Source organism: Melanotaenia boesemani, chromosome 20 (assembly GCF_017639745.1).
Source record: "Melanotaenia boesemani isolate fMelBoe1 chromosome 20, fMelBoe1.pri, whole genome shotgun sequence".
Classification (NCBI taxonomy): domain Eukaryota; kingdom Metazoa; phylum Chordata; class Actinopteri; order Atheriniformes; family Melanotaeniidae; genus Melanotaenia; species Melanotaenia boesemani.
Genome location: NC_055701.1, coordinates 20,730,093 through 20,851,866, shown reverse-complemented (window position 1 = coordinate 20,851,866; position 121,774 = coordinate 20,730,093). Strand labels below are relative to the sequence as shown.

Here is a 121,774-nt window from a genome sequence, read left to right as displayed (position 1 = left end):
GTGTTCAGTTCTCTTAGTCCTGGTTAAAACTCTAGCAGCAGCGTTTTGGATGAGCTGCAGATGTTTAATGTTCTTTTTAGGAAGTCCTGTTAAAAGGCCATTACAGTAATCCAGCCTACTGGAGATGAATGCATGGATGAGTTTCTCTTGGTCTTTCTGGGAGACTAAACTTTTAATTCTGTTGATGTTTCTGAGTCTATCAACACTCCAAGGTTACGAACTTGGTTGGTGATTTTAAGAGCCCGAGTCTCCAGGTGTTTACCAATGCTGACCCTCTTCTCTTTGCAACAAAACAGAATAATCTCAGTTTTGTCTTCATTTAATTGTAGAAAATTCCTCCTCATCCAGGTGTTTATTTGCTCCAGACACTGACACAATAAATCTATTGGACTGCAGTCGTCTGATGAGAGAGACACATAAAGTTGTGTATCATCTGCATAACTTTGATAACTAATGCTATAGTTCAGTAATATTTGACCCAAAGGGACCATATACAAGTTGAACAGAAGAGGTCCAGGGACTGACCCCTGGGGGACTCCCCAAGTTAAGGTCTGTGCTTGTATATGAATTTGCAATAAATTACAAAACTTGTGTGATATTGTGTGAAATTTGACAGATATTTTGTAGAAAAGCGGCACTACACACAAACCTAAAGTATGTTGGACAAACTTCATGTAAATCTGACTGTAAATCCAAACATGTCTTTAATCTTGACTGGAAAATCTTTCTGAAAGAAGCTCAGTTTCCTTTACTGAGTCTGTCTGAAACCTGGAGAAAAATTAGAAGAGATATTAATAAAAATGTCATTAATAGTTTCTCACGCCATGCAGATTTTAGAAAATGGTCCAGAATACATAAAGATAATGCTGCAGATTTAGTGAGGTTGACATACTCTTGCTGTGCCACTAGTAATAGAATAAACATCTGAGAAACACTTAACCCCAACTACCCATGAATAAATGGTAAGAAAAGTCCAAGTTTTAAAATATGAGGTCTTTATTTAGCCCTTTAACAAAATGTAACAAAAAAAATTTACTTTGTGTGTGTGTGTGTGTATGTATGTATGTGTGTGTGTATGTGTGTGTGTGTGTGTGTGGTGGTGGTGGGGGGGGGGGGGGGGGGGGGGGGGGAATAATCTACCATTTATTACCATGTGATATATAAAAAATATAATACGTTCCTCTGCTTCTGGGTATCTATTAGGGGACAGACAGATAACAAGTATCACATTGTTTTCAACAGGATTTTGAGCAAAGTTTATACTATAAATTGAAGCAAAATGTCTCAGAAACTGTATGTGACAAATATGTCAGGTTGGGCTCTTATGGGTTAAATTAACAGAGAACATTTTAATCTGAAGGTTAGCTAAATTTCCTTTCAATCATCAACTTGCTTCTCCAACAAAATGCTCTTTGAAAACATGACAGGACATACAGTAGGCTACAGGCAGTCTGCAAATTCAAGAAACAATACAGACGCCTTTATATTGAACTGATACGTCACTGAAAACTCAGCATTTGCTGACAGTTAGATGACATTATAGATACTGCTCTGACATTGTTGCTGTAAACATTTGGCTTTTGTTAGCAGCCAGTTAGTCTAGCTTAGCTCAAAGACTGGTTATAGCGTCAGCCAGCTTGTATTTAAACATAAGCATTTTAACATTTAAGGTTTAAAATGAAAAGGTCACTCTTTTCCAGCAGCCCTTTCCACTTCAGACTGAATGTCTTCAAATTGAAGACGCCCTATCAGACTGTTTTATATTTGCCTGCCATGCTCATGATATTCTACCCACATGTCTTAGTTTACTCCCCAAATCACATTAAGTCTCTTTGGCTCAAAGGTTTGACCGGTCAGTTGATTTCCATTTTCAAGCAAACTTCTCACTTGGCATTAAAATCTTTGACAATTTCCATAGGCTTTCATGCTGTTGGAAATGGTTCTACAGATATTACACAGTTTTGTGAAATTAATCAATTAAGATAACAGATGAACTGACTGAAACATTTCAGAATGGTATAACTGTATGCGTGTAACACATGATGCCTCCTGGTGTCTTATGCATCAAGTTTTCTTATGTGCTCTGAAATCAAATCAACCATGAAATTTTCACAAGTCACAACTTTGCTAGACCAGTACGAATCAATCATTTCTTTCACAATAACAAAAGGTTTTTCTGGTTCCAGCAACTTCCTCCAGCTCCTCCTAATTAAATTCTCTAAAGGGAGGGTTTAATGTTCAGATGTTTGAACAACCACTAAAGAGAAGGAGCATTATCTCTTCACTGAGCTCCACCCAAATGACTGAACCTCTAACCTGATAACATTTAGAAAGCTTGAACTTTTTGGTCAGTACCCAAAATTCATTGCCAGAGGTCAGAGTAAGGACCTGGATTTTCTGAATCATGTTTTCCCTTTTTGGAAGAAGGCTTTATGGCACAAAATGACTTGCATGGTCCTGTGATCTTTAGGGATGTTTTCACAGTAACTCAATGTTTCTGGTTGTGTCTCCAAAGCCAAACAGGTCTGAGGTTGAGATACAAACATGATCCAAAAAATTATCCCTTTACCAATAAGTGAAAAACAACCAAGTCTCATAAAGTCCTGCTGGGTTCAGCTTTGTGGAAGGGCCATGTGGGTTCACAACCTACAAGATCCAAATCAGGAGTTCAGGGTAATCTCTGTCAGGTGGGTTGCATGGAAGGGTAAGCAAAGGATATTTAAGATTTAGTTGGTTGATGATGAAAAACAAAAACAACAGACAACAAATCATCCCTTGAGCTTTAAAATGAAAGAAGCTATTATACTAAATATAATTTATATAGTTCCTGAAACTACTGATAAACTGTATTAGGTTTTGAAATTATGATTTTAGTGAGTTTCAAATAGTGCAGTAGAAATGTGATACTATTACTTTCCAGTTAGCCATCAATACATTACATCTTAGAACTATTAAGTCTACTGACTTCAGAAGTAGCTCATTTTATTCATTATTCATTTATTTATTTCATTCATCCATCTACTGTCTACCTCTTATTCTAATGCAGGGTTGCAGAGTGGCTGGAGCCTGTGCCAGCTGCTTTAGGCGAGAGGCGGTGTTAGACAGGCTGCTACACTGAAGCTGTCGACTAAATTGATTATTTGTTCTTATTAAGTTTCTTACTTTCTCCCAGCTCCTCAAATCAAATGCAAAAAACTATAAATGAATCAATTACAGTTAAAAACATATATGAATGGGGGGTCATTTAATTAATTATTTCATTTATTTAGCTGTAATAATTTTTGCAATTCAACATAACAGTTTTCATGTCCTCAAAAATATATTTTCACTGTTCCTTCATTGGGGGTTTACTGTTGCCTCATCTTTCCCAGACAACCTTTTTCATATAACCGGATGTGGCTACTTCTTGCACTGCGAGGTCAAATGATGTCATGGTGTCAGCTGCACCAACACACCAGGCCAAGCAATGGTGTTTGACTTATGCTGGCAGACAGTGACTGGATAACAACATCAATCTTCATTACGATGGCAGATTAGTCAAAATGTGGAGCTTCAGTCACCTGGAGAGATACTAGAACCTCTACAAAATAAAGACAAAAAGAAAAGAAAAGGGAAAAAAAAGAAAAGAAAAGAAAAAAGAAAAGAAAAGAAGAAAATGAAGGTATGAGGTTAACTTAATAAATTTGTAAGATTTTTTTTCTTTTATCGTGCATTTGGATTTTAGTTTTTTAAACACAAACGCACAATTATCAGTGTTCGTGAGTAAATAACCCCTAATTTGGGGGGAACTGATTTAAAGATCAGTTCTTAATATCTGAGTTTAAAAAAGACTAGTGTACCTGCTAAAATCCTGATAATATTCAAACTAACACAGCAAAAGAGAGCTTTGCAGGATCGTTGCTTTGAAAAAATAAATGTTTTCTTGTTGTCTTTGATTAACCCTCATGTGTACTAAATGCATAACACTTCTCGGTTAATGTTGGACATTTCCTTCTGTCATGAGCTCTGGTTGTTTTTCTCTGCATTCCCCCCCCCCCACCTTCTCTCTCTCTTTCTCTTCTGTGATGCATAGAGAGGCGGGCCGGGCCAGGCCGGGCCGGGCCAGACTCGGCTTATATGGCTTCATGTGATCTTGTTGGGAGGCGTTTAGAGGGAAAAATAGTTTTTCAACATCCAGCAAGCAGCATTTGAAAGCTGACCATCCCTCTCGCCCAACGGAGCTACCGGCTTGTTTGCGTTGGTGAGCGCGTGTCTTTCTATTTTTTCCTCCCGAGGATATTGTTTCATCACTTGTGCGGGTCCGGCATCCGGATACTGACGCTCTGCAGCTCCGATAATGGGAGACACTCAGTCTGCGCAACGGGAGGGCAAGAATGATGCAGCAGCTGAGGAGAGTGCAAATGTGGATGATGTTCAAACTGAACAGCAAATTGAAGACAAGGTATCATCTTTTATTTCACCTGGAATTAATGAACAAATTCATCACATTGATTTGTTAATAATTTATCCCACAACAACAAGATGATTTTTAGTTGTTTAACTATAAAATCTGCTAAGAAAATCTGTAAAGACTGAGCAGAATCAGCTGATGACTGCTGAGAGCTTGAAAGATGCTGAAGCTGAGCTTTGCTGGTGTCAGGACAGTGCAGATGCAGCTTGCCAGCTAATCCATTAAGACTAAAAGTAAAGTCACATCCATCCCTGTTCAGACATTGAAACTGGCGATTAACCACAATTAAATATATCCAATATAAAGAGTTTTATCAGTTTTTGTTCTAGGGAGCAACAATTTTTCCACTTTCTTGTTGCAAAGTGCAAGAGGAGGCTACATATAAAAACAAAAAAAAAGTTGCTGCCACTTTTATTGTCATAAAGAACCTTAAATGAAGCTTTGGTTGCTGTTTTTTCTTAATGAAAAGGGAAAGTCTCCTGAAGAGCCTGTTTTCACTGTTGCAATGATTTACTATTAGAGATCATTAATTCTCAGAGGAACCCACGTAGAGCCCAGGAAGAGGGATAAAACATCTTCTTTACTGCGTTCAGCGAAAGGCAGTATTGATTATTTGTGTACAACATCATTACCTGGTCACGCTGAGCAGGAAGTGAAACCTAGAGCACCATCCTGTTACAGAATGAAGAGCTATAAATGTGTCTAATTCTAGATACTTTGCAGACATAGTTGACTTGAGACGATCATATTATGAAGGGAGGTATAGAGGGAAAACATGCCACTGCTTTCAGAGCTGATTTAACTGGCTGAAGTTTTCTAGCTGCATACACTGCTTCATCATATTAACTTTAATTGAGTGGAATAATCTGTTTTTTCTTTTTCTTTTCTTTTCTTGGTATAATTGTGAGAATAACTGAGGGTCTTCTGTGTCATGTGTGTGTGTGTTTGCAAAGCTATTACATAACTTGAAATATTTTAATTTCCTGGACGTTTCAGAGCAGCACATTCTGTGGCAATTAGGCTCTAAATGAATAGAAACAAAGACATGTCTGTTTACAACTTGGTGCAGGTCAGATGTGTGTATGTGAGACAATACATTTCTTTAAACTGGAAAAATGAATTATAATCACAGCCTTTTGAACTCTTAGAGTTTATTAGAGTGAGTGTGTGAGTTTCATCTCTACATTTGAGAGAATTTTTTTTCATGGTTTACACATATAATCAGTTTCAACATCATTTATAAGAACAAACGTTAGCGCCACAAACCGGCTTCAGCTATTTGTATAGTTGTTTATTTAGTAACTTACTTCACATTAGTTACTGGGCTTAAGTTTCTTGTTACTGAACCCCTGCTCAGACTCTTAATACTAATCTGCCTCACAGACTTGAGATTTGGGCAATTAGGACTGTTAGCTGTAAGGCTGCCATCAGTGACTGACTGTGTTGTTTGTTTAGAAAATAGGACAAAACACACAGGAAGCTCTGAGAATACCAGAAATTCATTGCTTCTTTTCAACTGTTGCAAGTGTTTGGATGTCACTTGTAAATGAGTAAAAGTGACTGCTAACAGTCTGTTTTCTGTATTTGAACCACACGAGCAGAGGTACAGTCTACATTAAGTTTTGTTTTTCTTCTCACAGCCTCTCAGAAACAATGGGCAGATCTCTGAGATCAATGGGACAGCAGACAGCTCTATAGCAGAACTTAATGGTCTCTGTGAGGATGCGCTTGCTGCAGAGGGTAGGTACTTATAGACTGTGTATATTACTGCCCATCGACAGATTCTCTAAACATTGTTACAACAGAAGCATTGCTTGTTGAATGCATTTTCAATCTTAGCAGCTCTTGGAATCAAAGTGATATAATAATCAATTTCTTTCTTTGGTTTAGTTGTTCTTTGTCCAGAGAAAGATGCCCAAGAAGAGTTGAAAGTAGAAGTGGTGACACCCTTGGAAGAGGAGCTGCCTGTTGAAGCAGATGCTAATGAAGTAGAACCAATTGAATTGATTGAGATGGAGGCCAAGCAGAATGACATCAATGAAGGTTTTAGGAAGTTTTTCAGCAACATAAGTTTGAAGCTGACTGTGAAGAGAGGCTCTACAGACAAAGCTGATATGGCAAAACATGTGCCTGAGGAGGAGTTAGACAAACCAGATGACATCAAAGATACCGTAAATGAAATCACTTTTGAGACTGCTGAACAAAATACAGATTGTAACACAACACCAGAGCTTCTTGACAATGACTCAACTACGTATCAGACGCTGACAGATGTCCCATCTGAGGATTTTGTAGAAAAAGCGGAGGAGGAAACAATAGAAACCAAAGACAAAGAAGCTGCACCTAAAGATGCAGATGCATCAACAACTTCACCAGAAAATGAAGACACTGACCAGGATGCCACACCTGAAGAAGAATCACTACTATCCCCATCTCATCCAGATGAAAAAGAAATTACAACTCCTTTTAAGAGGTTTTTCACAACAGGAATCTTTTCTGGCATTAGAAAGAAAAAGAAGCCCAGAGAGGACGAGGCAGCTGAGAAAGAACTGGTAGATATGGGGAAAAAGATGGCTGCAGAGACAACTGATCAAACTGTACAAGACGAACAACAGGATGAAGAGGAGATTGCTCCTGGTGTTGAAGGACCCACAGCTGAAAGAGAGCTTGAGAGCAATGAGAAAGAGGAGATCCTGACAGCAGAAGCAACATCCTCATCTGGAAATGAACCTGTTCAAGCCAGCCCCCTGAAAAAACTCCTGTCAGGCTCTAGTTTTAAGAAAATCTCCAAAAAGCCGAGAAGCAGGAAATCAAGTGATGCAAAGCTCTCTGACTCTGGGGAACACAATCAGCTCCTGTCATCTACAGAGTCAGCTGAGACTAAGACCACCACAGAGACAGCAGCTGGAGAGGATGGAGCGTGGGCTTCCTTCAAAAGACTTATGACTCCACAAAAGCGCATGAAGAGGCCCTCTTTGAACCAAGAGGAGGAAAAGATTCCAGGCTCCATAGATGGAGCAAAGCACAAAGAAGGAGAGCAAATATTAGAACGCAGCACAGAGGAAGGAAAAAAGAGAAAAGATTCATCTGTGTCATGGGACGCTGTTTTGTGTGGTTCTGGAAGAAGAAGCCAAAAAACATCAGACTCTGAAGATGAAACTCCTCACGAAGACAACAAACAAGACAGTGGAGCCAAACTGTTGCCAGCAGGAACTTCTAATGAGGTGCCCGATGATCTGACTTCATCCCCCAAAGAGACAGAAAATCCTCCAGAGGAAGACGAAGGGTCCGCATGGAAATCATTCAAAAAACTTGTCACCCCTAAAAGGAAAGCAAAGGATGATGATGAAAGTAAAGATAACATACAGTCTGACGGTGAAGTTGCTCAAGATGATTCTTCCTTCTCCATAAAGAAACTCCTGCCAGGACGAAAGAAGAGAAAGTCTCTGGAAAAGCAAGAGCATGTATCTTCTGAAGAGGCCAATAAAGAAGTAGCTTCAGGTGACGAGGACTCTGAGACACCAGCCGTGGTTCCACTGTCAGAGTTTGATCAGGAGGAGACAGAACTCCATGTACAAACAGAGGCAGATGTAGAAAGTAACGTACCAAAAGAAGCAGATGACAAACTCCATGATGAGATAACAGAGCAAGTCCTAGCTCATGACAGCCCGACAGCTGAGGCAAAGGAAATCCAAGATAATGAAGCAGCTGTAGAAAAGGAAGTTGCTCCAGCACCTGTTACAGATGAAGAACCAGAAGACCTCACCGAATTGATCAGTAAACATCAACAGCTCAGTGATATCCCAGAGGAGGGTGTAATTACAGAGACGACTCCAGTATCTGTCACTGAGGAGGCGGCAAGAGATGATACCATCGCAGAGGACCTGATAGAGATCACATCTGAGGCCGTCACTGCTCCAGAGCCTGTGGACATTACCCTGGCGGATGAAACTGAGATGGTCTCTGCGGTTTCTCAGTTATCAGAGTCCTCAAAAACATCTGGCAACACAACACCTGTACCTGCTGAGTACAACGTCATGAACATAGAGGTGCTGCTGCAGCAGGTTTCTGAATCTGTCTCCATAAGTCCAAACGCAGTCCCGGTGAGTACGGAGGAGCCTAACTCTGAAAGAGTTGTATGTTCAGTCTCACATCAAATACTTCAATCATCAGTTACAAACCAGCCAAAAGTACTGGAATTACACAGAAGATCGGATGCAACTGCTATTATAACCGGTCTAAACACTGAAGCAATCAGTGCAGTTAATGAACTTGAAGCAACAGCGGAAACTGAGACTGTGTCTCATCTCAGTGAAGCTTTTCCAACAGAAATTGCAGCAGAGGTTCCCACCAAGGAGCTTGACAATGCTGAGCCTGCTGCAGATGAAGTAGGTAAAGTCACTGTTTCAGAGTTACAAGAAAGAATTAAAGCATTAGAAATTGCTGAAGAAAACCAACATGTAGTGGAATCTGTATCAGAGGTAAATGAAGACTTGTCTATTGAGCAGGTACGTGAAGGTGAGGAGGAAGTTGCCCTGGCTAAAGAAGTTATAAAGGATCAAATTGAGAAGGATGTCTCAAAAATACACTCACAAGAGGAGGAATCAGTTGTGGTATCAGCAGAAGAAACTCAAGATGCAGCTGTGAAAGAGGAAATCCAAATTCTGGAAGATGAGGAAATTGAAAGTACACAAAATGTCTCTGAGCAAGCTCAGACTGAAGATCAACCACCCTCTTTGGCGGATGAGTTGAAGGCTGTGTTAGCATCAGAGGAGTGTGATGTTCAGTCACCTGAAGTACCATCCTATAAGGATATTCCACCACTTGAAACAGAAACAGACAAACCCAACCAGACAGTTCAGGATCTCACTAAAGCAACTGATGAGACAACAAACAAAGAACCACAAACAGAAGAAGTTGAAAACTTTGAAGTTGCCGAAGTTTCTGAGATCACAGACGTTAAAGAGGTTGCAAAAGTTTCTGAGATCACAGACGTTAAAGAGGTTGCAAAAGTTTCTGAGATCACAGACGTTAAAGAGGTTGCAAAAGTTTCTGAGATCACAGACGTTAAAGAGGTTCCCGAAAGTGCAGAAGTTACTGAAGTTGAAGACATTTCTGAGGTTACAGAAACTAAAGTTATTTCTGAAGCTACAGAAGTACCAGACGTTGAACATGCAGCACCAACCGAACCAGAGGAAGATAATGCTCAAGTTCTTAAAAATGGAGTAATATCAGAGGATGCTCATCCACCAGCAGAAAAAGTTGAAGAGGAACCGAAAAAGGAACCAGAACCACTGACTGAAGCTAATGTTGATGCTCCTGAACCTGATGACACTCAAGAATCAGAAGCTGCTGTAGCTCCTACATTAGATTCAGAAGCAGCGGGCTCTGAGTCCCTTGAAGAGGAAATTATATCAGATGTTACTTCAACGATGGAAACAATTACAGCTGAAGCGGAACAGACAAGTGAAGTTAATGCAGAGCCTGAAGAGGTGCTAAAACCAGAGGTATCCCCACCTGACGTCAAAGATGTAACAGAGACAGATACAGAGGCAACTAAATCTCCATGTGAGGCTGCACACAGTGTTGAGGAAAGCCAAACATTAGTAGAAGATGCTCCACAATCTGAAGAAAAGGAAAATGCTGCAGAAGAAATTGAAAGTTCAGCTGCAACACAATTGGATCAGGATTGCAAGATAAATGAAATATTCCCTATTGACACTCAGGTTGAGCACGAGGAAAGCGTTGTTGAAGCTGCAAACGAGCTACATGCAGTGGCAGCAGTTCACATACCGTCTGTTAATGAAGAACCAAGCTGTGCTCAGCTCCTTGAAAAAACCATATGTATTGAAGAAAGCCCTGCACCTTGTGTAGACTCCGCTGAAGCTTCAAGTGAACCCACAAGTGAAGTGAATGTTTGTGTAGTGCAGGATAACGTAGAGGGAGAAAATGTGAGTAAACTTCTTCCAAGCCCTGAAGTAAAGGCTGCTGCATCTGATCATGCTGTAGTGATGCAAGTAGCCACACGCAGTCTAAAAGGTGTTACAGCTGAGAAACCTAACCTTTCGGTTCCTGAACCCTTGATGACCAAATTTTCATCCGAGACAGAGTTTTATGATGTCATTGAGACCACAGTGCCATTATTGAATAATGATATAAGTGAGATAGCAGAGGAGCGCAGTGTAGTCATGATGATGCGCGTGCCTTTAGTGGAGTTTGAGGAAAATCACAGGTTCCAGGTCCATGTGATGAATGTTGATATCAGACATGCTGAGAATTCATCTGAGGCAGCCATAGAGGTGGGGATTCTAGAAGCCAAAGAAGTCATCGATGTTTGTCATGAAACCATTCAGAAGGTGGAGAATCTCTCTGCCACGGCTAAAATTGAAGGGGAAATTGTTCAAGACGACGTCAGAATGACAGTTCAAGAAATCATTCAGCATGTAAAGGAAGACGAACCGGAGACAATACAATCTGAAGCTGGAACTGAACTGAGCGAATCGAATAAGGTGAAAGGTACAAGCATGATTAAGGAAAGCATGGAGACAGTTGTGGAAAAACAAAGTGATGACTCTGAAATCCCAACGCAGCAACAAGTGGCTGAAGATCACACGCAAATATCTGATATTCCCGATATCACAGCAGGAGATGCAACAGCAGAGGAATTAGCTGTGAAGAAATTGAATAAAAACATGGAAACACAACTTCAAACTACCCAAAACCAGATTGTGACACATAGCAACAGTGGATTAATCTCATCAGCTGGTAATGTGGAGTCCCCTTCAAGCCTTTCTTTAGAGTTTAAACTGAACATACAGTTTGGGCAAAGCAAGGTGCAAGCACCCGCTTCCCCCCTCACAGAGCGAGCCGAACCTGTGAAACAGTCCGACATGTATGAAGCTGGCATTCAGGCGGTGGAATCAGTTGAACCTGAGCCACAAAGAAACCTAACACAGACAGCTGAGATTGTGAAACAGACAGAGCAACATGAGGTAGCAGTTCAGGCAACAGAAGTCACAGAACCAGATGCAGACATCCATTCAGATCAAAGAGCTGTGATTGCAAGTATGCCAGTGCTACAGGAAGTCGGCATGCAGGCCATGGAAACAATAGAACCAGTGGAAAAAGTCAAATCTACAAAGAGTGCAGTCACGAAGGTCCAGGCATCAGAGATAATAGAGCCGGTGAGACAAAAAGAAAAGAGAGCAGTCATCATGAGTAAGCCAGTGCTCTTTGTGAAAAATGCAGAGGAAGATGTTCAAGAGATTGAAGAGGAAAATGATCAAGATGTGTGGCTGGATGCAGAGGAAGACATTTTTACTCAAGAGGAAGCACAAAGATATGCTCATGAGGCTGAAGAATCTGAGGAGCTGCTAACTGAAAGTGAACCTGAGGAAGAAGAGGAGGAAGAAGAAGAAGAAGAGGAAGAAGAAGAAGAAGATGAAGAAGATGATGATGAACATGAGTTGGAAATGGTGTCTAGCCCCGAGACTGATGATAACGAATATCAACAGGAGACACAAAAAACTGTTGGTGAAATTGAGAGTGAGGGGGAAGATTTTGCGGTTGCACTTGAGGACCTGGAGAGCAGCATCACTTCGGAGGATCTGGATTAACATAAACCTGCTCGTTTGTTTCTGACTGGTAAGCTTCTCTTAATCTCAATGTTACAGACTCTGACTCGCTCTTTATTGCAGTTACTCCTAAAGTCAAATAAATTAATTTCCTGCAACTTTTTTTCTTTTCTTTTCATAGGTTGGACCATAAAAAAGCAAAAGGAAGACAGCATCCAAAAGCCTCTAAAGCCTTTTCTTTGGAACTGTATTAATCCAGAGACTCTTAATATTTACTCATGAGACCAGTCTTGATTTTTAAGATTACATTATAAAGTATTTAGCCTAAATTTTGGTGGTGGCGTGGCAAGAGAAGTATGGACTATGAAAGTGCTATTCTTCTCAGGGGGGATGCAAATAGATCCAACATACAAACACCAATTCACTAAATTTTACCAGTTTTTGGTTTACTGATCTTATTTAACACCTTATTCACTTTTTGAATAGAATGTATATGTCAGAGAGATTAATATTTTTAACTGGCTTGTCTTTTAAGCTTTAAAAAGCATATAAATAAATTCAGGAGCATCATTAATTCATGTGTGTCACCCCCAACACAGCACATATCTTTTTATATTTAAGTGTATGTAGATATTTCACAGCTTTCATTGTGTATCGTCTATGTTCATAAAGTTTTGTTTTTAGCTTTTGTTTAACTATTTAATATAAACACATGTTCCTATAGGATATAAAATAACTGGTAAAGCTGAAAGTACTGAGGATATATAATGTTTTGTGTTGTATATAATGTGTTTTTAATGCTCACTCAGGCTGACCTGTGCGCATTTCCAATCTACAATCCCAAGTGAAAAAGCTGACACTGATTTGCAGTAATTCTTCCATTTTTTTTTATTTTAATTTCACTGCAAACACCTTAAACAACCCAAGATATTTCATGCTTTTATCAGCCAAAAATGACATCATGTTAATATGCATCTGTTTCTGCTGTTCAGGGCTGTTTGAACTGTACAGTTTTGAATACTTTTCCACTCTTATACCACTAAAACGATGTTTTGGTGAAGTTTGTACCCTTAAAACAATGAAATTCCTTAATTAATCTAGTAAGATTAGGCTGTGCAGGGGGAGAGATATGCAAATACCTTGCAATCTTTTATTAATACTGTCCCATTTCTCCTCCTCAAACACTCAGCCTTTCATGGGTACTGCTTCTGGACCAAATCATGATTGCCTGTGGACGTCAACTGTATGAGATCATTTCTCTTTTTCTTCTTTAAACCTGATCCAAGCCCTGAGTTTCCCCAGTCCCAGCTTTTTAAAAAGGAATTCAGGCCTGAAATGCAGGGATGTGTGTATATTGATACTAAAATAGAACTGAAAAGATGACAAAATTGAAATATCTTGGGTTGATATTGTTTAATTTTTACACCATTTGGTACGTAATAAAAATTCAACTCTGCAGGACACAACAAAGTTGTCAACATGTCTTTAGTTTAAATGACTTCATCACAGACTGTCATTAATATAATCTGTGGAGACCTATTTACAGCGGTTTTAGTTGTGCTGGCTTTCTTCCAGCTGTCTGTGTGCATATCAGTGAGATAATTGTTGATAAAATTAGCCCAGTAACTAAAATGCAACAGTTCTAGAAAGATGCCATGCTACAGATGTGTTTACATTTCGTCTTTTTATTCAACATATAATGAACTTTTAAGACACCTTTCACACCTCAACTAATGTTTAAAAGCAAAACACAGTCCTGAGTTACTTGTATTCATATATCAATCACTGTTTGATTAATAAAACACTAAATGAATACCTGCTAATTTCACATGCTTGGTATGATTGTTTGCTTCTGAATGAAAACTGAGCTGATTTTATTTAGTTTTTAGTTTAATTAAAACCTGCCTAAGTTTATATTTTACACTCAAAAACTGAAAAGATAAGAGTCAAACAATAAAGAATTTTATTTAATTTTCTACAACATAACACTCACAGGTGACATTTTGGACTTCTTACTCACATATTTACTTTCTCTGCTGCAAGGGATCAGTCACATATTTGAAGCTTATGTGTAAAGGTGACAGTTTCCAATGTCATGTTCCAAAAAAGTCCTTATAAAACTGAACATCAATACAAATTACATTCAGGAAAACACAAGGAAGTTTTAAAGTAAAAATAAAAAATTAAGAAAATAAAAGTTGAAAAACAGCAAAATCCTGTCAAAACCTTGTAAAGCTGCGATCCCTCGCAACAGTAAAATGACTGATAATAAATAAAGATGTGTTGTGCGTTGTTAAAACAAGAAGAATAAGATATTAAAGGCTATTTAGGTCCCCTTCATGACTCTTCCTTTACACAATTTCCTCTTCATATTTGTGCATTCTTGCGTCAGCAGATTAGAAAATCATTTTTGCAAGTTCAAACATAACCTACAACAAAAACAAGCAACAGAAGGGATAATTTTTCACTTATGAGCATATCCAAGGTTTGAAGTGATAATTAAATAAAACTGAAAAGGTCCATTCTGGTAGATTAGACATATTTACCTCAATTGTAATGAGGATGACTATCATCCACTCCAACCTCAAGCTGTGCTTCTCACTCAGGTGGCTCCTCATCAGGTCTGTCAGCTGTGTGCAGTGTTCCAGCTTCTCATTTACAACCTTTAAAAAAAATCACACAGAAGTTTAGAGAAAGAATCTCTTACCTAAAACATCTGAGTTAGTTTTGTTTCGCCCAGTTTTATTTACATTGACTCTGCGGTTGATGCTGAGGAATTGGCACGTCTTTTCGTAGAGCTTTTCCAGGTTTTCTCTGTCCCAGTAGAAATCAGGTGTGAGGAGAAGGTCAGACCTCAGGTTTATACAGTGTCTGTAAGAGATGGACATAAATACAGTATTTGTCATCCCAGAGTTTTACATGTCAAATACTAACATAAGATATACAGCGACAAGATATACCGTGTAGTGTTACTCCAGCTGTTAAATATAGTAAATTAAGTGAAAAGACTGGCGCTGTCGGTAATTGGAAAGTCCTGGCTTCCTGTTAAATCTTGAACAAAAAAAGACTAAACTGCTACTTAGAGAAAAGTTAATTTACCTCAGGGTAAAAAGCTCTCCTATCTTCTTCATCACTTCTGCAGAAGACAATTTAACTCTTTTGCCAGACTTCAGCGTCTGGGGAAACACATTAGGACATTAACATGAATATTTAAAAATAATAACTCTCACATGCAAGATGCACTAATACATATGATAAATTATTCATAAACCTAGGTGTGTTTTGTACCTCTGGAATTGATTGTATCGACTCTACAAAGTTATCTAATGCCACTTCCCATATTGCCAACTTCACTGGAAAAGAAAACAGTTAGATTCAAACTATAGCTGAGCATTGTGCTACCTAAAACAATGCAAATCTTTAGGATTTATTCGTGAAGTGTAGCTTCTCACCAGACAAACTCAGTGCATTTGAAAATGCAAACTTCTCCAGAACAGCGTCATGCTGATCCATCTCATCACTCAGGATAAAATTCCCACGTTCAAGCTTCGTATTTCCCCTGAGGAGGAAAAACTTTCAATGTTAAACAAGTGACACAGCATCTACATGAACAAATAAACAAAAGAGACAAATAAGACCATCATACTCTCCAACAGTGTAGTTTATCTCTTCATTTTCCCAGTGAACTAAAGCCACTTCATAAGGCTGAATCTCATGATGTTCCAGTAATCTCAAAACCTTTTTCATCTAAAAGTGAACAGAAGAAATTGAATCCTCACAAAATTATCGGTAGAAGAGATAACATTCAATATAATTGTTTACATAGATTTTTACCGTTTTCTCCTGAACGTTCCAGAAAACCACAGATCCTTCCCTGAAATTTCAGATTGGGAATGTCAGAACAAAGTTTGCCAACACAGATCCAGCCAGGATATAATGAAAAATACACATGTCACCAACATTCTTTCCCCTGAAGCGGGGTAATATTAAAAATAATAAAAAAGCCAAAGTAATATTTCACTTGAGTTAATTAGTAAAAAGTTTATTTTTAAACTTCACATAATTACAAAACACTTTGTTTCTACCTGAAGAAGAATATCAGAGCATTGTCATCTGGTTTTGCAGCCATATCTGTGCTAATGACCAGCACATTTGAGGCATCTGAAATTAAAACATGTCAGTCACAGAGTGTGCACCAAGCAGCATGCATCAAAGTTAAATTGTCCGTAGAATCACATTGTAATTTAAGTGCATTTAGAGTCATACCTCTTGGTAAATCTATCTCATGGAAGCCTTGGTTTATCAAGTCATAACAGAGTGTTGGCAAATGATACTGATCTGCTGTTGCAAAAGCAATGCATTGCATCATATCCTACAGGCACAAACATACTAGAATTAATGGCTGGATCAACGCTTGACATAACAAATGAAAAAGATATCACTGATCTGATTACAGGAAAAACCACCTTGTCCTCGTGCATGGAAGGCTGATTGGCCCGGGAAGGTTGTTTAGTGCGTGGTCCTTTGGGAGCCCTTTTTCCAGGTATTGTTGCTGGTTTTACACTTGATTTTAACACTGATTTTACAATGCTAGATGTATAAAAACGTGTCTTTCCACTTCTATTGCTGGTGAGTAGCTCAGGGTCAGTTAACAGAGCAGTGTAAGGTCTTTTGAATCCACCCCAAGCAGATGGATCATGTCTTTCATGGGTGTGCTGCTGATAAAAAGGGTTGAAATGACAGGTCCTTGGACCACAGTGAGTCCTGGGATGAAAGTCATACTTGTGGGGCTTGACAGACTGGCAGAAAGTGTGTGGGGTAGTAATGCAAACTTGTCTGATCTCTGCAGGCCGCTGAGTTCCCAGTCTGCACCACAACGTCCGAAGAAACATCTTCCATAGACAATTGTACAGACGAGCTACAACACAGGAGGGAAAAGGCAGACCATCTTCAATACATAATACTGCACATAGGAATTTGTAATCAACTTTTGTCTATTATCGTATAGATATATATAGTACAATTCCCATACCGTGTATAATTTTAACATAAAAATGCTCCAAATACATGTAATTATACACATTCTAAATCCAAAGTATGTAAGACTGACCTCTACTACACTCAATGGCAATTTCCACACTAAAGCTGTTATTAACATTTTACCATACGGAGTGAGGAGAATGACACATGACAAACTAATACAGTTATGTTTGTGATAACCTCTGAATGCATGCTAACAGGAGACATTCACTGGACGGCATGCTAGCCGTCTGTTAGCTTACCAGAGATAAAGTAGAAGCGTTTGAGAAGAAATCAATGTTAATTTGATGCGACGTGTCAGAAAAAATGAGTCGCGTTAACGTTATGTTAAAACTAAACCCAAATCTTAACAACTACATGACAAGTTGCATGACAGAAACAGGAGGCGTGTTTGGTGTTCTTGTTGTTTTTGCTAATAAAGTTTTTTGACCCTTACTTCCTGTTTGATATGACGCAAGCTGAGACACCGACGTTTTTATACTCTGTTATTTGACTTGCAGCTCACTCTGTTGTTAATTTTAAACAATTCTACACTCAAAGAAAGATTTAAAGAGTCCTCAATAATCGCATGTGTTATAATCATAGAGCATGTATGAATGTTTTACGTACTAAAGAACATTCGCATGTGTTTACCTGAAAGTCTAAAATCAGGGAAAATATCCGTTGTCTTGAACTCACACACATTTTCTTACCTTTATATTTTATATATTCACTAGCATATTTAACATGAACATTGATCTACATAAACTTTATTTGAAATTTAAAAGCAACAACAATAGCAAAAATAAATTTAAATAAATCGTTGTAAAAATATCCTTTTGGCTACAGCGCCCTCTCTGGTTGAGACAAGCATAACCTGTGTTTAGTGTTACCAGGAGACTTCTTAAAACAGAAACAGCTACATACGGTGTCCCCCGCAACAATTCTATAAATGGAAACAGTGGAAAACTCTGATGAGGTATGCTTGAATTTGCTGCCTTTAAAAATATAAGCTGACAATGATTTGAAAAGTTGTGGAATGCTTCATATACCTGCTAGAACAACTGCAATGGTTTCATAATGTTATGTATTATAAACTGAAGACCATATATATGTATATGTATTTATATATATATATATATATATATATATATATATATATATATATATATATATATATATATATATATATATATATATATATATATATGTATATATATATATATATAAACATCTTACACTATTTTCTTTTATAATTATCAGTGTAATGAGAAGGAGAGGTTGAAGATGAAGATTGCAGTTTTGGAGGAAAGTGTGGAGTCCTGCGAGCTGGAGTGCAAAGCCAGCAGCGAGACGATGTTGAGGAGGGTGGCTGAGCTGGACCAAGAGAGGAGGAAGGCTGCCAGCAGTGCTGCAGCACTTGAATCACTCAAAATGGTACTGATTTATCTTCTAACCTATGTTTAGTCTGTCCCCATTTACTTTTAGTTTTTTTTCTTAATGTTTAACTGCTCCAGTGATATTTCCTTTAACTTTGATTTCCCAACATGAAGGTTTAATGCACAAACAGTCACATACTTAAGAAGAAAAGTGTGCAACATGAACAATGTTCTTCCTCTACTTCTTTGTATAGTCAGATTTAATTCTTGAAAAGTTAATATAACCCTGAAACAATTAAAGAACATTTTAAATGACCTTCATAATATGGTCCTATATCATATCTTTGACAAAACTGTGGAGTTGTTTCTTTCAGGAGTTGGATGGCCAGGCATTGGGAAGGAGAAATGTTGAGATTGAGAAGGAAACGTTAAGCCAAAGGCTGCAAGCCAGCAGGAGAGTGATAGAGGCAGCCAGAAGAGTCACATTGTTTGGAAAAACAGGTGGAGGAGCTTCAGAAAAAGACCCATGCGGCTGAGGTTAAACTTCAGGTGTTCCTGGAAGAGATGGCCAGCCTCCTACAGGGGACGTCTGAAAGTGTCATCCTGTCCACAGAAAGAGATATTTTAGAGAAACTGGATGACCTCTGCAATAAGGTATAGGAATCAGAGTGAGGATCTCTGACACCAATTGCCTCCATGTTGCATAAAAGGGAAATAGTCATAAGTAAAAATCTGTGCATCACATACATTGTATAAATAGCTAATTATGGGACCAACCAATTTCAGCTTCCATTGTTAATAATGAAAGACTGATCTTACAAAACATTTGTTCTTTAACCAACGGAAAAAAAAATCTTCTAGTATTTATTTACCACCAAATATATCTGTTAATGGTAATATGGATTGTTCCATAAGATCAATTAATATAAAATCAACAATTCTACAATAAAAAATTGAAAGCTATATATTTTTTAGTATTCTTAACATTTTTACAGCTTTCCTACTTATAAAATACAATTTATTACAGTTAACATATGTATAATATATAAATAACTTTTGTAAATATGTAAGATTAATGACAGAAGTACTAAGCACAAAGTGGTTATGTTAAAATACTAAAGAAAAACCAATTACCTGAAAATAATAACCACTAACTACATATTTACTTTAATTATTAGGTTTCTAGCTAAGCTACCAGTTTTATGATATTTAGATTTGTAACTATTTTGAGTGTTCTGGCTGTGCAGACTGTGTCAGAGATTAAGATGAGACTTAGCAGTGTCACTGAGGAGCTGAAAGAGCAGATGGAGCTCCAGCACAACACACTGCAGAGGGCTCAACTTGCAGAGCAGCAAGTCCAGAACTTGAGAGAGAGACTCCAAAGTCTGGAGACTCAGCTTCTGACAGCAGACATGCATCATGACATGCTGAAACACAGCAAACAGCATGTAAGTAAAGTCATAGAAGCAGGCTTGAGGTTGTGACAGTTTCAGATATTTGCATAATAAAATATATTTGCCAAGTATTTACATCAGTGACCACTGCTCTTTTTATGAGGAGTTCCTGGAACAGCTATCAGAGATAATGAAGGTTGAAAATATTGCTGATGTTGGTTTTGACATGAGGCTAAAAGTCATCCTGTCACGCACAGAACAACTTGTCAAACAAGAAGCAGCTGCTTTAGTGGAGAGCAAAAGTCTGATGTACACCTTACAGCGTCCTCAGAGGAAAACAGAATTTTAGAGCCAGTGTACTAATGATGGATGATGAACTTAAACAAGATTGTCCTCCTTCATTGTTTAGTTGGTGGATTTCCGGATCCTGGTTTCTGAGATGTTGGGCCTGGACTCTACAACTCTGGCTCTTCCAAATCATGAAATCATCAGATCACTTGAAACTCTTCTTTACAATCATCACCATCATCACTTTGATCATCATGTGCCCTGGCACTGTTCTACTCACCAGAGGCTTCATCTGCTGAAGACGCAGGACCTCCCTGACTGTCATTCCTCCATGGACACATTTACCACCAGGTCTGCTTGTTCAGGGGATATAGCTCCCCCAGAGGACACTTAAATCTATTTTTACATTTATGTCAATCTACTTTGAAATACTGAAAAGTATTGTATTAACTTTTAAAGCGTATGAGAATATACCATCTTTACTATAAAATAGACCAAAATCAAGTTTTTTGTGTTTGTTTTCATGAGAAGAGCAGTATGAATCACGAGAAAATGCTAAATTACATATTTTAAATAAAAAGGCAAATATGAGAATGATTATTTGGCATTCATTGTTTTTCATGGTCGCTTGTACATACATTTCTCATTAATTCTTATGCATTATATACACATGTTAAATAATCTTGCACTGTTATACATTTCATACTTAACTGACAGTCATACAAAATATACAATAGCTCTATATCTCATAATTTTCAATCTTAAAGACGTCAGATCTTTTTAAACATTGAAAAAACAGCAGAATGTATAAAGACATGTATGACTGATGTTAATGGTTAAACTCTTGGATTGTGTCTGATATTAAAACACTTGGCTTAAATTACATGAATCAAGTTAAATAAGGATTTTTACCACAGACAGTTATGTATGTAAGTAAATAAAAACAGATTAAAACCACATGCCAAAATACAGGATAAAAAAATAAATGCAATGTAAGGTATATTAAATGTTTCTCATTTGTTGTACAAGCAGATTCACAGGCTATATTTCAGTATTTAACTTTGGTGCTTTTCAGTGACAGTTCTCTTCAAAAAAATACAAGACAAAACCTCTAGTGAACAGTTCATTCATCTAGCAGATGTCCACTGTGGGGTGAATCCCTCGTTTCTTTATTATTTTACACCAAAAAAAATACTTCTTAATTGACACCGCATTACACAGAGTAATATAATGACTTGTTTTGATCCTATGTGCTACACATTAAGATATTAACCAGAGATGGCAGCTGTCTCTCTGCAGTACAAATAGATTAGTTTTTGCTCCCAACATTACTGACCATTTCGAGGCTATTAGCATGATTCCTGTTAAAGTAGCACATATACCCAAATACTGACATTGAAAGTTCTTACAGGTCACCTACACAGGAGGTGGTCCATTAGTGTAGCTGAGCATTGGGTAAAAGGAATGAGCAAAGTTGTTGGACTGAGCGCAGTAGTCCTCCTCTGACAGCGGCAGCAGGAAGGCAAATACCACTAACAGGAGCAGGAAGAGCTGGAGAGGCAAGGCGACCCAGAGGACGCGCCGCAGAAACGAGGACCTACGACTTCTTCTTGTCTCCAGATCAGAAGGGAAGGAAGCGGATCCAGCGTCGCTGCGAGACCTGCTCTCACACAAGCATTCACAACGAAGCACAGACTGAGCTCTAGTTAATCACATCGGTCATGAAGACATAAAATCCCTCTCTCTTCTAAATTGCTGCTCTCACTACGATATAATCTAATTACGACACCAACATTAAACGCACCAGACTGTTTTTATTTGCTACAAAAATAGACTCAGCAAAAATAACTATAAAATTAAATTAGTCTAATTCAGTAATCAAATATTCAAACTCTTAATTCGATATTGTTCTCACTGTATGCTGAATTGTTTAGCCGTCTGACTGTTTTCAATCCAAATAAGATCTCAGTTCAGCAGCAGGGAAACTGTACAACAGTGCTTCAGTGCAAGCACAATACTGTGTTTGACAGACGCTGCAAACACAACTGAAGGAGACATCAGGACAGTGTGTAAACTTGTGATCTACATGCTGAGTGGGTAAACACCTTAACAAAGACAATCACAAACCAGTATTCAAGGCATACGGACTGCACTGCTGCACCACACAAATACATTTACAGTGTGCTTTCATTCCTTTGCAAAAGGTGTTAAGATAAAACACAAAAGGCATGCTGCAAGAATTAGCTGGTTATTAAGATATTATGACTTTTATAAACAATTTGTAAATTTGCATGTCCTGTAGAAAAGTGCAAAGCATGCCGAGGCAAGAGGAGCACAGCAATTAGAAAAAGCTGCTTGGACAAGATGATGTAGCCACACTTTATAAGAGGTATAGATATAAAAATTCCCTTTGCTGTTTAGAGTTAGACAATAATGTTACACTATTATTTTAAACTATGCCATTTAGAGTCATCACCATCAAAACACAGTGTCCTCATAATTTTTAGATGATATGGTCAATTAAAAGGTGCAAGTGGTTTTTATTAACATTGTGTTACATTATAGGAACTTACTTTTATACTAAATAGCAAAAAATACATTAAAAAGTAATTTATATAGTTATTTAAACCTTTGCAGAGCTTGTAGTTTGCAACCTTTGTTTACTTAGCTGGTCATGGCCCCTAAACATGTTATCTTAAAGAATACATGATATGATTTAAGATTTAGATTCAAGTTATCTCAAGTTACTGAAAGTGGCCCTTTATCATGTCAGAAACGGAGACCTGAGAGGCAAGACTCACAGATGACAGACTAAGGGGGGAGGGATGGTTGATAGCCAGTGAGATAGCAGCAGCAGAGAAGAAGAAATGTCACACATATGAGATAGTGATAGCACGAGAGAGAAAGGAGAAACTGCAGCCTTTGCATTGTTCATTGCAGACATTTACTGGCTCAGCAATTTGAGAGAAAAAAGGGCGTGTGCGCGTGTGTGTACTTAGCAACAGCGAATGTTGTTAGAGATAGAAATATATTTGTTATACGCAGGAAACGCCTTTCTGGTTAGCGATATTAAGCAGCCAAGGACACTGAAGGGCAAGGGGCCTAGCATCATTCCTTGTGGAACTCCTATCAACGATGTGGGGTTTGCCACTCACCTCGTCACCTAGCCTACACAGAGCGTCTAGACGTACAGAAGATGATGGAATTCACTATCATGAGCTGCTAAACTGACATAAGATTTATGAACTGAAATAGGGATTTGTTGTTTTTTTGGAGCATGAACCGTCTCTCAGCGCATCATGGGCTGAGTTCCATTATCTTCTGGGTGTGCTAGAAACCAACAGAAAGGTACCTGTGGTGTGGACTGCTCACAGACGGTCCAGGCTGTGACAGACTACATTTGCCCCGTTGCTGTTTGCAATGAACAGGGGAGGGGGGGTAAAAGAAAGAAAGTATGTTTCAGTCCAGGCAAATCAAGACAAAGCTACTGATGAAAAGAAAACCCAAAATGACAGAAGAGCTGCAACAAAATCATATGTGAAGGTGACAGATTTTGTAACCCTTAATGAGGAATCTGGCTTTTCAAAGTGCATGGCTACTTTGAATGGCTTCAACTCGTGAGTGCAATAAAGGGATTGCAGATAGGAAGCTACAAATCAGGCAATGTGATGCATGAAACTGGTAACAATGACATTTAGTAACAAACAATATAAGCAGTGACATTCTTATTTGGACTGATCTGACCAATCATGAGGAAATATCACTGTCTCATTCACTGACAACATAAAATACAACCTTGAGCTTAATTAATCATAAGAGTTCTAGAAGAACTTTAGCTGTTTCATTATAGCCAGTATTCCCAAAAACAACAATACAAAGATTTAAATAAATAGATAAAGGGAAATTTCAGAAATTAGAGGAAAATCTCAGGAAGAAATTTTAGTTTAGAATTATTAAAAGCCAAAAATGGCAAAAGTGAAATAAAATGGCAAGAAGAGGACTGAGGACATAAAAAAGTGGAAAGAAAAGATTTCCCAGTATATCATGGAGTAGACAACATGCAGGTCGAGTAAAAGGATGAAAAAAAGATCAGAATCTAGATGGAGTAAAGTTCATGGGGGGGTGCAGAGGTGTAGAAAGATGTAAGGAGAGATTTTGGGATGACAGAGGTGTGTCTGTCCGTCATTGGGCTGTTAGGGCGCATGTTATTGTATCTGTCTTAGAGGGGTGACCAAGCTCCTGATACTCATAGGGCTGCATGAACAGGTAAATTTAAACATTACCGATCGTCGCCGACTTGGTGTACTCCTTCCTGATACAGGACTGAGAGAACCAGATGTGTCCAACTCATCGGCGGACGACCAAGAAGACAGATCCTGATAAAGGCAATATAAAGAATTAGAAACAAAGACTTTTGATGATGCTTACAATATGCATTTGCTCGGTAGTGCTAATTCCAAACAAGCTTCACCCACAATCAGGCAAATCTAAGCTGTTCAGGTTAACACTGGATAGATTCATAAGGCAGTGAGATTCAACCTGTTGACTGCTTGTGATGTCCAGAATCTTAGCCAGCTCTCTGAGGTCTCGCGTTACTTCTTTTAGCAGCAGTTTGAGGCGGTTCCCGATGACATGAACCTTCTCCTTGGCCTCCAGACAGTCGCTGCCCTGAGAGTTGACCAGCAACTGGAGGGACATGTCTTGTAGTGAGGCAACTTTAAGCTGAGAGTCCAGCAGCTCCTGACGGATTTGCTGTAGGAAGTTCAAATTTAAGACAAACTGGAAATCAATAGAGCAAAAACACCTTGATGAATGTCTTACAGTTTTGAATTACAAATATATGAATTGTTCCAGAAATATGTAAATAAATAATTTGGGCAAAGTTTTTTTTTTTTTTTTTTTTCAGAAAATGTATTGGTTTGATACCGTGAGTGTCTTATGATGCTCATGGAGAGTGTCACTGTCCTGGATTGGGTCAATGGGAACCACCTCATTCCTCCTGCGATCAATATTTTCCAACCAGAGCAGCAGCCCATGGCTCATCTCATGAAACTCCTGTTGTAGAAGAATGCAAAGACTCAACCACGGTTGATGTATGGACAGAATCATAAGGCAGAACTCCAGTCTTATTAATGATTAGCACGCACTTGACATTGCATTAGAGCTTCCTGTAATGATGACCTCCACTCTTCCAGTGAGCTGCCTAGTTTGTCCCAGTGGTTGTTCATGTCTTTGAGCTTGGCTTGTAGGTCTCGGGACTCCTCTGTGTCTGATTGCAGAAATTCTGCACTGCACAGGTTGATGGAAAGCACAATAGCCTTGCGCTTGTCATAGGCCTTCTGCAGCTCCTGTAGACAAACATTTTTCAAGTATTTTTGGCCAAAAATACAGAGAAAACACATCATGTTTATAAAGACTGAGTAAATTAATCCTAAATGTTTAAAATACATTATTTATAAAATCATAGAATATTTCATGCATATGTAGTTTCTATATAAAAAAGAGATGATGCATAAGAGAAGAGAAACAAGCTAAACAACCGGCTTCACTACAATCTAAAAAACAATATTACCTTGAGCTTTTTGATGCGAAGCTCAATCGTCTGGATGTCCGTGCTGACGTCCAGTCTCCGCTGCTGCTCCAACTCCTCCTCTGTCCCCCCAAGCCAAGTCCAAACATTGTTTAGGTCAGAGTTCAGCTGCTGCCACTGCTGCTCATTCTGCTTTGTACGCATCTCTTTACTGAGGTCCTGGGCCTGCAGGAGCTCCCAGCGCTCAATCACACCTAGAACACAGGAAATAAAGAGAGTAAAATACTTTAAGTTACAACAACCTTACTAAGGTATCTTACTAAGTAAAAGCCTCACCAGTAAATGGCATATAAGACATGTAATATGCTACATGGATTATTTGTGAATGTAAAAGATATGCATAGTCAAAAAACTGAAAAGTGCCTTAATGGATGGGAACTAAAATAGTATTTCAGAAAGAGGGATACAAAACATTTAACTATAACATTGTAAATAAGTATCCTGTGGGCTTTTTAATTAAAAGGTAATGCAATGTAGGTTATATACATGCAGAAAAGTTTTTCCTGTAGTATTACCTGATGTCTGGGACTCTGAGCTGCTGGGATCTGCCAGACCAGACACCGCATCCTCTTCTTCTTTCAGCTCAAAGCCCATCCTCTTCATCGTGTCAATGCTGCCACGACACTCACCCATCAGCCGCATCTGCAGGATGAATACATTTTTTGTTACTCCAGTAATATATGCAAACTAAATTAATTAAATTCTGCACAAAAAGTGACAGCAAAACAAAGTCTAGTATGAAACAAATGTACTTTAAAGAAAAACAAGCTTTATAGAGTTAAATAAGAATGTGTAAACTATAAACAGTCCTTAAAGAATTAGAAAATTATGGAATTATGACTTCTCTGTTTAAACGTTTAGTACTCATTTAGTTACAAAAGTAAAACATACATAGCCCATATATGATGCATCCAGTTCAGAGCTTGTGGGGGTGCGGCTACGACTGCTGTCCGTTTGATGGAGACGGATGACATCTAGAGGATGAATATGTGACTCTGCAGATGCAACCTCCCCTGTTAACACAACAACAACTTATCTTTGGAGAATGAAAGGCATACTCAGAATAGTTGTGTGAAATATGATAAACAATCCAAGAAAAAGGCAGAAGGTGTCCTGGTTAAACACAGAAACACAAAATGTGGAGAGTCGAAAATGAGACGTAGACAGGAGTGCAGATTTGGTTTGTCGGACCACTTATTAGTCCTGGTGACTGGACTAAACAACTGGACAGTTGCCAAGAGCCTTGCATTATGACCTACGTCCTACATTTGAGATATATGCAAATTCAAAAGTATTTTTATTTGTCACGGTGTGGACAGAGATTATAAACACCACAAACAAATCTGCAATCCCTTTAACAAGAATCTAAGACTATAGACTTGTTGTTGTGGCAAAAAGACATGCTTTTCAGAAACATAAAATACACATAAAAAAGAATCCAAACAGGTTAGCTACACAAGTCAAATAAAACTAAGAAAGCCATTTAGAAAGAAGGGTTAGGCTAAATTCCATTTCTGTTCTTAATTAGAGCCCAGAGAAGAATCATTGAATCAAAAAGGTAAATGGAATTGATCCTATCCCACGGTGTTAGGAAATGTTGCATTTGGTTACAGTTTCTCCAAAGTGTGCACAAGGGATGAAATCAAAACAAATCAACCAAGCCAGTGAAAAGGCTATAGTGTGGTATAACTAGAAGAGTGGCTGTTATTTCTGGCCCCAAACACATGTGGCATGCTGGGGTCTGCTGTTGCCTACCAGTGGAGGACCTCAGTGTTTGTTCTGTTAGTTTAACATAGGCCTCAGGGCTCTCTGGGATCACTACATCTGGAAGAAACATTGTACATTACACACATTCAGCAGTGGCCTTCACACTATATCACTAAATCAATTGATTAAGCTAAAATTGATTTGTCTTTAACGTCAGTGATGCATCACTGAATGAATAGAGTTTGCTGCATACGTAAGTAACTGGTGACAGGAAAATAAAAAGGGTTTTCATGTGTCTAACTCTTGCACAGTTCCTATGTACTGTTTCCATTTTAAAAGCAGCCAAAAGTATTAGCCACTTTTTAAAAAATATTGCAGGTATTTTCCAGTTTTCATCATTAAATTTAATTCCTTTCTCATCTTCATTTTCTGGCTTCTCAAAGAGTCAGAGGTCAAAATTAATTATTGCACATTTTCTAAACCAGCATCCAGCATCATCCTTTCACTTTTCAGCTACAGTAAGGTGTGATGAAACAGGAGACTGAACTTAGGTCAAAGATAGTTTCTTTCTCTAAAATCAAAGATCAGAAACAACTTTGAATACAGTAAAAGCACAAACATTTTCACCATTGTTATAATAAATGTTTAAAAGTGTAAAAATCTCTTGATTTGAGTAGGAGAAAACTGTTGTGTATAAAAGCTAACCTGACAAGCCAGAGGCAGGGCGCTGGAGGAAGTCTCCTTCTTCACTCTGCTGCTCTCTAAGGGCCCTGCTGGCACTCTCAAGGCCACGGCTCAGGTCGTAGTCATGGTCCCATTCCAGTGGAATTGAGTCCACACTTGCAGGTGTGTCCCTGCCAGAGCGCTCTGTCCGAAATTGGGCTGCTAGAGAAGCTGAGCGACCAGAGGACGGCAAAGGTGACAGGAAGCCATCTCCTAACCGTTCAGTCCATGGCAGGCTGGACAAATCTCCAGGTTCTTCCAGTTCAAGCTCACGATCTGAGAACACTTCAGTATCATCGTATGCAAGCTAAAGAATATGAATGAAGAAAATATTTAGACACAAGCTACACCTGACAAGTTATTTTCAGATGAATAAAGCCAAAATCTTTTAATTTTTCTTAATCTGAAGTCTTACTGGAAGGCGAATGAGCTTCTTGTAGTAGCGCTCAACTCGACCAAACACTTCCTGACAGTAACGTTGCAGCTCTTCCAACTCTTCCTCAATGACGGCTGCATCCAGAGGCTCGCTCTTCTCTATTAGTGCCTCACCCTGCTGGAAGATGTGCTCGATCTTGGCTGTTGTCAAAGAAATCTCCTGCTGGAATGACTGTGGGATTATAGTAAAACAAGTTTTAATGATAAACACAAATTTTAAATTACAAATTTTCCAGGTAATAATTCATGCATCTGATTAGACAAATTTAATATTCAATAAAACTGGTGTGACAGTCATCCTGTTGGGAACCACTGTTGCAGTGGACCATGTGGGTGAGAAATATTGTAACAAACTTACCCTGAGTTGTTTGATCTTGGCTTGAATGTCACACTCAGAGAAGTGCTCGATGTTGGTAAGCTGTAGGTCCATCTCTGTCAGCCAAACCAAAATGCCATCTCTGGCTGTCTCAAACTCCTCTCTCTGACTAATAAAGTGCTGCATATTTGAAACAGAGACGTTACCGTTAGACTGATCAACACTCACACACTGTCAAAGTCAGTGACGTGCGGTGAAGTTTATGGTTGGTGAGGCACTGATTTACAATTGAAAGAACTGAAAAGAGCATCTTATTTCAATATTCATTCAACAGCATGCAACAGGTAATGCTTCATATCCTATCAGCGTTCCTCTTTTAATTACACTCACACACCCACTGTTACTAACTCTTCAGTAAGAAAAGTAGCTACTGGCTGTCATAAAAGTCGCTAGAAATGGCTAAATGACATCATCTAATGTGCATAATAGCCTGGTACATGGAGGCTGGTGTGGAGAGGAATGTCATGGGAAAGGCAAAAATGGACGAAAAGACAAGCTAAAAATTTTTTTAAAAAACTGATAAAAATAAAACTAATTCTTTGGTTAATATTTTCTTTTATTCTAGTTTAATTTTATTAAGTGTAGGTTGTTTTCTAATTAGGAGGCTGCAACATTTCACAACACTTGTTTTCCTCCACACTCTTCATTAATAGACATTAATATCTGACGGTAAGCCAGCGCTAAATCATCCTGCAGCAGCTTTGAACGTTTCATTTTCAGTCTGGTCATGAAACAGGTGATCATCTCCTGCTCTGAATGCAGCTGCTGCTGCTGCCAGAAGCCTCTTCTGATTGCTTTTGGACAGGGGAGGGGCCTCCGCAGCAGCTCCCACTCCTCATTGAGAAGAATAAACTACTTTCATTTACATCAGTCTACAAAAGTCTCCAATACTGAAAAAGTCGCTAGATTTGTCGCTAGTCGCTATAAAAAACAAACACAAAAAAGGTCACTAAGTTGGCAACACTCACACACCATGTTGGTGTGTGAGTGTGCCCCCTTGAGGTGAGGCAGCGTACTGTTTGCCTCACCTGCTGACTTTTCTCTGCACTTTATTGTACAATAAATGGGAATATTTCTCTCACGAATACATTAAATACATTACACAGACTGTAGCGAGTCATGATGTATAACAAATATTTCTGTAAAGTTCATATTTGCAACCCAGTTTGTATTGGATGGTACAGTCAGAGCAGAGGCACAGCTCGCCAGTGAATCCACCGGGGTTTCTGCACTGGATTTGATCGGGAAATACTCAAATTTAGCAATTTTTACTTAATAAACTGTTAAAAACGTGTTAGAGTCATACTGAAAATGCATTTTTAACACAGATCAGTGGAAAATATTAATATATATTGTATGTTTTTTTTCTTTACCATGACCCCTGACCGCACGTCACTGGTCAAAGTCTAATGAATTCAACACTGACTATATTTGTTGAACTCAAAGCCATTTTATTAGTAATCAGTTTAACATTTTGGTCAAGACATCCGACACAATAAGTGAGACAGAAAATCAGAAATTCATATGAAAAATAATGTAATAATATGTAATAAATGTGATACTATGCCTTGAGTCTGCGAAGGATGGATGCCACCCTTTTCTGCAGGTTGTCCCATCGCTGATTGGCATCATGTGCCATCTCCCTCAGACGACAGGAAGAGTCTGTGCGGTTTTCTCTGGCCAGGCGGCGGTATTGCTTGTTGATTAACTCCAGCTGGGTCAGGCTTTCGTGAACTTGTCTCTGGAAGGCCTACAGAAACATCCATGCAAGTTTCTCAGAAGAGATCAATAAAACATAACCATCTCATTTATATTTTTATATAAAGTATCGAACAGAAACTTTACTGAAAGTGATCAACACAATTCTAAAGGATCAAGAGAGGATCAAATAATCCTGTTTTCACAATAAGTTGTAATACCTCAAATTTCTTTAGTTCCTCCTTGGCTACTGTGTACAAGACACCGGAGGAGTTGGGAAGAGCAGCAGTCTTCTCTGAAGTGGCCAGCCACTCCTCGAAACGTGCAAAGTCATCTAAAAATTTCTGCCATAAACGCCACGTCTCCTCAATCCTGAAAAAGGGGAAAGTTAAGGGAAAATGTCAAATTTCCATAAAATGACTAAATAAGTTTTATATATCTAGTATATGACAATCTGACTGACTTACTTTAGTCTTCTCTCCATAGACAAGGCACAGATGCTCCTCCAGCGGCGATCAAGGCTACGAGTTGCCTGCTGGATGGAGTCGCACTCTGCATCGGTGGCGCAAGCATCACAGTCATGCAGAAGCACCTCACATAAGTTCAGTACAGACGCTACTCCCGTGCTGTGCTTTTCTATATCTCGCTGAAGCTCCTGACCAGAAAGAAAGCAATATGAATTGATGTGAAAATGAGTAACAATGAAAAATAAAAAAGAGTGGGAGAGAAAAAACCTATTCCAAAGGTCCGATTCAGATAATGATTCAGTTTAATTACAATAACAGGTAAAAGCTTATTTACAAACACACTACTGTATGAATAACAAAAACATATTACAATATTATTATATGCTTGTTGTAAAAGGGTGATTCTGTATAAAATCATTGAATGGGTTCAGGAACACCTTCAGAAATCACTGACTGTGAAGTCAATTTAAGTTGCACACTGGACTAAAAAAAAGGGGGAAAATCCAGCTTATTTATTGATAGATAAGATAGATTAATAGATTAGATAGATAGATAGATAGATAGATAGATAGATAGATAGATAGATAGATAGATAGATAGATAGATAGATAGATAGATAGATAGATAGATAGATAGATAGATAGATAGATAGATAGATAGATAGATAGATAGATAGATAGATCATAAAATGTTTTACTGTCAACAATTATAATTTCTTTCCTATGTTTGGAAACAAAATTTGTTTCAAGAAATTTGCTAATCATTTAATTCTGTAGTCACCTGTTGTAGATCAAGTTTTCTCTGAATTTCCTGAAAGTCACAGGAGTCGTAGGCAATAGGTTTGGACAGCTCAGTTTCAATGTGGGCGAGCCAGGAGCGCAGGCTGCTCATATTTTTATCCAGCTGCTGAACGGCCACCAGAGTTTCTCTCAGCTTCTTTACCCTGTTAACATAATTTGTCAGTATCATTAATAACAAAAGACGACAGCAGGGGATTAAAAACAGTTACACTACCTTCCAACAATTGTGAAGAGTGTGTTTCTTTACCTTGCTCCGATGAGATCCAGGAGATGCTGCCAACGATCGCTGACTTTGTTGAGTTTTTGTTCGATTTCATTGGCTTTGCTTTGGTGACTTGCCCTGGCCAGACGCTCTCCCAGCTGATGCAACTGCTGCTTGTTCTCCTCTGCTACTGTGATCTCCTCCTGGTAGTCCTGGTAGACAATTCAACACAATCAGACAATTGGAAAAAAAATTATACTATAAACTAGAGTTGCAACAAATTCAGAGGGTTTTGACCAGTGCACATGTAAGACACAAATATCAAATTAAGCATGAAATGTGAAATCTAAAAGAAAAATGCAATTCTAAAAAATAAATCTTGGGCACTCATGAGCAAATACACATACATGTTACATTATGAGGTCAGATGGGTGTGAGATGTCTGAATGCAGTGGGTGCAAATCTTGAATTACCTTGCGGAGCTTCTCGATCATCTCCTCAATGCTGATATCTCCATTTTGAGAAACTTTGCTCTCCATATTGGTGAGCCACTCGCAGAGCTCCTTGTACTTTTCACTGAACACAGTCCACTCATTCAGCTTCTCACTCACCTGCTGCCTGCGCAGGGACAGCTGCACAAACACATCAAAATGAGCTGCCGTGTATAATTAATCACATTAACCAAAAAGTACAACTGAGTTTAAAACAAATGCAAATAAATGTACAAAAGTCTGAAAAGGAAACGGTGCTGCACAGATTACTGAGGCATTACTGTCATTTGAATCGCATAGTGTGTGTGTGTGCTGCTGTGTTTCCTGTGTGAGCATTTCATTTACACGACACAGGATGCAACTCTGAAAAAAATCAACTTGAGGTTTCAGCATTGATCTACTATCTGACTGTAATTAAGTTAACTTTGCATGCAAAACCAAGTAATGCAAGTAGTTCCTTCTAAAAATTCACGGTGAAATAAAAATCTCTATTTAAATTACATGGGTTACCAGCCTGAATCAAACATATGAGAAAACAACTGAATACAGTATACAACATTAATACTAAACTTAGGTCTAATATTCCACTGTCAATTGATCTTTTAAGGATCTGTCTTTCATGTTGGCTGATTTGCACCACCCTAATATATAAATTAGAATTAATTTTCCTTCTATCTTATAATGTTGTTTACACCAGCAACACCATTTGGTTTGTCAAGGGACTGCAGACACAATAACACCTTAAACAAGAAAAAACCTGACATTAATTGATATATATGTCCAGTGTTTCTCAAATTGAAAACTGGATAAAATTCATTTAAACAATCAGAAATAAAGAGATACTGTGTAAAGAACTGTACCTGGTGGCAGATTTCATTCCACTGTCGATGTAGAAGTTCAATACGTTCTTGAAGAACAGAAAGGTCCTCGGTGCTGATGTAGCAGGACAGTGACTCTCTCAGCACAGTCAAATGGGCCAAATCTCCACTCCAGCCTTCAAATGTGTTCTCCAGATCCTGTCATTTTAAAATAGCAATGCTATAAAATCATTTTTTATTCCAAACACACCGTTTATACTAAACCCTCATGATCTGAACAAATCAACTCAACATATGATGTAAAATGGAGAAACTCTGCACTGACTCCAAGCCTTTTAGTCCCCAAGGAAAAGTTGATTTTAAACTTTAGGTGTATTGGTACCTTGCAGCGCATCTGCTCAGCTTGCAGGTCCTCGTGGTGATCAGGAAGAGGCTGAGAGAGCTGTCGTTTGAAGGCTCGAAGTTTTTCCAGTGATCCGCCGATCCCTTTCTCACACCTCTCCCAGTCCTACATATAACACAGAATATATACAGATATGACACAAACAATAATTGCAATAGTAAATTTTAATAGCTTTTTACTTTTCCTAAAAGAAAAAAGAATCCCTTTAAGGTTTCCTGAGGCTGCCTGTACTCTCTAAACTGCTGGCATTCTGTTTCATTTACCTTCAGCAATGTGGCGAGCTCTTTCTTCTGTTCCTCCAGACAGACACTGGCATGTTTCCATCGCTCCTGGATATCAGTCAGCTCAGCTTGTAGGGCCACTTCAGCCCGGCTGTCTGCCGATAGGAGCAGCTGTCTGCCTGCCTCTACTGTCAAGATGTAGCTGCCCTGCTGACGCTGAAGTACCTTTTCTTTCAGCTTAACCAGGAAGAAAAGCAAATGTTAACACAGAATTTTCCTCACCATCATATTTAAATGCTTTTTGCAGAAATCTGTTTTATCACATCAGAAACAATAAAACTGTAGCAGTATATAGAGCGGAGACTGCTCCACTATAGCTGTTGTACTATTTTTTTCTTATTATTTTTACTCTGTATCATTATTTACCTGGACAGCATCCAGCATGGAGCGAGCTTGCTGTAGAGGAACTGTATCCCCTGTCTGAAGTCCCTCTGCAGGATGGGAGACCTCCAAGAGCCATTTGTACAATTTTTCCACCATTTCTCTGTACCGCTGCCACTGTCGGATCAGACCATCAATGATCCCTCGTCTCTGTTGTGCACGTCGCACTACACCTTGCCATTGGTTACTCAGGAGAGTCAGCTTCATGTTGAATTCATCTCTGCAGGAGATTAAAGTAGAAGAAGAAAACTGACTCAAAGTGAAGTGTGGGAGTAACAAAAACAATGGATTAATCGAATCAAGAAAAGTGTAGACTTCTACCTGTCATCTACTTGACCCTGCTCTAACATCCTCTGTCCATCGCTGATAATTGAGTGGAGGATTTGCTGGCGGCTGAACATCTCAGCTTGGAACAGCTGTAAGACAGAACTAAACATTAGTAAATACATCCATAAGCAACGGTTTCAATATGTTTTACTTATGGACTTAAACCTCATGGGCTTTTTGCTGCTCCATCAAACTCTGGTAATTCCCAGAAATTTCTACTGCCAGATTCTCTTCTGTTTGGACCAAGAACTCCATCCATGTTTCACATTTTTCCAGAAAGGTTTGCTGCTGCAGCAGGAATGACTGAAGTTTGCTGCAAGTAAATGACAAAGTGAATAAAATATGCTAAGGTAACGCTAACAAAAAGTCAGTTGTCTGAGAGAGAGAGAGCACAATTGTGTTTTCCCATGCTGGTATGTCTTACCTGAATCTCTCTGTTGTCTGTGCTGAAGCCGTGGACCAGCTCCTGTTGAGATTCTGCATACGCTTGATCTCTGAATCATTAAGAGGGAGTCGGTAACCAAGCTCATTGAGACGCTCTAGTTCAGGTGCCATACTGCTGAATTTCAGCATAAGCTTCTATAAAAAAAGAGCACAAAAACAATTTGTTCCTCAGTTTTGATTTGAGCAGGTTACATTCACATAACTGATCACAGAAAAAAAACAGAATAAAAACCTTGAGCTCCTCCATTCGGTCCTGGATGACGGTCAGGTCAGTGCAGCCATTGGGATCTTGCACCTTTAGAGCCTCCTCAGCTTCAACTATCCAGCAGCCCAGTGATTCCAGCTGCTCATTAAAGGTTTCATAGTCTTGAACTCCAGTCTGGTATAGCAAAGACAGAGATTTAACCCATAAGTGTAAAAGTTCATGATTCTGAATTATTGACCAACTATTTGGACAACTTAGTCTAAACAACATTTATAAAAAAAAATTTCTTTTACCTGCAAGGTGGTGAGCTGTCTGTTGAGAGCTTGTTCCACAGCAGCCAGCCGTTGGGTGAGAGAGAGGTGGTCTGACTGGATAGCAGATGCTGCTGATGTGTCCACCTGCTGTTTCAGCTGCTCTCCAAGTTCCTGAAGAATCTGAAGAGAGGCCTGCACTGGAGCTTGGGACCGCAGCAGCTCCTACAAAAAAGCATCAATAATTATGAACTGTTTCAACCCATGGGCCTAAAGGTGATGGCATTTCTAATTTTATGTAGCCAAAAAAGGAAAATTTATTTCTGTAGATATAACTGTAGAAAACGTGTGTCATTACTTACAGAGCACTCTTGAATCCATCTGGATACTTCCTCATCAGCAACATCTTTGCTGCAGGTGTTTTTAAGGAGCTGGTCTGCGTTCTCCTCCTGCAGCTGGATGTTGTTGCAGCTCTGCTCATAAAGCTCTTTGTAGCGCTGCCACAGCTGAAGCAGGGCTTTGCTGCTTCTAAGTCGCTCTGCAATCTCCTCCAGTAAGCCGGTCCATCTGAGTGCAAATACATTTGGATTAATGTTAAGGCTTTAAAGACTACGTTAATAATTTTAAATTTCAATTTCATTAAATTCCATCATACATATATATATATATATATATATTAGGGAGAGAAGAACAGAGAAAATATTGTTTCATATTGGATAACATGGGGGTAAGTAAATATTAAAAGATCACCTTGCATTGACGTCCTTGAGGGCATTGTTGAGAGAATCTGACACCGAGGGGCGACACTCCCTCAGAAGTTGGTGGGTTATGGCACCAAACTTTCTAAGACTGCTCTCCTGCTTTTCCAGTTCCTCCTGCAAATCCTTCAGAGGGGACAAACAAAGGCAGTGCTTATTCACCAACACAGACATCACCAAATTCAGAAAAATTCCCCTCATGTAAAAAACACATACTAATACAATCAATAAAAGTGCATTTTCTTGACTCAGCTAACGGATAATAAATGTTTTCCTATTTTGAAATACCTGTAGACTTTGCACTTGTAACTGAACAGCCTCCAGGGAACCAGTGAGGAGGCGGAAACGTGAGACAGAGTATCTTCCCTCCATCAGGTAGCCATTGATTTCTTCTGAAGATCGTTTGTATAGACTCCACTGATCCAGCACTGATGTCAGGCTTATTTTTAGCTGCCCTATCTGTTAAAGATTAAATAAAAAACATGTAGTGACGCCAAGTAAACGGAAGTTCAGGCCAGAACAGACCAAGTTAGGGGCAAACAGGACAGAGCAGAATAAATTAGTCCAACCCAACAAACAAATTGAAAATGTATTGGTAAATGAGGACAGGATGATTACCAAGTGGTCCAGGTTAGCCCAGGTGTGATTGACACCTTGGAGTGTCTCCATGACGATAGCACAGGCCTCATCAGTCTTGTTCTGAACAAGGGCACAGCCCTGCTCCTCAACTCTCTCTAATTCCTTCTCTTTTTCTTTTATCAACTCCTCCATTTCCTAAAGCAAATACATTTTTAAAAAGGGAAATGTTTTTACTTTATAAAGAAAGAAATGAAGGTGAGATTAAGACACTGTGCAGAGGCATTTTAAGAGTAATAAATCAGACCTACCTGGCAGTCCTTGAGAGCATTCTGCACAGATGTCAAATCCTCTATCCGGTGTTTCCTCTTTAGCCTTTCTTCTTGAGCCGTCATCCAGGACTTCAGGACCTGCACGCTGCTCTCATACTCCAACCACATCTCCAACAGACCCTCGAGGAACTGGATCTGTTAATGTTCATGCAAAATAAACGTAGCATTATGTGCTGCATTGTCAATGATTCTGTCCCATGCTAAGTTTCACTGTAACAAAGCCAGTAATTATTGCCTCACCCTCTCATTGATGCGGCCTTGTAGGATCTGCCAGCGTCGGTTCATGGCTCCAAGCCGCTCAGCAAAGTCTGTCTTATCACTGCGTTTACTCTCCACATCCTGACCACTGATCTGAACCGACTGGTTCACAAAGTCCACAGTCAACTGCTTACAGCTCAAATCCACCCTGAATCCCTAAAACAAGGAAACAGTAAATTTGGATTTATCATGGATTATCTTTAAAATCAGTTTATAACAGTTTTATTGACAATAATACTTCTGTCTAAAATACAGCAAATTTGAAAAGAGAAAACTTTCCCTACCTTGTACTTCTGCAAGTAGTCTTGAATCACATTTGATCCCACAGCACTCTTGAGGTTTTCTTCATCCTCCTCAATCACATTCTCCATCAGAGATATCCAATTAAAGAGCTCAGAAATGGCATGACGGGAGGCCAACTTTTCCATTTGGATCTTAAATATCAAGGAGAAAAAAGCCATGTGGATACATTAACTTAAAACTTATGTATACCAGTGAAGCAGCAGAAAGAGGTAATCCTATTTGCCCTGAGTAAGTTAAGCCTGTTCAGTGTGGCTGCATGTGATACCTGATGCAGCTTCTCCTGGACCACTGGGATTCGTGTGAGCAGCTCAGCCCACTGAGTGTCAATGCGTGCCAGGTTGGAGCGCAATGTCACAGTGTCTACCTTCTTCAGTCGCAGCAGCTGATTGCCTTCAGATACAACAGAGCTCTTCAGGCTCGACTTTCCTTCCACTTCCTTTGAAAACTCCTGAGAAATGCAATTATTGAAACTTAACAAAAATAGGAGTAATGATACTACAGCAAAGCATTATTGATACTTAAGTTCAACTTGTAGTAACTTGTAGTTCAAGTTGATTTTGCTCTTACTTAAAAAGAATAAATATGAATTGTGCATGCAAGTATACTAATATAAACAGTGTAAAATAATAAAACGTTACTCTGTGTTGTTAATTTTGTTTGACCTTCATGCTGCTTGGGTTACTTTGTATGTAACAGTACAGTTGACAATTAGGACAGCATGGTTAATATGTGGTAAGGTTATTTATGGGGTAATGTCTGTCTATGATAGTGATGCTACTTTCTGATCTTTGGCTGGCTATCACAGAAACAAGTTCAATGTTTTCCAGTGCATAAACATCTACTAGGACCGTTTTTTGAAAAACCAAAAACTTAAGATTAACACAGGTTTAAAACCACAACACAAAAAGAAAAAAAAAATGTCTCACAAGAAAAGCAGAGAGGTGGTCTCTGACAGTTTCCAGCTCCTGTGGGACTAACACTGCCTGTGTGTTCCAAAACTCCAGCCGCTCCAGAGCCGACTGCAGCCATTCACTAATTTCTGCACACTCCCTTTGATACCTACAGAAAAAAAAACACAGAATTTAAATGCCACGTCATGATAAATGTAATGGTTTTTATGTGTTGGCTACATGCAAGTTGTGTTTCTCACTTGGTCCAATGCTTTAAAATGGCCTCAAGGTTTTGCAGTTCCTTGCTGACCCTGGCCGTATTGTTAAGCCAGTGTTCCCCCAATAGTGCCAGTTGATTCTCCAGTGTGGGACAGCAAACTGACAGTAAGAGATGTTTGCCTTCATCCAGCACCTGGTGGAGCTTGTGCTGGTGCTCTGTCAGTCTTCCCTTTAAACCCTTTACAGAGTATGAAAGACACAGGAAAACATTAAAGAGGGGCTTTATTACTGGAGGACATTGATACAGTGGCTCTTAAGCCTGTTCCAGCTACAGCCATGCAGTTCCTTAAGAAAGATAATTAAATCTTACTGAGAAGAGTTGCTCAGAATATAATACAATATACAGCACCTTTCTGATCATATAATCCCACAAGAAAAAGCAGCTAAAGATGAATATGTTTCGCCCTAAAACCTGAATCAATATCAGTTCGCACCTGATACAAAGAGATTCTGTCCATTAATTTATCTTCAGTTTCTTCCACCAGGCCCACAGAGGGGATACTTCCTTCAACGGCTTCCAGCTGGCGGTTCAGACTCTGGTAGTCCTGCATCAAACGGCACCAAGTCTGGAAAACAAGTAGAAAAAAAATTAAACAGAACATATGGAAGCCATATGAATTAATTTAAAGTTTGTAAAACAGTCTCTCATTTGTTCTCACTTTTAATTCAGTAATAAATTTGTTTACTTTACATTTCCTTGCATTACATAATGTACATATTTCTGTATTTGTATACAGCATATAAAGACTTAACAGGAGTAACTGGACAAAATAGTGAATAAAGTTGCCTGTTAAGCTCCCTGAGAAATTTGTTTTTATAAATGTCTAATTATCTAAGTTATAAACATAGAACAAGAGAACACCTGCAAGGGTTTTTCACCTTTTGATGTAATAAATTTGTGCATAGAAATATACATTTGAAAAACTTTCAGCTTTTCTATGACTTTATCAGATTCATTCTAAGTAAAATCATTGTGCCAACACTCTTACCTCGAGGATACACTCCAGCTCAACTCCTTTACTGTGTGCCTCTTTTAGGACTCTCTGAGCCTCAGCTAGCATCTCTTCCAAGGCTTGGCTCTCTTTGGGAAGCATAAGGCCACTGATCTTCCTGAAGTATGTTTCTGTTAGAATCATATGGGACTCCAGACCCTGAAAAAATTCCTAGAAAAGACAAGAAATAGAACCATTACCAAATCTGTTTTTTCTTTATTAGTCTGTTCCTGTATTGTTGGCATTGTGGTCAGTGTTTCATGCTTTAGATTATAAGCATGCATTAAGTTCACTAATTAAGTTAAATAGAAGTTGATCATACTTTATGTTTGTCGAGGTGATTTTGAACTTCCTCTACAGAACTGGCAATGATTCTCTGATCAGCAGCCATCTTGTCTTTAGCCGTGTCAACCAGGTCAGTCAAGTCTTGCAGAGCACGCTCATACTGCTCCTTCAGTGCCATGTTCTGGTTCAGGCCACTTCGTCTGGAGCCCACCGTCATGACCAGCTCCTCATAGGAATCCTGAAAGACAAGGAGGTCAAATCATTTTCAGGTTGTTCAGCCATTACACATTTAGAGGCAAGATCAATATTCATCAGCTTTCATTAAAAAGGTTGAACATGTTGTGTAAGAATCATCTGTGATGTATTACCTGTAGTTTCAGCAGTTTATTTGTAGAGATCTGATCTGCCTGCAGTGTTGCTCCTCTGGCTTTTAGTTCTGTTATTCTTTGTTCGAAGTCTTTTAGGGTCTCCTCTGCAGTGGCAATGACCTGAGTGAAGGAAAAAGCATTAGTGCATGACATTCACACTCATTTTTAAGAAGTTGAGCCTTTATTAAGAGTGTCATGCATATTCAGAATGATGCTTGAATTACCTCCAGCTGTTTTGAGGCTGGTCTATCCATTGCTCCGGCTAGAGCTTGTAGGATTTGGCATTTTGTCTCAATTAAAGCGGTTTGAAGAAGCTGCAATTCAGTCTGTGTCAGACAAAAAATAATTCATGATCTAATATCTTCTATTCAATCTATACAGAGTATCTAAATCTTAAAGAAAGAAACATGCTGTAGTTATTATTGCTCCAACAAAGTACTACATATATTATCAAGATTTTGAAAATATAACAATGAAAGCCCTTAGTATGAACAAAAGCACAGCATGAGGCAAACCTGGTAGGCTGTGAGTTCATGTGCTCTGTTTCTCATGTGGTCACAGCGTTGCCCCAGAGCACTACCAAGAGCTCCTAATCTCTCTTTCAGACAGTCCAGGTTGTCTTCTAGAAGTACTCGGTCTTCCTGGTTCAACCCTGAAGACCCAGCTAGCAGAGCCTGGCTGAGCTTCACCTCCTCTGTCATGTGCCTCACATCCTTCTCCAGGATCTGAAGAGAAGATCAGAGTCAGTTAGATTGGTTTTTTCTAACAAAAAAAAAAAAAAAGCTGCAAAACTGCAAGTTACTTTTGTAGTGTGGTAAAAATAAGTCTTTACTAAATTAAAATTACAGTTTTATTTTTATGTTGAAAACTATAGATGTATATATATATATATATATATATATATATATATACACTACTGTTCAAAAGTTTGGGGTCACTTTGCCATGTGATTCAATAGGGAAGTGACCCCAAACTTTTGAACGGTAGTATATATATATATATATATATATATATATATATATATATATATATAAAATGTGATAGATTTATTTAAATTGTAATGTTGAATAAACAATTAATAAGAATAAGAATGAAATATAATAAAATCAAAACAAAACAAGCTGAACAAATTAACCTAATTGTACCTCTTGATTTTGTAGTTGGGTCTCTGCATTCTCAGCCAGGAGGACTGGGCCAGAGAAAACATTATTCTCTACACCATCCAGCCAGGAGGAGGTGGATGACACAGCCGTGTAGAGCTGTTGTTCCATATGCGCCACCTGTGTCTCACGTCCACCACCAGGCTAATTACACAAATCAACATTTTCAAAACACACTTAACTAAAGATTCTTACAACAGGGGGCATCATTTTGTATAAAATAATAAAAGAAATGGATAAACCTGAGTGGTCATATCTTCGATGGACTGTCTGAAGCTACCATACAGAGTCTTCAGGAAGGATTTATCAGCCTGGGTTTCCCCTTTAAACAGTGACCCAGCTGTGGTCACACGAGAAGCTCTGGAAAAGACCTGAAAAAGAAAAAAAATAGATAAAAGTAAATAGCAGTGTATGACCTTTACTGTCACTACTGTATGCTGACAATACTGAAACCTCATTGTACCGGCTGCTTGCGGTCCTGCTCCAGTGTTTTCTGCAGGAGCTGCAATTTAGTTTTAAGCTCTAGTCTGAGACTCTCCCATCTCTGCCTTATCTGTTCTTGTCCTGCTTCAGCTGCGGATGAAAATGGCTCTGTTGCACTGAAGACATAAACACAATAGTGAATAGGTTTTTAGTTTATTATAGCACTAATTGATTTGATTTCTGTTTCTATAATCATTGTACAAACATTTATGTAAAATACCTGCCACTACTGGGTGAAGCTTGCTGAGTGAGGATCTCCTCTCCTCTGCTCGCAACTGACTGAAGCAGCTTTTTCTGCTCTGAAAGCTGTTCCTCCAATTCCTTCACACACACAAAAAAACATCACACATATCAGATTGCACTGAGTATAAAAAACCACAACAGTTTAATCTTAAATCTAACTGAAGATAGCCGAGAGACCCCTTACATTCGATCGAACACAGTTTGAGTGTAATAAGAAACGGCTGTGCGGGAGATTAATACAGAACTGAAACAGCTAAACGAGTAAACAATGTGTTGATCACAGAGCAGGCACAATTAATTTATGTTTCCTCGGTCAAATAGACAAGACTAGCACTAATGACTAGCACTGACAATAGCCTATCTGAATTATTGCAAGATTTTATTAGGGTCTAACTTTTCATGTAGAAAAAGTTATGAAAACATATGGAAGAAAACACAGCAGCTTCTGTACAGATATTCAGAAGTAGCCAAACATGATTAAAAATGTTGAAAATACCCTCTGTCTCTGAAGGCTGTCTTCATGCTGCTGGCTTCGTGTAGTCCGGGCCTGGGCCAGCCAGTCCTGCACACTGGGACTCAGAGAGACACTGGAATCTGATTCACTGTCCTCTGGCTCCTGCAAAGTGCCCTTCAGAAGAATACGTTTTGTTAAATATATAATCAAGAGTTTGGCAAATTTGTTAAAGAGAAAATAAAACAAAAGTGAAAGCAAAGAGATACAACATGTCAGCTGCAGTGTCTGGACAAATATTAAATATTCTTTATATTAATCTTTTATCTGCTACTACATTTGGTCATGAAAACATATAACATATTTATCATGCTTTCATGAACAGGATGATGCAAAGCACAAAAAAATCTTCTTAAATGTATCAGTAAGGGAAAACATTATGTGTGTTTTGGTAAAGCCTTTTAATGTCATTGACCTGTACTGTCACATATGATTTCGCTTGGAAACGAAACTGTCACAGTGTGTAAAAAAAGGAAGAAAACACTGTCACAGTTTGTGAGTTAACATGTAAATCTGGAAACCTTCTCACCTGGATGTTATTTTGTTTGTCTTGTAGCATCCTCTGCAGCTCTAACAAACCACCTTTTAATGTGTGTAATCTCCTGGCCAAATGTTCGGCTTCCTGTCTTGTGTCGGTCCGGCCTTCCAGCAGCAGGTTCTCACTGTGCAGCGACAGCTCAGAGAGAGCCATCACCTTCTCTTCAATCTCCAGCAGCATGTTCTGCAGTAGCAGGAGGAGAGAGGCCAGTTCAAACATGGTGTCTCAACCTGCATAAACTCCTCTTTCTACACAATGGACCCTCCGGGTCTAGCTGAGCCCCCGACTCTAGCAGCTTTCCCTGACCACAGGACAGAGAGAGCTCTCATCCTTGGCCCACCTTTCCACCCTAGCCTCCTGTGCAACATATTACCACTAATCCTTCACGCTCCAAGCTCTGCAGCGGACATCCTCTCGGTCAAATTCAATAACAATACTCCTGTATTTAGCACCATGGTAAGTCCAGACCATTTATACCCATCAACAAATGTAGCTCCAGTGTTTGAGAAGACAAGTTTTCTTGTAGGACAGCTACCCCTCTTCAACAGATAGCTTCAGGTAGAAAGCAACTGTCTCACCCTCCTACATGTCCGTCCCTCTACTTTAGGATTCCCCTACTTGGATATTCTATCAGCTTTATCACCAGAACCAATCCTGGTAGCAGGCTCTATTAATCGTCTGAAACCTACAAACCGTGAGGACTCCGCCCCGTGCTCTACCCGCCCCTGTCCCACAGAAACCTCTGCATAATCTGCTTAAGACAAGTGCTACAGTCGCTTAGCAGTCCAGCCATCTGAATGCCCCTCTAACTCCACTAATGCTCTTGTTTACTTTCTGAAAAGCCCCCGTGATGATCCGTAAGTAATATGGGAAAGAAAATATTGAAAGATAAGACGTATGTTAATAATCCTCTTTAGATTTGCATTAGTTGATGGTCAGAGACAGTGAGTGAACATACATTTCAAAGGTTATCCAGAGCTGCCTGTGTGTTTCCTGACAATTCTCTGCAACAGTTTGCTGTAACAGAGGCACCTGCTCTTCATGAAACGACAGTTCAAAAACTGTGTTTATGTACATTACCCAGAGTGGACAGCAGGGGGAGCACTTACCTGACATTCAGTGAGTTGAAGCTCTACGTCTTTCTCTTCTGCAGGTTTAGGTTCAAGGATGAAGATTACAGCACTGCGCATCCTGGCTAACCACTGATCTAGTTCTTCAGCCTGGGAGAGATAGAACTGTATGGCCTGCTCCTGACGTTTACCCTCCAGACGATCACTGACACACTCCTGCAGAAGCCCAGATGACACATAAGTTACTACATCCCTGCCAATGTTGTTGTTTCAGTTTGTATGCTTGCTGGATCACTTAAAACTCAAATTTTCAAGGAAACATTTACCAGTCCTGATGCATGGTTCTTAGACTTTTTCTATAAAGATTGGTATTTGCTTAATTTTTTTATTATCAAGTACAGTTTAATTTATAAACAAAACAACTTAAACCCAGTAATGCACCTTTACAACTTAGATAAAACTACCTCCAGTAGCTGTTGTTTCCCTGAAGCTTTCATTTGGATGGTGGCCATCCTTTCAGCCAGCACAGCCAGTGAGGACTGCATGGCCAGTTGGTCAGCTATGTCTGAGTCCTCAGCATCAGCAGCCAGATCCTCTGTGAACCTCATTTGCAGCCTGTCGATGTCGTCCTGCACACTATGAATCTCCTCTATCAAACTCTGCACACAACATTCAGACATAAACATTAATTAATTTTCTGTGTGTTATGTCTTTTCTGTAATAAAATGTGTTCTGTGTGGGTGCATTGGGGACCCAAATTAGTTTTTGAGTTGGGTAAGATCTGTAAGCTGATTAATGCTCTGACAAAGTTTGATCCTATTTTGGTTTATTTGTTGTTCTATTGGTAAGAAAAAATATATGTAGCGCATTTCACATAAAGAAGTGGTTATCGCAGATGGAAATAATTCCCTTAACCTCTCAACTTATACAAAATTAGGAAAAGTGATCAAATTTTCTGTAAACTGAGTACTTTAAATCCAAACAGAAAGGAGAAAATTAAGGTTGTTATAGTAGGGATAAATCCCATCCACATTTCTGGTTGTGCAAAAGTGTCCCCGCTGCTAATTTGATCAAATTTTGACTGACTACATGATTAATTTCTTTAGAAAATGTGTTAAAAATGTGACATTTTGGGTGATTAAGAAACACTGCAGCGAGTTCAATTACAGGACAGAGAAATTAAACTCATGAAGGTTCAGGCTGTTGTGGTTAAGTTACTTTGTCCTTCTACAATAATAAAGTCATGGGACTGTTATACACACTGATTGGTGTGATATCAGAAAGTCATCGGATCTGACAAGACAACGGTAGTATTTAAACAAATTACACCCTACAGATCTTAAGCCACTATCAAAAAGAGAAGAGACATTTGGAGTTCTGTAACATCATTTAAGCATAAATGGCATTGGAAGAAGCAAACTAATAAGCCAGATTTGAAAAGAAACCTTTTACTCTGGCTAGCCTTTCTGCTGCTGAAAGTAATATTAACTGATGTTTGCCATGTTGACTTGTATTAAAACTAAAAATAATCCCGGCTTTCATTACCTGTATGCTAGCAGTGAAGAATATGTACAAATAAAATGGGCAAATATACAGAATTATGAATATGTCAGTATTAATTCATTATTTAGTATGCAGGAAAACAGGTGCAGGCTGATGAGAAAAACATTGTTATGAAACGTAGCTTAGAATCAGAGAGTCTTAGGACGGTCATCAGATATAACCTATCAAAGCTAAAACAGTTGGACATGAGTTTTAAATGAAAAAAATCTTCATCAAAACAAGTTGGCTTCATAAAATCAAGTTCATTATTTATCAAAAATATTAATGGATCTTAAACAATAAGAACACTTTATGTCATGTTGCATGATTAACACAATGTGTTTCCTTCCATTTATGACATCAAACCTTTTCCAGTTAAACAAGTGGTTTAACAAAGGTGAATTGCCACTGATCTGATTTTCTACAGCTGCTCTCTAATCACACACAAACAATTCAAGACTCACCTTATGAGCCTTAATGTGGCTATCTGGACTTTTATCTACCTCCAGAGGTTCACTGAGTTTGGCCTCCAAACTCTCCATTTTAGAAGAGATTGACTGGAGTGAACCTTGGTAATGCTGCTGTTTTTCCAGTGCTTCATACAAAGATCTTTGCTTCTCACTGATCTATAAATCAATGAATTAAAGAGATCTTAGTACTCGATGACAAACATTTCAAAAGGGTGAAAACTTGCAGTTTATGAAGTGATGTGTCTTATAGGTATTGCAAATTCTGGGATTCTGTTTTACAGTAAGCATATATGTCAGAGTAAATGACATATTTACACAAAGATGGTGTAGGTTCTGATATTTTTTAACATACCACGTTCTTTAAAGTCTCCCACGAGCGCTGCAGATCATCTAGGTTGGCTACAGACTCAAATGTTGGGTCATATAATTCTTGGATTGGAGCTCTTGTGAGTTTTCCACGTCCCATCTACAGAAAACATTAAAAACTTCAGTTTTATGAAGCCTGAAATTTACAGCCAGTCATGATAATCTTGCAAAGGCAGATGGAGAATATCCTGTTTGTAGATAAACACTTGAACTGACTTGTTTTTTTTTCCTGTTTTTGTTGATTAATTGCATGTATTTGTTTTACTAGGAAAACAGAGAAAATATATAACGAGAGAGAATAGATACCTTCGTGATAGTGGCTTCAGCGTAGGTTATAGGAGAAGGAGAACGGCACACAGGAGGAGAAGAGAGCTCACTGTTAGTGCCCTCCTCCCCTGACTCCTCAGTAACAGGTGACAGTAGAGTGTGACAGCGACCGGCTGTCATCTGACACAACACACAAGAAACATTAACAGATAGTGAAAAGGCGGAGGTTGGAAAAGTTCATAGAAAGGTGTTTAATACAAATAAAATGCAAAATCTCTTTGAGCTAAAGTCAGAAAATTAGAGGAAGTCTAAATCACAAACAGTTTTATAAGAATCAGTACATCATATAGTAACTGGTGTTTTCTTACTACAACAGCTTGTACTGAAGATTTCTTGGATTTCTCCCCTTCTGTGTCCTGCAGCCCTTCAGGAAGTCCTTCTGTATCACTCACTGTCAGCAGCATGGTGGCATGCTTGGCCTTCACTGCCAGCATTTTGCATTTTGAATTTAGTGAAGCAATTTGCTCCTGGTAACCTTTGATCTTCTGGGCAAGTTCCTATGCGAGAACACAAAACTTAATACAAAGTCATGCTAATGACAAATCTTGTCATGCAGCTCAGAAAATTCCACACAGACATCTGGTCTGTGTGGATAAATGATTACAGAAATTTCAGCAATGCGTATCCTGAACTTATTATGATTATAATACACTATATATATATATATATATATAATACAATTATTATCCCCATAGGGAAATTTTGCTTGGACTCATGTGCTGTTACATTAGCTGCCTTGTTGACATCAATACACCACACAAAATGGCAAACCACTGTAATCTACAAACAACTATCAGCCACACAGCACAAATCATAAATATATTGCACAGTACCCAATTGGGATAAAAATTAAAAGAACATGAGAACATGTCTTTATTGCACTGCCCCAAAAAGAGATATTTTTTATGTGGATTAATTTCAAATTCATAAACAGATGCAAGCATGTGATAGATTCCATCATAAAAATGTGAAGTTTCTTCCCCTTACTGACTCTGTAGCGTATAAGACAGACAGATAAAGAGAGTGAAATAAGGTGTTTTACTTCATGGTGCAGGATCTGGGCTTGCAGCTCCTGGATGTTACTGGTGGGGATCGGTATGTCCTGAATGACCCGATGAGCTTCCTCTATCAGCCCCTGTAAATCTCTCACTTCCTGTTCATATTGCTCATACTGAACCACTGCCTCCTGGATAAAAAGGAAAGCCACTTTGTTAGACAAGAACAAACCCCTTTTTTATGTCTATATCTCCAGCTGCTTGCTGTGCCTTTCTACAATTTCTTAATGCAAAATGTCTTTAAATGCTGAATTAACATAATTATGATGTGACTCTACAGCAGCAACAGTGCCCCCCACTGTACCTGTAAGATGTTGCATTGCTGTATTGCTACATGCTGCAAGTGACTGGCTTCTTGCTGCAGACGCAGAGCTGTGCGACAGATGGCAAGGTTGGGCATCACCTCCTCTGGGACTTGCAGGGCACTCTGGCACAGCTGCACTGCCTGTACCTGCTGCTTGAAGCTCTCCATATCTGCCAATAGACGCTGTAAAAACAAAAAAAATTTACATTGTGCCAAACTTGACAACCAACACAGTCAAACTGGGCAGAAAATCATGCATTATGGGTTACCTGTCTCTGAGCCAGCTGTTCTTTGAGGCTCTGGCGTGCCAACTCTGGGGAGGTGAGTGTGGCTTGGACCTGCTCCAGAGCAACATGTAGAGCCTTAACTTCATGCTCCAGGGCTTCCATACTCTGATAACACAATTGGGTTACATATTAATACCATTGTGGGAGTTACAAGCACTAATACTTTGTAACTGAAATTATAAAAAGATGATAAAAACTGAAAAAGAAAATCACAAGTGTGAAAAAAGTTCGCTTTACCTTGTCTGCATCCTGCAGGCTCTGGAGTCGTGTCTTGATGCTTTGCTGAAGCTCATCAGTATGCCGACTGAGTTCACAAACCTGCTGGGTCATTGACTCGACCTGCAGCACCTCAGACAGAAGTTCGACTTTCTCTGCCATGGACTCCAGATCTCCGTGGAGCTCTCGAGACTCACGCAGGACAGCCTAAACACCAGGCAACAAGGTAGGAGAATAAAAGGCATGTGTGAAATGGCCTTCATGTGTTAAGAACCCCCCCCAAAAAAAGTACTGGCTCACTCCGCGCAACAGCTGATTTCTTTTAGATCAAGGAATTAACTTCCACTGCTTTAGTAATGTCTTACTATAAACATGTTTGTCCTAAATTATCTGCAACATTTTGGTTGGACAAACATTCATCCAGCTCAAATCATGTCCAACTATTTATATCCTTCCACCTATAAATAATGTAAAAGTGTTTGGATTCCAATAACATCCCCAACACACCTGGTACATCCGTATCTGTTCCTGCAGGTGAACAGTAGAGTTCCAGATGATGTTTGCCCTCACCAGGCTTTTGGCTTTCTCCGACCACCTCACGATAAAGTCCAGCATTTCATTATACTCATCTAGATAGCAGACAGCCTGAAAAGCCAAAAAAAGAAACATTCAGGTATTCTTATCTATGCAACTGTGCCTAAATGTTTACAGGTGTTTTGAGATTACAGCAACAGTGGGTCCTGAGAAAAAGTCTTGAAAATACTAAAGCTAACCTTTTTGAGCCAGTTGTTCCTACAATCTGCTAATCGAGTTGTGTGATGATGCATCTCTGAAAGTTTGCTTATAGCATCACTCAGCTGTTTGGCCAGTAGGGGGTTCCTACGGCCAAACTCTTGTACAGCAGCATCCAATTCTGAAAGAGTGCGACCACAGGAATCCAAGTCTTCAAGAAGACTCTGAGAAAAGAAAAACAAAAAGTATATTCTTAATATTAATGAAGAAAAAGAAAATCAGAGCATTTTATGACAGCTTGAGAAAAGAGATATGAGTAAGAGTAAGAGTAGGGAACAGACCTTGACCTCTTCTTTTGCATGGTCAACATCGGGAGATTTGTCCTTAAATTTGTTTGAAATTACTTTTAGTTTCTCAGATATGCCATGTATTCTGGAGCTGAAGTCTTCCTTTATTTCTCTAGTTTTCTGGTTTTCTCTCTCTTTAGAAAGGACCTGGAATATGGTGAAGAGAAGAAGAAAAACCCCATGAGCAACTTTTGGCATACAAGAAAATACTACAAACTTTGATGATGAAAAATCAAAAGATAAAACCTGATATACCTGATCTTCAATAGCACCCAGTGCAAGCGAGACCTCAGCTAGTTGCATGGAAATTTCAGAGGGGAGTATGGTGTAGAGGTCCAGGTACTTGCTTTGTTGTTGCTCAGCTAATTTATCCACGTTCTGACGATATGTGATTACATCACCATGTACAATCTGAACACAAAAAGGATTGATTACATTGATTACTAACATTAAACATTTGGCATATTTAGTTCAGGAAAACTGGTGATATGAATGCAAATATTTGATACTCAAAGATTATCATATGAACAAATTTATAAAAATTATGTTTCTGTGTTTATATGGCAGATATACCTCCAGCTCCTGCAATAGACAGTCTATATCTGGTGTGGGATTGAGAAGTAGCTCCCGTGTCTCCTGGATCCAAGCTTTCACAACACTAAGTTCCTTCTCCACGTCCTCTCTTTCCCTCAGTTCCTGAGCTGTCTGAGCCCGTTTGGTCCTGGACTGTGTCAACAGACTGTGGGGGATCCAGAAAATGCACTCTTCTCAAAATCTGGTTGGCAAAATTGCTAATGTTTTTTAAACTAAGGAAAATGTTTATCCACAAAATCTATTTGTTTTTTAGAAAAGAACTGAGATGGTAATTTTTCAGAATAACAACATCTTAAATTGGTCAGTTCTTCCTACCTTTCCATTTGGCCTTGGACAGCTCTGATTTCTTTCAGGCTGGGCAGCTCATCTTGATCATTTGTTGGTGAAGGCACTTCCACATCATGCAGCAGACTCAGAGCATACTGGCGCAATAGTGTGAGGGAGGAGAGTTCCCGTTCCAGGTCTTGGCTCAGTAAGTCATGTTGGTCTAACAGAGACTGCAGAGTGGCTTTGGAGGCCTTTTCCACAGCACTGTCAGGGAAACGACTTTGGAGCTCATCAGAGACATCTCTAACCTTCACCATCTATAAAAGAAAATTATATTTATAAAGGTTTTATGCAGAAAAATTTTATAGCATTTTCAACAATTGGCTGCCTGTGTACCTTTTCTCTGAAAGTCCTCCATTCCTGGGCTGTATCCTCAAGTACTCTCTCCTGTCCCCGTGCCACGCTGCGCAGTCGTGTCCAGCGCTGCCACACAGTGGTCATTGAGCGACTGATGGTGGCCTTGCTGGCATCGCTCCCAACCAGCTCCAGCTGAGCAGCTTGTTCCTCTAAACCACTCAGCTTCTCTTGGAAGCCATTTACAAGTGATACAAGGGACTAAAAAGACATTAAAGAGACAATGAATAACTCATAGAATTTGCAGAAGCACTACATGTGTTTCATGACAAAGAATCCAGTATTGGATGATGTTTTCATCTCTTGTACCCGGTGACTGCGTAGCTTGTCCTCGGCCTCTTGACTAGTGGCTGCCTTTGCAGTAGAAAATTCAGTAAGCTTCTTTTCTGCCTCATTCATAAGCTCAATGACGGTTTGCCTTGCCTCCTGGAATGACTTCCACTGGGCCACACAGCTACAAAAAAAGTTATATATTAGAACGTAAAATGGTACTATTAACAGTAACAACAAACTGCAGATAAAATGAAAATTTCATCATCCAGTGTCTTCTTATACATACCTGTGTAAGACATCTTCATGGCACTGGAGCTGATCTCGAACCTCCACGCCTCTCTGCTTTGCTGACTCTACGCTCACCCGTAGCTGCTCTTTAGCTGTAGGGTTGACCAGGTTCTGCAGCTGAGGAAGCAGGATCTGCAGCTCCTCTAGGTGGATGAGAAACTCCTGCTCTGTTGCCAAGATGTCCGCCTGCTGCCGGAGACATTCCTCGTAGTTTTCGACATCTACTCCCAGACTGGCTTGTTGAAGGAAAGACACAGCATCCTCCAACCATTCACAGGCTGACTGCATCCTGAAGTGGTACTTCTGACACAGAACCAAGGCTTCCTCCAGAGTAATCTACACACAAATCAATAAAAAAAAAAAATTGAGATATTGTTGATTTAGTTTATTTCACACGAAAATTACAGTAAAAGCAAGACCGTCCCACCTGTTTGGAACTCAGTGCTTTCTGAACATCAGCTTGCAGCTTTGCCATTTCTTCTAGGCCTGTATCTACATGGACGGGAACAAGCTCATTGGCACTGACATACTCTTGTTTTTCCCGGCTACTGAGAGCAGCCACAATTCTCAGTCTGGATTGCACTTCCTCTTGCATGATTTGCTGCTTCCTGATCTCTTCTTGTACTTTCTCAACTCTGACATCCACAATTACAGCGCAGTCTAGGTCATCCCTGATCTGCTGCAGCCAGTCCAAGGTCCTCTTCATCTCTGTCTCGAAGTCTTTACTTTGGACAAACCTGTTCTCACATTCTTCAATCAGCTCCCCAACTGCAGCCTGTAAAGATCGCAGCTCATCCTGCCACAGAACCACCTGCTCTTTAGAGGCATCGTGGGCTGCTTGGTCCACACGAGGGGCGAGAGTGTCCATCTGCTCCATGAGTCTTGACAAGTGAGAGTCGGCACTCTGGAGACTTCCTGCTAGAGCATGGTAGTTTTTCAGCCTCTCTTCAGCTGACTGTGTCTCTGCACTTACTTTAACCAGCTGTTCTTTTGTGGCCTTTAACTCAAAGTCAACCTGCATTGCCATTGCTTTATGGTCCTCAAAAGACTCTAAGGTTTCATCCAGATGTTCTACTTTCTGTTCCACCAACCTCTTTAGTCCATTGTACAGGCTCACAAGCTGGGTCATTTCCTCTGGGCGCCATGGTTGGCCAGTGCTACGAAATCCCTCTTTTTTCTGGTTTAGTTCACTCACAGCTAGGCTAAGGTTGCTGAGATCAACCTGTATTGCTTTGTAATCACTCTGCAAACTGATAACCTCCTCTGTTTTTAAGCCTACTGGTTGGGTCCCTAGATTATTGAACTGCTCCTCAAGTTCTTTCAGTGCTTTGTGAGTGACATCTATGAATGATGTGTACTCATTCCTTGTAAGAATGGCCTGCTGGATTTTCTCCTGTTTCTCTTTAGCTAGTGCTAATATGCTGTTATATTGCTGAGGGAGGGTGTTAAGTTTTTCATCCAAATAGCAGTGGTCTACTTCATTCAGAGTGGGCAAAATTTCCTGGCCTGCTCTTTGTACAATTAGCAGAAGATTCTCATATTCAATCGCCTGCTCAACTATCTGTTGATACTTCAGTAACTGTGCCTCCAATTCAGCATCACCCACCATCAAATTTATCTCTGGAAAGGTAACAATATCAGCTTGTTTTAACCACTGACATATTTTCTCTAAATCCGTCTTAAAATATTTCCTGGAGACAAGTACTTTTTCAAGCTCTTGAAGTTTCTGTCCACATCTGTGTAGAGTTCTGTCAAAGATATTTTGCAACTCCTGCAACTTTGTGAGAATCTCATTCTTTTCTTCCTCACTGGCATCCCTCATAAGGTCTCTCCCCTGAGACCACAGGGACGTCAGCTCACTCTGATAGGCTTTCAGACTGCTTTGAATGTTCCTGCATGTTCGCACCTGCTTGGCAAGGTCATCAGGCAGCAAAGCAATGTACTCCTCTGCCTGGGCTTTCTTCTCATTCTGCTGAACCCAGCAAATGGACTGACTGACAGCCATCAGGAACTGGGTCCTCTCTGTGAAAGCCTTGCTGAGGTGTTTTCTCCGCTGCACCACTTTCACACTCAGAGATTCCACCTCTGACTGTGTGACAGAGATAAGCTGCTGTAGATGCTGACGTTCGTTGAGGCCGAGTCGTGCTAGCACCCTGTCAGCATCAGCCATGGCCTGAGCCAGGAGGAGCTGCTTTGCCTCCAACTCACTGCAGATGCTCAAATGGTCAAACAGGAAGCTTTGCGCCAACTCCGGAGGTGGACTCATTTTCATGGCCTCAGACAGAGCGGGTTGCTGCTCCTCTGCCCAGTCCCGAGCCTCTCTTAAACGAGCCTCCACTTGACTCATTTCCTCCAAAGTCACTACTGAGTCCTGGATTTTTCTTTCAATTAGGTTTTGCATCTGAGACCATCGTTGCTCAAAATGGCTGATTTGTTCTTTTACCAGCTCTTTGTCATCCAAGTTCAAATGTTGAATGACTCTTTGTTTCTGTTCCTTAAGATCCTCAAGGGCCCCTTTTTGTTCTCCCAGAGTTACTGCAAGTTTCCGCAGAGCCTCCAAATGCTGAGATGAACTTTCAGCATCCGTTCTGTGGCACAGAAAAAAGAAAATGAAAACAAATTTTAAAATATAATTTTACTGTTTACAGACACATTTAATGTGATCTGTTAGAATATTCTAACATATTTTATTAAACATTTTTACTGATCTTAATATAAACTTTATGCACATACGAACCTGGCCAGATTGTCCCACTCTTTGGAAACCTGTTCAAACAGCACCTCCACTGCAGCAATACAGTCATGATATTCCTTACTCCTCTGCAGGTCCTCCTCTCTCTGTGTCTGCAGCTTGTTGGCCTGGTGACAGAGCTCCAGCCAGGCATGGCTTAGGCGGTCAAGTTCTGCATGTTCTGGAGAGTCTTGGCCACCAGTCAATCTGCTCACAGTCTCCGTCATCTTGGTGAGGATACTCTGTTTAGACTGCAGTTGCTGGCAGCATTCCTGAATAATAAGGAACATGTCTGATGGTTAACAAAATACCTCCAATCATTTAAACAAATCTCTTTTTAAAATTTTTTCTTTTAATTTTCCAGGTCAGTTGAAGAAAAATCACAGACGGAATAGCATCTGCATTTTCTGCATTGTATGATTAAGCTAAAAAGCAAATGTACAAATAAAACAGTAAAACTTAACACATTCAAACTTGTTGTGCCCTTTAAGACAAGGTAAGAAATATACTCAAATCCTGAATTAGATCTTAAATGTTAAAGCATTAATACAGAATGAAAATATCTATTGTTAAAAAACAGAGCCATCCTCTTGTGCAAAGCAATCAATTGTCATGATGCTGGGATGTACCTTGGCTTGTAACAGCATGTTTTGAGCGATCTTAGTCTCCAGCTCTGCTGGTCTTCTGGAGAGGCTGAGAAGCTGCTGCTCCATGTCTTGAAACAAGCTTGTTAGATCTTGTTTTTGTTCCTTGATTTCTCTCCAGCCCTCTGAAAGCTCCTGCGCACTGGACATCCTTTCCTCTATCTGCACAAATACATCGTTAACCAAACCTTGAAATCCAACCCTTCTTTATTGTTTATTTTTATTTGGATCCCCATTAGCTGCAGCCAACAAGTGCTGCTATTTTTCCTGGGGTCCATTTGTTAAGTACAATAAAACATCTAAACACATATACACATACATACAGACACATAGGCTACACTTAGATATAAACATACATACATCTCAATGCACACTGTCTGAATAAATATGCTGATGAACGTCAGTAAAATATTTCTAGTTGATGCAGTATGCACAATCAGCTTGCAGCAGTACATTACTGTGCATTCAGCACAAGGTAAAAACACTGCTTCATTCATCAGTTGTGAGTTTGATATACTAATTATTAAAAAAGCATGGTTTAGGCAATCCACCCAAACAATAAAACAGTTATTGGTCTTTGCTATAGCTGGCACCCACACCACCCATCGGTTAGAGAATATTCGTTTTGCTTACCAGTCCATCCGTCAGACTTTCATATTGATTTTTTTAATTTTTTTATCAGCATTTTAATTATACAATAATCAATCAGAAATCCAACCTATTACAGCCAGCGACCATGTGCCTACAACATTCGCTTGGAACAGAACTAGCTCACACAGACCAAACACCAGATGGCGCCTTAACACACCCCCTCTCAGAGACCCAGAATTTGACAGTCTTATTAAAAGAGAGTGGGCATCTTTCCTAGACTTGAATGATTCCCCAAAGTCATCTCCGTCTGTTTTATGGGAAACTGGAAAAGCAGATTTAAGAGGCATAAAAATCAAATTTTCCACTTACAAAAGAAAAAACAACAACAGGGGCTTGACAGATAATAAAGCAATTACAATATGTCACTGCTTTCAGCCTGACAGAAGAAACAGAAAGTAAATTAAGAAAATGCAAATTTAAACTAAATTAAAACTTAAATTAAAAAACTCAATTTATGATACATTGGCTTTAACAAGAACATTTCCACCATGACAACAGACCCACTAAATTATTAGCAAATCAACTTAAAACCAGGAAAGAAGTACCACCTCCAGCATAAAAGACCCAACAGGAAAGCCGACCCAGATACTCAAAGATATAAATATTATTTTTAAAGACTTCTATTCAAACTTATACTCAGAGAAAATAAACCAGAAAAACATGAACCCATTTTTTAACAATATCAACCTACCACAGTTAAATGAGGATCAAGTGTAAATGCTGGACTCACTACTAACAGGTAAAGAACTATTAACGGCTCTGAAACTCATTCCAATAATAAATAAACAGGACCTGACGGCTTTCCTGCTGAGTTCTATTAACACTTCTGGTCCATTCTAGCACCTCTATTCAATAGATATATGAAATACAACAGATCTAAAAAAAATATCAAATATATTAACAAAGTTTCAATCTTATTCATTTTAAAACCCAACAAAGATCCAACATTACCAGCTAGTTATCGTCCCACATTTCTTCTTAATGTAGACTTAAAAATCACCACTAAGATCTTTGCTCATAGTTGAAAATATCATTTTTGTTCATCATTCACCCTGATCAGAGTGGTTTCAATAAAGGCAGGCATTCATCCAACAACACATGCAGACTTCTTAGTCTAACAGACTACTCAATGTCACAAAAATCCAAAACCATTAGTCGCACTAGAAGCAGAAAAATAATTTGACAGAGTAAACTGGTCATTTCTCATAGTACACATTACATTACAAAATTTGGCTTAGAGGAATCATTTATTAACTGGATTAGGATTTTATACACCTCTCCATCAGCCATTGTAATCACCAATGAACTAACATCACAGAGCTTCACACAGTACAGGGGGACAAGGCAGGGATGCCACTCTCCCCCTTTCTGTTTACAATCTTCATTGAACCATTAGATACCACAATCTCTTTAAACTCTACAATCAAGGGAATTCAAACATCCAAAACACACCTTAAAATTAGTCTTTATGATGATGATATATTACTATTCCTACCAAAACCCCGATTTTCCTTACAAGGAACTATCAATAACTTCTCCAATATCTCTGAATACTCTATAAACTGGCATAAATCTTTCATTCTTTCATTGTTCCACTGCACCATTATACGTCCGATTGGTGAATTTACCACTTTTCCTCATGGGCTTTTTATTATTATTAACAATGGCCGGAGATGGAGCACAGGAGAGCACGCTAGCATAAAACCCATACATTCCAACACATATATAAATTCTGCTGGGTGGGGTGACCTTGACCAGATACCAACCCAGTGTAGGACACAGGTCGCCCGCTGGACGCACATTTTTATAATGCATCACACTTTTATTCATCTCAGGATGAATAAAGAAATTAATAAAAAAAATAGCACAGAAACTCAAAAATAGGTTAAGTGTGGCATGAGACTAATGGTAGGTGGTTCTTTGGGGTGCTGGGTTGGTGGGGTAGGGGCCCCAGTGTGCCCTGGTTGTTGTGGCATTCATCCTAACTTTCAATACCAGCCTGTCTTCAATGTCCCTTGGCTGTTTGTGTATTTTTTTCCCTCTCTCTCTCTCTCTCTCTCTCCCCTTCTCCTCGTCACATACTTTTGTACGGGGTCCCATGTCATGTATTTTTTTTTCTTTTTGCACTGACTATCACAATAAAAAAAAAATAATAATTTTTAAAAAGCATGGTTCAGCCACTTAAGTTATGTAACATAATTAGGTAAAGTAATACTGACTGTGAGTTTGATCTGCTGAACCTCAGCGGCTGCAACTCTCACAGCATCATCAGACAGGTCGCACACAGAGCACACCAGGTCCAGGTATGTGCTGGCCTGCTCCTGAAGGGCCCTGTAGTGTTTCACCTTTGTGCAAAAAAGTAATTAATATGAAAATATCAGAAAAATAAGCGAATGATCACATTTTTTGCTAAATTGCTGTTACAGTACCTGCTTCAGTGCTTCCTGCAGACCAGATGGTCCCTGGTCATTGAGCTGAAGCTCCTCTTGTACAGTAGAGAGCCAGGTTTGGCACTGCTGGAGAGTGTCCTGATGACTAACATGTTTCTGCAGCTCCCGGTCCAGACTCTGGTAAACCTGTTGGACAAAGAGGTTTGGCCTTAACTAAGCTGATTTGGTCAAAAAAGTAATTTGTTCTTCTATGGAATATTCTAAGAAAGTTTAACATAAACAGTGAGTAAAGAATTATTGTCCTCATTTGTAACTCACACGCTGTGCAGTGCTGCAAATGGCCGAGTAGCTATCTCTGGTTCCCTGATGGTGAGCCTGGACTTGTTGATTGATCTTAGCTTGAACTTGGTCTGTACAGCTGGCAACAAGACCTTCCCCTTTCTGCTTCAAACTGGAGAGACGCTCCTCAAAACTGGCTATTTCCTCCATTATGGCCTTTAAAAATTTACGCAAAGAAAACAGTTAATTCAGAGAAAAGACGGGACTGATTTTTGTCTCTATAATAAAATGGTTGAACAGTCATTGATGTTAAGTGAGTAAACTCTTTTAACATATATTTTACTAATCAGATGCATAAATCTCCCCAAGGCTCATAAGTAATTTCATGTGATAGTGTTGACCTCAACACACAATATTGCAAAAACTGAATATTTGTGGAACACTGGAGCTGAATACCTTGTGTCGAGCAAGTTGCTGAGTAGCCATTTCCATACTACTGGTTTGCATAGAGTCCGAGGTCACCAGTCTACTGGACATATGCAACAGCCACTTCTCAGCTTCTTGCAGTTCACTGTTGTAGTCCTCATGCTCTTTCACCCACTCCACAAGGTTATGAACATGTGTCTGAAACAAACACAAAACAAATTAGAGGTATTTACTATAAATGTGTGACAATCCAATTAGAACAAAATGCAATATAAATCATTTAAATATGTAATATGCTTGTGTTTGCAAAGTTTTCTGCAAATAATAGAATCTATGATTTTGTAATTACTTAAGACTATTGATCCACGGAAAACTCCTTATACAACATCCCAGCAGAATTAGTTTACATACCTTGGCTGCCAAACAGAGGTCATGATAGTCAGCCTGTAGCTTTTTCATGTTTTCACTGATAGTGGGGTCATTAATGGCAATAAGTAGTACCTCTCCTTTCTCAATGACAGATTTCACTGCTGATTCATGAGACTGTACAGTTTGCTGGATCGTCTGCACAGATGATGAAGCAAAATACACATATCATATAATAATAGATGTCTCACTCTGAATGAACTCTAAAGGCAAAAACAATTTACCAATATTAACTTACTTTGTACTTTGCAAGCTGAGCCTTCTTCTGATAGAGTTCAGCTTTAGGCTCAACACTTGATGCTAAAAGGTTCTTGGTCTCCATCACCCACTGAGCCTGGGCCTTGTATTTATCCATAAAGTCTTTAGAGAGTGAAATGCACTTCTCAAGGGAGCTATGCTCTGTGCGCAGAGCTGCCATTAACTCCTCTAGTTGAAAGAGTCGAGTGTCTACTTCTTCCTTGAGCTGCTTTGCTTCAGGCTCTTCCAAGAATGCCATGGCTCGCTCGGTCTTCTCCCTCAGCGTCTTCAGGTAAGTGTGACCCTGCTCCATATCAGCCTGAAGAGCCTGAAATAGTATTATCAACAAATTTGGAACAAATGGCAGATTTATTCATGTGACAGTAAGTTCTGTTGGTATACAGGGCATTATCATTGCATCATAATATATACCTCCAATTTCTTCATTTTTCTTTCCATTGCAAAGCGGTCAACTATATCAACGCTTGCAGCAACAGTACTGAAGTTATTCCGAGCTGTGCTGAGCCAGTCTGAGAAGGTGGTGAAGACACACTGTGCTTCTTCAATGCAAGACACCTCCTCCTGAAGTTGTTTGATTGTCTCCTGCATATTCGAAGCAGAGGACAAAGCAAAGTTGTGGGTAAAGACTCTGCGTAGCCAAAATCATGACAATTTCTTAACAACCCATCAAAATATAGAGTCACAGATTTACAGTATTTATTAAACATAACAGTGTCCTGAAGGAATGCAGTATGTAAATATATACGGTATACACACTATTGTATTTACAGTTATGTTTAATGGTAATGTTATATTCCAGACATTTTTTACCAGTAGATGCAGGAGCAGAGTGTGGTAGCGCGCTGTGATCTGGGTGGCTCTGATACTGATGCGGCTGCTGATGTGCGTCTCATCCAGAACTTGCTGAGCCAAAAGAGTGAGACCTTCCATTTCTTCTTGATAAACAAGAACCTCCTCCTGCCAGCTCTAATAATAAAAGGATTATTACTAATATTAAAATAAAAAAAAAAAACATGAAAAAAATAACTATATACATTTCTACAACAAAGATAAATATTTCCAAGTGCACAGCCTCTGTGTCTAATACTCTAACCTTTATCATCAGCAGCTGAGCATCTTTGGTGGTACGGTCAGACCGTCGATGACTGCGCAGTTGTGCTTTGGTCTCCATGCCTTTCAGCCAACTGTCAAGACGCTGGAACTTCTGCTCCATCTGCCGAAGTTTGGCCAAAGCACTGTTGAGCTGAGCACGGGTGTCAGCCAGCTGAGCTTGGTAGAGCCTCCACTCCTGCTGAAGTGTTTCCAATGCTCTGTCCTCTATCTGAGGCAGACCCCAGGGAGTGACCAGCTCTCGACTGACCAGCAGCATGTTAAGTAAAGCCTGGCCCTCTGTGCAATGAAGCTGCAGTTCCTGTAAATACAAGTATGTGGTTAAATGCTCTCTAAATCTTACATAATCTATCAATTTTTTGCTATCCACTAGTGTTGTCATGACAACATGTCATGCTCACTGACAATGACATTACAACAGTATTAATATGTTTTTAGACCTGCAACTTTTGGAGCGTCTCCTCCAGCATATCAACATCCCCCTCCAGTTGGGTGTAGCAGCCAAGCTTCTCTTGTTCCTGTTCCAACCACTCTTCAAATGCATGAAGCCCCTGCTGATACTCCTGATGGGCTTTCACCAGCTCCTCTGCTTTGCCAACAGCCCTCTGAGGAACAGCAGAAAGATGATACTGAATCAGCTGAAGTCTCAGAGTTTACAGTTTCTTCTTAGATTTCTTTAACATCTGGATTAATATGCAACAACTGGATAGACACAATTATATTTTTAGTCTGTTTTAAGCACTGTGAGGTAATTTCCAGGAATTTGCTCTTAAATAAACCTTACTTGTCTTCTAAAATGCATTTAAAAGTTGAAATGGCCTCTACAAAATTCAATTAAACCTCACATTTACTTATCACAGACTTTAGGACATGCAGTGTTTATGTGAACACTTTTTAAGAAATGTCTTTGTTACAAGTGCTAGAGGTCATACTACTGATGTTAAAACAGGATTGGCACATTTTGTTACGTATTACCATGGCGTTGTCTTTGACAGTGTTATAACGTTCCTGAAGTTCTTGGAGCTCCAGCTGAGTGACGTAGTTCTCTGTGATTCCAGCGCTTTTTGCAGTAATTGTGTCCAGAAGCGTGCTGTGGCTGAGCACTTCCTCATGCAGCAACTGAAACAATCCATTTTGATTAAACTCAAATGTACATGCATTTTGATTTAGTATTTATTATATGAATAATAGTGCACAGAAAAAGAGAATACTGCAGCACCTTTGCTTTGCTCAGATTTGCAGTTTTATCTCTCATCTCTGGGCACTGTTTATCAGTAGGATCAAGACTCTCCTCCACACGCTCAATCCAAGCCACAAACTGGCGTACATCCTCTTGGTAACTGGTCCACTGAGACAGTGAACCCTCCAGTTGACTGTTGATTTTTAAGATGAGAACATTCAGTCAGTCAGTTTATAGCAAATATATAAAACAGGACTGGAGACAAAAATAGAACTAGTCACAGTTTAAAGATGTGTAAAAGTTTTTGTAATTATAGAAACATAATTTTGTGGAAAAAGCTGTGCTATGAAGCAGTCAAAAGATTTTAGAAGCTGATAATTGTGGTAGAGAACAAACCTTTTGCAAAGAATAGAAGCAGAAAGCAGGGCATCCCATGAGTCTTTTAGTTCCTGTATTTGTTTTTGAACAACCGGCACTCCCTCAGCTGAAGTGTTTCTCTGAACGGACTCTCCTCTTGTGATCAGCATCTTCAGCTGGATCTCCTTCTCTTGACGAGCAGTCAGCAAAGCCTGGTACAACAATCCCCCATTTGCATTCATTACAGTCATATAGTTGGTATTCACTGTGGTATTTTGAAAACTAAAAGTGACTTTCTATACCTCTAGCTTGATCATCCTACTATCAAGAACATTTTTGTCAGCGGTGGGGGTGCAGTAGGTCTGCAGCATGTGGCTGGTGTCAGCCACCCAGTTTTGAAGCTCCTTTAGCCCTTGGGAGAAAAGCTGGTGCTCAGTGACAATCCGATCAATCCGGGATGCCTTTTCCTACAAAGCCATAAAGCACCACAAAAAAAAAAATATAAATAAATAAATAAAATAAAATAAAATAAAATAAAATAAAACTCATCTTATAGGTTCTTAGAGGTAAAATCCACAGTAAACAGTATGCAGTCTCATCAATATTTCACAAACAACAGACATTAAGAGAGTTAGTTGTATATTCTCTATGACTCACATAAACAAAAGACAGAAATTAGTGTTTAACGATGAGTTAGTACCTTCACTGGATATGATCTTTAAAATAATATTAAGAGCTCCATCCAGTCTAGTGCCTCTTTGTCCGCTCCAGTTTTAACCCCACAAAAGCCCCAGTGCACAGGCAGTTTTGTAGGTGTTACTTTACCTTGGTCAGGTTGGTTAAAGCTAGGTACTGAGCAGAGAGTTGCGAGACACGGTGCACAAAGCCCTTGCCGGCCGAGTGTTCGTCCCACAACAGCTGGGCCTTCTCTTTCAGCTTGTTCAGCTGAATCTCGTAAGAGGCTAACTCCTCAAGCACAGACTGGAAGAGCACAAGCAGGTTATCAAAGAGGCATGCAAGCTAACAGATATATAGGACAGTTAAATTCAGACTCAGAGCAGCGTGTTAGAGATGAGAACATGATGAAAATCAAAGCGAATGAGGCATCTGGCCAGCGTTACATTCAGTAAAGCTTGATGGTCACGACATGCAGTCAAGCCAAACAATACATACAGTCTAAAAGCACAGTAACTTAGGCAGCTACATCAAAGATTTATTCATATGATAGTAAACATTAGGCAGACATGTAAGTAAGCAAAGATAAGTAGAAAGTACTGACAGCAAAAGCGCATGGCGGTGCTTCTTGAGTGAAGATTAGCAGTGCTAAATTTTTATAACTAAACTGGAATAATGAGCTTCTTCAATGTGGGAGCAGTTTGGTTTACAACCAAGCACTGAATGGTTGTTGCACGTGAACATGATGGCTTTGTTCCCAGCCTGGTGGATATTGGACATTATTACCTGTAGCTTATGAAGCTCGAGCTTTTTGGCTGTGAGATCATGAAGTCTTGTGCTGCTCTCCTGGACAGCCAGCTCTGTGGCATTCAAGCACTCCTGAAGAGGCTCTGCACTTGCCTCAAAATCCTTCATCTGAGAAAGAAGGTTCTAAAATAAAAAGAAAAGTGATGTGATCTGTTATTGATATATTGCTCATTAAAACACTGCAAGTTTTATAGAATAAAATGCAGGAAGCCACGGCAGTGAGAAGCTACATTTAAATGCTTACTTGCAGATTTGTCTCTCTGTGGTGAAGATTAGTCATAATGTTTTTCCAGTCTTCTTTGGCAGTGTTCATTTTAGCCCGGATTGCATCGGTTTTGTCTTTAGCTGCGATATTACAGACAAGCTCCCCATTCACAACAACAGCATTCACCTTTGATTGACCTTGCTCTTTGTCACTAAGAAACTCCTAAATAATGACAGAAAAGAGATGAAATTATCTCTCAAACATGTAATAAAACTGAGTACTTTGGTAATTTGGTAGCATTCAATTCCTACCCCTGTTTTAATATTAAGTTAATAATTACACACAGACAAGGTTTTGAATATCAAAACCTAATTTTATTATTGGTAGGCAGTGCTCCTTAGTAATGAAATCAGTTGTCTCATCTTTATAAGTGTCTGACTGTTATGTGATCTTTGACAAGAGTGACACACCTGGATTTTTTGCAAACTACAGGAAGCCTCATTGACATTTTGAGGGACATCAAAGCACTTGGCCGTGTTGATTTTGGCATTGACCAACCATTGCTGAAACTCTCTGAAGGCTGAGCGGAAGCCCTGTACCAGCAGCTTTTCTTTGCTCTGACACTCCCTGGATGCTTGGAGACTCAGACTGAGAACAAGTGAGATAGAAACAGATTTCTCTCTGTGATCATGTAATTTAGCATACAGCCCTGTTTGATGCACCAAATACGTACAACAAGCCAAACAATGATTGTGTCCTTTGTAATCATTTGACAAGTAGACGGCACAAAATTGGAAATTCCTTCACAGAGAATATGATGGAGATGGGTTTTCTTAAATAAGTTTGTCTCTAACAAAAGCAAAAGTGGTAAAAAAAAAGAAACCATAGACAGAAAAATAAATCATTAATCTCAGAAGTAGTGAAATTTAACTTGAGTACTATTATAAGCTTATTCAATGTCATTTAAGTGATAACACAAGTGCTACAATTTCCTTACATGAAACGTTACAAAGACTCTGAAGAAAATATGAACATAGACTAAACAGTGTTCATTTATAAACAATTACTACCAGTTACCACTTTTACATTTTCCTTACCAGTTGTAGTCCTTAATAAGAGCAGAAACTCTCTCTGACTGTGACCCCATTTCTCGGGAGAATCGACACAGATCGTTGAGTTGAGTCTTTAGACTATCAGAAATCGCCTCAGCTTTGACAAGATCTTCTAAAGTGTCCTGCATGGAAAACAAAAGGTGATAAGAACTACAAACATGAATAAACTCTTGTCTTATGCATGCTTTGATCATGTAGTTACCAATTAGTGTTGAACCTAAACTAAGTTGAGACTTGCCTTTGCTATCTGCCAGCCTTTAACAGCCTCCTCTCCATCATTTTTTCCCTCTGCTTGGGCCAAATGTAATCGCCAGTCCTGCAGCTGACGACTGAAGTCTTGCAGGTCCTGCTCCAGCTGTGCCGATAAACTGTTAAACTCTTGTTCTGAGCTGGATATCTGTGAGAATGTGGTCTCCAGACCGGCACGTGTCTGCAATGCTCCACGTTCCCACTGCTCCCACGATGACAACAGAGCTGCTTCCTCCCGCTCCAAAGCCTCATAACCACCTGAGCCTGTGTGATCTCTTGCCACTGCCCCACATCTTTGAACACGGTTCAGCCTCTCTCTGCCTCGCTGTTTAGAGTCAAGCAGCTCCTGGAAAGAAAATCAGCAATATTTTTTTATATCAGGAATTTTTCTACAGCTTAGAGACTATAGTTATATATAAATGGGAGAGGTCCATGGCTTACCATGAAGTCATAAGCAACTTTTTCCTGAAGTGCATTTAGAATTTCCTTACCTGTACTTTGGAGAGTTTTCTCTTGATGTTGACTGAGTCTCCTGACAAGTCAGACCAGCGCTGGAGTTCCTCTTTTGCAGAAATGAGCCAATCATTGAAGTCTCTCACAGCATCAAGGTACTGCTCATGTTCTGATACAATGTTTTGCATTGACTGCACTTTACCCTTTGGAAAAGAAAGACATAGCAAATGTAATCTATCAGATAAGAAGGAGTTATTATCTAAATATGAATGACCTGAATGACATCTGTAATTATTTAATTACATAATATAGTTTAAGTGGCTTTATATCATAATGTTAACATTCTGCATCAGATAACTTGTATTGATTTGGGCAAGAGTTTGGCTTCTTAAACTACTGAACATAAAAAGGGTAAAATTCTTCTAAATGTTATGGAAGAGTTATTTTATCCACTCATGTAGTTTATTTATGCCTGTTCTTACTTCCCCACATAAATTATATAGAATTTAGACATCTGCAAGTACTATACTTTGTATGCTCGAATTCAAATTACCTTGACAACAGCTGAGATATCAGCAAAGTGTGCGTTGAGCTCTGCCCTCGACTCCGGTCCGAATGTTTGATCACCGGTTTTTTCATGCATTTCCACTGCTTTGTCCATTAGGCGTGACAGAGCTGTTGCGTGAGCGTCCACATCTGCCTGGATGGCCCTTAGTCGCTCAAGTAATGCAGATTTTTCTTTGAGCCCTGGTTGCTGAGGCAGAGTCATCCCCATCTCTTGTTCCACTGACTCCATCCACTGCTGGAGTTGGTTCTTATTTTCCTGAAAGTTGGTCCACTGGGCCACTGTCCATTCCAGACGACTGTAAATCATAGCAAGATATTAATAAGGTATATAGAATTGTGCATAATATAATAAATACAATTTACCCCCAACAAGTTATTTACCTGTGGCAACTCATAGCAGCCATCAGCATATTGGCCCATGCATCCTTCAGGTTCTGGAGCTGTAAACAAATTGTTTCTTGTCCCTCCATTCTGTTGTGCTTTAGTACCTGTTCTCCTTTTCCTACTGCCATGTTGAGCTTCACCTCACCCTCTCCCTTCATTAGCAGGATATCCTTAAGGAAAACATAAAAGAAATTACTTCCTTGATACTACAGAAAACAAAGCAAACACAAAAATTGTACAGCTGGGCATTACTTACTGACCTGTACAAGACCTAGTCTTTTTTCCAGAGTTTCTTTATTGCCAATCGTGCTGTTGAGTGAGGCCAGGCGCTCCTGCACACCATTAAGCCAGCCCCAAGTAGTCTGCAGTGTCTCTTCAAAAGCTTGTTGCTCCTGTAAAGTGAGTTGGCAGCTGCGCAGCCTCTCCCTCACACGCCTCAACAAGGCTTGGTGCTGTGACTGCAGCTGAGCTGAAATTCTTGTCTCACTTCCATCTCCTCGCCCACCCTCATTTAACGCCTGACCCTCCTGGCAAAGACGTTCAAAAGAATCCCTGTATGTAAAGAAGAACCATGTGTAACTTTGATAATTGTTAACATTCATTAGGAGTCTTTGGAGACATTTAATAATATAATAAAACATATTCTAACACCTATTTCCTTTTTCTAGTCGTACACAGATTACGACAGAAGTACCTTTCTTTGAGCACTTCCTGCTGGTATTCCTCCACTTGCTCAAGCGCAGCTTTTTCAGGCCTACGCTGTTTGGCTTCAAGCAGATCTGTGGTCATTCTGTTTTCCATATGTTCCAACCACCATCTGAGCTTCTTAAGGCGACCCTCAAACCTACAGGAGATTTATAAACCCTTTCTTACAAATGGGGAGTCTATAAAGAGTATTATACAGCTAGGTCCTGTGGGTCTCTTACCCCTTCATGAGAGAAGCACTATCCTCCAGAATCTGTTGGTTCTGTCTGCAATGCTCCACAAAGCTATCCCAGTCCTGCTGGATGGAGGAAAGGTGCTGCTGGACCTGCCCAGCGCTGGCTTTTGGAAGATGAAGCAGGAGCTTCCCTCCTTCCTCACATACCTGAGTAAGACGAACCTCACCCTCCTCCACACGATCCATGGCACCCTAACAGATAATTCACATCACCGTTAGTTTTGTATTTACAACTCCTGCAAATTGGAGAAGATTCTTCTCTTCCCATCAAAGTCTGAGCTATATTGAAAACACGAACTGACTGTTTATGCAGACAACATTACCTTCAGTTTCTGTAGTTTACGTTCCACGATTTGAGTGTCTCCTGATCGGTCGGAGCATTCTTTCACTATCTCCCTTTGTTCTGAAAGCCAGCGATGGAACTCCTGGACTAGATCTAAAGATCCATTTAAAACAAAAACAATTAATATCTAAACTAAACTTAGACAGAATCCAACTCAGCAGAACACATTTCTTATTTTTCCAGAGCAGAATGGTTAATTTTTTTAGGCTACTACATTCGAAGACTATGTATTCTTCTTAAAAAGTTATTTCTTTACATTCTATTTAATAAGACTTCTTACCATTGAACTGCTGCTGAAGGCAGTTCTGCAGAGAGATCAGCGTCCTTGCAGAAAGCTGGTTCACAGACTCATAAGTCTTGATGAGGTCAGTGAGAGATGAGCCCAAACCAGCCAGCTCTTCAGACGGATATTTTCTACACAGGTTATTAAGGCTTTCCCTGGTGGAATCAATACTCCCCTGCTGATTTTGAAGCTCTTTTTGAAGGTCCTACCAAACAGGTTCAGAAATACAATTTAGTTTATCAGCTTATGAAGTCTTCTCTTTCCTAAGAAAAGGTCTCCACATCTTCCTGTCTGCAACGCCAAAAACGCATAAACCATCATTAAACTGTTCAGTCCCAGAGACTTTCTGCAGTTCACAGATTTTTATCCCATTTTATGCACAAGCTTTAAATATTTTCTGGCCATTTTGTAGGCTTCACCTTCACTCTGCAGATGTCCTCAGGATCAGATCCAGTTGGAGAAGACACCAAAGAATCTTCCATACTTTTTAGCCATGCAGACATCTGTGAGATATAGTCCTCCAGCTGTTTTCTTTGAGAGCTGAAGTCTTTGAGGCTTCCTCTGGCCTGCTCATGTAGCTTCTGAACACTGCTGATTTTCTTCCGTAAGTCACTGTCCAACACCTGATACAAGTAAAATATGGGTTCTTGAGCATTTTGTGTGTCTGTGTGTGTGTAAAATGTGAAACAACTGTTAAGAAAAACAGACAATGAGATTATAATTATTATAAGTACCTGTAATTTAGCAGGAATTTCTTGACTTTGACTGCACTTCTTAAGGTCTGACACTTTGCTTTGCAGGGTTTCAAGTTTCTGTTCCTTCTCAGTCATCTCTGCCTGTGGTTGTGTCAAATAAGAATTGTATGTATTACATCATTTCTGGGACTCATTTCTGATCATTTTTGGTAATTTGTCACATACAGAACTGTGTAGGTATGGTTTTAATTTGGTTGCAGGTATAAGCATCTTTGTTAAGTGATTCTTAAGGTATGTTTGCCTACACTAGGGATCGTCAACTCTGGTCCTTGAGGGCCAGTATCATGCAGGTACTGGATGCTTCCCTACCGCAACACCTGATTTTGACAAAATGGGTCTCCAACAGCTTTTTGTCAAGTTCTGCACAAGTCATTTGAATCAGTGTGTTGCTGCAGGGACACATACAATAGCTGGAGGATACCAGCCCTTGAGGACCAAAGATGGTGATCCCTGGCCTACACACTTAACATGTTAAATTCATATCAGCTAGTGGTTAATCCTCCAAATTAGTGTAAAACAATACACAACTCAGATGTCCATAACATCAGAAATATTACTGTACCTGTAACATTGAAAGCCTTGCTGACACCTTCTGACTGTTGCTGAAATTGCTCAGGCTTTCATTTAGTTCAATCACACAGCTGCTTGTCCAGCTCTCGATGTCCTCATTTATTTTCCGCACATCATCCCACAGTCCCAAACTCTGGTTCAGGCGCTCAATGTTGTCATCTATCCTCTCAGACAACTGGGGATGGATTATATCAGTCATTAAAGATCACTGTCTGTTGTACATCTTGCAAAGCTTTCATATTTAATATTGGGCAGTAATGCTGGTGCCTATAGTATAGACTGAAAAGCTTTGTGTTAATGGATGCTTTGAAAGTATTTCTGACATCTTAATGTGCACCAAATGCATGTCTACAGCATTTTGTTGCCACTTGGTGGAAGTAAAAACATATGTGGACCAGTCATTTGAGCTGCTTTTAGATATACCAATGCTGGACCTTTCACTTTGCTCTGCTTTGAACAATACAAACGTCAAAATGGACATACTTTGCAGTGAAATGAAACTAAATGCAGTTTATATTTGTTATACAGAAGTGAACCAAACACTACATCGGTAAAAATTTCCACTGGTGCTGCTTAAAGAAAATATTAAATCATTTAATTTACAACCCAAACCTAAATGACTTTCTCCAAATACCTGTTAAGCCCTTCGTCAAAATCCAAAATGTTAGCAGCACATCACATTAATAAATAATTATCCAACAAATTCTTCAACTCAAACTTACATCAAGCCATTGATCAACAACTGAGTCCATGTCCTTCTTTATGATTTCACTGTCACACTCAGGGATCTTCTTCAGTTCAGTCACCAGCTGTTTTCCTTTGCCAGAAAACTGATCCAATTCATGCTGCTTTTCAGCCATCTCTACCTTCACTGATTCATGCTACAAAAAGGATGGAGAAAACAAACCTTTTCATAAGTCAGGCATAACAAGAGGTACAATGGGTAAGAAAAAGTTTAGTGACAAGAAGGTAAAATGAGGCACACCCTCAAAAAGAGCAAGACAATAAATCTTTTCAGACCTTGGTTAGTGACCTCCTGCTTTCCTCATGATCCTTCAAAACTGAGCTTATCTCAACCAAAGGTTCAGCACTCTCTATAATGCTGCTTATGGAAGTTTTCAGGTTTTGGTATTCTCTCATAAGCTCAGCAAGGACATTACACTGTTCCTGCCTGATACAGAAAGCAAAGAAATGAGTGATACAAACATATCTAAATTTCAGAATTTTATGCACAATAACTTTCATAATAGGAAAATCCATTTAAAAACAATTAATCATGGCCTGTAGTACTTCTCTGTAATGAGTCTCTTGGTGTCCTCCCACGTTGTCTCTAACAAGCTAATTTCCCTCAACACCTCCCCGGCTAACTCTGCATCCCTCTGGGCCAGCTGTTTGCCCTTATCCCTCAGCCACTGCTCTTCATGCTGGTGTGATTGCAGCTCATCCTCCAGCTGATTGAAGAACCGAAGTCTGGCAAACAAAGGGATAATAAGTTGTTGTAGCAGCTTTTTCACATTCAGTTACGGCACTAGCATATATTGGAAACAGCTTAGATAACACCTTTTGAACATAATTTGTCTGAATAAATCAAAGAACAATTTTGGTGTACTGTACCGAAGCTGGAGCGTATGAAGACTGGGCTCTTTAAAGGTCTGGTGGTCAGCTTTTTCCTCAACGTCCTCCACTGATTTAAGCAGCTGTTCTTTTCGCTGTCGAAATGAAGTCCAAAGAGCCCCCAGAGCCTCTGCTTCACTTTGCTTAGAACCAAGCAGGTTTCTCACTGTATCCAACTCACCACTGAGTGAATCAGCAAGCATGCGGCATGACTTACGAGAACCCTCATCAACACCAATGTGGAGATGACCTTTGCAGAGACTACTGTCCAGATTGATGGCAAGAGTCTCGAGCTGGCTTATGTCTGGAACGATAGTGGCTAGCTCTTGCTGCAGCTCCTCTACCCTTGCACGGTCCCAGCTCCCAGCGCTCTCCACAGTCTGTCTCAGACCTCGCAACACTCCTGCCGCCATGTTGTGGGTCTGCAAAAAAGCTTCAAACCTTTCCAGGCACTCTAACTGAAGCTCAGCTAAGTGCTGGGCCTCCAGGTAAGGCTGCAAGCAGCTGTCTGCTCTGTTGCGGAGGAGCTGAGCATCAGCAGGCTCACAGAACTGACAGAGCTTCTCGGCCTGCTGCTCCAAGTTCTGTTTCACACTGGACTGCCTCTGTAGCGCAACCTGGGCCTCCTGTCAAAGGTAAGTTATAAAGGATTTATCATTTAAAGCAAATCCCTCTCCCTGCTGAGTCTGAGTGGTCATCGAGAAAAGGGGTAACATAGATAGACATGTCAAAATTCTGCCTGACTCTTACCTTTACTTGTGTTGTAGAAGACTGCAGGTTGTTTATGTTGATTTGAGAAATTGAGTGTAAGTTGGAGAGCAAGTTTTCACTCCACTGGGAGAATTTAAGAAGTGCCTGGTCAAATTGCTCCACCAGTGAAAGGTGGCTCTGGAGCTCCGTGATTCTGGGGGAGAAAGTGACTCCATAATAACTTTACAATTCAGTCAGTGCAAGATCATTTTGATTAACACTTGAATTATGTTTGTAACTGCATTTCATGACAGCAATCCAGTGTATTTATCAGACCCTCTAAATAAATAAATACGTTAATATAAATCTAATTATTAGCTATTAATCAAATTATTCAGCTTTTTGTAAAGTAACTGGTTTTGTCTTGGTGGAGCGGTGTTCCTTATTTCTTTAAATAGTATAGTTATATTTGAAAAGCACATTGACTTCATTAAGAAGGCAAGCACTTGTGTGTGTTTGACTTGTGTAAAAGAATTAAAATATATATTTTCTGCATTACTATACCTTTGAGGAAGAACTTCATGCTGGACAAGAAGTCTTTCCTGCATATTTTGAAGCTCATCTTTTAGCTGAATGACTCTCTCCTCGGGTGCCGTGGGATACAACAATGTTTCCAGAGACACTAATTCAGCACAATCCCTCTGAAGTGACTGGACCTCAGGCTGCAAGGCCTGAAAGAAAAACCAAGAGTCCATTGTACTTATAAAAACATTAATCAATATACCATTTATTGTATGATTAATAACTAGTTCAGTATATCAAACCTGCAGCTCCTGAATCTCAGTCCGTAGCTTGGCTTTATCAGCTGATAGGCACTGACTCTCAGGTCTGGATGCAGATTCGCTTCTTTCCAGGCAGGAGGCGAAGTTTGATATCTGTTTCTCATACCTGATAAATATTAGAAATAACTGAAAGGTCTAATGTCTTTTCAGGTTAAATCTAATGTCAAATTTAACTAGAAGCTTTTTTCACTTTACACACTTTCAAAATCCCAACTATTTCTTTTAAATTTTACATCACGTTGAAAAGTCTTACTTTTGCCACAGAGAAAGCAGGTTTTCCAAAGTGCTCTGTTTGTCCTTTGCTTCATGGATGGTCTGTTCATAGCTGACGTTTAGCTCTGTCACAGTCCTCACTGCTTGCTCCTTGTCACTGAGCCGTCTGGCACTAGCTGACAGCGACAGCAAGGTTCCCTTCAGCTGCTCCAGACACTGACAGGCATCCTGAGTAAGAATAATGCATGACAGTGACCTTCATGCACCACCTGTGAACTGACTCACTGGCTTTGTGGTTCCCTCATGAGACCAACCATGAAAATTATGATAACATTTTTACATATAAAGAAATGAGAAGAACTGAATACCATGTGGCTTTGAAGGGTTTTGTAGGTCTCTGAAGATGAAGTGCACGATTTATCAGGATGCTCCAGCTTTGTTTGAAATTCATTAAGAGACGCTTGTACCTGAAAGACAGTCAGAATTCAAACAATCTAAATGTCCATAGCCACCCTAGATCTTACACTGTAGCAGAGCCAGTTAGTGGATTTACCTCCTCCAAGCTCATTTTGAACTTCTGCTGGTGAGAGCAGCGTTCCTCGAGCTGCCCATCAAGCTGCTGAACACTTTCCTTCAGTTCCTCCCAGTACCTGCCGATTTGGGTCAGACGGGCCTTGATGCGAGCTGCCTCACCCGAAGACACAAACTGAACCAGCGCTTGCGAGTCTGCCTCTAGCTGAGACAAGACCTCAGCTTGATCTTGAAGTTCTGACCCAACAGCCTGGACATGTATAAACAAGCAAATTAATAATGTAGTCAGGGGAAGCCTGGAATAGATCCAACAACTTTTTGGTTTGGCTCTTCCCCCTGAGTTGCAGCTGCCTATCAATAACCAAAGCCTTTATACCTTTTTCACATATGCAGTAGAAATCCACAAGGCTTGCATGTGTTGGGACTATGATCAAACATGTCTGAGTTCTATGCTCTGAGGTTTCACTTCCTATTTTTTATAAAGTATGACTGCTCGAGTGAGTCAAAGACATAACTGTTCAACAAAAACCACAGATTGCATGAAAACTTCCTCCTCTTTGCTTGTGTTCAAGACAGATGATGGTGTCAAATCCAGAGCTAGCCTGTGAGCATGTGGGGGAAACACCTTATTGATTTTATGTGTGGCTATCTGGTTTTGTGGTTGATACCTGGTGACTAAGTGTAAGAGGAATGTAGCTTCATAATGAACAGAACTGTACCTTCACTTTTTGGATTTGTTCTTCAAGAGGCAAAGTGCAAGATTTGGTTTCATCCAGCTCCTTTTCCTTTTCAGATATCCACAAGGAGAAGGCTTCAAATCCAGCACCAAAGAGGTCCCATTGATCCTTCATTTCTTCTAGAGTCTTGACACTTGGGTAAAGCAGTAAAATGATAAATTACCAAAGAAATCATGTATTAAAGATGGTTTTCTGAACAGTAATATATGAGGTGGCAGATAATTGGAAATACAGGAGCACATGTGGGTGTTTGAGACCATGTCTGATGATTTATCATAGAAAAACTACTCTTAACCTTGAAATATGCCTGTGTTATAATATAAATGTTTATTTTGTAGTCAGTTTATTTATTAGCAAAACACTGGCTGAATCTCCTCAACGGTTTTGAGTACAGTAAATTAAATCTAACACATCATCTTACTCTTTTTTCAGTCCAGTCTCTACTTTATCCACTTGCTCACTGAGAGAACGAGCTTGTTGTGTAAGAAGAGTTTTGTTCTTTGGACCAAGCTGGATTTCTGTTGCTCGCTTCAGTAAGGTGTTCATATGTAAAGCTTCTGCTTCACACTGCTTCAACAGCACCTGTTTGCAAAAAGGTACAATTATGATTATTTTTTTAACAAATTTATCTAATATGCATTGTTAGTGTGAATGTGAAGCATCAGTCACAGAATATTCTTGTAACTTTTTCTTCTTCCACTATTAAAAACTTTACTTACTCTTGCCTGGTCTAGTTCAACTGCCAGGCTCTCTGGACTGCTGAAGTTCAGGTCTCTCTCCAACGTGGTGCGGGCTTTGTTGACAAACTCACGCACTGCCTCCTGCTGGCTGTCAAATTCCTGCCAGGCTGCCAGTGTGACCTGGGGATGACAAAAAATTTAACTTTATTTCAAGGGACATTATCTTATTTATAAAACCAACATGGGCAGTCGGGTGCTAACAGTATTCTATGTTTCTTTATCAAACTGTCAAACTATTTATTGCTTGTATAACACTTTTCCACAATTACTAGTACTTGAATGTGGTATAAATGAAAAATAATTATTATCAAACAGTAAAAATGCCAAATAATGATGGCTTTTTAAAAACAAATGAAAATAGTGCCACACCAGCTCATCTCACACCACCATGGATAAAGAGCAGACCACAGACATTGTAAGCTCTTTAGCAGGAAGATGAGGAAGCATTTTGGGGGAAGTGGCACAACTATATCGTGTAAGTGCTTCAACCTACTGGATCCAAGAATCTGAGTGTGTGTCTGTGCACTTCACCAGAATCTTTAACCGGGACCGCTAGTACAACCCAGTCCAATAAAGTTTCCATTTGAGGACTACCACCTCTGTCTAGTCAGCATTTTACAGCACTTCTGAAGTAAGATAAGCCTGTTAAATTATTTAAGTACCATCATGTTAAATAAACAAAGTCCATGTATGGGAAAACCTTACTAACCATACATCATTTATTCAGAGTATTTACACAAATCCAGCATCTACAAACCCTTATTTCTCAACAGGTTTTTCTTCCTTTGTGGACAACACATAATAATCAATCAAAGTGCTGTAAAATTTCTAAAGACTTCTGCAGGACATCTTCAGACAGATTTGAGTTAAAAACAAAAACTATACAAAAAGATCTCAAAACACATATGATGGAATTCAGCAAACATGTAAGGAACAAACATAAAAACACCAGATCTGATGACAGATTTTTACTACAACTGAACACCATTACAAAGTAAAGAGTGCATATTTTGAAAAAAATTAAATATAAAAAAAAATGTCTCAACTGATGACCTCAGCTAATTCTAATCTTTTACTGAAATAACGTTATCCTTAAAAGCACAGTGGCTGAGGCAAAGAAGGAATGAATCCACTGCTTGTGCCATAATTTAATCACTCAACTGGTCATGAGATGAAGTGTCTCGGGATTAAACCCAGATCCCGACAGTAATTTGCCATCATATGCTCATTCCACAGGAATTAATCATGAAACTATGTCACAAAAAATAATAACAGGAAAACTACTGACCAAAAACAGCAAGAGGAGAAGGACTTGCTTTTTTGACTTGGTTAATATTTATTCAGAGAGCTAATTTTAATCCACGGTGAAATATCATCTCTCCCACTGTATTATATGTTTCCACAATCAGTTGCTCACCTCGAGGCTTTGCTCCTGCGAATCCATATTCTGTTCCATTTTGCTGACTGTGTTCTCTAAACTCTGCAGATCCTGCTGCAGAGTCTCTCCCAGTCCCTCCTCTGTCTGGAGTTGTTGGCCTCTGGTGATCAGCTGCTGGACATCCTTTCTCTTTAGCTTCAGGCGTTTTAAGTGTTGCTTTGTGCAAGAAGGACAGATGGGGCTTAAATCCTTTTAACTTTACATAAATCCAAATCAACTCTGTTATCGTTCATTTTATGTTGTACAATACCTGGTGAACAAGTAGCAGTTGTTGGGCCTCTCTGGCTGTGGAACAGTCCAGTATTTTGGTGACCTCAGACTGTGCCTCTTTCTGCCCCTGAACAAGGTCGTCTAAAGTAGTTTGTACCTCTTCTCTGAATTGCACACAGTCTCCCACAGCCAGTACCATCTTCTCAGCCTTACATCAGGTAATACAGGGAAAAAAACAAGCACAATATTTATCATTGATACATAATTCTGCAAGAAGAATATCACTCAGAACTTGAAATATAATTTGTTATGCTCATAAGATTGTACAATTCTCTAATTAAGTGCTTTATGTTTTAAAGCGAAACAGATTTTTATCTTCATGTCCTCTTCAAATATGACAGAAGTCTGTTAGCAGCTTGCACATCATTGTCTGATATCTTACTAAAACATGTGATAACGTCACCTACCTCTAAGAGAGAAGCAAGAAGACCTTTAAAGTCAGTTGAGAGCTTGCTCAGTGTACTTCCCTGCCTCTGGGCATCACTGTCAGCAGAGATTTCAATCAGTACGGCCATACGAGCCCTCAGCCAACCAAGATTCCCCTCCTGCAGCTCAGCATCATTTCTCAGCTCCTGCAGACAACAACAAAAAGTGATTCACCACATCTGGACAAAAAAGTTATCTGAAACAACATATTTTTTACTGTCTCCTTCCCTCAGAAGAAGCAGGAAGGAGAAAATCAGTGGGTCGGTCACTGATGGGGTTCATGTCTGAGACTAACTTACCGTGATGGCAGTCTTCACCTGACTGTACTTTCTGGGGTCATTGGCTCGGTTTCTCAGCAGTCGTAGTTGGCTTTCTTTAGATATAAGCCAACAGGAGAGTTCAGCATACCTGTTTAAAAACCATAAAATTTAAATAAAAAAAGGATATTAAAAATAATATCATTAACAGATACAAACGCATTTTAACATATGAAAAAGATATGACTTTATGATGGCATTTTAAGGCATCAGGATTCAACTTTCTATGTAATTGAATAAAAGGAGGACTTGAAATTGTTGCACCTTGTGTTGTACTCCTTCCATTTATCTGGGTGCTGCATTAGCTTCTGATGGGTGTTCTCGATTTCCTCTAGAACCTCAGCAAAGTCCTTTCGTGATGTTTCCAAGATCCTTTGAGCTGGGTCATCCTCAGGGAGTTTTTGACAAAGTTCTTCTATGAGCTGCAGTCTTTTCTCACAGATGGACTGAGGTCCTTTTTCCCTAAAGAATCCCTGGTGGGCATTCATACAAAATATAAAATTAATAGATAAACCGTTTTATTATTAAAATATCTGCATTTTTGAGTTGTTTGTTTTGATGGTTAAGCATCAAAGTTCCTGACACTGTTTTTAAAAGGTAATGAATTGGGACTTCAGGCAGCAACGTTCTGCTTACCCTGTGCTCCTTGATGAGCCTCTCACTTCCCATGCCAGCCAGGTGGCGGTTTTCCCTGGTCAGCTCTGACTGGCACTCCTGCAGGGACACCATCAACTTGCTCCTCTCCACCTCCACTTTCAGGTGCAGCAGATGAAAGGGAGCATCTGTCTGTATATCCTGGTAAGGGAGAAAGCTGTAGCTATAAACTCTAATTCAGGGCAACACACTGTTTCCCAGCAGCTTTTAGAGCCGCTATGGATAGTGCGATAAAAATACAGCTCATTTGTGGAAAGAATAGCTTAACATTAATAAACTGGATTTTGATCCTTTTAATTTATTAATCATACCAACCTTCCAGTGCTTATGCAGCTTTCTGACTGTTTCCTGCAGCGAGTGCTGCTCCTGCTCAGGCAAAATATCTGTCAGCTCATCGCAAGCTTTGAGGAATGTATTCAGGACCCGCTGGTCAAGCTGTCCAAAGAATTCCTGCAAAAACACATTTACTGCTCATCATGTTTCACACTTGGTGCAGGAGGGGTCATGTTACAATAACGTACATCCTTGTGCACTTAATATCTGGTTTGGTATCATTTTCCATGTTCAGCTACATTCTGTATAATACATTTTAAAACACTAATAAATCCACACAATCATTGAGCATACATGTGACACCCTTACTGTGTGTTTCTTTAGTAGCTCCTCTGGGTTGCCTCTTTCTGTCAGACAGCTCTGTGCCATTTTAAGGACCTTCTCCAGCTCTACCCGTGACTCATCAAACCTCTTCATGAGGCTGCTGTTTGCCTCCACATGCTTTCGCCACTCTGTAGAGTCTTTAATCATGTTCTACAAAGACAAAACAATTCTCTAAATGCTGAAACACTTTTTCTGGTTAATGCACAGTACAGAAGCAGACTACGAGGATTACCTGTGAGGCGGTCTGCAGATCTGCTACTCGTTTCTGCAGAAGACTCATATCCATGTGCTGCAGGGTTTTACTCGTGTTCATTATTTTTTGGATAGTCTGGTGGTTTCGCTCTATTACTGTCAGGCACTTCTTACAGCTATGAGTGAAGGTTGCCAGCTCCTGTAGTATTGATTGGTAGACACTGTGTTATTTATTTTTTCATTCCTTTGGCTTTAAGCTAAAAATGTTGGGAAGTTCATCTATGCTTTATCTCAATGAATCCTTAAATTTAAACATACTGTAACATAAACTGGTTACCTGGCATTTCTGTTTAAAGTCTACTGATCCCTCAGAGTCAGTGGTGCTGGTGATATTACTAGCCTTCTCCAGAGCTTGGTAGAAGCCTGTGATGTTTTTCTCCATTTCTTCCAAAGGAGGTATGAGGGATTGAGACTCCCTTAGCAAAGGCAAACATCTCTCTCTCACCTGCTTAGACAATGACAGGTTGACAAAAATGAATAACAAGGAACATGTTATTTTAATTAAATATTTCCTGGTACATCAATTATTTAAGATGTTTCAAGGAAATTTAATCATTCTTAGTTTGACTGTTATTTACTGTAAAGCATTGCATTTTTGGACCTGTTAAATAATTAGAGTTGTTGTCCAAAAAGAATAAAAAGAACATATATATAGTGATAGTTGCAACAAACATAAGTTAAGGATACCCTCAACATAAAACAAGAGCATACAAATATGGGGCAAATATTTGTTCAGTCTTACAGTTCTGAAAGGTCAGATCTTGAAAATGTCAGCACTTTATAAATACTTCATCTCCTTAAACAGTTTCTAAACAATCAGCAGCCAAGTGCTGCATTCAGCAGCTTTCTACCTTTCTGAAAATTAAATCAGTTGATGCCCACAAAATAGAAGAAGGACCAAAAACAGGGAAATTTTTATTACTTTTTTCTAGTTTATGGCTAGAATAATAAATACAGTTCAGACCAGTTGAGGTCCAGGGCCCGGTTGTTCAAAAGATTAAATCCGGATAAAAGCTACCTGGATTTGGGAATACCGTTTTTCCGATGGAGGATCACATCTTACTTTTATTCTGGTTGCTCAAAACAACATTGGATTTAATTACTCTGATTCTGATACAGACTTTCCAAGATTACCAAATCCAGAATCAAAAAAAAAGCTTTTTTGAATCAAATGTGTCCAAATCCTACAAAAAAGTTTTTAACAACACAAACTGATAATTTAATCCAGATAAAATCCAAGATTGCGTAATCTAATCGGAATACAGAATCCTTTTCTTCTTTTGAACTACCCGTTTTAAGACTTGATCCAATACGGATAATTTATCTGGATTAAATCTTTTGAAAAATAGGGGAAAAAAATCCCTCAAATGTGAAGTGACAGAAGTCACTACAAGAAGCATTTACAAGCTGCGATGACAGCCAAAGCCTAACTATGGACTATGCACAGTACCCTGAAAACTTTGCTCCAGGCACTTCCAGTTTAGTTATTTTACAAACATAAAACACAGAAATACAAAAAGTGATCTTGATTAAAATGCTAAACTAACACTGTAAACGTCACGTCTTTTGGAAGTGAAGTCATCTTTCTCCCACTTCATCATTCACAGTCACATAAATTCTGCCGGCACTCGGTATTGACAAATACACACCTTACTCAGCTGCTCTTTGATTGAAGCCATCACAGTCATCATCTGTGAAATTTCCTCTTGTGGAGTGTCTTTGGTCAACAGCTGAGCTGTACGGCTTGCTGCCTTGCAGGCTGCTTCCATTGCTGGCACTTTGTGCTTGATTTCCTACAGAAAGTTAGAAATATCAAATGATATGATTCATAACAGAGAAACACATGCAGCGGATTAGTCAAGACTGAATAAGAGGATGAGAGTATAGGCTGGTTACCTCAACATCCTGAGCAAAGGCTCTGACATTCAGGAAAGATACTTGAACAGGAGCATCCATCTTCTTATTAGTTGCATCCATGAACATTTTCAAGGTATTGATCCCATCTTGGTAGTCTTGCCTCAGCTTATCCACCTCATCTGCTCTTGCATACTGCCAATGAAATGGAATACGTGTATGACAAAGTTTTTGTTTGTGTTTTATTTTCAGACACTGAAGCTGTTGATTGAAGTTATCATTAAACATGTGCTCAAAAGCTTACATATTTAACTTTGACAAACAATTCTCTCCATCTCCCATTTAGCAAAAGCAGCTGTTGCTTCAGATCTCTTGAGATGGTTTCATCACATGTCTCGATAAGGAAATTCCCAGCATCATTCATGTCCATGTGCTGCTGGATCCAGTAAGAGAGGTTTCTGAAAAAATCCTAAAATGAGAAAAAACAGCAACCAGGGGGCTTAACTTCATATGCTGTGATCAATCTGAGAAATGACAGAAACATTCGTTCTCAAATTTAACATCACAAATAAAGATAGTGTTGCCGATCACATGTGTCGTTGAATGTACTTACACGTTTGGCATTCTCTGACTGGTTGAGCATCTGCTCAGCATCCTCCAGCCAGGCCTGCAGAGCTGCCACTGTGCTACTATACTTCTCCCAGTTACAGATCACCTCTTCCAGCATACTGCGAACACTTCGAACCTCCAAAGCCAGGTTCTTCCACTGAACCGTAGTATCGTTGAGGAATTTGCTCACTCCCTCTGCTTCATCAACTAAAAAGATATATAAGCACTTCAGTTTGGCAGTGTGGGTACAAACTGTATAAACAATAGCAGCTCATTATGTCTGTTGATCCTTTGGTCCTGTGCTATAATGTGTTAGACCAGTATTATCATGCTAAAATAGCATTCCCAACTATTTTTAATCCATGCAGAATGCAGAATAAATGTTAAGTTCGAGGAATGTTAAAGAGGAAAAATGCAGCCCCAACATTTATAGAAAGGAACATCTCAAGAAACAGGGAGATTTAAGGTGTGAAAGATTATCAGGCTGTTTTAGACTTACCTTTGTTACAGGTCTTAGACCCTGTAACATGAAATCAATAGTAAAACTGTTTACTAAGAGCCCAAACAAAAACTGTATATATAGATAGATTGGAAGAAGAAAGAAAGGACTCTTACTTGAACTGTCAGACTTAACATAAACCTCTGCAGCTTGCTTAAGGCCTGTGAAGATTATTTCGTACTGCTCAAAAAACCTGTGGCCTTCGATGAAAGTCTGGAAGAGAGAAGCAATAATGACTCTGTGCCTCGTAAGTACTTTAAATAAAAGGTAAGGTTTTTAACTCACAAGGTAGCTTTGCAAGAGAAGTTCAACTGAATCTCGTCTGCCATATTTTATGATCCAGGACTTGAGCTTTGACTCAGCCAAAACAAGAAATGCCATCAGTCGATACTTCATTTCCCAGAATTCCAGTTTTATCAAGTGAGCGTATGATGATGTAGACACAAAGTTGAACCTGGAAATTAAACAAGTGGTCAAATATCATTCAGTTTGGCCATGACATTGTGAAAAAGTACAAAAGACCCAATGCAGGAAAAAAATTTAATGAAATGATGAACTTAAAAAATATATTATTAATAACAAAGAAATTGGACAATTTATAAAATTAAATTAAATTAAATTAAATTAAATTAAATTAAATTAAATTAAAACTTTCTCTTAATGACTTTACCTTTCCGCCATGTCTTGGAGCTGTTCAGATGGCACAGGTACACCATTGACTGATCTGTCCCTGTGGATCTGATGGAAGGTCTGCCTGTGTGATTCCAGATTTTTTAACACTTCCTGCAACACAAAAACAAAGACAAAATCATGCTCACATTAGCTGTTATGTACACTTCACTTGCATAAACCATAATAACATGACAGACATCCAAATATACAAGAATGATCACCTTATGCTGTTCTAATTTTCTGTGAAGAATATTAGCTGTTTCTTCATGAGCATGTTGGAGGGGAATGTCCTCTCTCAGAGCTATCTCTGCTCTGTGAAGCCAGGCTCCGATCACTCCCAGAGGACCAGGCAGGGACTTGTCCAGATGGATGTGCCAGTCCAACAGCTGCAATTGACACCATTAAAAATGCCATTTTACCAGAGAAAGATCCAACCATACTGAAGTCTATGTTGATCAACTCAGTTCAACATGTTCACCAGCAATCAGGCAACAAAAGAGTTTTATGACAGTCTAGACAGGCTATGGATGTTTGGAGGAGTGCACTGCCTGTTGAACAAAAACGTCTCTGTTCCCCATCCCCTCCCCCGCTGAACAAGTTGATTAAACTCCTTGCACCCCACTGACCCCTCACTGGCAATGAGTAAACAGGGGTACCATAGATTGCACTGTGCTCAGCTTTTAGATCAAATTTGTATTTTTTTAATCAAAGAAAAGCACAATAAAAAAAAAGATGTAATTTATTTTAGCATGATTAATCATCATATTGAACATGTTGTGAAAATAGTGATATACAGAAGAAGCGGTGTAATTACCCTGGCTGATACACGATCCCAGGACTGTTTAACCAGAGCTTGATCCACTGACAGCTTGCCATCCTTGTGGAGTGGCTGTAACAATGGATCTGTCTGCTTTTTCTTCATTTCATACTGTACATGGAAGCTTTTGAAGGCCTGCAAAACAAAAGGAGACATACTTGTGCTCTGTGTCCTTTTTCAAAGGAGAATACTGTGTCTTTCCAGGCCTAACTCACCTGGTATTTGTCTGTGAGATTTCCCTCTGCTCCCTGGGATCGCAGCACATCTCTCTCCAGCTGATCTAAAAACACCTTCAGCTCTCTCAGCATCTTTCGCTCCTCTCTCTGTCACAATCAGGGACAAGAAGTTTAAATCGGGAAGAAACAAATCCAATGATAAACATGGGTTTTCCCCCATTGGGATGTTTATAGTAAAATGACACAGTTAAAGATCAGATAAAAGACAACATGCCAAGACATTAAAAAATCCACACACAAAGACCATCTCAACATCATCAGTCCAGTTAGTTCAAGAAATTGAGGCAGGAGAAACCAAGGTATGAGGAGCATATGGTAATTAGTTTTGCTTTGTTCTTTTGTGTTTTTTGTTTGTTTTTAAATTCATCTGATTTAGTTCAGTTGTTTAGTTGAACATACCTCAAGCATTTGCTCTATATCTTGGGGGCCAAACTATCCAGGAAAGCAACAAGGCACACAAAGAAATGCAAGTTTGTCATAAAGCCATTAGAATAACAGTAGAAAAACAAGCAAAGTTAAGGTGGGAAATGAGATGAGATGAGGTGGAAATAGAATCCAAACAGAAAGCATGCAGCACTTTGTCCTGAACTCTTACCTGATACACTGGTGCTGACAATGCAAAAGTTGGAATAGAGCCAACAAGCAGCTTAATGTGCACCAAAAAAAAAAAAGAAAAAGAAGGTAGATGGGGAAAGTAAATGAGTCTGTGATGATACAAAATAAAACATGGAAGATTACAATGTTGATTTCTCTGTTCATGCAATTGAGTTAACACATCTGGGGCTGAAGACATTGGGATTATGTTTGGGACAGGTCTTATTGGAGATGTGCTTACATCTCCAACACAGGGAGTAATCTCTACATTAAGATATGTAAGAGATTTGGCACCTGTGTAAAATGTGTCTATGTAGCAGTAAGGATTTAGGTGTGTTATAAATTTCTAAGGCTAGCAGAGTGATGACACAGACAGTTACTGCTATTTCAAAACACTATCCACATCCTCTCACTATGATAAGAGTTTTTTTCTTTTTCTTGCATAGTGATGCTCTGAGATCAGTCCTGAATCCCTTTAAAGCTGAGACGTCTAGCTAGAAGTTTGAGAGCTAAAATTAGGTCTCTAAGAGGATTCCTTGAACCTTTATGAATACAGCCTCAGCACTAAATGCCATAAAATGACAGGTATACTGATCTGTTGTCAAAAACCTACTATACTTCAGCTTAACAGCAGGTAAATAAGTTTTTTTAATCAAGCTTATACTCTTGATATAACCATAGCTTGACATTATCTTTAACTGATGATAAACTAGGTTATTTTTGGAAAATATGGATGACACCAATTTATAACATTAAATATGAAAAAAAAGGGGAAGAAACCACTAATTCAAATCCAGTATTTTGAAACAGTGCAATCATTTTTTCCCCAAAATAAACAGGCTTGAATGCATTTTACAGCATCATAAATCCAAACAAAATACCTCATCTTGCTGTCCATCAGCTTCAGAGTGGTGGGGGTTTGGATAATGCTTGAGAAACTGAGCCACATATGTCATGATGGATTTCTCATCTGGTTTGTCAACATCCACATCTACAGATCAACACAAAGAATGCCCAAATCAGTATTAAACATGAAACATGCTCTGTTTCTGTAGAAACAGGAGTAACATTCTGTATGTATGAGGCAGTCAAGTATTAAGTGATATAAAAATATTTTGTCCTCAAGAGGCTAAATCTGCAAAGGCTGAGAGCTAATTATACATGCCTACTTTCATCTACACCATTGGCTTCTGGAAATCAGGGTCAAGCTTTTATAAGAGCAGAGACTTTTCTGTGCAGCTGTTTTAGTAATAAAGCATCACGACTCTGCCAGTCAAGCCAGAACTGCAGAGTCACTGCAGCGTGCCTCATTTCCAGACTGAAAGTCTCATCTGCAGTGTTCAAAAGAATTCAAACCTTCTAGAAGGTAGTGTTGGCATTTTCAGAACAGATTTTCTGAAAAACACTCATTTAAAAAGGTTTTATTTACCAATTAAATTAGCATTGATTAACAATATTTGCTAATCTTATGCCTAAAACACTGGCAAACATTTATTAATGTCAAAATAGTCAATGGTACTGGAAATCTTAAATGCAAGCAGCAGAGAAGAGGGAAACCTTCTGGATCCAGGAGACGGGGAATGCCCAACTCATTTTCTGCAAGAGCAAAAGCGTCTTCTAAATTCTCCCTGTTGCTTCTCCGCCGCACCACGTCCATGTCCACCAGGTCTGGCCTAATGGCGTGCACCACACTCTGGAATGCAACACCATCACGCCAGCTGGGACCAAAGTCCTTCACCTCAATTCCATGATACCTGAAAAACATGCTGAAATGACTTTTCGTTTTACAGAAGCAACATCATGTCCATAATAATATAAGTGTTTAGTAAATTAAACTGTACTGAACAAAAATCATCAGTTGTAATAAAAAGACCAAAATGGTTTTTTATCATTTAAAAATATTTGTATCTACAATGTTATCCATGATGGTAATTTAAAAGGGTTATATGAAAGTGACATACTTGGCAGCTGTGCACTGCACCCATCTGAGCAGAGCCTTCTTGGCATTGCCCTGAAATTTGTTAACCACCTTCCTCTTCATGGGAGGGCTTCCTGTTCCAGAGCTGGCTATACTCTCCACAGAAGAGTTGCTGTTTGATAGTGCCTGGAGGGCTGGCAGGTTACTGGTTAACTCCTCAATCTGGTAAAAAAGCAGAGAAGGAAACAAACAAATGAGAATGCTTCTTATCGTCCACCTACTTGCTGACATAAGCTTCAGACAATTTTATAAATTTTTTAAAGGAAAAAGGCCAGAGAACTTTGTTCTTAGGGTAGCAAGTCACCTTGGGATGATTAAACTGTCAGGATTTTAGGACATCCAATAAATAATTACCTGGAAGTAGAGGATAATGGTCCACATTAACCCAAGGACAATTGATGGACGTCCATCTGCGATGTCAGTGGCATGAATGTTAACAAGTTTAATCTGGGAAAAAAAGCCAAGAGAATAACTTTTCTGAAAAGAAACTCCAATGCTGATAGGTCCATAGACCCATATAAACTCATAGTGATTCATACAATCCAAAATAATACTGCAAACTTTTGTTTTCTCAAAGTCATCAAAGTTAGGTCTTTGATGCACTTACTATGTATAAGTATAGTTATTAGTAGAAAGCAGAAGCAGCCACGGTGAAAAGTCAACCAGAAAAAAAATTAAAAAGAGTGATAAATCAAGTACTGAATAAACAGCAGATGCACCAAAACATATGCAAACATTGCACTGCAGGGCTGCTACATTTTGCCATGTTCACATCTCTATTCTAAGCAGCTGAGATATTGCAAGCCAGACACTCGAGTACCCAGTGTTCTCCTCAAAATGCATAAAAATGCAGGTCAGTAAGAAAGTGTCATGACTAAATGTCTGTGCCCAAGCATTGCATAGTATACATCGTGCATCAAATTAAATAAATACAGCATGATCACACAGGACGTTTAATGGGGACTGACCGGAGATCCTCGATACACAGACTGAAGCCACACATGATGGAAGAGAGATCACAACAATGTAAGTCTCAGTCCTTAGGAAACCCAGATGAAAGTGGGGCACAGGCTTCATAGAGCCAAGGGATTTAGAGATGGGTTATGTAATCATGAAGTCCTGTCTTCTGCCTCTCTGAGCAAAGTGCATCTTTTACACACAGAGACACTTTATGCTCACTAACAAATATCCAATCAACAGTCTTTTCCATTGAGCTTAAAATTATACTTCCTAAATAATGCCACTGTCAGAGCAATTTTTAAAAAATTAACATATGACATCCCATATGTTTGAAAGTCAGGCCAGTTTTTTTTTTTACAAAAAAAGGAAGAGCAAAGTTTACATAATATCTGATAAACCCATGTCATCCCATTCCAACAACAGTTCATGCAATCAGGATAATTATGAGACACTGTAAAAAGCTTTATCTGTAGACTCAAGTGACTCAGCAGTTGATGATGACAGTATGTTATGAGTTTATGCTTAATTGATTAAAAAGAAATATAGAGGCATTACAGGTAGCTCAATTGGTTTAGTGGGTGCTCCATGTACTGGAGTTTAATGGCATTTGTACATGTAGCGCCCCATGTACAAATGCCACTAAAGTTTTAGATTAAACTTTATACATATTGCACTTTTCTGCACATATCACATTCAATCATCAAACCAAAAAATGAGGGAAAATAAAAAAATCATTATAATAACGAGGGAGAGAGAGAGTGTGTGTGTGTGTGAATGTGTGTTTGTGTATAAAAGAGACTGGAATCAGGTGTTACTTTGCTATATGATTTATTTTGGTGTGTGAAGGCCTGTTTCAACTTTATCTTCATTGCATTTTAGTATGGATTAATTATTGTTGTTCATATATATACACACACACATGCATACTTAAATACATGAAATGGTAGCAGGAATTATTTTACACCTCAGGAACGACCAAAGGTCCTGGGGTGACTGTGGGGAATATGCATTTCACTATTTCATTGCTTTTAGTTTTATCTTTATTGGGTTTTTTTTGTGATAGCTTAGTTTTATGTCATTAAAGAAATTTAAATATCAAAATGTTATGTTTTATATTCCGATATTAACTTATTCCATGCTTACCTTTCTGCCTTCGAGGAATTTAAGTGCAGTGCCAATGTTGGAAACCCAGTGGATCCTCTTCAGCTGACGGCCTTGCTCAGAGGGCTTAGAAAAAGAAGACAAAGTTAACATTTGGGAAACTAAATAAGTCATATTGTGCAAAAGTTAGTATATCTCCATTCAGCCATTACCCCGAGCATGATCTTTTTTTTTTTTTGCCTATTGTACCAACCATCAGCTAAAAAAATCATGTTTGCTACTAATTTCTACAATATGATAATGAAAAATCCCTGGTTGTATTAGCAGGGCTTTTTTTTTTTTTTAACTTTAAGCAATGAAACCAGTGCTAAATCCAGGTTGTTTGGCAAAGCCAAGCTACTAAAAAGATATGAGAAGACAGTTAACTTTTCCAACTGCATAAAAAGATGGAAGGACATTGTTCAAAATTCCATATGGATGACAGCCCTTTCATATACTATAGATTATTGTAGATCTTGTCCAGTAAAAAACATCAGACTGAAGTTCTGTGAGCCCAAAAGGCAGCAAAAGATTCACTTCATGAAATGAAATTACAATGATAAATGCTTCATTTATTTCTGGACAATCAACTCCAGCAGCTCCAGAGTTATTCCCAGCACAGAACCAGCCTTCTTAATCAGTGTGTTCAGAGTCTCTGGCTCTGATGCTCCTGCACCAACAGATGGCTGCAAAGCTTATTCATTTTCCACAACAGACTTATAGAAGATGTGAAAGATTTTGGTGCAGACACTGAATAATCTCAGCATCCTTAAGAAATGGAGTCTGCTCTAGTCTAGTCTGTTGTCTAGCTGAACTCCAAGGTACTCTCTTTTGTTTTGTTTGTACTTAAGATGAAGTGATTGTTTCTGTACCATCTCACAAGCTGACTGACCAGTTATCTGAAGTCATGACTTAATATGCACAACACTAATAGCATGTCATCACAACATTAATACATCTAAGTATTGACCTGCTCATAAATATTCCCTAGTAAAAACTCTCCATTACATTCTCAGTTATGTGTACCAAGTCATTTAATTACTCAATTGGAAAATTGATGGTTAACTTATACTAGGACAGTAGCTGGAACTTACTGCATTGTTAGCTTGGACCATTTATTTCGAGTCAAGTCTTTAAACTAGTGGTAGTGGTCATTTTTCCAAGAGAAGCAACAAGGTCATGCATCAAGAGAGATAATAGCTAATTATTTTGCTCGCTTGCTACCAAGTGGTCAGGGGTGTGAATTGCACTCTGTCAAAATGACAGATGGCCTTCAGATTTTTCCGTCACAGTTTAAAAAACTAAAAATATTCGGACAACGCAACCTCTGTAAGGACGTTTATTACAATCCTATGACTGCGGTTGTGTGTGAGTAACCAGTAATGTTTGCAAATGAGTATAAAACAAGAACTGAGCCTAATAATATGCTGTTTATGAATGGGATTTTTTAATCTTAACATTTCAGCAGAGCTAAATCAACCAATGAAATGTCAGGAAATGTTAATTATAAAATGCGTCTCATTTGCCAACAGCTTTACAGATGGTGGTTTGTATTAAATTACGTTTAATTACTTAAGACTTTTCTGAATCTGGGTCTGTTTGTGTGAATTTTTTGGATGTTTGTTGGTGTGTGTAAGTGTGTTGGGAAGGAATTATTGTGGTAACAGCTTCTCACTGAGAAGAGGTTAAAGATTTAAACTCCCAACACCGAACAGTGTTGTTCCCGCCTTTGCTTTCTTAGTTTTGATATGAGTATTAATAGTAGAGACTGTATAAATGTATTATATCTGGATATTTCCTAACAACAGGAAGACATTTTTAGTTACATTTTAAAGCATCCTGATTTAGAACGATTCTCACAATCAGTCTGATTTCAGGAAATCTATACCCATCATAACAATTTCAGAAGAAACAAGATGGGAATTCACCTTAATTATTAGGTTAATTAACTTGTCCAAAAAAAAAATTAGATTTGCAAATTATTTAAGTTAAAAATTTTGTAACAACTAAACTTTTGCTCAAATTTCATGTTATAACGTGGAATGTTGACTTCTTGTAATATGAAGGTAAAATTTTCATGGAGTTACATGTTCATTATTTGAAGTGGATATTTTTGTTTCTTTGAATGGAGACTTACACATACCAACCCAGAGAGAGCAAATCACTAAACATAGCATCCTAAATATAGAAAATTAGTCCAGCACATGAATTCAATTTACCCTTACATTCTTTGGCAAAAAACAAACACTACTTACAAGTCTTTGGCCAGACAGGACCTCCAACAGAGCCAAGAGCTTCACCCCATCTTTGATGTCCTCAAAAAGGTCATTAACCTCTAGAGGTGGTTTATGCTGGAGGAGATAAGATGCAGAGACCAAATGTAATAAAAATTTGCTGTATTAAAAAATTTATCAATATTGGGAACTAATAACAAATAACGTGTATGCCATTAGGTCTACACTGTGAGAGAATATTGGTATCCTAGCAAATTAAGAGGGTATGAGGAGAAACCAAATGCTGTTTGTTAGAAACAGGCTTGTTAGCAACAACCACAGAGCTTCCCTGCAGCTGAAAAGATGGTGCTTTTTTCTCAGTAGTGGCTCGGTGCCCAGTCCTGAAGCGATGCTACTCATTTAACCCTAACAGGGTACGGCCTCCTGTTATCATGTACTCTCATTTAAAGAGCTGTACACTCTCAAAGATAAATGACAACAGGATCTGTTGTCTTACATAAAATAGATTTTTGTTTATTGAGCACAAAGCAGCTCCAATTTAAAGAAAAGTTGTAGATTTTTTTTTGGCACCACGAACAGGCCATTTCACAACTCAACGTAGTCCATGACAGGATTACAGTTGGCTGACTATTTGGGTAAGAACAGCATGAAGTGCCAGGTACCTGTGCCAAATTTTCTTCTAGTGACACAATAATTTTCTAAAGACATCTAATGTTAGGTTTAGCTGTCTCTTTATAAATAAATAATGTTTGTGTCTGGAAGTACAATCAAATCAAACAAAGAAATATTTTCCAATGTTAATATGTGCACAAAAAACCTTTGTCAATCACAAATCATGACCTAGCCTGGAAATTAAATTTACTCAGTCACATGAGTACTATTATCAGTGGAAAAACTGTGAAATTCAGTGGAAATGGACACAAGGGCTGACAGGAAAGTGTGACAGTGTGACCAAAAAAAAAAGTGTGACAGCTGCAGGAAGTTTCAGCTCAGATAATATATACTTTACCTCATAAAAAAAAGTTAAAAATAATTTTAACACTTGACTGAATAAACAATTGATAAACAAAAATATATAAGAACAGTAACTACAGCAAAATATCTTGTTAAAGAAGGTGGTTATTTAAGAGCTGTCAGCAGTATAAATGTGACCATGTAAAACTGCTTTCATGATGTGGCTTATGCTACATTAGCCCTATTGGTATGCACAGTGAGTGAGCTTGTGCACAATGCATGAATAATGAAGAATAGACCAACAGAGGGTCCCAACATGGGCCCACCACATAACTTAGATTCTTCCAAAGTTTTAGAGTTCAAGCTTTGAACCACTGTGGGCAGATCGGGCTCAACAAAAGACTCCTCTAAACCCACTCTCATTGACAGATCTGAGACTTTGACTGTGATTACAGTTATGTTAAGCCCACCAGCTATTTTATTTTGTTCTATTTTTAATTTCCCACAATTCTGAGTATTTCTAATTATTTGTATTATATAGGTTCATTGCAATGCATCCATGCAAATAATCTATTGTTTTACTGTCTTGTAAATGACACGTAAAGCTGCATGTGATCATGTGTTGTTTTGCACTCAGTGCCTTGTAATTTAGAAATTCAGAAGCAGACGACTGTCTGCAGGAAACTGTCCTCACCCTGTTGCTCTCCATCTGCACACTGCATCACTTTCCCTGCCAATCCTGTCCACAAATACACATATTTCAACACAGAAATATGGTGCATGAATACCTAAACACCAATGGATACACCTACCTATACATACACAGCACAGACACACAAATATTGAAGAAACAACAAAACAACCAAATCTGTGCACAAATCTTTTAAACACCCCATATGGCTTCACAAACACAGCTTGGTATACAAGCACATCCAAGTTCAAATCCCCCAAGTGAGACTCTTGAAAACTGAACAATTAAGCTTTGTCATGCTGTCATTTCTGTAGTCTCTGCATAGATTCATGAATATATCTTCTTGCCACAAAAAAAAAAAAAAGAAAAAAAAAAAGCCAAACGCACTGCAGGAGTATCTTTACAGGAAGACTGTTTCCTCAACACCATTAGATGCAGCAAACTTTGATGACAAACAAGCTGTGTTCCATTAAACATGATTTGATTTTCAAGGCTGAAGAGTCGGGAGTAAATTATGTCATTATTTACAGTTAACTGGATAAATCCAGTTATTTTGCTCAATGTTATAAGAAGCCATTACTGCTGCAGGAAAATCCCTTGTTGCCAGTTCCCTCTACAGGCGTGACAGGTCACTAGCCTGAAATATCACTGGCCAAAGAGAGGTTTCATGAATGTGACGAGGAGTTAAACATCACGAGGCTCTTGGATAACACAGTACAAAGCACAACTTCCAGCTTACCTAAGATGTTTCAATTTTACAATTTCTTAAATATAAATTCTGCAATCTCCATGTCCTGGGAAGTAATTACCAAGGGAGCATGGATGACAATTCTCACTTACCTTGGCTAGATGAGAATTAATCCATTTTGTGAATGTTCTCTTCTGCACTGCTTCTTGTTCATCTGAAAATTAAAATCACAAAGAGTTTGTAAGTAAATAAAAGCCACATAGCAGCTCTAATGTTAACTGTGAAGCTTGAGACTTAGAGGGACTGGTCATTTTCATGTGAACATGAACAAAATGCAAACTATAGCTTTTTCAGTTATAATTTTTGCTCAACTTCCCTATCGAGATAATCACTTTATCTATAATCACTGCATGCTTACTGTAATCAAGTTGCATTGCAGCAGCCCTGCACCATACTTGTTGAAATACATGACTACGGAAATGGATACATTTGTTTATGATCACTAACACAGGCTTGCTAGTCCTACAATTAAAGACATTCCTGATAAGTGCTCTCAAAAAGCTTTCATACAAGGAGATTAGTGAATGAATGGAGGATAAGATTTCTGCCAACACATCTCACAAACCCCCTCTGTGTTTAATAATGACATGCGCGATTGTTTAGGTCACCCCCAGCCTCTTTGTGGTCTATTAATACATTCATCCACAATGCCTCATGCATTATGCAGCATGTGTAACAAAGCAACGAATTTCTTTGCTTTACTAGTGATGTCGTTATGTTGAGGAGTGATTTCTAACACCTTGTCATACATGCCGGTTGGCTAGTGCTGCACACTAGCAACAGAGTGGCCATTTTTAAACATCTGTCCTCAGAAATATAGACAGTAGTCACGTGTTTAAGGCAGCAATGCTAACACTATACAAGAAGCAAAGACATCATTAACCCACAGGCAACTGCTTCATCACCGATGTACAGGGTAAGCCCACTGAAGCATAGTACCTACATACAGATAACACATATACACACAAACACACACACACATACAATTGTGTTTGTGCAGCATCATAACTACTCACAGAGCAGGGATTCACCTACTAACCATTAGCATATGTTATATCCCATATTAGCTGTACAGATGAGAGATCAAGGGTGCTGCTGCCCTACTTACCACGCAGATACTGAAAAAATCCAGTCACCAGGTTTAAAGAAGTCTTCCTGACAGATACATCCTTATAGTGAGCCATTCTACTCCCCACTCTCCAGCTCTCGTCCTTTGCGTTTCATGAGTTCCACGGTACATATATGTGTTTGTTTGAAAATTAGATCCACCATGGAAAAACTGACACAGCTGTCCTTTTTCCAGCAGGAAACAAAACAGATCTGGCTGCCTGGTTTCCACAGTGAAAGCAAAAGAGCTGCTGGAGGCTGTGATGAAAATGTCCCCTCCTCCCTGACCCTCTCACAGTGACAGACACACACACACACACACTCACGCACAGATGGCAATGCAGAAAACTCTTAACAGGGAGAATGATTAACAATCCTGTCCTTCCTTCTTCCTGTGTTTTTCCAATCCAGAGGAGCCATGCCTGTGAGGATGAGCACAGCTCTCACTGCACTGCCTCGCTGTATCATCATACCATCCGAGGCTGAAAAGAGCTCAGCTAGGAGCGTGGCTCAACCAATCAGCATGTGGGAGATGGTGATGTCACAGCCACAGTTGCATTATCCTGATTTAAGCTTGGTTTGTGTGTGTGTGTGTACGTGTGTACGTGTGTGTGGGTTGGCCTGTGTTTGCAATAAGATTTGTCTAATCCTCTATGAGACAGACACATTTAATGACATGATAATATCCAAGATAAAACAGAAAAATATCAACTCAGAAACAAACAAGAACATCTTTTTTGGGGTTGGGATGGTGTGGGGTGTGGGGGATAATTATAGATTAGGTTTTAACAGTTATATTGATTAAACTGACCACAACAAAATTCAAAGACTGCAACACAAATGGCTCCCTGGTGCAAGTAATTTTAATAATTAATTCTGAGGCTGGTGAATGACATCTACCACCTGCTCCCTTAGCGTCAATGCAACCGTGACGACAAAGGAGACACACCCACACTGGGATTCCCTTGTAAACAGAGGATCATCTAAAAGCTCTAAATCAGATCCACATTTGTCAGTTAACACCCAGCAATACCACCTCAGTTCTGACCAGTCTGCATTTCTGCTGAATTATTACCCTCCCGTTCAATGGAAAGTTAAGTACTTGATGCCTTATCATCTCTTGCAGAAATATCCTTTTATTCTTCCAAGACCACCAGCACATTGAAAGCCTCTCTGATATGCTAAAAATAGCCCTGAGGTTGTCATTCTATTATTACTGCTCTATAGACTACTGGTGGAACTGGCCCAGAAAAGCTGTTTGGTTTGAAATGTTTTCTTTTTACATAAAAAAAACAGCAAGGAAAACCACAAGTAGCCCTGTTAAAATTATGCTAAGCAACCTTTAGAAATACAGCAATTAATATTTACACTAGGGCTGGGCGATATGGCCTAAAAATAAAATCTCAGATTGTTTTATAACCAAATCCGATTTCCGATTTTAATCGGTTTTTTTTCTTTTCTTTTACAAAACATAAATAAACTTATTAAAAACACTTATTTGTTTATATAGAAAAATGCCAGCAAAAATAAAGCATATAATGTCATAGCTAACTAACTATGGAAAAAAATCCAGATTTTCATAAAAATAAATCTCCAGAAATGGAAAATTCGATTTATCGATTTTATCGATTAATCGCCCAGCCGTAATTTACACTTATTTAGCTAAGCCCCTAGAAAATGGGCAATTGGTCAGTCAATTAGAAGAATTTTAATCTTACAACTAATTGTAATTCAATCATTTTCACATGTTGAATCCTAACCCATTTTTCACTCTTAACATCCATCTAAATGAGAAATCTAAACTGGTCAACTCAACATTATGTGAAATGAAAGGGGAGTTTTATTACATTGACCATCCGGTTACAGAGAAAACTTGAGATTCATTGTGCTTACATATCACATCTATGTTGCTCGCACCCGACACAGAATGAGAGAATATGAATATTCAACCAGTGCATTTAAGCTTGCTTGAGGTCCTTCAAAAAGCTTTATGATGACGCAAATCGTTGGCTCATTTAAAGCTGATTAGTTTGAAGTTCAATAAATTACATTAAGCACAATCACAATAGCTTTTATCACAAAACGGGATTAAGCACAGGTAAAAAGTACAAGCACTGGACAATCTTAATTATAACACTTAAGCAAGAGGCAAGGTTTCCATGTCTTTGAACGGCACAGAAGTATGATTATGTAGCACAATTGGAAGAATAGCTGAACAAAATGGAAGTATGAATAGGACTGCATGCAGCAGGACTCTGTGTATCTACAGTATATGTATGTCTCTCTGTCTGTCTCTATGTCTGTCTGCCTGTCTGTCTGTCTGTCTGTCCTTCCATCCGTCCATCTAAAAGGCTGATAGCCCTTTTGCAGTCATCTGAAAGGCTGGACTGTCCAAACGGAATGATGACTGATTCGTTTTTGTTTAGGGTGAGAAAGTTTATTTTTATCGTTTATTGTAAACATGGCTTAGTTTGTGCAGGCAAATAGATACAACAAGAGGAGATGCTATGCTTTTAAAAACTGACCCCAATGAAGGCATGCATGACAAGAAGAGAATGGAGCCTACTATGAGGCCTTGAGGAATCCCATAACTAAGTGGGGAGACAGATGAAGAACATTGGTCTAAATAGATAGAGAAGCTCTTATCTAACATATAATAATGGAACCAATTAAGCGCTGTAGCTTTAATGCTTACAAGTCGAGACATGATAGAGAACTGTGATCTACCATATTGAAGAAACCAGCAGATATGTCCAATAGCACCACAGAATCTCAAAAATGAACAGTAAACAACATAGCGATTTGAAACCAGACAAGAACTCAGAAATCCTATTTAAGTCATGTTGTGACACTAGGTAGTCATGCACTACATTTTCCTAAAACCTTTTATAATAAAGGGAGATTTGAAGTTACCCCAACATTAAAGAGAAACTGCTGTAATCAGTTCAGTCTTTTCTACACCAGGGCAAAGAAAAAGGCCATATCTAAACAGAGTAGTCTCTTAAGTGCAGGTTGTATGACAACCCAAATGTGTCTTGTTCATGTTCTCAGTAGGTCAAAAGTATGATTTAATCATCGACCATAGACAGATTATTAATCATTTCTATACACTAGAATCTAACATGAGTCTAATCTAATCTAATATTATTCACAATACTAACATAGACCATGGGTAGGTAAGGTTAGGCCACATTCCTGCAAGAGTTAGATGTGTCCCTGTTTTAAATGAATGAGTCACTGAGAACAATTTGGAAAGCCTTTTGGTAGTGACAGAAATACTGTCATACTGCTTGAGACTAACCTATCAGTACATTTATTTAATAATATGTCATAGTTTTTAGAAAGTCCTACTGGAAGAACAAGACTGTAAAAGTTTGCTTTGCTCCTCTGTTCAGAATTTTAAAATCAGCCTCTTTATCACAAAATATTTAACTTTAATATCTCTACTCTAAACTCCCAACTCCTGTTAGTTCAGCCCAGGAACAATCCTCAGCTGCAAAGGAAGTGATGTGTTTTTCTTTCCATCAGAGGAAACTGGGACATGGAATTATTTGACCGTGAACAAAACTCAATACGCAAAACAATACTCAAATTTCTACCTTTTTTTCACTTTCTTAATACTTGTTTAGGAACTTTTGCTCAAATAAAAGGAAAAAAATGACCCCATTTTTTTTATCCTAAATCAGTATGAAACAATTATTTGCTGTTGCAAAGGTGATGTGCATATAAGTGTAAAACACCATGAGATGGACTTGTAGAATTTGGGTCAAACTACAGAAACCCCATAATATTTAAATCGGCTCATACATAATTAAAAAAATAAAAAAGCATGATAGCTATATAATTTATAAGGTTTTCCCGATATTCCAACTACACAATACTTAACTTTAAATTAAGGAGCTGTCCAAAGTCCTGAACTCAGTTTGATTGTTCATTTTGTGTAATAACATTTACATGAAGGTTAGAATATACTAGCTGGATATACTTACTTTGACATGAGAGGTTTCCATATGAAAAGCACCTCACAGTTATAGAGTCATTACGTTTCAGTCAACTAATTTAATTAAGCCTCGTGTAGTATTAGTAGCTAAGTGGGCAATTAGAAGTAGGTAACCCCAGCAACAAACACCATGCGGCACGTCAAACCACTAAAGCATCTGCAATTCACATAAGTAATGAAGTACTTATGGTGATCTTAGGACAGATGATACTTTAGGCACTACTGTATATTATATGCAGGGCTTTATTGGCTTGGGATAGACACCTGGGAGCACCATAAAAGCCCACTCACTCTGTTTTTTCCATTCAGTCAAGAGCAGCAATAGTTTAGCTCTGACAGGCTGGCGGCAATAAAGCAAAGTAAGAAATGATTTTATTGCAGGCAAGCTGATTCTGAGATGTTTGACACTGCAGATTTATTGTCTGCTGAATGAACAACACTGTCTCTAATATTCAAGAACAGCAGCAACAACGGTATAACATAAAAGCTATGAGTTCTATCTCTTAATCAACACGTTTCTGCAATAATTAGCCTTTAAAATAGTCTAACTGTATAGTTATATAAGAATGGCTTCATGTTTCCAGCTGCAGTTTGTGATAGGGCAGAGTAAACGCTTAGTTTTTTTGCTTTACAGTTGGAAAAATACATGATTTTTTAATCCCCTTAACTCGTGCCTCTATTTAACAATACCAAACCCTCACAAACAAAATGGGTTTACTGTTCCAGTGACTTTAAGTGTTTTTACCCCAGGAACTTCTAAAAAGAAAATCTCTTGCTCCAAAAGGTGTTTGCCAAAATGAAGGATTTTTGGAGATCAAGCAAATATATCTGTTGATTTACAGCTGATATTAACTTTAGTTAAACAATCTTTTGTTGCAGTCCCAATTAATTTCTCTTTAGATCGTGATTCCATTTCCTGACATTTAACAAAAGGTGACAAATTATTAAAATAAGCTGTGTCATTTCTGCACCTTTTTATTTAGAAGAGAAAACTAAGTATTATTCTCCTCGTAAGTATGCTTATATAGGACTTCTTGTCAGGGAATGTCTGAGCCAATATAAGGATTTTAAAATGTTAAAACACCTAAACAGCTTTTAATTTTAGTGACACCATTTATTGTATCACAGGATACAAAAAGGAGGCTTTTTTTCATGTTTAACTACTGAAAATTAGAAGAAAAAAAAGTCAAAACTGTATATATTTGCTTAAAGATCTTATTTTGGAACTACAAAACATCTCCACAAACCCTTCAGCAGTTGCGTTTCACCATATCCTGTTTCATATAGTCCCAAATAAAGTGAAACCTACAAAAAATAAGAATAAAAAACAGCAAGCTTATAACAAAAAGGAAATGCCTGTTTCAAATACTCCATCAGGCAACAGACAGACATTGCAAGTACCCTGAGGGTACTGAGGCTGCAAAGCGTTGCAACACAGAACTACAACAAATACTGCTGAGTATATCTGCAGAAAAAAGCGAAAATACACTTTAAATGAAGAAGCACATTTATAAGTTTCAGAGGCCTCTTCACAAATCTACTTGAACACAGAGTGCACACTTCTAAATATTGTATAATTACAATGTTGGACATGTTGCTGTTAGTTTGTCGATAATTCATACCCCAAGATGGACTGTTGCTTAAGTCAAAGTGAATCCAGAGTAGCCTTCTCTACAGGATGCCTTTAATGACAGGATGCTGTATTTCATTACCAGAGAAAAAGCCCTGACTACCTTGCAGCTTGTCATCTACAGACCACCTAAGTCCACTGTAACAATAACGTTTTCCAGATGTGACCTAAAACCAGATTCGGCTTCCTGACATTAAACACAACAGTGACACTGTTCATGTAAACAAAATAAAATTAACAAGAAAATGAGAAGTATTTATTCACTTGTGGGTCAGCTTTTATAGGACTTAATTTAAAATGTTACAACACCTAAATGGCTTTTCAACTCCATGCACACAATGACATTATCTGTACATGCACAGGAAAAACTATCTCTACAGCAGGATATGAGCACAGCTTGTACAACCACAGACAAATGTTTCATAACAGTAGCTATGGTTACATGCCACCAAGTGTTAACTTTCCAAGTGATCTAAACATCTTAAAATACATTGAATTGATCAGAGGATGCCAGAATTAACTAGCATTGTGTGGTGATGGTTGTGGCCTAATGCCCTTGCAATAAAAAGGGGGACACCAACAAAAAGAGACTCCTGCTATCGATCGAAACCCTTGCCAAGGGCACAAATGGTGTCAGGTTTTAGTCTTGTTCAGTGAATTGTCCGTGCAATCATGAGGCCACAGTTTATATGACTCTGTATCTTGTGTCAAGACTCAGTGCAGATTAAATGTTCCTCATGATCATTTGTCAACTCTGAGAGTAAATTAAAGTTCTAAAGATAAATACTTCATTATGTGAAAGTGCATGCCTTTTTGCTTAAAAATCTGCTTTAGAATCATGTGCCGAGATCAGGAATTTCACAATATTCACTGAATAAATCGACTGTTTCTCTAAATTACATCTCAGTAACCCAGTCTGGCCACCAAACAATTGAGTATGTCTTTTTGTAGTTTGGTCACAAGATATTACAGGAAAGAGAAAAAAATTTCTTGTTATGGGAAATAAGATTATGTGCTTTCTTAAAGAAAAAAACACCTGGTGACAAAAGAGACACGGGACATTTACATGAAATCAAATTACCCAAACATGTGATTATATTACCTCTTATTACTATAGGTGATTGAGAACAGCCCTTAATTATGCAATGTAGAACTGCTTTTCAGTACAAGTATTCATCAGCTGAAAGAGAGTGTACCATCAGAGTCTGTGTGTCAGCTTGTGTCTATGTACACATGTGTGCGAAAGCCTCCTGCCTCCCGAATGTTGGCAAAGTTAAGGTGGGCATGAAGCCAGGCATTGAATCAGCACAATTTTACAATGCAGCAGCACAGGAGGGGAGGATGTTATAGTTGTAAGCCAACAAAGGAAAAGAGGGACACTCACCCTGCAGTTTCTGCATCACATTAGCTATGTCCACAGCCGATCGACCAAAGGGTCTTAGAGAAGCCATGTTGCCTCGTTGCAGCTGTTTCACAAGGCGGGTTCACTGATGCCAGCAGCTAGATGTACTTCACAACTATCCCGAATGGGACATCCCTTCTGCCACTCCCTCTCTCTGTCTCTTTCTAGTTTCACTGCAAGACTGTCCAATTGAATCTCAGGTTTCATGCAGGTACAAGCAGGTTTACTGTCCAATGGAAGCACTTCTTCAATTCATATACTGCAAAAGAGAAAAGGGTGTCAGTGGATGCTACCTGTTTGCCCATGCTATTATTTTAATCTACAGAGATTTTTTTTTTTTTCATTTACACTTTTAACACTAATTTTTAAGGTTAAATTATTTTACCACAGTTGTCCAAGCAAATTCAGAAATTTTTGAGACAAAAGTACTTTTGGAATAAGTCTTTGACTTGGCAGGTCTTACACGTTAACAAAAACTTTATCATTTTAACCATAAATAATGTGTTTGTAGATGGAGAAGTCCTGTTAAATTGGGTTATATTTTGTGGTATTTTATCAGATTCACTGCTTATAAATTCAAAACTATCAGAGCAGAGAAAATACAAGTATAGATAAAAATATAAATGAATATCTGACAGACCGTAATGACTTGAACACGTAATTAATGAAAATACTGACACTTTCATAGCAACAACAAAATACTACTTGTACAAATGGATAAGAAAATTATAATAGGCAAACTTAGACTTTACATACTTACTGAATAATGTCTTTAGTTATTTAAAAAGTTGCGCGCATTTTACAGACTCAGAATCAGCTTGCCCGCCCAAGAAGTGTGTTGTCATTTATGGTTTTTGACTGAATTTGCTGCGAACTAGAAACTGTCTGACAGGAAGTCTCACATATCAAAATATAATCATAAAGCTACAGAAACAACCAAGCTGATAGATAAACACACATATTAGCAGGGTAACAAATATCTACACTGTTTAAACCAATAGTGTTGGGCTGTGAATGCAACTGTGTTTAAATAAATCGAAAACTATACATCATAGTTCTCACTTGAAGGAAATTAAAAAAGGAAGTAAAATGATCGTGTTAACTGCACAAGTATCTGCACTGACGTGGGCGTAAGATTTAGCTTTACTATCAACTCTTATTTTTCTGCGTATTGTGACATTGTTAAATTATTTTATGCACCAGAATCATTTAGCAAGCAAAGCTAGACACCTGTCGAGTTATTTAAATGATGGTGTGGTGTCACTAAAAACGAGAGGATATTACAATTCCGTTAAAAAAAAAAATAGCATGATACAGTCCCACACAAACTAATGATTAACGCTTTAGCTTTTACTTAACATGCAGCATGCAAATAAATACACAATGAATGAAATCCATAGCTGTACGTTGTAATTGCATCTTACCACTTTGCGGGCTGCAGAGCATGACAACTTCACAGAGGAAGTGTCTAAGTGTGTTGCCTTGTTGCCAATGGTAACACTAAAAACGAAACATGGCGTGCACCAGCGGTCGAGAAGTTTTTTAACCACAAGAGGCAGCGCAGTGGCACGCTGCCGGCAGGAGGGGCGGTCGGAAATATGTGGTTCAGTTCCTGTTCTCTTTATTTATGCGGATAAAAGACTTAATTATTAGCCCTAACAGAGAAGAATCACCGGTATTTCTCCCATTACTCCATGATAATGATGGATACTTCCCAGCGAGTTCATTGTCTGGAGAGTTTTCAAATTTTACAAGTTTTGTTGTTTCATACCATGGACTATTTACAAATGCATCCAGTATATTTTTCAAGACCAACATGAATTATTAATTAATTTAGGCTGTTTGAATTCTATGTAGTACATTTTACATAAAAAATTGCAACTCAAACCTGGGGTTTTGGAGTGTGATGTTATTTTGTTGGAGGAAAAGAAGACAAGTAAAATATTCCAATATTACTTACCCTAATTTCCGCTCCAGCTATTTGACTGGAGTGTTTTGTTCCTAATTTAATTCTCAAGACTTAATAAAAAAGGCATGCCTCTGTGTATCTCTGTCAAGGCATTGATGTTACATGCCCAAAGCACAGTGGCCTCAATCATTCCAAACTAGTTAAAAGTTTTGAAGTTTGAAGGTTACAAGCAGACCAATAGAAGTCCTGACCTAGCCACACTGAATAGTCAGGAATGAATGACCTTGGTCTCTCAGACAACCTGAATGAACCGTCTGAACTATCACTGTGAATGGGACCCAGTTCCCCTTTGTGAAGATAGAAACCCTTATAGAAGGAGAGCCGTTCATACACCACTGCACTAACAAGGAGAGGCAATATGAATGTGAAGCAACACCACCTTTTCTTACAATAGATCAGAAACAATTCCTGACCAAGCACTAAGCATCACCTCATTAATGCCACTGGTTACATGTGGTAGTTTGGGTTGGAGAGTAGTCAGGGTTGCAGGAAAGAAGGATGGAGAAACTTCAACTACAGTGAAGGGTATGAATATTTATAGAAATGTAAAAGAAAAACATTGCAAATGCAGGTATTAAAACAATATAATGCTGCTGCATCAACAGCGTCAGTTGATATACATTATACACAAATGCAATACATCCATATAGAAAAATATGCTATCTTTTTATCTTAATTATTTCTTTGATGAGACTGAATAAATTCCCTCAATAATAAATGAACAACTATAATTTTATTTACCCCATTTTTTTGTTAGCTTTTCTTAATCTATATTTAAATCTTGCGTGAAAATCTTATTTTATTTCAGGTCAAATTGATTGCATCATATTGATTTGTATTTATTTCACAGAGATTTCAACTGAGCTTAATTATGCCCATTATTTTCCTAATCGAAATAGCCTCAATTGTAATTTTATGTGTGTCAAGATACAGACAAAGGCCTAAATAATGTTTCAAAATTATAAAGCAGCTTTGTCACACATCATTTCATTAGTGTCACTTTGAAATTGTCAGATGGGAGACTTAAACAGCTTCTCAGCTTCTCTGAAAATTCACATTATACCACAAGTGTTGCATTATTCTTCAGGAGGCCCTAAAGATAATTTTGAGAAGGCCATGAAGGCTGTGAGGGTTTCAGAGCTTCCATTTTATTTTATGTACTTCATCACCACCTGCTGGATTTATATGTGACATGACCGTTATAACAGCAAAGTATTTTTTAAACCTGAAAAAGTGTGTATACTTCAATCAAGGCCCCGCTTTTTTGGAAAATTTACAACATGTAAATAAGCACCGTAAATGAAAGAGAAGAGTTTTACATTACAGCAGCTGTTGAGCAATGGAGAGTTGATTTTCGGTGTTCCTAGCCTGAGAGCAGAAGAGCAGAAGTGAAGTGGGAACACAGCAACAATTGAAGGAAATCCCCACGGAGACTAAGAGCTTGATACCCTGCAGACTCTTGAGTGGATAGTCAAAGTTTTATGGCTTTGCTTGTTCAGAATGTTGACATTTCCAAGACGTTTACATCAGAATGAAGGCTGTTCTTTTGCGTCTATGACAGGTTTAGCAAAAATGTCACTAATGTGTGCATTCTGTGTCATGAACTCATAATTTTGTTCTATGAAGACACATATAACATGTCCTGGTTTATGGAAATATTGCCTATAGGTCCTTTGTTAAACGGTATTGATCTTACGGAAATGATGCAAAAGGAAACAGCCCTATTTCCCAGTGTTATGTCCCACACAGATAAGCAGTGCATTTGCTAATTTTAAAGCCAGAAAAGGAAGGAAGCATGACAGCAAGTTTTCCGCAATAGCAAACATTGTAGGGAAAGAAAAAGCAGAAAGCCAGTCTTGGAAAAAGCTCAGTGTTTGTAGGTCTGTGTACGCCAGTGTGGAACCCAACACCAGCTCATGGTGGGAAAATGGCACAAAATGAAACACATCCCATCCTGGAAATACTAAATTCATTTAATCTTGGTAAGTGCATTTTCATTGTTTATTGCAAAGATCTTGCTGAAGTGTTTTTAATGAGGTACTGAAACTGAGTCTTGTAAAAGATATTACAGTCATCATTATGATTCACCAAGTATAGCTTTACATAAAGAAATTACATCCTAATTAAATTACTTGGGACAACAGAAACACACATTTTCAGACTTCAGTAAGAGAAACAACTCATCAAATATGACTAAATACAAGAAGAAAGCAAATTTTTGCTGCACTTTATATTCATGTTTGTCAAGTTTCCTCACAGTCTGCTGGATTCATATAACAGTTCATATACACCAAAAACTGTATTTGGAACCAATTTAAAGAAAAATCTTTAGTTAAATCAAAGCTTAACATTTTTATATTTGACAATAGCTTTCATTAGATCAAGATTGGTACTGTTTCACTGTTTCATTTCCATTATAGGCTTCTTTGCAGTGGAAAAGTGCTGCAGAAGACAATAATCTTCCCCTGAGCCACTCTTCCTGAGAAGCCAGGAAACTTGTTTTATGTTTTATGTCTTGCATTAATACCACAGTCAGTTTGTTCTTCAACACAGTGGTACAACCCACACAGCAGTGTGATGTAAGATTTTACATAACTCTGTCCAGTATAGCAGTTTGCAGCAAATAATAAATCAATACAGCAGAGCTTTTTGTTTTTCTTAAATAAATCTGGCATCAGTCGTGTTTATCTTTCTTGAAAGTTCATTTCTAACTTAAAATGCAGATTGAACCAAACTCTGTAAAACTCTATTTTCAGAGCAACACAGTACATTTGGCCTCCCACTCTGCTAAACATTTGATCTATTTGTACTTCCATCTCTGAGACTCCACATTGATTTTTCTTTTTCCAGGTGACATGATTCTAGCCTTCTGTTTATCTGTGCTTGTGGGCCTGCTGCTGGGTGCTTTGATCTACATTCTGTTAACCTGGGCATCCAGGCGCCAGGCTACAGCCAGGATCACCAGGCGTTCCAAAAAGAAAACTCGCACTTCACAAACACACGACCTCATGAGCAGCCAACTGGGCGTTTACCGAAGCACTTTCCTAAGTGTGTACAGACAGCCCTCCCTGGAACCAGTGGGTCCACTGGGGAGTAAACCCTGCGCAGAGACATCCACCTTTCGCCCATTGGCCAAGAAGAGCAGACCTGAACTTGATATGGGAGATGACACCCAGATAACCATGTCGGAGGACACTGCTGCTTCAAGTACATCTGATTCAGCATCCCTAGTACCGAACAAGAGACATTCCTTCTGGTTGGGCAACAACGGGCTTAAAGGATTCCTCCCATCACAGACTCCACCTCCTGCATATGACAGTGTCATCCATGCCTTTGAGGAGACTTGCACATAAAACTTTCAACGTGAGTACAAGGGCTGAAGCAAACTTGTGGGATTACAGAGGACTTTCTGGCTCTGGCTCTTTCAGCCTCCATATTTTGAGCAAGCAGATGATTTTTGACATGTTCCAGCTTGATGCACAGACATGAAGTGAAAGCTCAGTTTTATCATGAGATGTAAATGATGGTTGCAATTTTCATAATCAATGCAATTGCATGTAATTTTATTGATTAATCACTAAGTTGCTATCTTGTTGAAAAATGTCTCAAAATGACAATGACAGTGTCTCAGAGCCCCTTCTGTTAATGTCTTGCTTCTTTATCATATAGAAGCATTTTACATTTTAAATTATGAGTTCTTGAAAAACATTGGGATTTAATGCTGTGTGCATGAAAATGATTTAAACTCCAGCACTGATTAAAAATAGCTTAAAGACTATTATAATTAAAATATTTAAAAAAGATATACCATTTTGAATTTGCTGCCTTTAAAAATATAAGCTGACAAAGGGCATTAAACAATTTGAAAAGTTGTGGAATGCTTCATATACCTGCTAGAACAACTGCAATGGTTTCATAATGTTATGTATTATAAACTGAAGATCATATATATATATATATATATATATATATGGTAGTTTGGGAAAGTCTTGGAAAGAGATTGCTTCTCTGAAAAAAATCATCAACTTACAGACTAGACGGTCCTTCTCCAGCTCATTCAGGACAACACAGAGTACATGATTTCCCCCCAAAATTTTCATTTTTCCTCAGTCCAACTTAAATTAGCTTAGGCAGCCTTTAGGGATTTTTTTCTTTGCATGTCAAAGTTTGCAGTTATGTATACTTTGTTTACATATAATTATATATAGAATCATTACAAAAAAACTGAGCAGCCAGTGCTGCTTACTTCCACAACTAAAATCCACATCTAGCTAACAGTTTAGGACTCTGATTGGTCCCAAGGTTTGTTTTGCAAACATAAACAAATAGCTTGGGGCCTGGAAAGATGGATTGTCTCATGATTGTGACTTGATTACATGCTTACAGGGATTTCTGTGAGTTCTCAGCATCTTTATAATAAATCTCAATTTTTTGTTGTGAAATATTATTTCTGAAATAGTTTAACTGTTTGCCCATGCAGTTTTACCAGAATGGTGAACTAATGCTCATCTGTTTTTTTTTCTTTCTTTTGAAAAAGGGCACTATTTTCCTTGATCATGTCCCTGACCTGTTGCAAATTAAAAACACCAAGTGTTTGTTTTTACATTACATGACTTGTGTTGTTATGTTTATTTATTCATTTATTGATTCAGCCTTTGTCAAAACGTAAAACTAAAAACTTTATACTGGCATGTAATTCGAAATTAGTAAACTTATCTATTCTGCAAAGGACACAACAAAATGGCTTTTGCGAAAATTTTCATTAGACTTTTTTTAATTAAATGTGGAATTTTTTATTTAGTTTAGTACACTCTGTTTTGATTAATATTTTTACCAAATGTCTAAACTTTTTTGGGAAAAGAAAACACACAGTGGCAAACAACTGCACTGAAGAGAACAAAAGAAACAAAAGTTTTACTTTAGCTTGCAAATGGCTAAGTAGTCTGATATATTAATTATTATTATCATCATTATAATTATGAGCTTCTTATAACTTATGTCACGGGCAAGCAATTTAGAGACCGTGGTACCAAAAGAGAGTCTGGTACCAACTCTGTTACATAAAGTAATAACATAGAAAATGGAAATGATCAGAAAATGCCTATGATTTGTTTGCAGATGAAACAAGTAGATCCCATCTGCAGTTATGTCAGAATGTACAAGCAAATTAAACTGAAATACAATCAAATTAAACATAACGCTCGACGCTGTTGCAGGGAGGTAAATTACAGGACATCTGGTCACCTGTTTCGTTACATCAAGGTCTTTTGTCAAGAATGCCAATTCAACTTCACATTGCAAAGACTGGGTGCGCCGTCTGTGGTTGCCATTCTGAAAGAAACACCCGTTTGAGATGCTGTATTAAATCTGCTATTGAGAGACTCTGGACCAGAAACCATAGGATAACTAATTGAAAACAGACTATGTTACGCACACTAACATCTAATTAGTTTATACTATGGCTAGTCGTGCTTTTTGTTCTTTGTCGGGTCTATTTTGCGTGTTATCTACCTCATGGCAACCCGTTTTAAAGCCACAACCCCAAAGTGCGCCAAAGGAGAAGTGCCTGGCAACACTACGGCACTGACCGAGCGCCGACCGACACCTCTGGATTGATACGTGATATTGGTGTCAGGTACGTACAGCCGTTTATTGTTTGACCATTTCATCTCTTTTGTATACACGTCGTTATTTCCTACCTCAGTCTTTTCATCTCGTGATCAGTGTCTCAGTCAGACTGCTGGATGCGGTCACATCAGAGACGCGTGAATAAGAAAGCGTTTGATGTGGGAGACCTTTCTGAAGGAGAAGGTTTGTCTTTTACGTAGACTTAAATCTTAGACGCTGCAGGCGTCAAACCGAGAGACAAATTATTTTACACTGTAAAATTGGAATATGTTTAAGGGTTGATGTAAAAATAATAATAATAATAATAATTAAAAAAATTAAAAAAAGAATTGAATATCTGAGTTCACATCACAGTGTGTTTCTGCGGCGATGGTGAAAAGCGGACAGCTTCAGTACCCATGGAGACTGCAAGTGCCCTGCTCTCCAATGCAGTGTTGCTGTTGCATAGAGACTAAGAAACACTGTGAATATCAACGCTGATGCACTGAATGACACAGCTGCTATTTCAAGGAAGACGGGAAAAAAAACTCTCTTCTCTCAGATTCCCTGACTTGTTGAATAGATGTAATTCATTAATTTATACGCCCTTTTCTTCACTGCAACAGGATTGCACAACTCTCATTAGGAAGACATGGGATGGGTCAATGGCATCAAAGAAGCTTCACATCATCTCATGGCAAAACTCTGAAGTGCAGAGCTGCTCCATTTGGATGAATGAAAAGCTGGACACCATCTGTGGCTTTATGATGCATTTTACATCCCCGTAGATTATATTGGAAACATCAGGAGCAGAATAACCATCACCTTTCAGTGCATCATCTGAATGGAAATATGGACACCTTCAAAGGGGGCATTTTGACTCAACATGTCCAGGAACTATGAGGTATTTTGATTTGCTGTCTATTACATAATATAATTTCAGAGAGCAAATGGTCCGTTAGTAGAACGACTGTGCAGCTACGATTATTTTAATTGTGGAGGAGGCTTCCAAATGTTGTAACACATCAAAAAGGCCATCAGGTAGCTTCTGTCAAAAGATGGAATAAGATTATCTGAACAACCTTACAACCCTATCCCCCTTTAGTATAAACCAAGTGAGGACAAGATAAGAAAGGATTAGGCTATTAATATAACCTGAAACACATTTAAATCTATCACCCATCCCTGAGATCTGCCTGGGTTTGCTTATAGATGAAGATTCCCAGATGAATGTTTAATCTGTACTCCACATTTTTAGTTTGTGAATTAATAAAACAGACTGAAGCGATGATGTAAACTAGAAAAAAATCCTGGAGTTGCTCCATGGACAGTGAATAATAGAAAAACAACTAGTACATGGTGATTGTTCTGGTGTCACATTTAGTGATTCACTGTACTTGTTAACGTCTGTTCACTCACATAAAACTTGGGATGGAATTTCTCAAACAAGAAACCTAAAAAACATGTGGTTTTAGCCATGAATCTGCACCTGTGAATTAGCGTTAAGGTTGTAAAGATTATCTTGTCTTACTACTTCTCATATTTAGATATAAGCATTCATGTTAAGCCCATTTGACATGTTATAGCAGAAGAATCTCACCACAAGGTCCAAGTTGCTCCAGATCCAGACCTTTTATTGTTTTTTGCCCAGCATTCATTTGATCATTGATTTATTCTCTGTGTTAGTTCATAAGTTTATTCCTGTTGGTTGCTCTGTGGTATCTCATTGCCTCACATGAATTGTCACAGGTCACATTAACATTCAAAAGTGTTTAAAATTAAATAAATTTGAGTCATCTGCTCAGGAAGATTGTTCCAAATGACTAAAACGCATCAGAGCATCAATTGTAAGGGCCTTGTGCTTAAATTATTGTCAACATTTGTTTGTTATGTTTTACTGCAACCATGACAATAGCAACAACACATGCCAAAATATGCTATGTTTCACTGAAAAGGCAGCTTTAAGTAAACATGAAGTCACACTCCAACATAAACTGAACATGTGCATTATCCAGTTGTATAAGCTCAGCCACAGTGTTGTTCCAGTTTCAACTCATTGCTTTCTTTGTTTGGCTCACCAGCCTGGTCAGTCAGTAGGGATGTTGGCTGCCGTGGAACATGGTCCCATCCTCTGCAGCGACTCCAACATCCTCTGCCTCTCGTGGAAAGGGCGGGTGCCGAAGAGCGAGAAGGACAAGCCGGTGTGCCGAAGACGGTACTATGAGGAGGGCTGGCTCGCCACGGGGAACGGGAGGGGAGTCGTTGGAGTGACGTTTACATCTAGTCACTGCAGGAGGGACAGAAGTACACCTCAGAGAATCAATTTTAACTTGCGAGGACACAACAGCGAGGTGCAACCTTTGCTTTAACAGTATCACTGTCCTCATTGTCCAAGCAACTTTTATACAAAGATATATAAGCTAACTTCTACATATGTATTAAAAGTCAGATGATAGAAGCTTTTTTGTTTGCCTTACTTACCTTTAAGTGCTTCACTGTGTTCATATTTTTGTCTGCTGCTGTTATTATTAGAACATATTTATTGCTGTCACTTTTTTGTGCTGGCATGCTGACTCTCCTTCTAGCTGTATTGGCTCTTTAAAGCACATTCTGCCTGAAAGGCTTTTTTAAGCCTTGTGTTCATGCAGGGTATTATTCATAAATGTTCCCTTTTTGCAGACAGCCACCTGTGCTTGTTTTCACAAGCAAAAATAAAAAAATGATGACACTGTTTTGGGCTTTTGCAGGTTGTCTTGGTGCGTTGGAATGAACCTTTTCAGAAGCTGGCCACCTGTGATATGGAAGGGGGTATTTTTGTATGGATCCAGTATGAAGGAAGATGGTCTGTGGAGTTAGTGAATGACAGAGGAGCCCAGGTAGACACTTCTTTAGCATATATTAACTTGAAGGAATATTTTGCCAGATAACATTGACAAAAAGTGTTATTGTGTCCTGTTATATCTTTCTTTCAGGTGAGTGACTTCACATGGTCACATGATGGCACTCAGGCCCTCATTGCATACAGGGATGGCTTTGTGTTAGTTGGCTCAGTCAGCGGTCAAAGACACTGGTCCTCAGAGATCAACTTAGAGAGTCAAATCACTTGTGGGATCTGGACTCCTGATGATCAGCAGGTAAACTATGATTGGTTCAATTGAACAGCTTAAACCAATTATTTGTGATGAAGAAATTAACAAAGGATGTGTTCAATTACTTCAAAATGAGTGATTGAAGAAGACATTTTAATGTAGCCAACGATTAAAATTAAACTTGCAACACCCCCTCAGGTCTTGTTTGGCACCGCAGATGGACAGGTGATAGTGATGGACTGCCACGGACGGATGCTGGCTCATGTCTTGTTGCATGAGTCTGATGGTATTGTGAGCATGTCTTGGAACTGTCCTGATTTCCTCGTGGAGGACAGCACAGAAAGTGACACTGACTCTGATGACAATATTCTGCCTTTAGGTACAAATCAGCTATTCCCCTCTGATTTTGACCATATAAATATGCTGTGTGGGGAAAACTCATATATACTGTATATACTCTTCTTTGTTCCTCTAAGTGCGAAGAGTCAAGCCTTTGTTGACGGTCACCTTCTTATCAGGAGATATCAGTTTGATGAACAACTATGACGACCTCTCTCCTGCTATAATTCGCTCTGGGCTGAAAGGTATGAACTTTGAGTAAGGAATGTATAAGTATAATAAACGGTTACTTTACTACAGGTTTGCTGATAAGTTCTGTTAGTCATATAAGCCATGCATGTATTTTAGATGTGGAGGCCCAATGGTGCTCCCAGGGAGACCTCCTGGCTGTGGCTGGCATGGAACGACATGGGCTCCCTGCTGATGCTGCCTGTGCATCCATCATGAGGAACGCCCTTGTTAAGTTCTATAATGTGCAAGGCGAACACATTTACACTCTGGAAACACCTGCTCAGGTTAGTCTCTTTTCAGTATAGAAATAGAAGTCTTTATATGAATCTTTTTTATGTTTTTTTTAAACACAAAACCAATCTTATTATTTCATTATTACCAAACTTTTCATATTTTAACCGTTTTAAAGCAAAAATGTCTTAATTCTAGAAGCTTGAATTTAACTGAGGAATCAGCACTGACAATAATAGAAATTCTTTGTTGTTTTTCAGAGGCCCATCACCACCATCTGTTGGGGTCACAGAGACTCTCGCCTGTTCCTTGCATGTGGACCAGCACTCTATGTGGTGCGTGTGGAGCACAGAGTAGCCAGCCTCCAACTTTTGTGCCAGCAAGGCATCGCCAGCGCCTTGCGTGAGGAGAAAGATGTGGGGAAACTGAACATGCCCTCGCTGCTCTGCTCTTACGTTACCACTGCTTTCATACCCACCATCAAGGTATTAATGTTTAATGTGCAGTGCCCTCTCAGATCTTTTTTTGGATAGCAGATGGCCAGGGGATACTGATGGAGGTGCTTTATTATCTACCACCAGCACTGTGCATTTATTCCTGTTTAATGAGTGAGCAGAGGCAATCAGTGGCTTGCAAATCCACTGACTGTGGCGTGTTGTCCTACAGTTCTTTCCTTTCTTTGTTCTAGCCCCCAATTCCTGACCCCAACAACATCCGGGACTTTGTGAGCTACCCTACAGCTGGGAATGAGCGTCTCCACTGCACCATGAAGCGAGCAGAGGACAGTCCAGAGGCAGGCGGACCCTGCTACACTCTGTACCTTGAATATTTAGGAGGACTGGTGCCTATTCTCAAAGGAAGGCGCATCAGTAAACTTAGACCTGAGTTTGTCATCATGGATCCAAAAACCGACGGCAAAGCAGGTGGGTTTAGTAAAGATTCACTTCATTCAAATGTTTCCCAAAATTCTACTGAAAATATTGAGTCTGGAGGAATCAAAGTAACAATGAGACAGCATTAGGAGATTTTTCTGTGCATGTTTATCATATATCCACCTAGAAAAAGAAAAAACACAATCTCTGTCACGAGGAGTCCTCTCTGATGTAACATGGTCTGGGGCTTGATACAGGAATAGCTTGTGCCATGACCTTACTGCACAGTTTAGCCTGTTAAATAATGCTGTCTACACAAGGTTAATGTGTACTGCAGAAATTCTGCTCATTCCTATCTTTATTATTTATTTGGCTTTCAGAGGAGGTGTGTGTGAATCCCATGATCTCGTATGCAGACAGCTGTAACTGCTCTGACTCCAGTGACATTGATTTGAGTGATGAGTGGGTTGGGAAGAAGTCACCAAAGTTATCAAGAGGAAACAGGTTACCCTAGCACTACACAACAGATATATTTCAACTGAGATGTTTTTCTTTTCTTTTTTTTTTAATTTAATAAACACTGAATGGAGCTTCTAATGATGCTTATAATTCTAAGTGTCAAGTGTTCTATGAAAGCTCACAAAAAACAACAACTTTTTTTCAAAGGTTGAACATGGAATCAAGAAAATCGCCCAAACTTTCACGTGCCAATCAGGAAGGCCAACGGTCGCCACGGCTACCGTCAAAGAAGCCTCCAGTTCGATCGCCTAGTCTGACACGGCGAGAGTTCACTATGGATGGAATAACAGAGGTAATGTTGAAAAGTTTTGTTCCCAAAGTTTACTTCAGGGATGAGTATATTATGTTCCAGTTTATGGTGAGTTTACAGACAGAGAGAGCTGGTTTGCAACAATAAGCCGACACAGAGCTGATATCCACAATCGTCCATCTAAACATCCATTATCTATACCCACTTACTCCAGAGCAGGGGCTTGGGTTATCAGTCCATGACACACTAACTCTAAAGGAAAAATTTAGACACCAATTAACCTAACATGTGTGCCTTTGGACTGTGGGAGGAAACAGTCACAGCCTTGACAGAGAAATCAGGGAAGGGGCTGAAAATAGTGAGGTATGTTCAGGTAGACAAGGGAGCTGGTCAAACTGTAGGTGGCAGAAAAGACTCCACACAAAACTTCCATGAGAAAAAACTGTGAGCATTCTTTGGAGATGTACTGTAAACAACATACAGAATTTGATGGAGAAAAGTCTTTCTTTGCTCACACATCATCTTGCCACAAAGGTAGTGGGATGTCATTTTCCTGCTAATTCTTCATCACATGCAACACAGTAGCCTGCAATATAGTTGCAGTATTTTCATAACTACATCTTCATGCTTATTAATACTGCAGTATGTGCAATAACCTCTGTCTGTCAAAGTCCCACAGTAGAATGAGAACAAAATGTCAAAATGAAAACAAACTACAAACATATATTTTATATGCTTTATAATGTTACTATTTTCTCTTTTTTTTAATCCTGGTTTGTTGCTGCTACAGGCTGATGCCAACTCTTCTTGTTTCTTTGTATTTGTTTTCCACTTGTTTTACAGCACAACTACCTTGCACAAGTCACATCTAACATTTGGGGAACAAAGTTTAAAATAGTTGGACTTGCTTCTTTCCTCCCCACCAATCTTGGTGCAGGTAAATTTTACATAAATGACATATCTATATTATTTTCCCTAACTATAAAACTAATGTGTTTTCTTCTCTTTTATTTCTCTGCTTCAGTAATCTATAAGACCAGTTTGCTTCATTTACAACCAAGACAGATGACAATCTACCTTCCAGAGGTGCGAAAGATTTCTCATGACTTTATGAGCCTGCCTGTCTTCAATCCCAACGTGTTCAGTGAGGATGAGGATGACTTACCAGGTAATAAGTCATAAGGTTATCAGTATTTTTGTGAAAATATCAAGTCGCTTGTGACCTAAGGCTACTTTCTGTTCTTTTAAAGTAATGGGACCATCTGGAGTGACAGGAGACAACCCTCCCTGTACAGTCAACATTCCCATTGCTCCCATCCACAGCCCAGCTCAAGCCATGTCTCCAACTCAGAGCATTGGCTTAGTGCAGTCTCTTCTGGCCAATCAAAATATTCAACTTGATGTCTTGACCAATCCGACGGCCACAGCTGCAGCAGCAGCTGCAGCAGCAGCTGCCTCTGTCCCTGTTACTGATCACAGCCAGGATGCTGTTGCAACACCATACCCCGTTCCAGCTAGGTATTCAAACCCTGGTCAGGTGATCTTCAATGGGTTGGATATAGGTCCTCTTCTCCCCGGTACTTTACCTCCCCCACCACCACCTCATCATCTCCCACCGCAGCCTCACTCACAGCGGTCTCATTCACAGCCACCTTGCCAGCCACCACCCAAACAGTCTCAACAAATTCAGACACAGCAACACCAGCAGCAGAAGATGCACCATCATCAACAGCAGCAGCAGCAACACCACCATCATTCCCAGTCACAGCAGCAACAACAACAACAACAGCTACAGCAGCTGCACCACCAGCACACGCTTCATCAGCAGCAGCAATCAAGCCAACAACACCAGGCTCAGCCACACCAACAGATGCAACAAACCCAGCATCAAGCGACAAACCAACAACTTCAGCAACAGCATCAAATCCAACAGCAGCAGCAACAGATGCAGCTGCAGCACGAGCAGATGCAGCAACAGCAGCAGCAGATGCAACAACAGCAGCAGCAAATCCGGCAACAGATCCAGGAGATGAGGCAGCAGCAGCAGCAGCTCCAGCAGCAGCATCAACAGATTCAGCAGCAACATCAACAGATGCAGAGGCAGCACCAACAAATGCAGCAGCAACTGAAGATGCAGATGTCGCTGCCTCCTCCTCCATCTAGTTATCCAACCATTTCCTTGCAGCAGCTTCATCTTCTGCCTCAAATTCCTCCTTCAACTGAGCCTGGGCTTGACAGAGGGGACCATGGGCACACGCTGAAGCCAAGTCTTCCACGGGCTTTACCACCCTCCTTCAGTGACACAGATGGGTCTGTGGAGATCCAGATGAGGAAGGTGAATCCTCCTCCTCCATACCCAGGAACCGTAGTGTCTGCTGCTGCAGCTACAGCAACTGCTCCTCCTCAAACTCTTGTCACAAACTGCGACAGCCCAAGCGTCTTGGCACCGGACCCCTGTCTGAAGAAGGATGAATTTTTGCTTCATCCTGTCACTTTACAATACCAAACACCACTGGGGTATGAAAGGATCACAACCTTTGACAGCAGTGGCAATGTGGAGGAGGTCTGTCGACCTCGCAGGCGCCTCATGCGTAATCAGAATGCATATTCTGTCCATGGGATTGGGGCCTCAGCCACACTCAAAGTTACTTCCTCAGACAGTAAGAAAATTCAGCTTCCGTATAGCTCAGCGACTTTAAGTCGTTTATCTGTCCCTCGATATTCTATACCTAGTGGGGACCCTCCTCCTTACCCTGATCCAGCCAATCAAGTAACTGCTACACTCCCTCTTCCTCCTCCCCAAAGAATGGATAGCAGCCTGATTCATGCCACTCTTCGACGTGACCGCAGAGATGTGGGACTCAAAGTACCGCAGATGATGGAAAGTTCAAGAACCCTTCCTACTAAGGCTAAAATGAACAGCGCATTATCACTTTCCTACCAGCAGAGGGTGCCCACTGCCTTGTACACGTGCACACAATGCAGCAGTAACAGCAGCAGCACCAGTGTCAGCGTCAGTGGAGGTGGAACAACAAGCAGCGGTATAGCAGGTGGCACAGTGGTGAGGCAGGACTTCCCACCTGGGAAAGCTGCACACCACAGCACAATTATAGTGCACTCCAAAAGTGCCTCACCCATGACATCTCAGTCGTCTTACAGTCTGCTGGGTGCTGTGGATAACAGCCGAGACAGGACAGTGTACATTAACTCTGCTTTCACTGAGGATGAGACTTTAAATCAGCAGTGTCACCTTGAAAAATCTGTACGTCAGCTGACTTTAGGGGATGTCAGTTTGACGGTTAAACGGCCTCCACCTTACCAGTGGGATACCTCCACCACAGAGGACTTCTGGCTTACTCCAGAACAAACAATGTTAGCTCCCCCACCAGGACCTCATAAACCACCTCCACTTATTATCAGTCAAGCTCAGCACCTGGACATGGCTCGGCTTCCTTTTGTCCTCACAACGAAACCTCCAACTAGTCCAAGCACGAGCACTCTTACCTTTCCATCCGGGTACCAGATATCCCTGTCACCTTTTCCTCCAAATGTTGGTCATAGTGGAGCTCCACTTCCTACCTTACAGAACCCTCCACCAAATGAAGTGGTTGCTCCGTCTCCTTTTGCTCAGCAGGACCCCAGTTTGGTTTTACCGCCTGGCTACCCTCCAAATCTGGCCAACTTGGCCTGCTGCCCTCTACCACCCCTGTATCCAGGAGCTAGCTCATGTGCCGGACTCCAACTGCACCCTGTCAGCCTACATCCCTGGAACCCTTACCCTTGCCCACCACCCATGCAAGATCCCCCAGCACCTCCCTTGCCTGCCAAAACACATCAAATTCTAGAGAAACCGATACTCTCTCCACCTCCTCCCACAGCTCCACCTCCACCACCTCCCCTGCCACCTCCTCCCCCACCTACTGAGTTGCCACCATCCAAAAGTGCCACAGAAGATCTTGCAGAGTCTTCCAACAATTTTCCAGAGTCATCGTCCCTGAATGGCAGTCCCGTTCCACAGGAGTCAGAGCGCTTCAACAAGAAAAGCCGCAAAAGACTAGACAGCAGGGCAGAGGAGGTCAACATGCCCACCGTCTCCGAGGGCAGATCAAGAAAGGAAGGACGAGCTCTCTCTGACTTCAACTCTCTCATTTCCAGCCCAAGGTTAGGCAGCAGAGAGAAGAAGAAGCCTAAGGGGCAGAGAGAACAACTCAATAAAACCAAGAAAATGAGCCGGACCACAAATGAGTTCCAGGATAGCTCAGAAAGTGAACCAGAGCTCTTTATTAGTGGCGATGAGCTCATGAACCAGAATCAGAGTAGTAAGAAGAGCTGGAAGAACAAGCGAAGCCTGCGTATGGCAAGTGAGCTGGAGGAGATAAAATGTCGCAAAGCAAATGAAAGAGAGGATCGTAGTTTAGGCAGCCAAGGATTTGTCTATGTTATGGCCAACAAACAGCCATTGTGGAACGAAGCTACGCAGGTCTACCAGCTTGACTTTGGAGGACGAGTCACTCAGGAGTCAGCAAAGAATTTTCAGATAGAGCTGGATGGTAGACAGGTAACACTATGACTTAAGAGCTTTTTCATTAGTTTAAAGAAAACTTTAAACATTTACTGGTACCACCTTTTCCATTATGAATACATGATGTATGTTATGATATTATGAGTCCTCTATGATTGTATTCTCACTAGCTGTGGAGCTCAGACAAAACAAGCAAAGGAAAAGCCTTAACTTGCATGTTTTAGATGACATTTTCTCACATCCACCTTAAAAAATGAGCAGCTTCGTTGAAAATAGATTAAGCAATGAGACATGTTTCGGATTTCATGCCTTTTGAAATATCTTCTTTTTTCTTTTAGGTGATGCAGTTTGGGCGAATAGATGGGAATGCTTATATCTTGGATTTCCAGTATCCTTTTTCAGCAGTGCAGGCATTTGCTGTTGCCTTGGCCAATGTGACTCAAAGGCTGAAGTAGAAATGGTTATTTTACATTCTTCTGCGGGGGGCTTTACCTGAGTGAAATTTTTTAAAGAGGAATTTAAAAGGCAAGTTTATTGTTGACCTAAAGGTAATTAGAATTAGTTTGCTGAGGACAAAATCAGTCAGTCCATATTTGCAGTTCATTTCAATGCTCCATTGTTATTATTTTTCATGTAAAACACTTTTATGTTGCATTGAATTGTAAAAGCGGCCTGGAGGTTATGTTATATGTCTTGTGCGAAAGACATATATTAAAAATAAATAGCTATTTGCATTTATTATATTTATCTATTAAAAATATAATTACAAATATATTAGGGTACAGTGGCATCCAAAATTGTTAATGTAGTGTCAATAAGCCATATCATTTGATATTTGATACAAAAACTGCACTTTTTAAAATAAGTTTTAAGTTACTGAGTAAATAAATTACACAGTTCCATTATGAGTACTGTTATTTAACTACCTTTGTTCCAGTGAGGCGCGGTGAGGTTCATGACAGGTGAAGCACTGCCTCACCTGCCTCTCCTGAACGCATGTCACTGCTTAGTTCACTTTAATCCCCATTCATTTGGGGCAATTATTAGACTTTTTTTTCCTAAATATTTGGTCTATTGAATGCTTTTATTAATTTAGTAATTGCATGAAGACGAAGATTTGAGGCATAATTAGTATATTTTCTATCCATGTTACTTCTATGAAGTGGTAAACCAAGCATAGAATATTAAATTCTCTTTGCCAAAATATTGCAAATTAACACATTTAACCAATAATATCTTGCAGTGTGTTTTAATGTTCCATTTTTTATCTCCACTCCTTTTTCTGTTTCAAAAAGAATTTTGTGCTGTGGGAAATGTATGGTATACAGTAAGTATGTGAGTGCCAAATTTAGGCTTAAAGTGAGTAATATAATCTTTTTTTTATAAAGTAAAAACCTAAATCGGTCTCACTTGATCAGCTCTGTTTTGCTTTTCTTGGGTGTTTATTATGCTACTTGAATTCTGCATCTGAATGTGAAGTACTGTAGTTTGCCTATTTGGTAATTGGTGCTGCTTTAGATAGATAGAGGTTTTGTGCAATAATGCTACCTACTGATGTTGTACTTGCAAAAGAATAAAAATAAAGCTGCTTGCACTGTGTACTTAGAAAGTGACCTAACATCATGTGTTTTTTTTTTTGTTTTTTTTTTGCTGATTTAATTAATTTTGTAGTCCCTCTTTGCTTTGTCATAGTAATAAGGGGTTTATGACATTGCACATGCAGAAAAAATAATAAAAAAGCTATACAACATATTCACAAGTTATTGAGACAAGCTGTTAATAGGATTAAAATAATGTTTGGTGCTACTGTATAAAGACAAACATGTGATAATGTCCAAACATTTGTCATTTATTATCAGAAGATTATTTTGTTGGAAAGTATTTTGAGAGAACTGACAGGAAATGAAAGAAAGTTAATTTACATATTTTTCATGCAATTTAAGTGTCATAATGTAAGTTTTCTGCATTACTGCTTAATGAATAATTTGCTGCCAGATTTTATTTCTCTGATTTTGTGATGGAAAATAAAATGATATGACCATAGGTTTGCAAAGATCTATAGGTTGACAGAAATGTAATAAAAAAAAATCTACAGTTCTGCGTGTTTTGTGGTTATTCTTCTATTTTTTTAGGTGAGCTCTTATAAAGATTTAAAAATCTTATGAAAAAAATATAAAAGCAATCGTCCCACTGTTTGTGCTTTTGAAACAAAAACATATTTCAAGAGAATATGACTTTTAAAAATGTAGAGAAAACAAAAAATGGGAAATGCAACGTGATACACTACCTGTATCTATTCTGCACTTACATGATTTTAACTGTACTACTACAGTTTTTTTTCCAATGACAAACTACTTTTACCTTGAGTCTTGACAACTCTCCAACAAATTATTCTGAATATATTTAAATAAAATGAGAGTAAATCAAGTTGTAAGATACATGTCAAGCTTACAATAACAGATATGGAATGGCATCCTGATAATCCTCCCTTCAATGGAAACAATATCTAATGAGGTCTTTGTGATCAGTACATGGATTTGCTGAATGACCAGAGGCATCTATCAGGTCATTTGGATCTTTTTGAGATTTCTTTCTATTTGATGCCAGTCACAT

The 121,774-nt window shown here is 39.1% G+C and overlaps 7 protein-coding genes across 10 annotated transcripts; 4 read left to right on the top strand and 3 right to left on the bottom strand.

Moving 5' to 3' along the window:
* The first annotated feature begins 4,336 nt into the window (after positions 1-4,336).
* Positions 4,337-13,784, top strand: akap12a (A kinase (PRKA) anchor protein 12a). Its single transcript, XM_041972636.1, has 4 exons — positions 4,337-4,441; positions 6,091-6,190; positions 6,341-12,094; positions 12,206-13,784. The coding sequence occupies exons 1-3, from the start codon at positions 4,337-4,339 to the stop codon at positions 12,064-12,066; spliced, it is 5,931 nt and encodes a 1,976-aa protein (XP_041828570.1). The 3' UTR covers positions 12,067-12,094; positions 12,206-13,784.
* Positions 13,785-13,973: 189 nt separating this feature from the next.
* Positions 13,974-17,484, bottom strand: rmnd1 (required for meiotic nuclear division 1 homolog). The gene is made up of 12 exons (XM_041972470.1): positions 17,307-17,484; positions 16,491-16,942; positions 16,291-16,396; positions 16,110-16,185; positions 15,859-15,898; positions 15,671-15,771; positions 15,477-15,583; positions 15,313-15,377; positions 15,124-15,200; positions 14,775-14,895; positions 14,571-14,687; positions 13,974-14,453 (listed from the first exon to the last, which is right to left on the bottom strand). The coding sequence occupies exons 2-12, from the start codon at positions 16,914-16,916 to the stop codon at positions 14,421-14,423; spliced, it is 1,269 nt and encodes a 422-aa protein (XP_041828404.1). The 5' UTR covers positions 16,917-16,942; positions 17,307-17,484; the 3' UTR covers positions 13,974-14,420.
* A 263-nt stretch (positions 17,485-17,747) lies between these two features.
* On the top strand, positions 17,748-20,327 carry ccdc170 (coiled-coil domain containing 170). Its single transcript, XM_041972491.1, is given in 5 exon segments — positions 17,748-18,022; positions 18,307-18,480; positions 18,797-18,897; positions 18,899-19,076; positions 19,670-20,327. Coding segments are annotated over 5 exon segments (717 nt in total). The 5' UTR covers positions 17,748-17,995; the 3' UTR covers positions 19,907-20,327.
* Positions 20,328-21,588: 1,261 nt separating this feature from the next.
* LOC121631461 (nesprin-1-like) lies at positions 21,589-72,068 on the bottom strand. The gene is made up of 105 exons (XM_041972379.1): positions 71,641-72,068; positions 71,317-71,496; positions 71,047-71,197; positions 70,749-70,907; positions 70,019-70,201; positions 69,436-69,537; positions 69,121-69,324; positions 68,699-68,906; positions 68,399-68,511; positions 68,062-68,267; positions 67,830-67,979; positions 67,396-67,687; positions 67,133-67,305; positions 66,738-67,047; positions 66,223-66,387; positions 65,721-66,077; positions 65,468-65,604; positions 64,841-65,018; positions 64,410-64,592; positions 64,145-64,288; positions 63,509-63,664; positions 62,986-63,150; positions 62,723-62,895; positions 62,366-62,519; positions 62,122-62,265; positions 61,587-61,751; positions 61,130-61,447; positions 60,847-61,002; positions 60,448-60,618; positions 60,017-60,343; positions 59,764-59,916; positions 59,383-59,550; positions 58,966-59,142; positions 58,687-58,833; positions 58,477-58,602; positions 55,592-55,768; positions 54,969-55,234; positions 52,659-54,819; positions 52,230-52,567; positions 51,980-52,124; positions 51,653-51,871; positions 51,305-51,573; positions 50,969-51,134; positions 50,651-50,806; positions 50,390-50,542; positions 50,090-50,272; positions 49,824-49,961; positions 49,338-49,523; positions 49,083-49,205; positions 48,814-48,996; positions 48,497-48,640; positions 47,763-47,951; positions 47,434-47,574; positions 47,114-47,227; positions 46,756-46,917; positions 45,214-45,408; positions 44,789-44,965; positions 43,671-43,862; positions 43,127-43,258; positions 42,608-42,708; positions 42,368-42,503; positions 42,147-42,275; positions 41,890-42,048; positions 41,260-41,469; positions 40,969-41,070; positions 40,745-40,864; positions 40,414-40,614; positions 40,089-40,262; positions 39,534-39,665; positions 39,081-39,277; positions 38,857-38,989; positions 38,196-38,378; positions 37,912-38,061; positions 37,610-37,783; positions 37,349-37,504; positions 37,080-37,235; positions 36,750-36,920; positions 36,454-36,587; positions 36,066-36,270; positions 35,746-35,928; positions 35,480-35,626; positions 35,228-35,382; positions 34,969-35,116; positions 34,798-34,892; positions 34,462-34,696; positions 34,078-34,272; positions 33,794-33,919; positions 33,454-33,609; positions 32,576-32,734; positions 32,148-32,314; positions 31,881-32,043; positions 31,101-31,288; positions 30,855-31,005; positions 30,503-30,685; positions 28,918-29,055; positions 28,540-28,731; positions 28,107-28,431; positions 26,586-26,707; positions 26,210-26,336; positions 25,677-25,888; positions 25,252-25,452; positions 25,031-25,159; positions 24,644-24,856; positions 24,388-24,480; positions 21,589-21,764 (listed from the first exon to the last, which is right to left on the bottom strand). Exons 1-105 carry the CDS (start codon positions 72,051-72,053, stop codon positions 21,726-21,728), a joined length of 20,382 nt encoding a protein of 6,793 aa, XP_041828313.1. The 5' UTR covers positions 72,054-72,068; the 3' UTR covers positions 21,589-21,725.
* Positions 72,069-72,183: 115 nt separating this feature from the next.
* LOC121631630 (nesprin-1-like) lies at positions 72,184-101,581 on the bottom strand. Its single transcript, XM_041972635.1, has 39 exons — positions 101,515-101,581; positions 93,486-93,547; positions 91,022-91,117; positions 88,770-88,853; positions 87,635-87,655; positions 87,021-87,113; positions 86,650-86,828; positions 86,246-86,442; positions 85,570-85,679; positions 84,074-84,181; positions 83,856-83,993; positions 83,263-83,427; positions 83,040-83,152; positions 82,655-82,823; positions 82,486-82,582; positions 81,875-82,077; positions 81,566-81,730; positions 81,304-81,456; positions 81,057-81,200; positions 79,685-79,852; positions 79,388-79,546; positions 79,141-79,305; positions 78,814-78,948; positions 78,481-78,639; positions 78,109-78,317; positions 77,827-77,935; positions 77,509-77,673; positions 77,082-77,249; positions 76,811-76,987; positions 75,373-75,513; positions 75,075-75,235; positions 74,636-74,786; positions 73,939-74,166; positions 73,754-73,852; positions 73,426-73,613; positions 73,155-73,278; positions 72,895-73,061; positions 72,471-72,544; positions 72,184-72,266 (listed from the first exon to the last, which is right to left on the bottom strand). Exons 1-39 carry the CDS (start codon positions 101,579-101,581, stop codon positions 72,184-72,186), a joined length of 5,394 nt encoding a protein of 1,797 aa, XP_041828569.1.
* Positions 101,582-105,377: 3,796 nt separating this feature from the next.
* myct1b (myc target 1b) lies at positions 105,378-108,083 on the top strand. The gene is made up of 2 exons (XM_041972497.1): positions 105,378-105,483; positions 106,352-108,083. Exons 1-2 carry the CDS (start codon positions 105,429-105,431, stop codon positions 106,852-106,854), a joined length of 558 nt encoding a protein of 185 aa, XP_041828431.1. The 5' UTR covers positions 105,378-105,428; the 3' UTR covers positions 106,855-108,083.
* Positions 108,084-109,053: 970 nt separating this feature from the next.
* Positions 109,054-121,258, top strand: tulp4b (TUB like protein 4b). Of its 4 annotated transcripts, none has more exons than XM_041972380.1 (16): positions 109,054-109,136; positions 109,735-110,012; positions 111,190-111,459; positions 111,856-111,984; positions 112,081-112,242; positions 112,396-112,576; positions 112,674-112,781; positions 112,885-113,051; positions 113,259-113,483; positions 113,687-113,921; positions 114,251-114,374; positions 114,537-114,681; positions 115,483-115,576; positions 115,664-115,807; positions 115,890-119,197; positions 119,500-121,258. In XM_041972380.1, the coding sequence occupies exons 2-16, from the start codon at positions 109,995-109,997 to the stop codon at positions 119,614-119,616; spliced, it is 5,427 nt and encodes a 1,808-aa protein (XP_041828314.1). In that variant the 5' UTR covers positions 109,054-109,136; positions 109,735-109,994; the 3' UTR covers positions 119,617-121,258. The 4 variants fall into 4 exon arrangements, with proteins under 4 accessions (XP_041828314.1, XP_041828316.1, XP_041828315.1 ...); XM_041972382.1 differs by having other exon boundaries at positions 109,064-109,136; positions 109,897-110,012; XM_041972381.1 differs by having other exon boundaries at positions 109,092-109,131.
* The last annotated feature ends 516 nt before the right edge of the window (positions 121,259-121,774 follow it).

Coding starts and splice junctions, on each gene's coding strand:
- akap12a (XM_041972636.1), top strand. CDS start 4,337: ATGGGAGACACTCAGTCTGCGCAACGGGAGGGCAAGAATGATGCAGCA. Junction 4,442..6,090: donor AACAGCAAATTGAAGACAAG/GTATCATCTTTT, acceptor TTCTTCTCACAG/CCTCTCAGAAACAATGGGCA. Junction 6,191..6,340: donor GGATGCGCTTGCTGCAGAGG/GTAGGTACTTAT, acceptor TCTTTGGTTTAG/TTGTTCTTTGTCCAGAGAAA.
- rmnd1 (XM_041972470.1), bottom strand. CDS start 16,916: ATGTTTCTTCGGACGTTGTGGTGCAGACTGGGAACTCAGCGGCCTGCA. Junction 15,378..15,476: donor AAATGCACTGAGTTTGTCTG/GTGAGAAGCTAC, acceptor TTTCTTTTCCAG/TGAAGTTGGCAATATGGGAA. Junction 15,201..15,312: donor CGATACAATCAATTCCAGAG/GTACAAAACACA, acceptor GTGTTTCCCCAG/ACGCTGAAGTCTGGCAAAAG.
- LOC121631461 (XM_041972379.1), bottom strand. CDS start 72,053: ATGGCGGCAGGAGTGTTGCGAGGTCTGAGACAGACTGTGGAGAGCGCT. Junction 58,834..58,965: donor TTTGCAGCACTGCACAGCGT/GTGAGTTACAAA, acceptor TTTGTCCAACAG/GTTTACCAGAGTCTGGACCG. Junction 33,610..33,793: donor CTGAGCAGATGCGCTGCAAG/GTACCAATACAC, acceptor TTAAAATGACAG/GATCTGGAGAACACATTTGA.
- LOC121631630 (XM_041972635.1), bottom strand. CDS start 101,581: ATGGCTTCTCTAAGACCCTTTGGTCGATCGGCTGTGGACATAGCTAAT. Junction 75,236..75,372: donor TTGAACTAGACCAGGCAAGA/GTAAGTAAAGTT, acceptor TTTTGCAAACAG/GTGCTGTTGAAGCAGTGTGA. Junction 74,167..74,635: donor AACAAATCCAAAAAGTGAAG/GTACAGTTCTGT, acceptor ATACATGTCCAG/GCTGTTGGGTCAGAACTTCA.
- myct1b (XM_041972497.1), top strand. CDS start 105,429: ATGGCACAAAATGAAACACATCCCATCCTGGAAATACTAAATTCATTT. Junction 105,484..106,351: donor ACTAAATTCATTTAATCTTG/GTAAGTGCATTT, acceptor TTCTTTTTCCAG/GTGACATGATTCTAGCCTTC.
- tulp4b (XM_041972380.1), top strand. Junction 113,052..113,258: donor CTCTGGAAACACCTGCTCAG/GTTAGTCTCTTT, acceptor GTTGTTTTTCAG/AGGCCCATCACCACCATCTG. Junction 119,198..119,499: donor TAGAGCTGGATGGTAGACAG/GTAACACTATGA, acceptor TTTTTCTTTTAG/GTGATGCAGTTTGGGCGAAT.